This window comes from Epinephelus lanceolatus, chromosome 20 (genome assembly GCF_041903045.1).
Source record: "Epinephelus lanceolatus isolate andai-2023 chromosome 20, ASM4190304v1, whole genome shotgun sequence".
Lineage (NCBI taxonomy): Eukaryota > Metazoa > Chordata > Actinopteri > Perciformes > Serranidae > Epinephelus > Epinephelus lanceolatus.
This window is the reverse complement of record NC_135753.1, coordinates 32,539,708-32,667,885: the sequence shown is the minus strand read 5'-3', so window position 1 is coordinate 32,667,885 and position 128,178 is coordinate 32,539,708. Positions and strand designations below refer to the sequence as shown.

At 43.7% G+C, this 128,178-nt stretch overlaps 1 protein-coding gene across 2 annotated transcripts; it reads right to left on the bottom strand.

The window, feature by feature from the left end:
• Positions 1 to 34,018: 34,018 nt before the first annotated feature.
• On the bottom strand, positions 34,019 to 105,342 carry nrp1a (neuropilin 1a). Of its 2 annotated transcripts, none has more exons than XM_033638560.2 (18): positions 105,037 to 105,342; positions 103,338 to 103,790; positions 101,861 to 102,035; positions 83,749 to 83,930; positions 71,951 to 72,178; positions 67,970 to 68,125; positions 64,766 to 64,932; positions 52,643 to 52,798; positions 49,777 to 49,921; positions 45,695 to 46,026; positions 43,130 to 43,274; positions 40,397 to 40,507; positions 39,649 to 39,699; positions 36,268 to 36,411; positions 35,883 to 36,160; positions 35,673 to 35,769; positions 35,507 to 35,560; positions 34,019 to 35,168 (listed from the first exon to the last, which is right to left on the bottom strand). In XM_033638560.2, the coding sequence occupies exons 2-18, from the start codon at positions 103,402 to 103,404 to the stop codon at positions 34,882 to 34,884; spliced, it is 2,775 nt and encodes a 924-aa protein (XP_033494451.1). In that variant the 5' UTR covers positions 103,405 to 103,790; positions 105,037 to 105,342; the 3' UTR covers positions 34,019 to 34,881. The 2 variants fall into 2 exon arrangements, with proteins under 2 accessions (XP_033494451.1, XP_033494452.1); XM_033638561.2 differs by having other exon boundaries at positions 40,418 to 40,507.
• Positions 105,343 to 128,178: the final 22,836 nt, after the last annotated feature.

The following is a 128,178-nucleotide window of genomic DNA, read 5'->3' as shown; positions in this document are numbered from 1 at the left end:
TTAGAAATGTATAAAATTTCAAGTGGTTTTATTTTGAAGGCAGCTACAAACCATTTCCTGTTTTATTTCTGCCGCTTTAAAGCTTACCCTTCTACTGACGTCACTGCAAGAGGACACGCCCACTCACAGAGCTGCCTATTTATACAGATGCTGGCAACATGTCTCTGTAATAATACATCAATCTGTAACTTCATCAAAATGGTGTTTGTCATCATCATCATCATCATCAATGCACTGCACATTTATATAAACAGAAACAACATTAATGCAATTCTGCTGCCATTTATCTTAATGATTCAAATTCAAAATTCAAGAAGTTTACATGCACAGTAAAAACACAGTGGTTCACACCATACCATGAAATTCTTAGATGCCAGTCTCCTTTTACTCAAAACAATAATAAAAATAGAGATTAGAGTTAGATTTTAAGACAAACTAAATCAATAAATATAAGCAGAAACAAAGAACTAAGTTAAAACCCTGAGTAAAAAGCAAAGTACACTGTGCTGTCATGCGACATCTATGTTATATAAAAGTTATCCCATTTAAGCATCTCTTACAGTTTTTTTTCCTCACGATGGTGTGACGTTTCTTTAGAAATTACCACAAAAGTATTACAAGAAAATCCAGTCCAACCCTGAGAGTAACAGTTCGTGTAAATCACTTCAGTGCTGACAGTACTTATTAAATAATGCCTCCTGAGGTGCATTAGCCTAAGTAGTGTTGGTTGTCTATAAATATACTGAAAGAAAGAGACAACCAACACGACAATAACAACATATAGTTCATCAGATCACACTCTGCCTTTTAATTTTATTTATTCCTTATTCCTCCATTTATTCCTCCTTAATTTTTTTTTCTTCTTTAAAATTTAGGTCCATGTATTTTGTATTAATATATTGTTGTTAATAGTTTCTGAATTTCATAAATTGTAATAGTGCTTTGGCAACACATATGAAATACCGATAAAGCTTATTGAATTGAATTGAAAAGAAGAAGCAGACAAGTCTTGTCATCGAGCATAGGTAGTCAGAAGCTCCGCAGTATAACTTGGTGCTAAACCTTGAGCTTTAAGTTATTAAAAGAATCTCAAAATCACTTCTGAAGTTAACTGGCAAACAGTGGAGGGAGGCGAGAACTGGGTTGATATGAGACCTATGATTTGTCCCAGTTAAAATACAAGCTGCAGCGTTCTGCACTGGTTGAAGCCGAGCTACTGAAGATTTACTGAGGCATGTAAACAGTGTAGTCGAGGTGCGAGAATATAAAGCATGAATAAGCTTTTCTAGGTCAGAAAAAGACAAAGCCGATTTGGTTATGATAATATCTCTCAGGTGGAAGTAGCAGAATTTAATGAGATTATTGACATGTGGTTCATCTGAAAAAGTGATGCCTAAGTTTCTCACTTTAGATTTTATATTGGTCGCCAGAGGACCAATAAAGGGTTGTAATTTCCTTGCTAAGTGATCAGGGCCAAAGATAATTACTTCTGTCTTGTCTGAGTTTAGCTACAGAAAATTGCAAGTCATCCATTTCTTAACAGCAGTGAAGCACTCCATCAAAGTGTTCAGACAGTTAACATTATCTGGCTTAAAGGACAAGTAGATTTGGGTGTCATCAGCGTAACAGTGGTATGACACCCCATTGAAATAACTGATAATACATCCTAATGGAAGCATGTAAAGTAAAAACAAACATGATTCAAACCATTTAAGAGCAGTTCAAGACATACAGTACAGGCCAAAAGTTTGGACACACCTTCTCATTCAATGCGTTTTCTTTATTTTCATGACTATTTACATTGTAGATTCTCACTGAAGGCATCAAAACTATGAATGAACACATGTGGAGTTATGTACTTAACAAAAAAAGGTGAAATAACTGAAAACATGTTTTATATTCTAGTTTCTTCAAAATAGCCACCCTTTGCTCTGATTACTGCTTTGCACACTCTTGGCATTCTCTGGATGAGCTTCAGGAGGTAGTCACCTGAAATGGTTTTCCAACAGTCTTGAAGGAGTTCCCAGAGGTGTTTAGCACTTGTTGGCCCCTTTGCCTTCACTCTGCGGTCCAGCTCACCCCAAACCATCTCGATTGGGTTCAGGTCCGGTGACTGTGGAGGCCAGGTCATCTGCCGCAGCACTCCATCACTCTCCTTCTTGGTCAAATAGCCCTTACACAGCCTGGAGGTGTGTTTGGGGTCATTGTCCTGGTGGAAAATAAATGATCGTCCAACTAAACGCAAACCGGATGGGATGGCATGTCGCTGCAGGATGCTGTGGTAGCCATGCTGGTTCAGTGTGCCTTCAATTTTGAATAAATCCCCAACAGTGTCACCAGCAAAACACCCCCACACCATCACACCTCCTCCTCCATGCTTCACAGTGGGAACCAGGCATGTGGAATCCATCCGTTCACCTTTTCTGCGTCTCACAAAGACACGGCGGTTGGAACCAAAGATCTCAAATTTGGACTCATCACACCAAAGCACAGATTTCCACTGGTCTAATGTCCATTCCTTGTGTTTCTTGGCCCAAACAAATCTCTTCTGCTTGTTGCCTCTCCTTAGCAGTGGTTTCCTAGCAGCTATTTGACCATGAAGGCCTGATTGGCGCAGTCTCCTCTTAACAGTTGTTCTAGAGATGGGTCTGCTGCTAGAACTCTGTGTGGCATTCATCTGGTCTCTGATCTGAGCTGCTGTTAACTTGTGATTTCTGAGGCTGGTGACTCGGATGAACTTATCCTCAGAAGTAGAGGTGAGTCTTGGTCTTCCTTTCCTGGGTCGGTCCTCATGTGTGCCAGTTTCGTTGTAGCGCTTGATGGTTTTTGCGACTCCACTTGGGGACACATTTAAAGTTTTTGCAATTTTCCGGACTGACTGACCTTCATTTCTTAAAGTGATGATGGCCACTCGTTTTTCTTTAGTTAGCTGATTGGTTCTTTCCATAATATGAATTTTAACAGTTGTCCAATAGGGCTGTCGGCTGTGTATTAACCTGACTTCTGCACAACACAACTGATGGTCCCAATCCCATTGATAAAGCAAGAAATTCCACTAATTAACCCTGATAAGGCACACCTGTGAAGTGGAAACCATTTCAGGTGACTACCTCTTGAAGCTCATGGAGAGAATGCCAAGAGTGTGCAAAGCAGTAATCAGAGCAAAGGGTGGCTATTTTGAAGAAACTAGAATATAAAACATGTTTTCAGTTATTTCACCTTTTTTTGTTAAGTACATAACTCCACATGTGTTCATTCATAGTTTTGATGCCTTCAGTGAGACTCTACAATGTAAATAGTCATGAAAATAAAGAAAACGCATTGAATGAGAAGGTGTGTCCAAACTTTTGGCCTGTACTGTACCTACACACTGATTTAAAGGGAATTTATACCTCTGCGTTGAATCGACACTGTAGCTACAACGTGCACCTCCCCAGAAATGTAATTACATGTCGCGGCAACGCAGACCTCCTGTCTATTTCTGTAAGCTGAAACCATTTCCCTCAGTGGAAACAAAGCTTTTATTTACTTTAATTTCTCAGATAAGAAACAATAAATTGTGGAGACAGTAAAGCTTCCACAAAAATAACATTTTAAGTCTTGTGTGTGATTTATCCTGGCTTCATATGAGCACAGGAAATCTCAGCTTGTCGCTAAGCTAATTTATACAACGTAAAATGCCATAGGCTTGTGCTAATGACATTAGCATGTTGTATTTGTGGGGATAATGTGTCCATCAAAAGTGTTTGTCTGTGAATGCTGCAAGTTATAGTCAAGCTGATTTGTGTACTTGTGTTTGAATTTGTCTCTATTAAGCCATGTTTAATGTGTGTTTAATGTGTGTTTAGAATCAACTAAACTTGACAGCACTTCACTAGGGTTGGGATCCGGATCCGGTTCTTTTTTGGAACCGGGTCCAAAGTTCCGGTTCCGGAACTGGTTCCATCTCATTTGGAGTAACGGTTCCTGCAAACGGTTCCTAGATTGTAAAAAAAAAAAAAAAAAAAAAACATCACATGCATTTCCATTAGAGTGCGGCACGGGCCACATATTTCTGTCCAAACCCGACCGAGCCTGACATAATTTAATTACTAAAGCACTGAGTTTGTGTCACACAGTTGTTACGGTTACAGGCTATTTGACAGGCCGGGCGTGCGCCATGGGTGCTCAGCGGAGAGGGAGACCTCCGTGTTTGAGATGGGAATGGGCGGCGGGAGGTCCGAGGCTTCCAGCGTGGGGAGAGGGAGAAATATAACAAAATAAGATAAAACAGGAGAAACCTGTCTCCCTCTTTTATTTAATTTTCAGCGTTTAATCAAGGCGGAGGCGGGCGGCGGGAGGTCCGAGGCTTCCAGCGAGGGGAGCAGTAGAAACAAACAGCCAATGTGTGTGTGTGTTCTGTTCAGGTGTTGTCACGTAAATAACAGTGCCCAAGCATGAATGCATATAAGTATTTTTTATTACATTGCTGTGGTTAATTTGAGGTAATAGTGTTACTGTAGAAATCAGAGAATCACTTTTTGTTGTTATATATTCTCAGGGAGATGATACAAGCTCTAAATCTGAAATACACACCACACACAAATGTGTATTTTCATCTAATTGTACTGTGCAACAGTTAGAATAAAGTTTTTGCATTTGTATGATTGCATTTGTGTTTATTATATACTTGTTTAAGTACAGCAAGTATAATGAATATAATGTAGGAATCGGTAAGAGGAATTGGACTGTTAAGAAAGAATCGGTAAGGAATCGGAATCGTTAAAATCCTAACGAGTCCCAACCCTTCACTTCACAGAAACCTCCACTGCAAAACGCTGCACACGACTATAAATCCCACTTTAGTCTATTGATGAGGGCGTTATGATCGACAGTCTCAAACGCAACACTGACGTCAAGAAACAGTGTAATAAAACATTCCCCAGCATCAGCATCCATCAGTAAATCATTCCTGACCCTTAGCAGAGCAGTTTCAGTGCTATGTTTTGGAATGTATTTAAGATCTTAGTCTGTTTAACACAATTAAGAGTTGGGTTAGCACCACCTTTTCAAGAACTTAAGAGCAAATGCAGTTTATAAAATGAGTAAACCCCCCATTTATCACAACACATAAGCCTTAATAAAAACAATAAGAATTTTCTTCACTTTCCACAGCATGACATTCTATATAAAAACACACAGAACAACACGCGGCTCTGTTTTCGGATTATTTTCAGTAAAAATAATCAACCTAGCCAGTTATGTATTTACTTTAAGCTTTGTGGAAAGTTATTTCTGTCTCAGCAGTGGGGATGGAGTGGAAAAATGTAAGAGAAAACAAACTATCACATCCGGAAGATCCTTGAATCCTGTTTACACTCTGGGGAGTGTTTACAGAGGAATGCAGCTCCTTATCTCCCTCCCTGCCCCCTGAGATGGGTGAAAAGTTTAATGTGCTTCAACTCGACGGAAACTAATCCATTCTTTTCCCCATATAGTGTCTGGTATTGATTGAATAACCTAAAAATCATGGTAAAAAGTGCGACAGTTTGGAATTCATTGTAAAAAATGATGACTCATGGGACTCAGATGAAGCAGTGATTGTACTGATATAAATCATACATAAGAACTATCAGCAGAACCACTAATGATAGAGCATGAATCACATCACTGAGTGAGCAGAAATGACCGTTAAAGAAAAGAGACTGTGTGACTCAGCGACAGGAAATGGAGGTGATAGAGGTGACGGCAGCATGTCCAGGAAGCTCAATCTTTGATATGCTTAATCAGAAGAGATAAGGAGTAACACAGAAGCTCAGACAGACTGAATGTGGCCCAGATGAAGCTTTTTAATGTGCACATGGATGACTTGTTCCAACTGTTGAATGCATGTAATACAGGGTGTATTGTTGGCTATATTTTAATAACTCATCTTATATATGCAGATGATTTCTAGTCTTCTGCCCATACAGCACTGGCCTACAACAGCTGCTCTAACTATGGTGCTGATTTTGACATCAAATATAAAACCAATAAGAGGAACATCATGATTGTCAGAAGTAAGGGAAACAGAAAATTACTATTTCCTGAATAGATTTTATCTGGTCTTGCTCTAAAAGTGTGTAATGAGATTAAATGAGATTAAATGTACAAATATGGCGTGTCTGTGTCACTCTGCAGTTACACCTGCAGAGTGACACAACAGTCGGCGGTGGAGGTTTCTGTGAAGTCCTGTGAAGTTTAGTTGATTCAAAACACACATTAAACATGACTTCAATTTCAAACACAAGTACACAAATCAGCTTCACTATAGCTCGCAGCATTCACAGACACTGTCTTATACTAAACACGTTTTCCAAACAAATATCACACGCTAACATTATTAGCACAAGCTTGTCTTTTAATATGAATTTGTATCATGCGGAGTGAATATTTCTGCCTTTCTTTTCAATATATTGTATTTATTATATGGTATTTTTGTACATAGACGATTGTCTGTCCTTAATAAAGTCATTATTATGATTATTGTTATAATTCTAATTATTATTATTGGAGAGGTCAAGTAGATTTTCTGATTCAATGTCTCTCTTCTGACTTCACCATGTGATCTTCTCTAACTAAAACAGCACAAACTGATCTGTATTATTCTTTCTTGTGTTTTTGAGAGGATTTTACAATATTAAACATTTCATTAAGTGTATAATAGGTAATAACAATGAAGGCATGATCTGAAGTTCTGATGTGTTGCTCTACTCACAGTATGCTGTACATATCAGTACTTCCATGACTTCTGGAGCCTCCCTGTGGTCAGTTTTGGTCACTGCGTGGAAACGAACAGACAAATGCCTTAAAAATGCAATAATAGTTGGTTTACATTTTTTTGCTTTCCTTTCACAGCATCCAAAATCCCTGTCATTGACATCACATTCAGAGCAAACAACTGTCACTGTCATGACAACATAATAATAGGCCTCCTTTTTTTTTTTTTTTTTTTTAGAGCAGACAATTTGACTTATCAGTGGGAAGAGCACAATTTAAATTGCTCTGTTCAATTCAAGTGTCCCAGTAAGAAAACACAGTGAGCTAGCACGCACAATACAACCCTGAAAATAGATTTCAGCCATTATTACTTTGATTATTTACACCCTTGCATTTCCTAGGCAGATGTTTACTGTGTATGATTAAATACTTTATTTTCCTCTGGTAACTATTTGTAGTCTAATACATGCCTGCTATAATGTCTACAAAGGATGTGAGATGGAGAAGAACAGAGTTAACATGCACATGCACTGTGAGACTATACAGTGGCTGAAATGCACCTCCATTTGTTCTTTTTTTTTTAATTGCTATTTTAATGTTTGCACTGTTCGCTCTGTCTTCCTATTGTTGTTTTCTACGTCTATTCTATTTTTGTTATTGATGTTGTTTTAACTCTGTACCCCCCAATGTGCAGCACTTTGGCCAACTGCTGTCATTTTAAATGTGCTGTAGAAATAAATCCTGACTTGACTTGACTTGATAACTGCGTATTATTTAGCAAACTATAAACCTATGCATGTGGGAAATATGAGTTAGCTGGAAAATCAAGTTTAAATCATTTTAAATATCTTTGCACCTCTTGTCTGCACTGTTGGTATTTTTAATGGTGATTTTTGTTATTATAAATCATTTAGTCATTCATTTTACCATTTATGTATGTTAAGCTAAAGCACTGATGATCCGTGATTCAAGCAGTCCAGTGGTCAGCTCTAGCACTTGTATCAATCTACCAGCATGTATAGGTATGTCTCAAAACAACAACGTGTGCCGGTAGTAGGAGCAGGCTGACGGCTGAGCATGCCGAAATGCTCATCTTCTTAAAAAATAATCTCCACATCATGTTTTTTTCCAAGACGAGCAAGGTAAGGAGAAGGGACACTGAGGTAGAGCGGCAATATTAAGCTTATCAATATACCGTTGCCTCTCTGGTAAGCATAGCGTGCTAAAATAATCCTTTGCCATCTTATTATTAGCTAATTATTAGCTAGCTATAGTTAATAAGTAGTGAGTAGTTTTAATGCAAAATACTTTTTGCTTTTACTTGAGTTATATTGTTTTAAAGCAACAAAACTCTTACTTGAGTACAATATTTGGCTACTCTACCCACCTCTGAGTACATAATTACATATATATACAGTACAGGCCAAAAGTTTGGACACACCTTCTCATTCAATGTGTTTTCTTTATTTTCATGACTATTTACATTGTAGATTCTCACTGAAGGCATCAAAACTATGAATGAACACATGTGGAGTTATGTACTTAACAAAAAAAGGTGAAATAACTGAAAACATGTTTTATATTCTAGTTTCTTCAAAATAGCCACCCTTTGCTCTGATTACTGCTTTGCACACTCTTGGCATTCTCTCGATGAGCTTCAAGAGGTAGTCACCTGAAATGGTTTCCACTTCACAGGTGTGCCTTATCAGGGTTAATTAGTGGAATTTCTTGCTTTATCAATGGGGTTGGGACCATCAGTTGTGTTGTGCAGAAGTCAGGTTAATACACAGCCGACAGCCCTATTGGACAACTGTTAAAATTCATATTATGGCAAGAACCAATCAGCTAACTAAAGAAAAATGAGTGGCCATCATTACTTTAAGAAATGAAGGTCAGTCAGTCCGGAAAATTGCAAAAACTTTAAATGTGTCCCCAAGTGGAGTCGCAAAAACCATCAAGCGCTACAACGAAACTGGCACACATGAGGACCGACCCAGGAAAGGAAGACCAAGAGTCACCTCTGCTTCTGAGGATAAGTTCATCCGAGTCACCAGCCTCAGAAATCGCAAGTTAACAGCAGCTCAGATCAGAGACCAGATGAATGCCACACAGAGTTCTAGCAGCAGACCCATCTCTAGAACAACTGTTAAGAGGAGACTGCGCCAATCAGGCCTTCATGGTCAAATAGCTGCTAGGAAACCACTGCTAAGGAGAGGCAACAAGCAGAAGAGATTTGTTTGGGCCAAGAAACACAAGGAATGGACATTAGACCAGTGGAAATCTGTGCTTTGGTGTGATGAGTCCAAATTTGAGATCTTTGGTTCCAACCGCCGTGTCTTTGTGAGACGCAGAAAAGGTGAACGGATGGATTCCACATGCCTGGTTCCCACTGTGAAGCATGGAGGAGGAGGTGTGATGGTGTGGGGGTGTTTTGCTGGTGACACTGTTGGGGATTTATTCAAAATTGAAGGCACACTGAACCAGCATGGCTACCACAGCATCCTGCAGCGACATGCCATCCCATCCGGTTTGCGTTTAGTTGGACGATCATTTATTTTTCAACAGGACAACGACCCCAAACACACCTCCAGGCTGTGTAAGGGCTATTTGACCAAGAAGGAGAGTGATGGAGTGCTGCGGCAGATGACCTGGCCTCCACAGTCACCGGACCTGAACCCAATCGAGATGGTTTGGGGTGAGCTGGACCGCAGAGTGAATGCAAAGGGGCCAACAAGTGCTAAACACCTCTGGGAACTCCTTCAAGACTGTTGGAAAACCATTTCAGGTGACTACCTCTTGCGAGATTCACACAAATATTTCTACTTTTAGAAATCCAGAAACACGAGTTTAAAAGTATTTGCCATTTTCATCAAAAACATTTAGATGTTGTTACATTTTATGTACAGACTCCTGACCCTGCAGTTACGAACTGCTTGTCATCTGTGAGCCTCACTGCATTTGTGTGTGAGTGTTTTGAGACTCCCCTTCTGCAGCTTGATGCATGCATACAATTTTATTCAAAAGGGAATTATTTGTAGCCTATCAGATGTTCCCTTCCTTCTCAGTCAAACACATGAGTGTAGATTTGAGGGTATGACTTAATATGATCACATAAAGTTACATATGCAAAGTCTGCAATTTTGGATTAATATGAGGAGAGAATAAACGTCAAACAGCTGTTCACAGGTCAACCTCAACATGACGTTTGGTAGCTGCTCTCCCCTGGTACGAGATTAACTCTCTCGTCATGCATGATTAAATATGTTTCTGTAATTAGTGCTATCTAAGTTAGTGAAGTAGCATGTATCACTTTTGTTAGCCAACAAATTAGCTACATAATGCTGATAGACATCCTAGGATCATTAGCTAGCTAGGAAGCATTCATAACTCAAACATAGTTAGTCATGTATGACAAGAGAGTTATCACTTACCTGTGGACAACTACCAGATGCCAAGCACCCCCAAATCTATGCTCATGTGATTGACTCAGAAGGAAGGGGACAACTAAGAGGCTACAGATAATTTCCTTTTGAAAAAATGCATTTGTGAAAAAAAAACCCTCACACAAAGTGAAGTTCACAGATGACAAGCAGTTTGTAACTGCAGGGTCAAAAGGTCAGTATACAAATGTAATAAGATCCAAATGTTTTTTGATGAAAAAAGAAAATACTTTTAAAGAAATGTATAAAGCATATTTGTGTGTCCATCAAAAATACATTTGGCAACTTTGCGTGAGGATATGTGGATTTTTTTACACTATACAACAACCATTTTGTGCATTGAAAAATATTTTTTCATTTGCAGTACATATAAATGATGAATAACATTTTGGAATCCTTCTGTGTTCATTAATATCAAGACTGATTTGATTCCAGAAATTACACTCTTTTTCCATCGTCACTGGGTATACTTACGATATGTACTGTACATGTCACTGATGAATATGAAACCTCTCGCCACAGCAATATTATTAATTCAGATTAGAGATCATATTGAAATTAGTTGCGATAAATGAAGTACAGTACTAGGTCATTGCTCAAGACAAACAGTAGATCATTACTACTAACTATATACAATTTTCCCTATAATACATCCTATGTTTAAAATAGCCTGTATCTCAAAGAAATATAATGGTCATGGTCCTTGTAGGACCTCACAACATGGAGGGGGTGATAGTCACCAATGGAATCAATGTCAACTGCCTCAATTGCTGAGGTGGGAGACACAGTGAAGGCACAAAAATACCGTTCAAAGCCCGTCGTTTCCCAGTTTTTCACAATGATTTTGACTTTGGAGTTCATTACCACGATGCTCTTAATGGTGCCAAACTGAGGCTCAACATCGGCAGAGTGAGACAGCAAAAGTGCCATTCCTGGTCTATAGCTTGTACCCTTGTACTTAATCCAAGATGGCAAATACACTTCTGTGAACACAGCCGTTCCCTCAAACCCACTTTTCACCTTCTCAAAATCCTCGCATTGTGCCAAGGAGTGTGGTGCATCCCGGCCCAACTTCAAGGTCATGGGAGAACATCTGACCAGACAGTTGAAAGCTCCGCCCGTACCAGTAACTTGGTCCACAGCGCATAATGTTACCGAAGCAAACGGTTCGGGATGAATACACATACCTTCACACTCCTACTCAGTGGCCCCTTTTCACCGAAACAGTAGCAACACACAGCATTAACGCTATATTGCCTAATAAAAAGCTAGCGAGCTAGTTAGCTTGCAATCCGTGGGGCAGTTGGCGAGCGAGCTAACAAGCAAACTTGATACAATTTCCACAAATAGCCCTTTTTAACATGTATATGGATGATCTATCAGACCAGCTAAGAAACTGTAAAACAGGATGTATGATTGGTGATACATTAATTAACCATCTCATGAATGCCGACGACCTGGCTATTGTTTCTGCCAGCAGTGCTTGATTTCAACAACTGTTGAATATATGTACTAATTATGGTGTTAATTTTGATGTCAAGTACAATGATGGTAAGAGTGCTGTTATGATCTGCAGGGTAAAAGGGGATAAGGACCTTGTTTTTCCCTCTTTTTGGTTGGCAGGGCAGCTTTTGTCTGTCTGCAGTAAAACTAAGTACCTTGGACACATTATTAATGATGAAATGTCAGATGATGATGATAGGCATATATAGGCAACGCCGTATGTTATATGCACAAGCTAATATGCTGGTTAGGAAATTTTCTTGGTGTACAGATTATGTTAAGATTAATCTTTTTAGAGTTTATTGTACTCCTCTTTATACTGCCTCCCTGTGGATTACATTTAAAAAAGCAAACATCCAGAAGCTCCAGGTTGCTCCAAATGATTGTATGTGCATATTGCTTAGAAAACCCAGGTGGTGCTGTGCAAGTGATTTGTTTTGTAACGCAAGAGTCAATACGTTTCATGCTCTGTTGAGAAATCTGATGTAGAAATTTATCTGTCGACTGAATGGGTCCCATAACTCCATTATTATGCTGCTGTCAAATCCCTGTCTAAGTTCTTTGCGGTACCAGTCACCTATGTGGAAATATTGGTATGGGTACCTTTGTTAAATCAATCTGTGTTGTATGTCTTTTAAATGGACCCAGAGTCTATGAAATAAAAGCTGACTGATTGATTGATTGATTGATTGATTGAAATACAATAATGTTGGCACACTATCTACAGAAAGTTAACTTAACGGCAATTACCATAGCTGGCCAGCTTACCTATATTTACACCATAACGTAGATGGCGCCACACGAAATTTTCACAATAGCTCGCACTAGCTCGCTGACGTTAACAGTTAACAAGCTAACGTTAGGTTACCTAATGATAGCTTCAGTTCATGTCTACAGTGAAAAAAGAATGATCTGGCCATGTTTAGTTAGCGTAACGTTGGGTATTATTGCACAGCATCAAAGTCTTGGTTCAGTTTTGCCTTTTTTTTATTATTATTGAACATTTTTATAATACAATACAAAAATGCAGTTTTATACAGAGTGAATAATTACCTAGGATTGACAACTGAGCAGCAATATCAGAAGTATATGAACATAGATACAATTAAATAATAAGACAGACATAAAAAAATAAATAACCCACTAATCAAAATAAAATAACCAAATAAAACAACACAAGTGGTCAGTCAGGAATTAAGGTACATAAATATTCATAAATGTGTAGGGCTTTTTTCATTTCACATACAACATTTTATATATCTTTTATATAATATTATCTCATTAAGATGCATTAAATATAGGGGTAGTTTTTACAAATCTGCATTTATGTATGAAATATTTGGCCAAAAGAATTAAATTGTTATTCCCAAATTCCGTTTTTTTTGTCCTCCATTTGAGGACATGGGCTCTAGTTTCCCGGCGCAGCGCAGGGTGGCGAACCCCGGGCAGAGCTAGTTTCGAGCAGCGCAACCCGAGGCGCGCTCAGTTTGGTAGTTTGGCAGACCGAGGTGAGCTGAGATGGGCGTGGCGGCGCAGCAGGGGGAGGTGTCGACAGATCCAGCTTGGGCAGTGACAGTTTCGTGCCAAAAGGTGCGCTAAAAGCTCGCCAGCTGAAACTACGTCTACTGTCAGCGCAGCTGGAGTGCAGCTGGTGTAAGCCGAAGTTTGGCTGACTGGCGGACAGTGCGCACACGTCACCAAAACCTCACAGGCAGGTTTCCAGAATGTCAGGCACATTAATAATGCAATAAATAGCCAAAAAACACTATTCAATGCAACTATCTGCAATCAGCACATAAATGTACTGTATCTCTATATCGACTGTCCCGTCACATCTGATGTCAGATCAAAGGGGATTGGCACCGTTTGGCACGCGTAATGGAAACCCACCCTGATTTGATTAACACAGCTGCAAACTAATGAGTTCACATCCCTCTCAGCCAACCACAAACAGCCACAGTATCAGATAGGGAGTATATATTCAGCATCTGTCATCTTAGAAAAGTCAAAAGAAAACAAACAGAGTGAGACTGCGAGACAGAAAGAGAGCGCGCGCGCACGAGAGAAGCGCAACATTGATTTACAATTGTGGTGACCTCCTCCCAGGCTACCTTTGCATCATCAGCCTGTGGAGGTCTGCTCGCAGTTCCGTATATTCGGACACTGCGAGCAGACCTCCCAGACCAAAACATCAGTTTCCTCCTGGGAGAAGTTTGGCTGTCTGACGCTGCTGCTCTCTCCTGCCATGGCGAATTGAGTAAACTTTCATTACACCTTCGCGCAGCGCATTTAAGGGCGAGGAGAGGGGCTCATTTGATTGGTGTGATGTGTGTAAAACCCACTCCACGCCTTCTCTCCTCCCTCTTTCCGACTTGCGCAGGTAGGAGGGACAGAGGTGGGACAGACGAGTAGCAGCGCCAGCGCGCACGGTGTGCCAAACTTGCAAAATACGCCTGGCCACACCCAGTTGGCGTAGCGCAGGTGCGCTGCGCCCCCGCCTTGCCCGGTCTGTGAAACTAGAGCCCTAAGTTTTCATGTTAAAATTGGAACATTTTGACAGGTTATCCAATCTTGAAAGGTGTCCCAAAAGGTTCGAGTTAATTCACAAGAGAAAAAAAGTGTTCTGTGGTTTCAGTGTCAGAGTTACAGAAAGTACAACTATTCAGATCCAAGTTCAACCTTAGATGTAAAAATTCATTCGACGGATAAAGCTCATTCATAATTTTAAAATGAACCTCTTTCACCTTTGGTGGAATTGGAAAGGAAAGGTAGCTGGATCTTATTTTAGTTATAACATTTTTTGTGTATTTTTGCAACAGATATTTTCTTTTCAGTGGTGATGGGAAACAAATTGAAGTGAGGGTATTCCTTAAAATTTTATTATTGCATTTTTTATCTAAAAAGTTGCAATCATCTATAACTAACGAAGGCTCTTGTGGAATAACCACCGAATAGGTTAGCATGCCTTTGATTAAAAGAATCATTGCTTGTGGGATTGCCTTAATCACAGTGCTGTATTGCCTATTAGTACAGACGAGATTGTATTTTCCAATGAAACCGTCATATGTTAACACATTACGACAGTTATCTAATAAATGTATAATCGACACCAGATTCCTTTGTCCATCCATTCATTGTAAAAGAAGGATTTTCTCTTGATTAATATGCTTCTATTGTTCCATATTGGGACTGTATGTGGAGTAAAGTTATGTTTGTATATGAGTTTCCAGTATAGGAGAACCTGAGCATGAAAAGCAGATAGGTTTACCGGCAATTGGGAGACATCAATTATTGATTTTATTACTTCGCCATCCTCAGGAACATGCTCATTAGGACACGTATGCAGGACTTGAAGGACGTGACAAACAACGTCCACTATCAAAATTACCGCAGTTGCACGCAGTGTAACAACACTATGAAAACAAGCCACTTTTCCCATCCCCACACAGGCAAACTATTGTTTGCCTTTGTGTTACACTTAAAAATGCTGGGTTTTTCATAACCCAATTGCTGGGTTCAGGCTGTTGGGTCATAGGTTGGGTAGATTTGACCTAACGTTGGGTTAAAAATAGTGCCCCAACGCAATGGGTTGAAGATGCCCGCGAAATTACAAGCTCATCATCCGCCAGCATTTAACCCAGCATTTTTAAGTGTAACATGTTACACTTAAAAATGCTGGGTTATTTTAATAACCCAGTTGCTGGGTTCAGGCTGTTGGGTCATAGGTTGGGTAGATTTGACCTAGCGTTGGGTTAAAAATAGTGCCCCAACGCAATGGGTTGAAGATGCCCGCGAAATTACAAGCTCATCATCCGCCAGCATTTAACCCAGCATTTTTAAGTGTAACATGTTACACTTAAAAATGCTGGGTTATTTTAATAACCCAGTTGCTGGGTTCAGGCTGTTGGGTCATAGGTTGGGTAGATTTGACCTAGCGTTGGGTTAAAAATAGTGCCCCAACGCAATGGGTTGAAGATTCCCGCGAAATTACAAGCTCATCATCCGCCAGCATTTAACCCAGCATTTTTAAGTGTAACATGTTACACTTAAAAATGCTGGGTTATTTTAATAACCCAGTTGCTGGGTTCAGGCTGTTGGGTCATAGGTTGGGTAGATTTGACCTAGTGTTGGGTTAAAAATAGTGACCCAACGCAATGGGTTGAAGATGCCCGCGAAATTACAAGCTCATCATCCGCCAGCATTTAACCCAGCATTTTTAAGTGTAACATGTTACACTTAAAAATGCTGGGTTATTTTAATAACCCAGTTGCTGGGTTCAGGCTGTTGGGTCATAGGTTGGGTAGATTTGACCTAGCGTTGGGTTAAAAATAGTGACCCAACGCAATGGGTTGAAGATGCCCGCGAAATTACAAGCTCATCATCCGCCAGCATTTAACCCAGCATTTTTAAGTGTAACATGTTACACTTAAAAATGCTGGGTTATTTTAGTAACCCAATTGCTGGGTTCAGGCTGTTGGGTCATAGGTTGGGTAGATTTGACCTAACGTTGGGTTAAAACTAGTGACCCAACGCAATGGGTTGAAGATGCCCGCGAAATTACAAGCTCATCATCCGCCAGCATTTAACCCAGCATTTTTAAGTGTAACATGTTACGCTTAAAAATGCTGGGTTATTTTTAATTACCCAATTGCTGGGTTCAGGCTGTTGGGTCATAGGTTGGGTACATTTGACCTAACGTTGGGTTAAAAACAGTGACTCAACACAATGGGTTGAAGATTCCCGCGAAATTACAAGCTCATCATCCGCCAGCATTTAACCCAGCATTTTTAAGTGTAACATGTTACACTTAAAAATGCTGGGTTATTTTAGTAACCCAATTGCTGGGTTCAGGCTGTTGGGTCATAGGTTGGGTAGATTTGACCTAACGTTGGGTTAAAACTAGTGACCCAACGCAATGGGTTGAAGATGCCCGCGAAATTACAAGCTCATCATCCGCCAGCATTTAACCCAGCATTTTTAAGTGTAACATGTTACGCTTAAAAATGCTGGGTTATTTTTAATTACCCAATTGCTGGGTTCAGGCTGTTGGGTCATAGGTTGGGTACATTTGACCTAACGTTGGGTTAAAAACAGTGACTCAACACAATGGGTTGAAGATTCCCGCGAAATTACAAGCTCATCATCCACCAGCATTTAACCCAGCATTTTTAAGTGTAACATGTTACACTTAAAAATGCTGGGTTATTTTTAATAACCCAATTGCTGGGTACAGGCTGTTGGGTCATAGGTTGGGTAGATTTGACCTAACGTTGTGTTAAAAAGAGTGACCCAGCGTAATGGGTTGAAGATGCCCGCGAAATTACAAGCTCATCACCCGCCATTTTTATGAGGACGGCGACTTGACCTGACCGGACCTGACCTCCGACCCTAGACCCTCTTTGCTCCTGGATATGAGATGAAACAGTCAGAAGGCAAAACTGATCCAAGACTTGGACGCTGTGCAGTAATACCCAACGTTACGCTACTTAAACATGGCCAGATCATTCTGTTTTTACTGTAGACATGAACTGAAGCTATCATTAGGTAACCTAACGTTAGCTTGTGGACTGTTATCGTCAACGAGCTAGCGCGAGCTACCGTGAAAATTTCGTGTGGTGACATCTACGTTATGATGTAAATATAGGTAAGCTGGACAGCTATGGTAATTGCCGTTAGCTTTTTCGATAGTGTGCCAACATAACTGTATTTGTGGAAATTGTATCAAGTTTGCTTGTTAGGGACACAGCTGCAGAGGAATATGCTGAACATAGATGCTTCATTGGCTTCTGCTGCACCGCCCTCTCATCAGAACACATGCAGGACTTGAAGGACATGACAAACAACGTCCACTATTGAAATTACCTGAGTTGCGCGCAGTGTAACAACACTATGAAAACCAGCCAGTTGTGCAGGAGTGCAAGTAGATTGGGTATTTATTTTTATTTATTGATTTGATTACTTTACCATCCTCAGGAACATGCTCATTAGGACACGAATGCAGGACTTGAAGGATGTGACAAACAAGGTCCACTATTGAAATTACCTGAGTTGTGCGCAGTGTAACAACACTATGAAAACAAGCCAGTTGTGCAGGAGTGCAAGTAGATTGGGTATTTATTTTTATTTATTGATTTTATTACTCCACCATCCTCGGGAACATGCTCATTAGGACACGTATGTAGGATTTGAAGAACGTGACAAAATATGTCCACTATGAAAATTACCTCAGTTGCGCGCAGTGTAACAACACTATGAAAACAAGCCACTTTTCCCATCCCCACGCAGGCAAATTATTTCTCGTCAACAGTGTTATCACTTGTGCATCCACACACGTGATTTATTTGTTCCGCTGTCCTTGTGATCTTCCTTATGTGGGAAAAACAACTGGGAAACTCAAACAGAGGATGAGGGAACATAAAAGTTATATACGAAGAAATGACCGGGAGTATCCCGTGGCTGTGCATTTCAATGATGCTCACCATGATATTTCATTACTACCTTTCTGTGGCATTGAACAGGTAAACACAGGACCTATTCTCTGCCTCACAAGCCACTTTTTTAAGGTACTGGAAAGCCGCAAAAACAGTGACCACTACGACTTCACCATCCTCAGGGACATGCTTATCAGAACACACATGCAAGATTTGAAGGACGTGACAAACAACGTCCACAATCGAAATTACCGCATCAGAACTCACATGCAGGACTTGAAGGACATGACAAACAACGTCCACTATTGAAATTACCGCAGTTGCGCGCAGTGTAACAACACTATGAAAACAAGCCACTGTTCCCATCCCCACACAGGCAAACTATTTCCCGTCAACAGTGTTATCACTTGTGCATCCACACACGTGATTTATTTGATCCGCTGTCCTTGTGGTCTTGCTTATGTGGGAAAAACAACTAGGAAACTCAAACAGAGGATGAGGGAACATAAAAGTTCTACGGACCCGATTAGGACACATACGCAGGACTTGAAGGACATGACAAAATGTGTCCGCTACGAAAATTACCTAAGTTGCGCGCAGTGTAACAACACTATGAAAACAAGCCAGTTGTGCAGGAGTGCAAGTAGATTGGGTATTTATTTTTATTTATTGATTTTATTACTTCACCATCCTCAGGAACATGCTCATTAGGACACGAATGCAGGACTTGAAGGACGTGACAAACAACGTCCACAATCGAAATTACCGCATCAGAACTCACATGCAGGACTTGAAGGACGTGACAAAACACGTCCACTAATGACATTACCACAGTTGCACGCAGTGTAACAACACTATGAAAACAAGCCACTGTTCCCATCCCCACACAGGCAAACTGTTTCCCGTCAACAGTGTTATCACTTGTGCATCCACACACGTGATTCTTGTGGTCTTGCTTATGTGGGAAAAACAACTAGGAAACTCAAACAGAGGATGAGGTAACATAAAAGTTCTATGGACCCGATTAGGGGACACATGCAGGACTTGAAGGACGTGACAAAATGTGTCCACTACGAAAATTACCTTAGTTGCGCGCAGTGTAACAACACTATGAAAACAAGCCAGTTGTGCAGGAGTGCAAGTAGATTGGGTATTTATTTTTATTTATTGATTTTATTACTCCACCATCCTCAGGAACATGCTCATTAGGACACGAATGCAGGGCTTGAAGGACATGACAAACAAGGTCCACTACCGAAATTACCGCAGTTGCACGCAGTGTAACAACACTATGAAAACAAGCCAGTTGTGCAGGATTGCAAGTAGATTGGGTATTTATTTTTATTTATTGATTTTATTACTCCACCATCCTCAGGAACATGCTCATTAGGACACGAATGCAGGACTTGAAGGACATGACAAACAAGGTCCACTACCGAAATTACCGCAGTTGCACGCAGTGTAACAACACTATGAAAACAAGCCACTGTTCCCATCCCCACGCAGGCAAATTATTTCTCGTCAACAGTGTTATCACTTGTGCATCCACACACGTGATTTATTTGTTCCGCTGTCCTTGTGATCTTCCTTATGTGGGAAAAACAACTGGGAAACTCAAACAGAGGATGAGGGAACATAAAAGTTATATACGAAGAAATGACCGGGAGTATCCCGTGGCTGTGCATTTCAATGATGCTCACCATGATATTTCATCACTACCTTTCTGTGGCATTGAACAGGTAAACACAGGACCTATTCTCTGCCTCACAAGCCACTTTTTTAAGGTACTGGAAAGCCGCAAAAACAGTGACCACTGCGACTTCACCATCCTCAGGGACATGCTTATCAGAACACACATGCAAGATTTGAAGGACGTGACAAACAACGTTCACAATCGAAATTACCGCATCAGAACTCACATGCAGGACTTGAAGGACATGACAAACAACGTCCACTATTGAAATTACCGCAGTTGCGCGCAGTGTAACAACACTATGAAAACAAGCCAGTTGTGCAGGAGTGCAAGTAGATTGGGTATTTATTTTTATTTATTGATTTTATTACTTCACCATCCTCAGGAACATGCTCATTAGGACACGAATGCAGGACTTGAAGGACGTGACAAACAACGTCCACAATCGAAATTACCGCATCAGAACTCACATGCAGGGCTTGAAGGACGTGACAAAACACGTCCACTAATGACATTACCGCAGTTGCGCGCAGTGTAACAACACTATGAAAACAAGCCACTTTTCCCATCCCCACACAGGCAAACTATTTCCCGTCAACAGTGTTATCACTTGTGCATCCACACACGTGATTTATTTGATCCGCTGTCCTTGTGGTCTTGCTTATGTGGGAAAAACAACTAGGAAACTCAAACAGAGGATGAGGTAACATAAAAGTTCTATGGACCCGATTAGGACACATATGCAGGATTTGAAGGACGTGACAAACAACGTCCACAATCGAAATTACCGCATCAGAACTCACATGCAAGACTTGAAGGACGTGACATACGTCCACTAATGAAATTGCCGCAGTTGCGCGCAGTGTAACAACACTATGAAAACAAGCCACTTTTCCCATCCCCACACAGGCAAACTATTTCCCGTCAACAGTGTTATCACTTGTGCATCCACACACATGATTTATTTGATCCGCTGTCCTTGTGGTCTTGCTTATGTGGGAAAAACAACTAGGAAACTCAAACAGAGGATGAGGGAACATAAAAGTTCTATGAACCTGATCAGGACACATATGCAGGACCTGAAGGACGTGACAAAATGTGTCCACTACGAAAATTACCTCAGTTGCGCGCAGTGTAACAACACTATGAAAACAAGCCAGTTGTGCAGGAGTGCAAGTAGATTGGGTATTTTTTTTATTTACTGATTTTATTACTTCACCATCCTCAGGAACATGCTCATTAGGACACGAATGCAGGACTTGAAGGACGTGACAAACAATGTCCACTACGAAAATTACCTGAGTTGCGCGCAGTGTAACAACACTATGAAAACAAGCCAGTTGTGCAGGAGTGCAAGTAGTCTGGGTATTTATTTTTATTTATTGATTTTATTACTTCACCATCCTCAGGAACATGCTCATAACACGGCAAAAAAGTCACACAAAGCACAGTAAATGAGATAGAGTTTACACTGGGGTAGCCTAATTAACAGGAAACACAGGGACCAAGTAGGTTTTGAAAGATAAAAAGAGAGCGTCCTCTTGGCTTTTCACGTGGTAATATTATTTTAAAAAATATGGGTTGCATACAGTAGTTGTAATTCGACCTAGTCATAAAATGCTACTAGGCTAAGTAGTGGCACCGTGGAGCCATGGACCAGCTGATAAGCCGTCTTTCCCAAATCTGCAGATATTACAGTATTTTGGTGATAATCACTGCTCCTTCCCGTGGACAAATGAAGCATTGCAACTGGTTTTCACACAGGTCTCTAGGGGCGTTACAAGTCAGGGCTGCATTTCCTATGTCATCGCAGGGGATTAAATTAACTCCACGGAGCAGGCGGCAGGCTTGCACGGAGCCGTCACAGATCTACCACGGACCTGCCGAGGTTCAGTCATGGAAACGGGAACTTTTGAGTGGCTCCTACTGTAAGATTTATCCAACACAAAAAATACTGGCAAGGTTTAATATTGATATTGATTTGTTATGTAAATTCTGTGGGAATGAAGAGGAACAATTCATCATCTGTTTTATCAATGTGCATTTTCAAAAGCAATCTGGACTGATGTACAACATTATATAAGGACAATAACAGGACAAGTACTTCTTTTACAAGAAAAGGACATTTTCATTTATTTTGAAGAAAACCTGGATGATGATACAGTCTTTTTAGTTCAACTAATTCTGATGCTTGGGAAATTCCACATTCATGTTTTGGAACTGCAGCGATATGCCATTACAATCAAAAACTGTAAAAATTAGAAAGCTGTCAGAACAAACTGTGTGCTTCAAAGTCTCAATATTCATCCCAGTTAATGAGGGATATGTACAACCTCACTGGTAAACCCTAGCAAGAATGGTTGTAATGTTGTGTTATTGCACTGTTTGCTTTTTTTGTTTGTTTTTTCTCTTTCTTTAAGGGGGTCTTGTTTGCTTGTCTGTTTGTTTGTTTGTTTGTATGTATATCTGTATTGGATGTGATCTGTAGCCGTGTCAATAAAAAAAATAAAAATTCTGATGAGTAGTGATGTGTCCTTCCTTGTCGAGGCTTTGAAGCGTGTAATCTGGGAAGATTTTTGTGAAGCGCATATCGAGGCTTGTGTTGATGACGTATGTGGTGACATTCGAAGCCTCGCGAGTTGGCCATACCACGTGACTGATTCAGGAAACGGTTTGCGGGTTTGGTGTGAGATTCGAAATATAAGGGTCAGCGAAACGCAATGGATCCCCCCGCCACATTTTGTGAACTTCAGACTTTGTTACGTGTTTGTTTGCGATCTATTCGAACTTCTTTTTTTTGCGATGGAACCAGCAAGAAAGAGGAGATTTTCCCCTGTCTGGGAACATTGTGAGCTGATCTCTCATAATAAGGTATGCACATAGTAGTAATAACTAGTGTAATATAAATAAATGTGACAACGCAGCTTTGCCCTTGTTCTAATTTCTTTCTTCTAATTTCTGGTATTTTAAAAGGTGAAGTGTCTGTTGCGTTCAAAAGAACTTGGATACAACAATAACACCTGATCTATGCTGAGGCATTACAGAGTCCTGCCATTAGAATCACTCTGCCTGTTTTACATTTATTGTCCACTTGATGACACAGTAGAGCAACTGAAGCACCATGAAGCTGGACCAATTGAATGGGAAGCTTCAATGCTTTATGAAGCTTCATCTCGCCATCACTACTGATGTGCATGTCTCTGAGGATGGCGAAGTCGCAGTTGTCACTGTTTTTGCAGCTTTCCAGTACCTTAAAAAAGTGGCTTGAGAGGCAGAGAATAGGTCCTGTGTATTTGTGTGATGCGCTGCTGCTGTTCCAGAGAAGCACACTGAGTCCAGAGAAGTTTCGGAGTTTTAATAACACAATCGTGGCTTTACAAGCGCACATATGATGTTGAATGTGTACACTTATTGGCGAACGTGTATCAAAGCAAACAGATGAACAAAAGCGATAACAAAAGCAGTCAACAAAAATTACGGCTACCTAGACTCGCCTCCCTCACCCCAGTGCAGGTGAAACAGCCTCTGATATAACCTTCTGGCTGTCAACTACGGTGCTCACGTGACCCCAAACTCTACATCACCATGGCAACAAAACAAAACTAATTTAACACAGAATAATCAATCAGCAAAGCAATATCTGGCTCCTACAATACATACATTACATACAATTACTGTTATGATCCCCTAAATCAGCTCGTACCAAGGAGACCGAACACAATTACACAAGTCCAGAGTTGCAATAAAAAACACGTTTTTATTATTGAACAAGGCAGACAAGTGATGTGACCAACTCAGTAACCAAAACATACAAAAACCCTAGCTAAATAAAAACCCCTCCCAAACTAACTAAATACTGGTGGGCCAGCCAAAAAGAACAAAAGAAAGGGAGCCACCTCTGTCCAACCCACATGGGCCGGCGGAACAGGGTTCTCCCCTCTACCCTAACAGAAACCAACTAAACCCTAAGCAATGGAAATGAAGCCGCGAAAACTGAACTACTGGACCCACCAGAAGGAAAGGAGAAAGAAACCAAAAACAACTTACATAAGGTCACACAACCACTACCAAGATCTCTGCTAATGCAGCAGAATGAGGAAAAATAGCCTGAACTGTAGTCCCCTCCCCCTCTTTACAGGTACTCTGATTGCTGAGCAGCCACACCCATTGGGAAGGAGGCAGACACAGAATGAGAAAAGGGATCAGGCTGATCAGCAAGGGGGGGGGCATGTAACATTACATACATACATACATACATACATACATGAGCTGAGTTACCATAAAGAGGGCATTAGCTCCCATGAAAGCTGTAAACCATACATCTGTGGGGGTCTCTAACAAAACATTAACAACCACTATTTTATCACTAATTATGTGTTTTTCAGTGTAATGAGTATTATTTACGTTAGCGAGATAAATAACTAGTCCAAAATAAGGACAAAGAACAACGATATTCTCCTGTGAATGACAGGCCTTTGGCTGCAAATACGGCGCCAAGACTCCATGGGGTGCTGTAGGCCTATAGCCCATCTTTGTTGTTTTATGTGCTGTAGATGTGGTGAAATAGAGCTCCGGTAGCTGACATTGGAAAATTGTCTGCTCTGGCTGTCTCAATACTCCCCAGGGGGCATTGTAAGGGATTAACAGGTGAAGTTTTGCGATATATCGCGAAATTTCCAGGGCTTTAATGTGCGAAGTGTACTCTGACGCTCATTATGGAACACTGCGTGGCCCCTTCACGCTGCAAAATGTCACTGATTTCTGCGTGTCTTGCCACTCTCAAAAAGTTCACGGATCAGGTCTGCATAAGGCTGGAGTGCGGCCATAACTAGGCTACAAGTAGTTGAGAATGGAGCGCTCCTCAGAAGTTCAGAAGTTCCTCTGCAGATCTTCCAGCATTCCCCAAATTTATCCAAATATCACAATAACAAAACAAAGACATTAAAAACTTAATTTTCACCTTCTTCTGTTCTGGTTTTAAAACAGAAAAACACAAAAACTAGATTGTTTTTCTGATTTGGTTTTGAAACGGAAAAACAAAAGAACGAAGGGTACACGGATTCAACTGAAATATTTGTGTTGTTTTTTTATTCTTTTCTGCCAGGGAAACAGACATCTACACCATAAAAAATGAATGAACAGTTTTAAAGTCATTCAGATCTTCATTACACTGCCTTTGAATGAGCATTTAGTGATCAATTTTACCTTTTATATCTTTTTTCTCTTTGCTCTTTTATTGTAAATCTATATTTTCTTTTATCATCTTATTGCTCTGTAGAGCACTTTGAATTGTCCTGGTGTATGAAATGTGCTATACAAATAAAGTTGCCTTGCGTAAGCTATGAGGAACCACACTTATTTCAACTATATATGAGACATTAGTAGTTTGTAGTAATATTACTCCACTGAGCCATCCAGTGGTAGAATAGAAAATTGCAGATACAGTTTACACTGCAGTCAGGAGCTGATATGGCTGTTTGATGATCGTGTTCAGTGGTGGAAAAAGCATCAACATCCTTTGTTTAAGTTAAAGTACCATGAACACAATGGAAAAAAATTACTCTAATACAAGTAAAAGTCTTGTTTTAAATGGATTTATAAGTTAAAAGACTTAGCTACAAGTAATTTTTTGAACACTTAAAATAGCATTAGTTAGCTAAATGTAATGGGTGAAACAACAATGACACTTGAACAGGAGTACAGACGCTGCCAGGCTCTATTTTACGTCAAGCTGAGAAAGGTGAAAGGACACACCAAGGAGTCCATTCTTGAAACCCTTCTGAAAGAGGACCCACACTTTTTTTGTTCTCAATGGGGGGAAAATTACCGTCCTGCAGACACAAGATGAGGTCAAAACAGAGAGGTCAACCAGCACAGATGATGCGTTTGAGTCATTGAGTGACGCTTATGATAGTATTCACTTCACAGTAAGCAGGCTGACTGCTCAATTTCCCCTGTTCAACAAAAACGCAGGGGGAAAGAAGCAGCAAAAACGCAGGGAGATAAGTTATTGGAACCCCTGCAGAGAGCTTTATGAGAGCACAGCTCTCTAGCCAGCAGAACAGGACGGCCTCTAAGAAGGAGTTAGTAGAAATGCTCCACTGGAAAGCAAGACCGGACGTAGAAACTGAGGATATTGTCATCTAGGAAATGCCTGGAGGAAAAGTTGTTTATTACCTAAAACCCTGGCACTGGGGTAAAAAATAGGTAATAGGTCGGTAGGTAGTTGGTAGAGCTCTTTTGCTGTGTGGGGTTTTCTCTGGGGTGCTCCAGTTTCCCCGACATATTTAAAGAAAAACAAAACAAAACAACAAAGCAAAAGGCACGTTGGGTCGTACATTTACCCAACATGCTGGGCCAAAGCAACCCAGCACTGAGTTACAGAAAGAACCCAAGTTGGGTTTAAGTTATGATAAAATGTTTAAACAGCTAACTAATGGTATTTAATCACACACCATTAACTTTAAGCTAAGCTGTGTGGGTTTTTCTCTGGGACCTCCAGTTTCCCTCACATATAATACAACAATAATAAAAGCTAGCTGTTAGCTGTTTAAGCATTTATTCTTACCAGCTACTTTAAGCTAACTATTTCAACAGCTTATTCATTAAGTTTAGCAAACTAAATTTGGCAAAATTAATCCATCTTCTGAGAGATGAATGAAATAACTGATAAAATAAACATTTTAATTGGCATGTCAGTGTTCCTTTGTGGTGTTTGTGAGAGTGATGTGTTAGAAGTGGTCAGAGAAGAATTAACTGACTGTGTCCGCAAACCATTTACTTATATATGTGTAATGAATCCTTTCTTATAGGTCTGGGTCAAATGTACATAGTTGGGCCCAAGCTAAACAACTGTATGAGACACAAGCAATAACAACATTAAGTGATCATTTAAACATTGTAGGTTTGTCTGATAACACGAATTTACAAAACACGAGTGGGCCCATCTAAGCATATCAGAGTGGTATTACATCAAGGAGTATAAAGGAAAAAGCCTGGCTTTTTTTAATAAGTCTTGCTAGTTTATGTGAGGGATTCGTTTCATTACCATGGCTTATATGAGTCCCTGCTCAGTAACCATGGTAACCTATACTGCTAAACTAGCTGAGTCTAGCTGCATGTCATTAATGTATTAATGCTCTCATGATCAGTCATGAGCCACTGATGAGAACAACCTTTGGTTTTCCAGGTGAGAAATATAAATTTGACCAATCCTCCTTGTGGTGTGACAGCTCCTGAAAATGAACTGCAGAGCAGCTGGACCAGATCTGGTAATTAAAAACTTAATATTTGCAATTGCAGACCTGCTGGATTATTAGAAAGTGATAAAATAATCCTTTATTAATGGTTTCTCCACAGTTTTGGTGTTTGATGGCATATTACACATTTATATCTGCATTATTTCTGTGTAGGAATGATAAATGGCAATGGTATTTTTCTCTAAGTTACTTACTGAACGGACAGTTCACCCCCAAATTAAAAATGTACAGTTTTCCTCTTACTATTTTCTTTCTACCGAACTATACCCACCAACCGTATCTCCCTGCAGAAGGAAGAGTGCATCTACTGCTAGCTCACCTAGCACCACTGAGCTAACTAACGTTACAGCTCAGCTGAGAGGGACGCCAGTAATGTTTACGGTTCCAGCTGTCATGAGCCTCTTAGCCATGAGTAGATGCACACTTCTTTGTGATGATACATCTGGTGGAGGTAGATCTGTCAAGAAAAGTTCCTCTACATAACTGTCACGACTGATGGAGGCAGCAAAGGCAGGAAGGACCCAAATGCAGACTGAAGGCAGACAGATTCAGTGAAGACAGTTTAACAGTGCAGAACAGGCTTATAGGCAGATGAGATGACAAGCAGGCAGCAGCAGGACACCACAGGGGGACATAAGCAGATGATCCAACAAGGAGCTGTCGACAAAAGCAGGTTTATAGACTGGCATGGGCGATGAGGGAACTGGAAACAGGTGTGTGAGTGGGGAGGAAAAGTGCTGGTGATTGAATGTGGGAAACAGGTGAGGATATGGGGACAGAAAGAAGAGTGCAGGGACATCTGGTGGGTGGATGGAAAATGGCAGGTCAGACAACCCTGCTGTGTGTTCCAATACCCACACTACCATACTAATAGTATGTCAGAAAAAGATTTCAACATGTCCCAATACATAGAATGTCAAATGCAGTATGCAAAAAATACCAGGATGTTCTATTACATCCAGACAGATTTTGCAGTATGCAAGCCAGCTGGCTATTCTATGATTGGCAGGTGTAGTTCGGTAGACTGGAAATAGTTACTGCATGAAACTGCTCACAACAAGGTCTGTGGATTATCTCGAGTAACTACATCATGATTTCTGTTCAGACATTGCTGAGTGCCATCCAGTTCCATTGTATAAAAGAGAAGTCAAACACCTCTACTGCTGATTTTCCAACACTTGGCAGCTCACACCAAAACTAGATTAATAAACAGCACTACAGGTAAGAGGAAAAATATGTTGTTTTGATTCTGGGATGAACTGTCCCTGTAAAGGTCTTAAACAATTTATAAGACACTGTTAATGAAAATATTTCACGAGTATCCAGTCATACATCATTGGCAATAACTGAGCAGTTTATTAAAAGGGTGTGTCTTTGTATGACTGCATTGTTTGGTTTTTAAATTCTTTGAATGTTCTGCAGAGCATCCCAATTCTCCATTAAGTATGCAACACAAATAAATGATTGATGATGCTTTGCCTCTTGCTTGCTTGACTAATTAATTAATTAATACCGAGCACTGCTTTGCGAGATCCTCGGTTCAAGCAGTTTTAGAGGAGATAAAAAGGATCTGGTGGTGTTGCTTGGTTACAAATCTCTTGTAGTTAATTGTGTGTGAAGAATACGCAGCCAAATGATGTTACGAGTCTAATTTGCTTGTTTATGATAATGGGGACTAAGCGTTGCTGCTATTTATCTAAGATCTGCTAATGTTTAAAGACATTAGGCACCCCACATAATTGCTGATATTCTTACTTTTGTCTCACATTCAGAGGTGGAATTTAAATGAAACTATAAAACTAACTACCTTTCATATTCTCTGGTATTCAAAGTCATTTCCTGTCGATGTCCTGCCAGAATAACACAGCAGTGCTTTAGGATGTGCTTAGATGAAAAACAAATCAGTGAAAATGAAGACTAAGCGTAATTTCTGCTAATGATAGAGCAACAAGAAAAGCAGCTGAGCAGCTGAGTGTGGCGCACATCAGCTTCTCATTAGTGGTCAGCACCCGCCCTTCGCTCCATGCCATGATCCTAACCACTGTTTACCACTCTAATAGGTGGAGAGTCCTCACATTAGAGACTCCACTGGAGTTGTTTCCATCTGCTGTAAGATCTCGGCAGAAATGTTCACCATTTATTACTCGGTGTCACAGTAAATTAGTTAATAAGTTGTATTTACTCTCCTATTAAATCCACCAAAACAACTTAAAGGGGAACACCACCTAAAATGAGAATTCCACTGTGTTATTTCCAAAGGCCCTGGAGAGTTCAATCAATAATTGTGAACATGAGCTACTCTCTCTCAAAGCCATACACCAGAGAAGTAAAGTCAAGTTTCTACACTTTCTGTATGGTACCTTTGGAACCAAATGTACCCTTCAGACATGGTACCTTGACCCAAGCATTTCCTCGGCAAACATTACCCTTAAATGTGGGCGGCACTCACTGTATTTCCTCTTCTATCAGTCTGCCACCGACATTTTCAGAACAAAATAAAATAATATACTAAATAAACTGTGTGCTCATAAAAAATAAAGACCTGGGTATATTGTTAAATTCAATTCGCAATCCAACTTAAACAACAATCCAACTTAAACTTAAACTTAACTCCAGTGTGGGACCAGCACGAAGAAAGGAAGGTATGGTCTCTGATGTATGTGTGTGTGTGTGTTCACTTCAATTCTACTGCACTTGACGTGGAGGTTCAGTTAACATCGTCCTTACGGCAGCGACAGGTTCTGTATCTCACGGGCTGGGCTCGCCATCCAGTACTGGAAAAGGTTCTCTCTGAAATCACCTCTGTATTCCTGGGATCTCTGCTGATGGCTCTTTCAGCTCTTCTTAAGGGGACTCAAAAAAAACCTGACCTATGAATGAGGTCAAGATAAAATCACATTTGTGCTAATTTTATGAACATCATTGATCATAGAATAAAGCTAGTAAATTCACCTTAATGCAAAAAACAATACAACAAAATTAACAGCATAAATGTGGTCACTGATGTACCTTTAAACTATTCCTCAATTTTTGCATACATATGTTCAATTATTACTGCCGTCAGCACTTTAACTGCAGCAAATAACTCAGAAATGGCATAATGGCAAATGGCATAGAAACAATATAAATGTCAGTCTCCTTAATACAGCAACATAACAGAACATGTCTGTTTAGCTGCAGTATATTTTAGACACCATTACATGTCCGATTTTCAACCGCTAAGAAATTTAGCATAGTCAAATGGGATTTTACATGGTGACAATAAGCACTGAAACTAGCTTACTTTATGCTAATTAGCCGCATGCTAACGGACGTTAACATGCTAATTAGCAGCGTGCTAGCGGACATTAATATGCTAATTAGTCGCAAGCTAGGGGCGTTCATATGCTAATTAGCCGCGAGCTAGCTGATGTTAATATGCTAATTAGCAGCATGCTAGCCGACATTCATGCTAATTAGCCGCGCGCTAGCAGTTGTTCATATGCTAACTTGTAACTTGCTAACAGTTGACTCATCTCACCAGTGCACTGTAGCAGTGTGTAGGCTCGGAAATGGCGTCCGGCCTACTCTGCTCACATTTATACAGACACAGACGGCGTCTCTCTTCCTTTTTCCACACTGTAGTTTTAGCTTTTAATTCACTTTTCCATCATGTTCCACTCAGTTTCTTACCACTTTCGTAGAGTCGTTTCCTCTCATCAACGGTTCAACCAAGGCTAACTGCCCTTTCACTGCGCTGGTGTGACCAATCAGTGGAAGGTCGGGAGGTGGCTTAAGCATCTGATTGGCTGAGGTGAACGTGATCTCTGTGTTTATTGGCTGTTTTATCTCTCATACTTTTAAACACTTTTACACTCTTGAACACATTTATGTGTGCTGTTTAAGAGAATTGTATTATTTCAAATTGAATGGTATGAATTTATAGATGTTAAAACAGAGATGTGTTTATTTATTCATCTTTTTAATGGCTTATTTAACCCTCTGGGCTACATAAGCGTTCCACCTTAAATGTCACCGTCTGTTGGCCCAGTGAATGAAGTTATATTTTTCTCAGACTACAGCTGCTGTGAGAGGCAGCAAGACGTCCTTTCATTGTATACTTATAGTTTACTAATGTATGAAACACTCTCCACAGTATGAACTCTTCCACGTTTTTCAGGCCAAGCTGAAAGAGAGCGATTGAGCAGGGACCTCCAGTTATACACTATACAGCAGTGGCTCTCAAATGGTGTGATGCCAATCCAGGTGTGCCGTGGGATTTTGTGATAACTGGAGCTGGAGTCTATCCCAGCTGACACTGGGTGAGAGGCAGGGTTCACCCTGGACAGGTCACCAGACTATCACAGGGCTGACACATAGAGACAGACAACCATTCACACTCACATTCACACCTACGGACAATTTAGAGTCACCAATTAACCTGCATGTCTTTGGACTGTGGGAGGAAGCTGGAGCACCTGGAGGAAACCCACGCTGACATGAGGAGAAGATGCAAACTCCGCACAGAAAAGCTCCCTCACCCTGGATTTGAACCAGGAACACTCTTGCTAACCACTGCTCCACTGTGCCACCCCTTATTTATTGTAAACAAATCAGTCTATATGCAGAACATCTCCCTCTGCGTCTGTGCTCTGAGTCATTTTCTGTAGAGCTCCAGACTTTAAACCCTATGACATCACAAATGTGAGTTTTAGCACTCCAGCTGTGGGAGTTGTTTATGTTTTATGTTTTTCAGACTATCTTAGACCATAGGAATAGGAATGAATTTTGAAAATGGGTGTGGCTTCCCTTTGACTGCACTGTAATTGATTAATAACCAAATAAATGATCAGCCTCCTTCATATGAAGATGCCTTTTATTCATATCTTTGGAAAGCGATGGCTGTGAGACAGGAAGAGACAAAACCCTCTTGTTTACATCACTGTCTTGCTGTAAAAGTGCTTCCACATTACTTTGATGCAAAAAACAGATGTTGCTTCAAAGAGCCGCTCCTGAGGCTGCTGGTTAACCCTTTACAGCACGGCTGTGATGTCGATCTGACTGAGACGAGGTGGCGTTTCAGACTCTGGATCACAACACAAATATTCCCTTTTCTTTTTAAGGCCTTGCTGTTTATTCATTTTTTCCTACAACAGCAAATTACAGAAGCAGTATTGAAAATAAAAGTCTTATTTTCTTGTTCTTGTAAAAAACAAAACAAAATCTGCACAAAATTTGAATGACAGTACAAAACGAAGCGTTAATATGCCATGTAAATGGACAGGGAGGGACATTACTGTTGGAAAATCTTTTATGCCTTTTTCAATAATGAAAACATCTTAATATTTTTACATTTCAGAATTATATCACATAATCTGAAACTATATTTATATATATATAATATAAAAAAGATGAAAGAAATGAACACGTGTTTTTTGTTTTTGAATTTCTTCTGTTTTTCTTTTTTGCAAATGAACGCTATAAACACATAAACCTCTTAAATATATTTATCAGTGCAACATTGTTTGTTTTGAGTCCACGCTACAGTATCCTTTTTCTCTAGTTTAGCAGACATCGCCGGAGCTACAGTCCTCCATAGCTGAGAGCGCAGACGGAAAAGTGTAGAGGTCGAAGAGGAGTGGGAGGTCAAATCTGAAAAAAGAACAAGCTGAGAATGTGTTCACCACGGCACGACACACAAAGCACACAGATGTAAAAGACGCCACCCTTCTCAGGATCAAGTTTTTGATTGTTTGATTGTGGTGCGGAAAAAAAAGGGTTACGGTCCTGTGGGCCCTTGTGTCCTGATACTGTCGCTCTCACAGGGAGTTCACACAGAGTCTCTTCCCCTTGTCGTGTCTCGTGGTGGGATCACCCCATCCATCCATCTGCAAACAAGAGTCTCACCAGAGATTTGAAGAGTTCACACTGAGGTGATATTTGCGCTTCTTTTAAGCTTAAAAAGAGATAGAAAAAACACACATTGCTCTTCTCTACAAGCGTCCTGTCGTCCTGATTTCCTCTGCTGGCGCTCAAGCAAGTGTTCCTTTGTGAGTGATGACCACCGGTGAGCCGTGGTCTTATAGTACTTTAGTGTGTGAGTGAGAACCCCCCAGTGAACAAGAAGGGGGCAACCATCCTTTGGTAAAGCCGCGGAGGGGAGGCCAGGTGACCTGATTCAGGTGACGCCACTCCATCCCCCGCCGTACCAGTGTCCCATCCTAATGACATCAGCTCTGACATCACAACGTTATGGCTGCTACACGTGAAACACGTAAAAACTCTTTGTGGTCCGAGAGGCCTTAAGCTACAATACAGCATGTGAACAATACAAACTGGGTTGTTTCTTTCTTTTTCTTTTTTTTAATCATGAGACAAACGTGTCTGGCTAAAGTAATGATAGCACCATTCTTCAGTTAGTGTGTTTACCCCTCTGATGATAGGCTCCTATCACGAGGGGATCAGTAACAAAGTGCATTCAAGCTGCATTGTCCAGATAGCACTTCTTCAGTGAACAATCCACAGTGACGTTTGGAGGTGACAGGCTAGGCTAAGTGTTAGCTGAAGCAAAGCAATGTTGATTGTTGTTTTTTTTTTGGTATGCTGGCAGACATTTGACATATTTAATCACCTCCTCTGCCATTAACAATTGGTGTGAATGTTTGGTGACCAGTCACAGCTGAGATATAATGAAGACATGAGATTAGTTGAAAAAGAGTTCGTCGTGATAGCTTTTTTTTTTTTTTTTTTGTTACCTTCTGATTCATTTGTCCTTCGGTGGTTTTCGTGAATTGGGCGTTTTCGATGACAGATGGCTTGAATGCACATTGAGATCACTGTAATATCACACAAATCTTACTCGTCTGAGTAAAAAGCAATTTGAAAATTAAAAATCGTAACACTGCACCTTCCACAAAACAGTCAGAAGATTGTATTTACACACACAAACAAACCCATGAAAAAAGGGATACTGCAGCTTTTTTCCTTTTTACTTTCTTTAAAAAGGGCAATAAAATATATTAAAACTTATTTACAGTGTGTGGTTTTTGGACAGAAAACAACAAAAGAACAAAACAAAGCGCTGTGATCGACTGTAACCCCATTCTGCAGGTATTTATACGATAATGTGCCCCTGTTTCCTGTCATCATAACTTAAGCCAAGTACAGTAAAAAACACCCGGATCAACAGAGGAGGCCAACCGAAATGTACTAAAGGCACTGTCAGAACCATACATTGCCATGAATAGGACCCTCACTTTAGAGTGATAGAGGTCGAAGGGGAAAGGGTACATGTTTCAGGGTCATGGGTTATGGGCACACCCTGTATGCCACGCCACGGGCAAATCTACAGTTTTTGCCGGATATGGTTCATTTAGGATTTTGATACGTCTCTTTCAAAAGTTGAAAATAAACAGCCTTCATGAACTGATAATAATAAAAAAAAAACATTTCTTTCCCAGAAAACGATAAATACTTTAAACATTATTAATAAATTGGTCTCAACACCAGCATCCGATTGTAAAAATGAATGAAAATCAAAATAGAAAATTAAAATATCATCTAAATCATCTGTACATATTTTTTTTCTGTATTTTATTTGTACACAGTGTCCCCTACTGGTAGGTTCTTTTTACTGCAGCTCCTGAGAAAAGCGTGGATCAGTCCAAACCTCCCATTGGTTCCTGAACCTGTCCCTCATCCAGCAAGTTGAGGGCGTCGGCAGTCCTTTGAGCCTACCTACTCGTCGATATATGGGAGGATATGCCTGTAGCAAGTCTTATGCGCACTCTGTGAGCTCTGCGCGTCATACAGTCACACCGAACACACTCAGTCCAAGCTCACGCCTCTGAGTACGAGCTCTGTACGTTGAGTTTGTCCTTCTTTAGCTTGACACCGTCCACTAGTTCAAAGTTATAGTTCTCCAGGGCTGATAAGTTCCTGTCCGACATGCCTCCATGTGAGCAGGCGCAGTACAAGACCACGCCGCAGATGGCGCCTAGGAAGACTCCCAGGGCGGACATGGCGATGATAGTGATGAGGATGGGGTCGAGCGTCTTCAGCATGTTGCCCGCTCCGCTGATCTGATTGGTTTCCACAAAGTCTGGGTATTCAGTGATTTCCTCAACTGGAGGGGAGAGGCAGAAAAGGAAGATGAGATGTGAGGTGCAACAAGTGCCGGACCTAGGACATTCAGGGCCCTAGGCAAACCCCCACCCCCAAATATTATTATTATTATTATTATTAAAATATTATCTTTTACATTTGTGAAAATGGGGACAGTACAGAACAGTTCCAGTGGTACCACCCACAACATTTTACAGTGGAAATAGACAAAAAGTGTACCATAACTGAACTGAACTGTACTGCTTGGTGAAATGGGGCTGATGAAGAATCTGATGGAGTGCACGTGGCTACCAAAAAAACGGATAACACTGAATATACCCTCCATGTAAAATGACTTACGGATATCATTGATGTGATCTTCTGGTAGCATCGGCTCTGTGGGCACGTCAGGATCTGTTCAAACAGAAACTCTAATGAGATCAGACCTCGAAAGAAAACTGTTGAGTCATAATTCAGATAAAGAACTGAATGCGGGCATTGTAACTATGACCACTAAAAGCCTCACCTTTACACTCCCCCATGCTGAGTCCATTGAGAACCTTAATGTCATCCACAGCAATGTCTCCCCAGCTATTTCTCTCCACCAGACCTTCGATCACCACCTTAAAAAAAACAGAGAGTGACTTTTCGGCAACCTTTTCTTGAATGCCACAATGGAAAGAGCATGGGTGTCGTGGTAAATGGCCAGACAAGTCACAGGCCAATTTTGATTTACCTGATAGGGTTTGTTAGTGCGGGGCACAAGGACACGGCCTTCCCTCCAGCGGTTGCCTTGGTGACCACTGACTGTCCACAGCAGGATGTCGGCCGGTCCGTCAACTGTCTGTTTGCGCTGTTTGATATGCAGCGTGCCAATGTGCGGCCCGAACATGTGGTACCAAAAGGACACGCACAGGTCTGAGTCCGGGGAGCTGACCATGGGGCTGACCAGCCGAGCCACCTCGGTCTCTTGGGGACTTGTCGCCAAGGTGTAGATGAAGTTCCCTGATCCACCTGTTGGATAAAAAACCTGTATCTCTGAGGCTGAGAGAAACGTGGGAAATGTGACTTTCAGCTTTAGAAGGTCGGCCCAATTAAGCGGAAGCCTGCAGGGTGCTCACCTGTGTGGTCCATGTTAGGTCCAGTGTTTAGAGTGGGGGTGCCGCTGGATTGGATCTGCCACCTAGACCCGGTGTCCTCTGACGTCCAGCTGCAGAAGGACGGGTCATTGGCCCAGCCGAAGTCACAGGCAAACCACAGAAAAGCTGCAAATGTGTTGAAGAAAAGGTCACGATCATGTGTCAGGAGATCACATTTCATCATCCTCCTTATTACAAACGGAGAAATAGCCGAGAGCTCTGGGCTTTCACCGAACAATGACCTGGGGGCCTGTTATGATATGACTGCAGGCTACACTTTGGGGCTTTATTCACTCGTCCTGATCAGCTACAAGCACTAGAGGGCAGCAAAGAACTGCGGGACTAAAGCTTGGCCTCCCATAGGTGGGGGAGGTAAGACCAGCAAACTCAGGAGGGAGAGACAGACTGGGACAGTTACGGCTCTAACATGAGAAGAAGAGCGAGCCAACAGCACAGACCTCATGTAGACCTTATTTCTTGGCGACAGTTAATGATCTCTTTTAATGAACGTGACAGGGTATATAAAAGAGGTATGGAGGGACACTAAGAGCAGGCACAGCACAAAGACAGGGGAAGAGGAAGATGGGGTCTGGACATGGTGTCCAGTTGAGAAAGCAACATTCACAGAAACCCGCAGAGAGCTCAGGATTTTAATGAGAGCAGGGACTTGAGGTTTGAAGACAGCTATGGTAACAGTGCCGAGGCCCCATTCCAACAATGCAATCCCCCATGGACACATGCCGCGCTGAAGGAGCCTCAGTAGAGGCAAGAAAATGTGTGGGAGCTAAGGCTTTAGTGTTTTTCAAATTGGATAAAGAAAGACTTCCAAGGAACACAAGGGAGCGAGATGTTTGGGATGTTCGCCACGGCCTTAAACTCCAGCATGAGATGTCTTGAGAGATACAACGAGGCGGCGCTCCAATTGATAGAATATATGAGCCAATATTCCCTTTAATAATGGGAAGGTTTTAACTAGCTTCTGCAGGCAACGACTCTATTTACCCATTAAACACAAAGGATGGAATTCCCATGTGGAACCGCACTTCAGACGCCAAGCCACTTTTTTCGTAGCGACGTCCCGTTCCCAATTAAAATGGCTTTGGCTTTTTTTTTCCATTCTTGGGCGGCTTTCACTGAGGCTACCAACAAGCTCTGGATAAGATGAGCAGCCACATGGCCATTTGATGAAAAGAAAAATACTTTTTTTTTCTTGTCGTATGCCAACGGAAACTACATCCTCCGAGATTAGAGAGCACGGCACGCGTGCACACCCAAACAGACACGCACAAATACACAGGACTGATTAGCATTCATGGTTTGAGACTCTTGAAATGAAAAGTCAGACAGATAAGTGTTTGCCCACAGAAATGTAGTTATGTTCATACACACACAAATATGCAAACACCTGCACCTCGGCTCTCATCTATTCTCGTAGCCGCTGCCCCGGCAGACTGCAGACAGACCACAGAGCCAACTGATGGAGTGAAGGGGGCTGGGTGGAGCCTATGGCCCATTAGCCAAGGTCAGACTGGGGCACAGCCTCTCAGCTGGCTGCTGCCTCATCAACCCGCTATAGGAGACAGAGCTGTATGTGTGTATGCGTCTGTGCATGTGACCTCAAAGCACACCCAATTTCCTGTGGTCGTTTGCATTGTGCTTCCTTGTTTTTTGTGTTGTGTGTTTTAGTGTGTGTCAGTGTCGGCCCAGTGATTAGTGATTATGCTGAGAAGGCAGCAACAGAGCACCAGTGCTAATCATCAGCTCGGCCCGCATCACACAGCCTCCCTCACCCTGTCAGCAGGAGCCTCTCAGGGCCATATCATCAGCTTTAATAACAGACACACATCAGAGGAGAGAGGCGCCTAGAGCTGGCAATCATTAGCTGAGGTACGCTTCTTGATAAATCTATGGAAATTAATTCTAAAAAAAAAAACCTTGAGCAGTTAAATATTTACTCTGTATTCAAACATTCTGCCATGTAATCCTTAAAGGGACAGTTCACCCCAAAATAAAAAACACATATGTTTACTCTTACTTGCAGCCCTATTAATCAAGCTAGATTGTTTTGGTGTTCGCTGTCGAGAGTTCTCCTTCTCTCCAGTATTACAGAACTAGATGGCTCTCGGCTTGTGCTGCTCAAAGCGCCAAAAAAAGACATTAGCAGCAATGTCTCTTTCCAGAAATCGCAACCCGGTTACTCGGTAACTGCCAAATGTATCACCGCACAAAAGGAAGTGTGCATCTACTCATTGACGAGAGGCTTGTGCTTGTTACAGCGCAAGATAAAAACATGGTGCTAGGTGAGCTAATAGTAGATGCACGCCCAATTCTGTGCAGTGATACAGTTGGCAGGTGAAGTTCTGTAGAAAGAAAATAGTTCCAACATGAAACTGCCCACAACAAGGTCTTTGGATTATCTTGAGTAACCTGGTCGTGATTTCTGTAAAGAGACATTGCTTCTGATATTTTCCAAATGTATTTTTCTGACGCTTAGAGCACCACCACAAACCGAGTGCCGTCTAGTTCCATTATATTGGAGAGAAGGCAGACATCTCTACAGCCGACTCGGCCAAACTCATTAACAGGCTTCCAATCATTCAAAACTCTGCTGCCCGGATCATTACCCACACCAAATCATCCGACCACATCACCCCCATCCTCATCCAACTACACTGGCTCCCTGTCCAGCATCGAAGTGACTACAAAAACCTTCTGCTCACCTTCAAAGCCCTCCACAACCTAGCCCCCACCTGTCTCTCTGACCTCCTCCAGGTGAACACCACCTCCTGCTCCCGTCCCTCTTCTTCTGCTGGTCTCCTGACCATTCCCACCTCACGCTGCAGCACCATGGGCTGCAATGCCCCCAGGCTCTAGAACTCCCTACCTCCACACATCTAACAGTCTGACAGCCTAACATCCTTCAAATCCCATCTCAAACCCACCTGTTCAAGCTAGCTTATGCACTTTAGCACTAACAGTACCCTCTGAACCCCAAAATTTCGTCCTCCACGGCCATTGTGCCCTGTGCAAGGCAGGGGAAGGCAGCTCACCTCCTGTCACCTTCCCCCCTTCTCCCGCCCCAAAACTTGGTACAGTACTCTGGTACTTTGGAAGACGCTGGCCTCCGACTCCGACGCTGATTTTTCCCAGTGAGTCAAGTGCCCAGTAAAATGTATATATTATCTCCAACACTCTGCAACTCACACCAAAACAATCTAGATCGACAAACAGCACTACAGGTAAGAGGACAAATATATATTTTTGATTTTGGGGTGAACTGTCCCTTTAAAGACAATAAATTCAGCACTTACTAAAAAGAGGAATCATTGATGGGAAAATAAATATCGTTAAAATTTTGCTCACCTGGGATGGTATCCACTTCAGCAGTAGTGGTCTCTGGCATCATGGTACCACCTGTCACAACACATTAGCATGGTTAGCCTAGCCTGGCAGGTTCCTGGTTAAATTGCTGCACTCATGCACTTAACGTATCCATGCTAGCTAAATCTAGCTAATCAGCACATGCCTTGTCTTTCTGTTCATTCTTACAAGTCCCCTGCCTCTGTATATCTACCATGACGCACTTATGTAACACTTCCAAAACACGTGACCGAGGCGGCGCCATGCTCATCATTGGAGACTGCTGGTTAATGGGGAGTGCAGGCAGTAGTGCAGGCTCGGAGAGTTACTGGGTTAGTGGGAAATGAGGTCAAGAGGAGTGAGTGGAAAAGAAGGTGCAGGAGGACGAGGCAGGTGAGAGATAAAAGGACAGAAAGAGGCAGAGCGGGCTGTCGGTCGGTTTAGAAGCAGATGTGCGTGTGGATGTGCACATGTGACGATCTCTGATGTGAGTTTGTGGAGGTGGAGGTAAGAAGGAAGAGGCTGAGAGGAGAGGTGGGCGCTACAGGTGCAGATAATTAGAGCTGTGCATGCATGCGTGCTTGCAAGTGTGCACAGCAGGTAGGCAGATCAGCTGCAATATTAAGTCTGACTACAGCAGAGAGAGGTGAAGCTGGGAAAGTGGAGCAGATCGAGCGCGAGCCATGGCAGACAGAGGAGCAAGAGGGGGGCAGGAGGTTTGGTTGCAGTCTCATGAGGGCGATGTTAGCACCTGTCACATCGTAGTCATCACCTGTGCCGCTGTGGCAGCTCGCCTGGTCGTCGTCGCACTCGTCGGAAGGAGTGGTGCTCGGGACTAGTGTGGTAGGCGGGAGTGTGGGAGCTGCAAAGGTGGAGGAGAAGAGAGACAGCACATGATGTAGATTAGATTTCTAATCAAATGTGCAAAATTCCAGTGATGTGGTTCACATTCTAATATTTTAAGCAACCAATTCTTTCCCTCATTGTTCAGAGAGGGTACACTCATGTGGATTGTTAGCTGTTGCAGAACATTACACGCTCACAGTCGGAGCATGTTCTCAGCTCCAATAGTGTTTGTAAATTTAGAGGGAAAATACTGCAGGGTTTGAAATCACATTACATTCATTTGGTGGAACATTTTTGTCCAAAGCGACTTATAATAAGTGCATTCATACATGAAAGGGACGGGATGGGGAAACTGGGAATGAATACCTTTTAGACAAACAAAAGTGTTTTCAGAGTGCCTGAATAAAAGCACTCTTTTTTCTTAAGAAATGAGACGTAAGGAGAGCCAGCGTGGAGATGTAGTCTGAAAAGGTACTGTAGGGTTTCCAGCCTGCTTCATAGTTAAAATAGAAAAAAGAAAAACACTGAAATATGTATTCAGAAGCTCAGCATGTTCTGCCCACACTAACACACTGGGCTTCAATCTAGGCCTGAGCTATTAGCATCCCTCCTTTTATCATGCTGTGGAGGTGTGGGTGTATAAATAGACTTGGAGCTACAGCGTGGTGCTCAGGGCTGGGGCGGCTGAAACTCAAAGACACAGAAGCAGAGGCCGGGATTGGCTATAGGCAGGGCCCCTGGCTGCCATGGTGACCTATCATTACGGCCCCGCCGCACTTGGATGTGGGCATGCTCCTAGATCCGCTCCACGCTCCGCTGCTGCACAGCCGTTCTGTGGTGTGTGTGTGTGCATTTGTGTGTTTTCACTGACTGAGTAATGAACGGGAAGAGGAGAGAGGCCTGAAAAATGTATGTGCACTGTATCTATGTGGGTTTCAGTGTGTGTGTGCCTATACTCTCGTTCTCTCCCTCAGCTCGATGAAATATGAGGCAGATCAGCCTCTGTCAGATTCAGGGTGGGGAAGGTCAGGGATGGGGTCAGCGCTGCGTCAGGGGAGCCTCTCACAGAAATGAGGATTTAGCCCTCCTGCTTGCTACACACAGACACACACACACACACACACACACCTGTGCGCACTAATCGGAGCACCTGTGCATGTGGCTGATTGTGTGTACATGCTTGTAACCACATATTTGGCAGGGCGATTGCGGTCGCTCCGTGTGTGTGTATACGTCTGCGTGAGTATGTGTGCGCTTGGCATTAACACTGAAAACAAGCATTATCATCTGACTAAAGCTCCCGGTGGGAGTCCACGAGGCTTACAACGGAATGGGCCTCCCTGAAATCCAATATGTAAATCCACTTAGGGCAAGCGCACTACACACTCTTATATCGCTGAGCTGTTTCTGTGCTACATCAACTTCGAGAGAGACAGATAAAGAGCAGGAGGAAAAATAGGGGTAATTTTAAAGATAGCAAAGTGTGTGCGGCCCTTTGAGAGGAGAAAGATGTGTAAGGGTTGGGAAGAGTGCAACGGGGGCCAGGCTGCAATAATCCTACTGGGCCAGGTGGGCTTTCATTTGATCCCCACTTGAAGTGACGAGCTACGGGCGCAGCTTTGATGTAACATGGAGACAAGACAACTGTCCCATGTAGGGATAAAGAGCAGGAGCTGGGCAGCTGTGGACTCGGCGCAAGGAGCCCCTACATCTTTAAATAACCCCGACTCTGGCAAAGACATGACGCTGCTTACAGCCGTGGCATTAGCCGGGATGATCGATAGCTCACCTGTGTGAGCGTCAAGACTCGTCAGATGTGAACACATGTACACACGGTTTGTGAACGGATGCACTGAGTCAAGGTGCGCACAGTGAGGTTGTTATCGTGGGTAGAAAATTAGTATTCTGTCTTAAAGAGTGCCAGGAGTGAACATTTCATTGCCGTGGGTAAATGCGTTAACACAGCTGGAAATGTCATCGGCATGGTAAAAAGGTTTCACTGTGGGTTGTAACTTTTCCACCATTGGTAGAAACGTCATTATTGCGGGTGGAGAAATCAGCACCACGGGTAGAAATGGTAAATGGACTGCACTTGTATAGCGCCTTTCTAGTCTTTTAACCCCTTAAAGTGCTTTTACACTACGAGTCACATTCACCCATTCACACGCTCTCACAAACTGGTGGAGCAGCCATCAGGAGCAAGTTGGGGTTCAGTATCTTGCTCACTTTGACGGATACTTTGCTTTACCTCTAAGACACAGCAGCCCCATGAAATAACAATACCTTCTTTGCATATTTCGCACCAAATCTTGAAGGAACACTCCAACCACAAAATGATCACTACTGCACAAGTTGTATGAGAGTTCGTAAACAGATGTTTTAATATAGTTTTGCTGTTGTTAAATGCACTCCCTCTTCACTTCAATTCACTGAAAATTTTCCCCGCTCTTGGATTCTTCGTTCACCATGGAGACATGAGAGAAAAACAAAGTTTCTTCCCAAATTAAAGTAACACGGGGTGAGTAATTAATATACAAATGATCATTTTGTGGGGAAAGTACTCCTATAAATGATACTTCAGACAGAGCATAAACAATGCAACAGACAGGTTTGATAGATTCATTCAGTCCCAGTTTACCTTCAATCTCGCAGCCCAGGAGCTCAAGTCGCAGGCCCATGCCAGCAGGAGTGGCCCTCTCTGGGTAAATCCTGACAAAACGGGTCAGCAGGGGCTCCACTGTCCTGAGCTCAGGTGTGTCGTAGTTGCTGTTTCCTTCAAATATCTGTCAGGGAAAAGCAGAGAAGGAGCAGAAGGTAGAGGGGACAGAGACAGAGAGGGAAGAGTGAGCAATAAGGACAATATTGGTGATAATGTCACTGCTGGGCATTTGACTGATAGAGCTCTTCAAACACAGACACTCAGAGGCAGACTCATCCCTGCCTCCTGAAAACCAGGAGTGGAGTGGATGGGTGGCGTGTGCTGGGTACGTGGTGAGAAAGAACAGAGGATGACCAGATCGCTCTCATCTGGCTGACATCTAAAGCACGGCTTAGGCAAGTGAATCTGGGGATGGAGGGTTGGGGGGGGGGGGTGGCGGGGGAGAGTGGAAAAGACAGCACGCCACACACCTCTGTCAAAAGTAACTTTCGGCGCCTTCAACTCTGCCTCAGATCCTCAGAAGGAATAAATGAGGCAAAAGAGAAGGATGTGGGATGCAAGAGTAGCAAGTAAAGGAGGAGAAAGAGGATTGATGGAAGTGGATTAATGGGTGTGATCACGTGAAGGAGCCTGGTGCACCTTAGATGCTGGGAACCTCTCAGGCGAGGGGAGAGAGGCGGCTAACTAGGACAGGGGGGATATGGATCCTCCTTACTCTCTTCATAAATCAACCATCAGCCCATCTGGATCAGATTTATGCCCCGTCAGGGACGCTTGTAATTGGGGACGAGCTGTTGCAGCTTCTCTCGGAGGTGTATGTGATTGTCTATGTGCTCTTATATATATACATTCTTTGTGTGGAAGCGAGCGCATGCATTGAGCAAAGCGTCGGCGTGTGTCTCCTGTGCGTGCTGTGACACCGGCAGATAAATCGTGGGTCACTTCTCGAAGTTGCGCGTTCTTTCCTCTCGTCTTCCCTCCCCTGTTTCCCCCCCTTACTCGATTCACCCCTCCTTTCCCTCTGGAGAGGTTTCACTATCCATTCAAAGGGTTGAACGGTGCGTGTCGCACAGAATACAAAGCAGGAAGAGAGAACTGGGAAAAGGCTGTGAGAGACTTGAGATGCTTATCCTAATGTGATTCAAAGCACTGCTGAAATTGACTCGCAACGACTCCTGAATGACTCACAACTGCCAGGCGCAACGCTCGGGTGAAAATTGACTAAATGCGTCATAATCGGAATCGATGCTCTGATGTATTTGGGAGACATTTTTAGAAGCGTGTATTCAAATCATTTTCCACAATGCTGAAGGTAAAAACTATCTTTTGGTGTGTGTTAGAAATCAAACCAATTCCAAACCATTTCCTTGAGAGAAATTTGCCTCGACATAGAAAAAGCATTACGAGTTCTTCGGTTATGCTTCTGATTTGTTAGAAAAACTGAACAAATATCTCCGTTAAACAGAATCAGGCTGTTCTCACGCACGTTTGTACATTTTCCTACAAAAAGTAATGCACCAAAATTCATCCATATCCTACGCACTCATGAGCCAATAATTCATGTATAACCAAAGTCTTTGGGAAGGCTGCAATCATGTGACCAATGCTCTGATGGCAGTAAAAGAAGGAAGCAGTCCCGTTAAGAGGCGGGCTGGAGTGGTGGATGGGTCACAGAAAAGGACTTTGCCCTGGGACTTTCCAAAGGGTACTTGGAACCTTCAGAACCCAAATTCATACATATTGCACGTTTTTTGGAAGGCTGCGATCACGTGAAATAATGCACTGACTGTAGTAAACAAGGAAGCAGTCCCAAATGGTCTTGGAAGAAGAGAGTTTGGGGTGGTGGAAGGGTCACAACAATATGGACTTTTCCTTGGAGACGTGTGTTTGGTACCGTGTGAACTTTGATTGAACTCGGAGTCATTTTAAGGTACGTCCTCTCCACGTAACTTCATGTTAATTATGCAACTGTACGTTACGGATGTAACATCATTCATGGGGACGTTTTTTGGAGGATATCATACAAACAATAACGTCTGCATTTTCTTAGGATATTATACAAGCCGTTCAATGAGGATACGTTAGTAACGTAAGCAGCGTAAAGTTCTACCTAAGCATGTTTCTTTTCCTTAACCTAACCACAGCATATAAAGTGCTTTTCAAAACAGTCACAAAGTGCTTCACATGACAATAATTAAAAAAGACAAGACATGAAAACAAGTATGATAAAAGTATGTTTTTAGAACGGACTTAAAAGAGATCGCTGACTTGGCCGATCTAATTTCCTTGGGCAGATTGTCGCAGAGCCTTCGGGGCCCTGAAAGCAAACCTTCTGTCCCCTTCAGCCGGGCCTCTGGAACGGACAAAAGACCTCTGCCTGAGGACCGTAAAGTACGTCCTGGCATGTACAGTACTAAGAGTTTGGTATAGATATAGCTGGGAGAGACACCATGATGAGCTGTAAAAGGAACTCTACAATGTCCCGGCACTTATTTGTAGGATATCATACATTGTGTGAGGATACGTTGACAGATGAAATCTCACCTTTGGCTTGTTCCCGCTGGTGTCCAACACCATCCTCCAGTCGGACCCATTGTTGCTATAGCCGAAGCGAAACTTCTTCATGAAGACTTTGTTCTCGCGGTGCTTCCCTCCCTGGATGATCATCCCCTTCACCAGCTTCTCCTCGCCAAGATCCACCTGCAACCACTCGCTGGTGAAAGGCTGGGGCTGCGGCAGCAGGGTCCACCCTGTCCTGCTGGTCAGCAGGCGGGCGTTCTCTGGTACCCAGCTCCGGTCCGTGTGCGAGGATGCAGTGATCTGGTTGTCGGTGATCAAACCTGATACCATGCCCAGCATGCCCGAGCACGGGTACTCTGAAAGACAAAAAGGGAAAGCAAGAGGTGCTTAGCTTTTTGATACAAACTAATGAAACCCTGCAGAGATGATGGGCGACAAAAGACTTGATCTATATCCAAAGGCTTGATGTTCAACATCATTTACCACGCCACAAGTGGAGTTTGGTGAGTTTGAGGTTTATATAGGGGCAGCAGGGATGGTGAAAGTCAAAGTGAGGAGGACAATTCCCCAAACTCTTTGTGATGTTGCTGTGATCTCTCCCTCTATTCTCTGTCTCTCTGACTGCAGACCTCATGCATACTAATTCCTCTGCCTGAAGCGGTTGTCTCCAGGCAGCCAATTAAAACCCTCCTCTCGGTTGGTGCTTCCACGTCCTGCATTCTGGGAGTGCTTTTTCTTTTCATCTCCCTCATCCACCCCCCTCCTCCCTCTATAGACTCACATATACCAACACACAGAAACACATTCTCTTTGTGTTTTATCTGCTGCTGCACTCATCTACCTTCTGCTCCACAGCTGTCAACATCTGTGGGACTGTGTCTTTTAACACCTCGTTGTTTCCTGTCCGCATTTTCAAACTTTCTTCTCCTCCTTTTATTCTACTTCTCTGATCTCAGCCTATTCTAATTCTCTGTAGGTTTTAGCACCTTTGGATGTATTTCTCATTTGTTTCCAAAAGGAGACAGCTGTTTTCTTATTTTTTGTTCTCCATGCCATCCTTGTATATCAGGAGCTGAACAGGATAACAACCTGTTGCTGCGGCTCAGACGCATTTGCATGTTTAAATCTGATTTTCCTAACTTTCCACATGTAGTTACCTTCTTACAACTGCAAGGATTTCCAGTGTCATCCTTGCTAAGCTGTTGTTGGTATTCTATCCAATGATGTATTACTGACTGCTCATGATTGACCAAAGCTTCTGATGATACTGTGAACCAGAACAGATAACCCACCTTCCTTTTATGGGTGGTCCACGTTAAAAATTGATTATTTTTTTGTGGCGTCGGTAGCGTAGTGGATAGTGCTGGCGCCCCATGTACAGAGACATCGCCTCGCTGCAGCGGCCGCGGGTTCAAATCTGGCTCGCAGCCCTTTGCTGCATGTCAGTCCCCACTCCCTCTCTGTCTCCCCATTTCACTCTCTGTCCTGTCAATAAAGGCAAAAAGCCCATAAAAATAATCTTTAAAAATTGACTATTTTTTTATGTTAGACTCTGGCATTGAATTTTGACATTACATTTTCAAGGATTTATTGGAATATCAAACTGCTCTGAACATAATAAGCCATAAAATTTTAAAGGTTTCAGTCGTATACCCTTAAGTAAATTGTGCCTGGATGGGGCATTCTTTATTAAAATGGCCAATGACCAAAAAGATGCCACACCAGTCTACAGATTTGTATATTATTTGTTCATATTTATGTTACCTTTAGTAGTACTAGCAAACTGTAAAACTTTATAGTTGTTGTGTCCTGTGGGTGTAACAGTAGAATACACTTGAGCTCACATACAGTAAGTTTCCCGGTGATGTAATTACCCCCAGAGTTCTGACACTTAGTAGCGTGTATTAAGGGTAAATCTTCCTCTCTGTCTCTTGCTAACTCTTAATCCCAAGACACTGAGTCAGGGACATGTGGTAAGCAATAACATATTTACTATCTGGCTCCCACGGAGGGATAAATCCGAGCATTATTACATCTTCTGTGTCTGTGAGACAAAGTGCGCACTGTACCGCTGCAGGACTCAATAGCGTAGCTGCATCTGGGAAAAGAAAGAGCGAAGACTTGGGAGAACAAGGCTTCATTCAGACTTGTGTTTCTCTTTCTGGTTATCTAGAGCAGCTCCTATGCAGACCCATGAGGACTCTCTGGTCCTGCATTCTTAAAAAATCGGAGCTCAAGGAACAAACACTAGTGGTGCGGAAGCCTCTCGAATGTTTTCTCGGTTCGTCTATCGTCTTTCTCTTGTCTTTGGCCAAGATCTGCTCAAGAGTGGTCGCAGTCTCCGGTAGAGCAAAGCTACGGCACTGTACACTAACCGCCTTTGAAGTGGGAGGATATGAGAGAAAGGTACATGTGTGTGATTGTGTGTGTGTTTCTGATCTGAGTTTAGACACTCGGGCGAAGTCGCCGGGTCATCTGGAGCTGGTAATCGACTTCAGCTGTGATCACAGGAGCTTCAGAGATGGCGTGCATGCAGTGACACACCCTGAGGAACAAACACATGTGTGTGTTTGTGGACTGTAAGCATGTTGATGTTGAAACATGGCGGTGTGGGCTGCATTTAGGGTTTGGGTGGAGCATCAGAGGTTCATCAGAGTTATTTATACGCTGTGGCATATTTACAAACAACAGGGCGGTGGATCTTTTTATTAATGAGTAGCTGTTTGTATCGGCAGGGGCACGCGACCATGATGATTTAGGGAACGACATCTTGCAACATTCTGGGGTACAACTCCTCTGACAACTCGAATTATCTCGACATCTGAAGGGGGAGTTTGAAATAATTCGACATAGCTCATGTTTTGGTGCACTGTATAGAATATTGTTACCATGGCAACACTTTCCAGGAAAAGTGGAGATGCACTAAAAAGTTCATATTTCTTTCAACAAAAGTTTATCCAGTAAAGTTCTGGTATCATAACTCAAGGTAGAACCGAATGAGTCACTGAGTTTATACAGCCCTCAAGAGCCTCCCCGCTCCTCTCTGCTAGCTTGCAGTGGAGCTGGCAGTGACTTCATAGCACCCAGGGGGTGCTGACGTCCTTACAGAGGCCCTGCGGTGACTTCAGCTCTGTGATGTGTTTACGCTCTGTGCAGCGGTCTGGTCGCGCGCCCGAAACACACGCCCCAGCTGTAACCCTGCTGTACCCACAGTGCCCTCTGCTATTACATGAACAGCCGCACACATGTAATGCATAACTGCGTTACTCCACACACACACAGAACACTATATGAGCACATTTGGCTGGCTGCAACTAATCCTGACCCTCACTGTAATCCAAGGCTTAATGCTAAACTAACAACAGAGGCAACAAATGGCTTTTTCCCCTGTCCTTGTAAGATATACAAGTACAGAGCAGCAAAACACACAGGCAAGCACTAATTAACATCCAATACACATGCTCATAAACCCATAAGAGATGCTCACAGATGTGCTAAAACCATATGAAAGTGAGCCACACACACACCAGTCATTAAAACAACATCGACAAAAAGGCAAAGATGAGGAGAGCTTTGCCAAAATCAAAGCTCTGCAAGCAAAAGACAGACTGTGGCTAAAGAGGAGGCTGAGACCGGCTCAGCAGGAGGGATGGGGCCGTATAAATCCCACCCAGCTCCCACTCTCTCTGCCTGCCAGCTGTTGGCTCCATTTATATTGAATGAGGTGCATCTAAACATGGGGTAACATAAATAGGTAATCCTCCTGCATGTGCCGCTCCTCTATAATGCAGCAGCTAGCTTTAGCCTCGGAGCAGGACTCTCGCAGAAATAGAGCTTCATGTCAACACCTGGCAGAAGAAGTGTTTGTGCAACTGGGGCCAGCAAGTACGCTGAAACAAGACGGGAGCTAAACTAACACATGGGCATGTGCACAGATCCTAAATAGAGCACCATCTGATTGTTGCATTTGAAACTGTATCTAATTAGATTATACGCAGTATAACACAGGCGTGTGTGTTTCCAGTGGCAGCTGTGAGCAAAGATAGAGCTGAGATGTGTGTGTCTATGTATGTAGGCAGATCAGCAGGGATCTCAGCAGTACCAACCTGATATCTTACATCCATACACCTCGAAGCGCAGCGCGATGCCTGTTTCCCAGGTAACCGGACGGATCCGGACGAAGCGCGTCAGCGTGGGTTTGGGCAGCATTGTCTTAGCAACGTCTGTTGGGTTGGTGTTGCCTTGGAAAACCTGCGATGGAGGCAGAAGGTGTGTAAATTATTGACATGTGGAGTTGAGATGCAGGGCGGAAGTTTGTCTGAGGCCTTGACTGCATTCAGTCGAGGAACAGAGAGCCGAGGCACATGTATTTATTATTACACTGTTTAATGCACACATTAAAGGAACTAAAGGGGATTATATTTCACTGGAGTTGTCCCTTATGTGATTCCATGTGACAAATTAAAACTGATTGATTAAGATGCAACAAGTATTGTCACATCTGAAAATTAAAAAATAAAACTGCAGGGGCTAAGCCATTGTGCATTAAGTCAAGGTATTGACACATGAAGCAGCACTGGAAACATCCAAGCGGCAACCTGTGAGGCAACAAAATGAAGCCAAAGCGGAGGTACCGAAAGCTGCAATTCCTCTAATGGCCACCAGGGGTTAGCTCCAGAAGTGTCCCCATAGACCGTGTGTTAAACTACCCAACCTTACAACAGAAATAAACATGTTTACAACCTGATACACAAAAACAGTTTTGGTCTCTATAGCTAATTTTCACATTCAGGACAACTGTACAAGAGGTACATTTTTATATAACTCATCTGTTAACATTTTATCATGGCTTAAAGTCATGTTAGGCGTAGCCGCAGCTGTCACTATTTCAGTGTGTTTTGAGTTTATGAAAGTCAATTGTAATGTTTTAGTCGCCTAAAAAGTCTTGTTCATCATTTTGAGGTATTAAAAGACCCTCTATGTTCAGTTTTTCTGAAAAGTACTTTTTGTTATAATGGTTTTCAGCCTGTTTTTTCATAGCAAAAATTAGCATTAGCATTAGCATAGTTAAATATAGCAGTAAATGCACTGTGCAAGCCAAGCTAGCAGCTAGCATTAGGGTTGACTCCACCTCTTGTCTCCCAAAATCCAAGATGGCAACGGCCAAAATGCCAACTTGAGCTTCAAAGCGGGAGTCCACAAACTAGTGGGTGACGCCTCAATGGCAACGTCCATTATTTTATACTCTCTCTGGATATGACAAATTTAAAAGGACAGCTTTGTTGCTATGTTGTGCAACTTTTTATACATGAGACAAATGTCATACATACAAACGCACATGACAGGCTCAACTGATTTCCCCAGTCACCCCTAAATTTGCCCTAGCACTTCCTCCTGCGCCACATGTAGCAGCACAAACAGGCCGTGGCCTGTGACTGTGAAACCTGAGGCAGTATGTTTAACACTGACAAGACCAGATTGACTCAAGATGTCCTTTTCCTGTCCTCTAGGTCCAGATTTGGTGGAGGTTTTACTGCAGTGTCTTGTTTAAAGGTCAGAGATGCCACTGTTCTCCCCTGGGGTCAGTTGACAGTTTACTAGCACCATACGCAGAAGGCCGGCCACCCAGCAAAACAACTCCCAACAGTCCGTCACAGTTCATTCTGGGTAATTGAATCACACCAGTGACCATGTGACCTCCTGACCTCCCCAGTAGAGTGTATATGGGGCAGAGAGGAATCCAGCTGAGAGGAGCAGGATGGACAGAGAGAAAGCAGTTCAGCTAATCTAGGATGAACAAAAACACCACCAGAGCTGATCCATTAGTCCAAACAGCCTGCCTGCCCCTCTGCAACCTAGTCCCAGAGCAATACCTGTCACCCACGTCACTAAGGGACTGCAACGAAGTCATCCACTCTCTTAAATGTCACGCCGAGTCTCCTCTCCACTCCACTCGCTAGCTGTAAAGTGGCTTTTTCCTGCACTGCGCTAAGACGCCAAACTGCAGGCTCAGCATGTAGCAAATGGTGCCCCTCCGCACAAAAGCACTTTAGAGTCCGGAAAAACACAGGCTGGGCTTACCACGGCACCTTTAAGCCGCCACTTTACAGAAGGGACTGTGTACTTTGGAGAGACCATAAAATAATCAGGCCTGGGGCATGTGTACATAGCAGCACAAACACGCTTGTTTGGATGCTGTGTTGCTGTTGAGAACTTTTTTTGTTCCTCTTGTGGTATTTACATGTCACACAGACACGCACATGCCTCTCGGACTGTGCGGACACCCACCACGGAGATGGTGTTTGCCTCCAGATGGACAAAACCTGGTCTGATCAGCAATCGATGGTTACAGCCTGTCACGCTCCGGTCAAGCGTACCATTCCTTCCTTTCTCTTCTTCTCCCTCTCTTCTGGACACTCCTCTACCAGCTGCTCAAACATTACAGCCTCTCCCGTTTCCCCTCTGTACCAATAACTCTTGTTTGTCAAGTCTTTTGTCATCCCTGCTTCTTTTACGACAAGTTGACGGGTGCCTGAGATAAAACAGAGGCTACATTCCTTACATAATCCTCCCTATGGCTACTGCAGTGTTGCATTAGCACCACAGTCTGAGCTGAAAATACCATCCGCTAACATAGACCGTGGGTATATCACCATTCAGAGGAAAGTGTATAATTGCATGTTGGGAGTCAGAGAGTCAAGTACATATGGCTGGGTATTCCCCCTTTTGTTGAGCTCAAAGGCAACTTGGAATAGACCACAATTCAAGTCAGCTGGCGGCTTTACTAAGATGGGATATTTCAAGTGAGGACCATGTGCGGCGGTGGCTTTTATGACAGTTACTGGTAAGGCAGAAGCAAAAACAAACTATTTCCATTATCTAGTCTGCTCTGATCGTGTTGTGTCGAGGCAGTGGCTGTTAAGCTACTAAGAAAAGTTATCAGAGCTTCATATCTCCAGATAATTTCACTACCTTTTGTTTGGAGCCTTCCTTCAAGGTGATCCAGTCCTCTCCATTGGAGCTGACGTCCACTTTGTAGGACTTGACATAGTAGATCTTGCGGGTCTCCTGGGAAATGGCGCCCTGGGTCCCGATGGCTGAGACGAACCGCAAGAACCCAAGGTCCACCTGTAAAGAGAGAAAAGACACTTGAGGAAAAGCTGCTTAAAATGTTCCACAGGAGCTGAAAGAAAGACAAGATCCTCCCCGAATGCTGATTACCTGGAGCAGATACAGCTGGAGTATAGAGCCTGTTTAAATGCATGAATATTTTCTTTTTTTGTGGAAAAGCCTTTCAATGCATCGTCTGTGTTAATAATGCACTGTCAAGCTGGAGAGTTAAAAATATAACCCCACTATTAGAATCACCTCTGGCCATAGTCTGCTACCTGGAATTTAATAAACAGCAATGAAATGATATTCACATTAATGAAAGAGACACAGGATGACAACTTAATTTCCTGAGATGGGAGACAAGAGCTTATTGGATAAAAGTGAATGTTGAATGGAGCGAGGGCCACGATCACATTATCAAAATTGGCCAGGAGGAAAGAGAGATACAGATTGAATATCAAATATTGTGCCTTTAAAATATGCAGGGCTTTATAAAGTAATCATGAACTGCGGCGCATTACTGGAGGGTTATTATATATTTTCACAAGGAGAAATCCAGAGGCGGTGGGGTCACAGAGGCACGTGAGCAAGTGTCTGGGTCTACGCCTGCTCTGTAGTCGTCATGTATGTGTTTTCACGTGTGTGTGTGCGGCTTTCAGAGCTGATGCCAGGCAGAGAGTGTCACTGGTTTGCATCAGACCTGGTAAAGGAGCGATGTGTCCGTCTGCCAGGCATCACAATCGTGACCATCACTGCCAGGAGAGGAACACACACACAGACACAGTCCTGTGTGTGTGTCACCCTGGCTTCTGTTTCTGTGGTAAGAATAGCCTTCATCTGGCTTTTGATGATGTTAAAGGAGTACTTCACCCCCTTAATCATGGGTGTTAAACATACGGCCTGTGGGCCAGAACTGGCTCGCCAAAACGTCCAATTCAGTCCACTAGATGACAAGAGTTAGAGGTGCCGGGTTTCAAGAGCAAGTTAGACAATGTGTTGCCTGCTTCATGTAAAATTCTGCTTCTGAGGCATTTCCACCCTGACCAGAGTACAGTCCTCTGATACAATAATGAATACTTACTGTGACTATGTTTAAACATACGTCACGGTACATGTTTTGTAAAAGGATGAACGTCTACAGAATGTACTTGTAATACTTAACACAAAAATGGGAAAATATTGGAGCTGATGGTACGTATAGGTTATTGTGTGATGGTTTTACTGGTCCGACCCATCTGAGATAAATTGGACTGCATGTGGCCCATGAACTGAAATGACTTTGACAACTCTGCCCCAAATGATGATTTCTATATCACTAACTCATCTTGTGTTATGTTGGAACCTGTGAGTCGGGCCGGGTTTGGATAACCAATCAGAAATTTTGCTTGGGTTCGGTTCAGGTTCGGCCCACTTGACATGCTGCTGTGTTGTGCTATGGCCTATTCAAGTGCTGGTATTTGTTATTTATGTGACAGCGCCTGAACGCAACACTGGCCAAAAGTTACATTTCAGGCAGGAGGCGGTAAATATCTAGACTGAACTAATAACAATGGAGGATGCTAGACGAAACTCACTATCAGGAAAGTTTAAAACTGCCGAAAACCACGGAGGTAACCATGTCAGGTAACAAACTGTGTCGGGCTCGGGTCGGGTTCAGATGTCTGTTGGGGTCGGGCCAGGCTCGGTTATAACGGTTTGAGACTCGGGTTGGATTCTGTCAGGACAATGCATCCCCGAGCAGCGTTCTATGGTGAACAAAGAATCCAAAAAAGGAGAAAATTCTTGATGAAGCGAAGTCATGGAGGCGGCGTTTAGCAACAGCAAAACTATATCACAATATTAATTTACAAACCGCACACAACTCGTGCAGTATAATTTATCTGGCTGTATGCTTGGTGTACCCAAACACGTACAGTTTCACTAAATCCTTAACTTAAAACTGAGCTGACCTGAACTCTATTCATAAAAAAACATAATTTTACTTCGCTGAACATGAGAGCTGCTGATCTACCACTGCCTCCATCAGTAGTTTGTTATTGTGTGACTTTGGGGAGTGGTGGGTCGTGGGTCCATTCTGAGTGCAAGTGACTTGCAAACATGCCAAGTTTGTAAAAAACACACTTCATTATTAGGAACAATGAATTTCTGGCACAGAGCTTTTATTTTGAAGTGCTGTTTTCTGCTGTCGCGTGAGTGACTTATGGTCAGCTACTTGACAGAGACAGCAAACTAGCTTGACAACATGACCAGACGCAAGTATGATGCTGAATATATTAAACTGTGTGGACCTTGAATTGATGACTAAGGAGAAATCTGGACCCTGTGGCTGTTGGGAACCACTGGTCTAAAGCATCTACGTCACACAGTAACACAAAAAAACGGACTGAACGAGACAGCAGCTCCTGTGTTCAGTGAGGTAAAATTACATTTTTTGTCAATGGATTCTGGCTTTAAAGAGAATAAAGATATGTTGCACTTTCAGTTCAGTTCCCCGTTGGAAACGGGTGTCTGTTTGGGAAATACTGAGCATACAACTGGATAAATGAGACTTGGATTATACTGCATGAGTTGTGTGAGAGTTTGTTAGTGGATGTTTGATATAGTTCCCCAAACGTTTGTGAGAAAAAGAGTTTTTTCATGACTTTAACTTCACACAGGGTGATTAACTGATATACAAATGGCCATTTAGGGGTGAAGTATTCCTCTAATGCAGCCTCACTCCACTGGGAGTATGAAGGCCTGACTCAGAGCTTGGAGGTGAGGTCAGTTATTGTAAGTTCTAAGACACACAAGGAATTTTTTCTCAGCCATCAGTGATAACAAATCATCTCCTTTTGACCTCTGCGGAGGCTACTTAACCTCGACGTACCATCCCTTCATCCATAACAGAGGAGAAGAGTGGTTGCGGTGTGAAACTGAGAGGCTTTCAAAGGACTGCTAACTCCTCAGTGTATGAAGCAGCAAGATTAATTTTAACAAGCATTAACACCATCTCTGACACGCTGAGCTGACGTTAATGAGGAGTAATGGTGTTGTGTGCAGATGCCTCTAAAACACGGGAGTGATGCAGGGAGCCGGGGTGTCAGTGGAACAGGTTTTCAGATCCTGAGGACAGATGAGGCCTTTGATGTTGATGTGAGAAGAAACGGCGACCAGAGTCTTGACTCAATTACTGTGGAGATCTTCGGTACGTGTGCACGCGTGGTGTGAAAATGAAAAAGTGGAATCCTTTATATGAGAGTGAGCACACAGACACAGAGGCGTGCACATATTTTAGAAAATCAAAGCCAGGGTGATCTGCCACCAAAAATCTCCACAGAGCTCCGGCATGCTAAAACCATACAGTCCGTGGAGGCGGCCAGCTTCGCCTGCCAACCTTATATACAGCACTGCACCACACTTAATGACTCGGAGCAAAGAGCAGGAAAGGAACATCTGCATGCCACAGAACGCCGGTCATTCCTGCTCCTCAAATTCACTTCCAGCAGTAAGAAGACATAAACAGATGGGAGCAATAAATGAGGTTCCACCATGCTATTCTCTCACTCTCTCTTGGCTACTCAAAGGATTTGGATGGATGGAGACTAACAAAAAAGACAGTCACATACAGAGATGGAATACTTTTGTTCCTGTCTACAAGCTCAGGGGGCTTATACAGTAAGTCCCAGATTTCTTCTGGGTCCACAAATAGAGACAAAATCAAATCCCCTCAGCTTCAGACGGTTCCCATTTAATAACGCAGGAGGAGCCGAATTCCTCTCTGCCGGGTAAACGGCCATATGTGCCAGTGCGAGATGAGGAAAGCAAAGCGGATGGCAGCGCGGCCCGAGCCGGCGTATATTAGCCCAGGCAGGTCTTTAACATCTGTGTTCAAACGGCCGGCGTGACTCATTTCCAAAGTGGACCAATGGCAAAGTAGCTCTCTGAAAATGCTTTATAAAAAAGGTCTAATAAGACTTGGCCCTGAGATTTTTTTTTCTCTAAAAAAGATCTCATTAGGTGTAATGGAGAAGAAGAGCCTCTGGGAATGAAATGAGTGGTGGGGCTAATTGGGAACACTCATGGGTGCTCAGACTCAAACAATCTCAGAACCTGAGTGTGCTGAAATATGGGTGGTTTTGAAGAGGGTTACACTGATGTACGACTTTAATCAATATTCTGCAGGGTTTTTTTTTTAAATTAATGTTTTTATTTAAAGGGTAGTCATTTTTCCAGGGCTTCTCTGCCATTTGATGGGTGTGGTGAACATACTTTGATCATTTGTGGCTCACACAACCTGCAGGGATGCGGGGGCAAATCAAAATTTAATAACTTTTCAAAGTTTCTGGCACAAAAGCTTAAATTTAATCACACTGAATATATGCCACTTGAGTCCAAAATTGGCATCAGGGGAAGCTGTGACGGGACGTGTCGAGGGGGAAAGTGATGAAAGACCGCTAGAGGAGAGGAAAGCGTCCAGAGAGAAGGGTGAAGGTTGAGAGGGGAAACAGGCCGCTGACAGTGATGCCTTGCAAGATGTGAAGGACAGCAGCGTGGAGGTCTCCAGTGGAGAAGTGCGCAGACTAGATCAATTTCACAGACACGGGTTGATAACAGGGCCCGGGTAATGAGCAAAGCATGATTTATTAATGGCCGCTTGTTAGAAGCGGAGGAACCAGGCCGAGGCTGCGCTAACAGACCGGGGTTACACAGGTCAGGGAGAGAAGACTGGCTGCCAGGACACTTGGATGTAACGTGCAGTCCATCCCACACCGCAGAGACCGCAGTGAAAACAAACAGGCCCAGATAATGATTACTAGTGGGACTCCTTTTAGCCCAGAGCCACGAACAGCACTAGCTGACCCATATACATAAAACAACATTTAGAAATCGCAAGCAGTGCGCAGTGGATCTTGGGTAAATATATCACCCTCAGATGACAAACTTAGTCGTCGTCAGGCCCTGAAAGGCTGAATCATGCTTAATGGGTGATGTAATCATTGCACCCAGAGGTGTGAATTATGACTCCTAATCTAGCATCTGTGGAGATGTGCTGCAGTTTGGGACTCTGCTGACGTAACAGAACGAGGCTGGTGTCTGTTACTCATTCACCTTATTGTTATTTCTCCTATGAGAGTGCGTGTTTGGACCGGAGCCCACCTATAGACAAACGGCACCGTACATTCTGCTGGTGCACAGTAACTCATATCAGGAGGGACACACACACACTCTGTGAGTCGTAAACATGCCAGGCAGGGTAAGAAATCACCCAGACTCCTCAGAATCTTTCCATAAAGCAACGGCAGGACTTCTACGTGTCCTTGTCTCCCTGGAGTTTTTCCTTCTCCGGCAGTCCAAAAATATGTTCGACTCGTGTGTTTTGGGTGCTCGCTACCTTCCTGTTGTGAGGCAAACCGATGACTCAAAGCCCCTCGCCTCACAACAGCCAGTGTACACGGCTCCAGTCGTTTCACAGACTAATGAAACCAGAGAGGCAGAAAAAGAATTAGTCGTGCTCGGGCTTGTAACATCGGCCAGTTAGAGCCTGGTGTGCATGCAATTAGATCAACATACTGAATCCACATCAGGCACTTGATTGAGGCATGTATATATGTGTGTGTTTGTATGTGTGGGAACAAATGACAGGCTGACAGTGTATCTATCTATTTATGTGTGTTTGTACAAGTTTCAAGAGACAATTTTCCCATTATCCCTGAGCAGCAGTGGCAGCTGTGGGTGTGATCATTAGCTCTATCTGTTACTCAGTGTATTGTCTCTGTTTGCTGTATGACTCAGATGTGCAGTGAGGCCACATGATATGTATTTGAGGCTAAAGCCGAGTCTTGTTGTGTGGGTGCAGTGAGGAGACGTGTGGTTTATAAGGACGGGGTGGAAGAAGGGTGGAAGGGGGGGGGGGGTGTTACAAAAAAACAGCAAAAGCTCAAAAGCTTTATCTCTCGCTGCTTGATTGGCTTATAATTGAGTTGCCAAGAAGTTGCATGCAGCAATCCGTACTGCGGGAGAAGTTTACCAAATACTTTCTTTTAAATCCATTTCTCTGCTTCCTCCGACAGACAAGGGGAGAAATAGCTTCCCATGTGTGTGTCTCAGTGTGTGTGTGGGCTGCTGACTGAATAACCGAGGCCTCTGGGGAATGAGTTTATTCGTTTTCCCTCACCAAAAACAACAACAAGAGAAATGCCGAGGGTGAGAAAGGAGGGAGCGCTCCTCCATGTTCCAGAGTCAAAGAGCAGCTGGTAGACACAGACAGGAGCCCGCGTCCTGGAAACAACCTCTGGAAATGCTTTATGGATCTCAGAGGATGGTATAGTTGGAAGAAAGATCGCCTGGAATCATTGCGGGCCATCAAGTACATGCACAGCCTCCAGTCACCTCTTTCTTTTTTACTTTGCATACAAAATCTGATTATAATGTCCTTTGTATGATAATGAGAGAAACATTTTTCTGAACTACTTCACCATGCAGCTTAAGAGATGCTTTCCAGCCCCAGATGCAGTATTTCCAAACCAGCTTTCAGCAATCTGTTCCCTAATTTCACCTGCAGGACTTCTGCAGCGGAAGCTTTTCTGGAATAGCTCCATTACCTGGAAGTGTAATTAATTCTCCTTTCATGAAAATTGTATTACTCAAATGCTGCAGGACCTATGAGCTCCACTCACGACCCTCCATTTATCACAATATTCACCTGACAGAATCACAGTTTATTTTTAGCACCCGACACCTCTTTGGTGGCATTAAATTATGCATGTCTTCCCCGCGTGCCAATCGTGACAAAGAGGGATGTATAGGTCGGGCGACAGCTGTAATAAAATAAAAGGTTGTCTGGTTTGTTGTGTGAAAAGTCCGCTCAGATGTGTACCGTTGCATGATTAAGCTGATTAAACTGCCCAGCTGTAAGAGGAAGCGTTTAACACTGAGGTTTTAAGCTTCCTTCCTCCTGAATCATCTTTAAGACTCTAACTCCAGGGTCATTCCCATCCTTGCAACACACATGACTAACGCTCTGAGTCATGATTATGAAACTTAAAAACAGAGATCAGGAAGGAAAAGAGGGCGACCTGAAGGTATGTCATGTCTGGAAGCGGCTCGATGATCCTATCCCAGGATCTACAGCCTCGGATGACCGTTTAGTGACGACAGCTGAGTCGACAGCTCTAAAGCTCTTTTTGTCTTTAGCGCAGACACTGAAAATGACGCTGATTACAGCTGAGCTTTTTGTCTCGCTGTACTTATGCAGCACCGTTTCATTTCATTACATCATGCCATCCTTCATGTTTCGATTTCTAGTCCCACTTTTGGGCTACTCCACTCGAGTGCGGGTCTCTATCTCGTCATTGATTTTCCAATTGAGAGCGAGGCCCGGGAGCAGCGAGGCACAGACAGCGTCCATTGTTTCCATTTGTACGACACGATGATGATCTCACCAGCAGCTGCGCATGCCAGCCTCCGCTCCTCTGCTCTCGCTAGACTTCATCAGCTGAGAAGCTGCTGTTAATTACCAGTCCATATTCTAATTACTCATCACTCCGCGCGGCGGTAAGCCCTGGAACGGGGACAGGAGTGAAGAGAGAGACAATGGCAATGAAGGGGGCATTTCTGAAACTCATTGACCGCGGGTAATTGGAAGCACATTGGGATGAGGAGGGAAGCAGGATATGGCAGAGCGCGCTGGTTTAGCGTCTGACGTTAGCCTCTGCACTACAGGCTGTGGAAAAGAGGGAACGGTCTGTGGTTGTTAGTGGTTGTTTGGTTGGTCAAGCGGCGGATCTTAACCTGTTATCTTTGCTAAGTGGCCCATATTTTCATGTTTTAAACTGCCATGTAAACCTTTGACATCCTTAAGCTTAAGTTCAGTATCACATGCAGGAGCTAAAGAAGCATAAAACTCTGATATGATTCTTAGTGGTTAGACACCACTTTGGACACAGTTCTCAACATGGAGGTGAATGAGTGGGTGGCTAGCAGCTAACAATGCTAACTCCATAAATGGTGCTAAAAACACAGCTACAGTATTAACAAGAGGGGAATCAGAGAGTGGGCACTGTGCTGTTGTGACGACCCGTCTCTGTATCAGCTGTAACAGGTGTATGAGAACGTGAGATACACACACAAAGGTGTACGTTTTATTTCAGTTTTGGGGAGGACACACATGAAGTGGGGATTTGGGGTCCTCTGACAAAAGATTTTGAGCGTCTTAGGGCCGTAGACAAGCTGTGTCTAAAACCGCCTGGAAACACAAGCTCAGGCGCTGGGTGCTACCCTAGTGCCTTTTCTGTGCCAGCTTTCAAGAGCACGGCGGCAGGCTGCATCTGAGGTTGGTCAGCAACAAGCATGGTATTAAAGTCTATTTACCTGAAATCCTGAGTGCAGAGCTGATCTTCTTCCAGGTGCTGTTTTTAAGTGTGTAGGCCGATCGTCCATGGGACAGATGGGACAGACAGGGCGGATCAAAAACATGGCATGTGTTCGGCCTCCAACACTAAATTTCCTGCACTCTGACGATGTTTATGCACCAATTTGTGCCTTCTCCGCATCACTTTATGGTGTAAATGTCCTTAATTTTGTCAAAGTAAAAGTCCTCTGCTACTTTCTTGTTTTAACTGGGGAGAGGCAAACCAGCTGGACCAGCTTACCAGAACAGACCACAGAGAAACTTGATTACAACACACAGGGGTAGCATGACTTCATTCTCTGCTCAGGACAACATTACTCAACTATATCTTTACAAAACAAACAGTAGTTTGCTTCCATATTAATGCTCTTAATGTCGTGCACAGAACTTTTAAACCATTTAGGCTTTCTGAGTCACATAAATACATCAATAAAAAATGAGGTAAATAAGATATAACACAATCTGGGAGGAAGTTAATGTCAGGAGCCATCGTGGCACATTATAAATTCGGAGAGCAAAATCAACTCCAGCTCATAAGGATGCAAAACCCTACCCTGGTGTATGAGATAACATGAACTGTACATTGCCATTATGAGATGCTCAATAAAGAGGCTTTCAGGTATTGACAGTTGGGTTCTCTCCAAGACGGTGTAAATTATTCATGTTGTGTGTATGTGCGATCAATGGCAGCTGCCTGACAGAGATCCAGCCTTAGGTTTTATTGCATCATTCAGATGCTGTGGTGACTCTCGGTGGCCATCAGATCCTTTCGCCGACATATTTGACAAAACCGTTCCACACTATGTCAGCTTCATGGCAATTTCGCCTGTCACAGTCCCTGAGGAGCTGTCAGCTTTCAGGCCGTGACGCACAGAAATCATATACCTTCCCTTCAGAGATGTACGTGCTGCACGGATGCAGTGTTGTGTGCTGTTCAGGTTTTCCTTGTGGAGCCAGTCGGAGTTCATAAAGCAAGGATCAGGCAATAAGCTGGGTAGTCTGGGGGTGTACCCTCATTTATTTTTTGCTGCAACCTGCTGCAGAGACCCTGCTGTTCATCCTCTTAAGCTTCAAAGACAGTCATGGCTCACACAGGCTGATAATATGCAGAAATCTCCCTCTACCTTGATAAAGATCTGTAGACCCTGAGGTTTCATGCAAGATGAGGAGAAAAGAGGAGTGAAAAGGCACAGATCTGAAAGGGACGAGGAAAAAATGAAACGGAGGCCCGTTTTGAAGGATTATTGCCTCGTTTTTTTACTCCCTCCTCAAGCCGCAAAACCCCCCTCAAAGGACATCTGTCCATCTCTGAGTACACCAAAGGGGCTGATTAATGGCCTGACTAACCCAGCACTCAATGCTGAACCACACCACACCAATCTAATTACCCAGAGAAGAGCACACAGACTCTAGCATCTTGCCCTCCTCCTCTCCATGCATTAGAATGAGGCAGCATTAAAATGGATGACAAATCTGGATTATGTTCAACAAAAAAAAGGAGAGCAGAGCGAAGGAAAATGCCCAGGAATCAAAAGGCCGCCTGTCATGAATAATAAAAACTGTCTGCCTCAAAACTGCAGTCAGGGAATGATAATGAAATAAATAATGAATTGATTACCATGCATCTGACGGCGCACTGAGATGATTTGTACGTGCCGCGAGGGGGCCTGAGCTTGTTGCTGCGCCACGGACAGGCTTAATGAAAGAGGAATGAAGAATTTCACTCTTTTAATACCACTTGTGATAATTGGGCTTCGGCTCAGAGTGCTCGGCACAAGTGCATCGCACTCCTTGGAAAACATAAATTATGTGGCAACCACAGACTTGGCTCTTTCACTGCGTTTGAAATTAGAAATTAGAAGAGCCCCATTCAGTGTTTTGATCTGATTAGTAATGGGAAATCAGCATGCCCATTAGAGCACATCCCCTTCAAACTCCAGATTTTACTGCCAAATCAAATCCTCAATATGATCAATACTGTAGCAGAGATGGTCCGGAGTGGCAACAAATCATTGTGATCACTTGTAATTTCTGCTGACAAAAAGGCAAACGGGACTGGAGAAGCCTTCAAGTCTGTGCTCTTACCCTTAACACACATATCTGGCTATGAACAATGGCCTTTTCTTTCAGAGAGAAAAATGCTTCAATACAAAAGACTGTCCGACTGCTAGAGGAAGTGGTTAGGGAGGCCATGTTTCTTCCTGATCCACTCAGATGCACGCTGGGTTCCTCTGCAGGACAATATGGACTCGGCCAGACCCTCCCTACTCACCCGCAAAGCCAAGAACGCACACATGGACACGCACACACACACACATGCATGGGAGAGTGCACTTGAGCTTGCACACATACATGTTTAAACACTGATTAAATTAGTCTGAAGGAGCAGCAGGGGCCCTCAGGACAATATTTTCACTGCAATAATAAAGGAAAAGCTTGCTTATGGCCCTCCCCGAGCAAATATTTGGCTTTGGGTCAGCTCTATTATTCATCCCCTGAGGAATACGTGGGGGCCAAATTTTTCAGCAATGAGGCAAAAGACTGTACAAAAACAGTAGAAAAGGAAAAACAGTCTGGGCATTTACAAGGCCTGGAGGCTTTCTGTTAATAAATCAAACATGCTCCGAATGCATCCAGGTAGTACGGTTGTGTCACGCGGGGGTTGTGCTGTGACTGGACATGGGATATGTGACTGGGAGAACTAAATCCTTAATCTTCCCACATAAAGTTCCCCCCATGGGTGATGATCGCTGTGTGAAGATAAGCTGACAGAAAAAAAATATGACAGTGCCTGTTTGTGTGTGTGTGTGCGTTTGTACTCACTACACTGTGAGGACCATGTTTTTAACCAACAGAGTGAGGACATTTTTGGAAAGTGGGGACATTTAGACAGTCCTTACTTTTTCGCAGGCCTGTTTGAGGGTTAAGACTTGGTTTAAGCTTCAGGTTAGAATTAGGTTTAGGTTAGGGGTTAGAATTCAGCTGGAGGAATAGGGAATGCATTATGTCTATAAGGGTCCTCGCAAAGATAGAGGTACAGGGATGTGTTTGTGTGCGTGCGTGTGTGTCTGTGCGTGTGAGGCTGGGCAGGATGCCTGGACTAAATCCCAGCATCCCCGGAGGCGGCCACTGTTATCAAGGAAAGAGGAAGTTATCAGGTAGGACAGGGAGACAGAGGGAGAGAAAAGACACAGACAGATAGGCAGACAGTGACAGAGAGAGTGGACACAAGCAATTTTTGTGAGGCGTGGACTCAACCACCCCGGAGGTCCATCAGGACGGCTGACATTCATCATCGAAATTGTTGGGTCTCGTCAAAGTGTTATGGAGACACCACACCTCCAGAGACTGAAGGACAAACACAGAACACTCCTACTGTGTTCAAGCAGGCACTAGTCACTTCTAATGCTGCGTACACCCTCAGACTGTGACTCACCTCCAAAAACATACTGCAGGGAGCTGATGAATTGTTCTTTACTGCTATGGTTTCCTTTTCTTTACCTTCCCTGTAACTTAAACTACCTTTAAAGTGATATACTGTGATATTTTTGTCTAATAACCGTCCTAAAAATCATGAAGAAATGTGGCACCTGTATCCACTCTTTGTTCAAGTCCTCTGCTGGCGTCCACGCATTCTCATAGTAGTTGAGTCTGGAGCGCTCGGGGGACCAGGAAGGGTTGTACTGGGACGACGCCATGATTTGGTCTGATGTTATCTCCCCTGATTCCATTCCCAGAGGGTCGCTACAGTCAAAGTCTGAAGGGAATGAAAAAGAAGAGCAAAAGATTAGTTGAATCCCGAGTGCAGGACGCACCCAGCTTGTGCTTTCAGTGTCCCCCGGAATCAGAGCTCGTCTCCGGGGAGGAGGACGCCACAGGACAGGCACTCAGCGCTGCTGGCCGGAAAAAAACAGCACATCAGCAACGCCTCAGTAAATCCTTTCTGTTTCTCCCTCTTTAGTTTCTAATGGAGGCCGGATGGAAGTGTTCCACGTTAAGATGTAAAAATGTCTTCATAAAACATTCAGTGTGGGCTAAGATTAAGCCAGTATTAGGCGTTAAAGTGACTCTCACTCCAGTTGTTTCTTCCACTGACTGGATCTGTTTCCATCTTCTCCCTGTGGGCAGTTTATCTTTTTTGCACTCAGGGGCTATTTTCCCTAACTCGCTCTCCTGGGGGAGTTTAGGTGTGTTTAGTATCTGTATTTTGGGGCCATATATCACACTCATGGCTCAGCCGCTCATGGTAGGAGGTGGTTTCCTTTGTTTGTGTTGATGTGGTGCAGCCGTTTAGAGGCATCCTGGGCTCCGCATCTAAAGGCTGAGCTGGGTCAGCTTGGGGCCGGCCTCCCTAACCCCCGGAGGTCAGACATGCTGACACCGCTGTGGACAGAGCTGCGGCAAAGGTTGGAACAAACGACATGACCTTTTGATCCATGCAGGAGTTGTATAATGTCACCACAACAACACAGAGGCATGTGAAGGCACACTTTCACACATTCATGCGGACCATTATTCTTCTCAATGTTTATTTACTTCTTTTTCGTCTGACGGCGAAGTCTCTAAACGCCCTGCCATAAACATTCGACCCTTCGCCGAAAAAATGCAGTCATATGCTTGTTTGTACATGGACACACACTCAGAGGGCACAGGACAAGGAGCAGTGTGGAGCTGCGATGCGGCTGCTGCCTATGAGCTAACACAGATGGTCTCCCCATCTGCCACACAGCTAACACACCTCAGTCACTGGGTCAGTGTGTGCGTTTGCGCTTAACGGTGTGGCTTGCATATGTGCGTTCTCACGTGCATGAGTGTGTTGGAGTGTCAGCGTGAGGCTGAGAACACCGTCTCGCACCTCTCCACCCTCACCATCGGCTCTCTTTGAGAAGACTGTCTGTACTTGTCAAACTTTTGTACCCAGACCCGCATCATGTAGATAGCTGGATCATGATCAACAAAAACACAACGAGCCGTTTGTTTGCCGCTGAGGTCGCTATCTGATCATGTGGGTTACCAACCAAAGTGGGGCTGATAGCCGAGGAGATAAGGAGGGTGGTTGGATGGGTGGAAGGGGGGGCGATTGGAGGGAACCAGTGCAAAAGAAACGGGGTTAGAACAAAAAGACAAGGCCTCCTTTCATCACCTTATCACCTCTCATCAGCAGCTTTCAGCTCAAGTGTACCCTTTCCTTCGACATGCGGAGGCGAGAAAATCCACCGTGTATTATGCATAAGGGGATTATAAATGATTCAAGTGGTACAAGTCTGGAAGAGCGCAGACAAAGTTTGGAGATTTTTTTTTTCTCTATCTTGGATGCGCCTCGGTCGGTGATGTAAGACCAAGCAACTCATGTAAATGATGGTATTTACTGATCGCGGGTCAGATATTTCACCATGCCTCTTAATGGTGAATGTGAAAAGTTGATTTGCGTAATCTGATCTTAGATGTGTGATTAAAGCAGCTCAAGTAACTCGGTGGAAACTGAGGAGAAATGACATCAGCAGTCATCGCCGTGCTCATTACTGTGAGGCGGGGTCACTGTTGTCTGTGTGTGTGTGTGTGTGTGTGTGTGTGTGTGTGTGTGTACTCAGCGCCTGTCTTCCCTCTGGGCAAGACAAAATCCTTTTTTGGAGACGATTAGTAGATTTGTTGAATGTCATCCATCTCCATTGCTATTCAAAGACTGACTGTGTGTGTGTTTGGGGTGGTCTTGCCTCTGGACAGATTTACGACTCCTACCAGTGCTCGTCTTCCTTAATGAAATGTTTAGTTGGAGCGTTTTGCAAAATGGGGTCAGGGGGTCGAGCCCTGCGATGACGATGTTGCATGTAAAAGCCCTGGGGGTGTGTGTCCGGGGTGGTTAGCGGTGGGGAAGCTGCCTTTTGGAGCCCGCCTGGGCTCAGAGTGTGTAAACTGAGGTCTTGTAAACCACAGGAGGCAGACTTGTACCCTGTAACACATTACCCAAATGAAGAAGCAGGAGGTGTTTATTTAATAACTCTGAAGCTCTGTTAAACGTGTGGGAATTTGTCATAATAGGACCACGTGTGGCTTCAGTTGCGGGCAACATCTGCTTCTTGCTCTTAGTAATATTCCTCAGGAGGTTACTTTATTGCCCTCTAATTCTTTTGCAACTACTCAGTTTTACTTCGGGCTCATCCAATCCAAACTTTCTTCCACTGAACAACTCTCTCTGGATTGTGATTTAATTCTGATTTCTTTTGATTATTTTTTTTTGCCTCCTCTCTTCCAGCCCCCTCTGATGTTTCAGTATTTTTATCAGAGTTGTTCTGATACCAGTATCCAAAAAGCCTTTGATGCTGCCTAAAATGCTGGATTGGGTTTTGGCCAGTACACAAGTCTATGCAACGATCCAATGCCATATAACTTTTTAATAAACTTTCAAAAAGTTTCACAGGTTTTCTTTCCTTGAATCAATTATTCTTCGTTGCACTAAAACAGTAGCATACAAAGTAAGCTGTGCTGTGCAGCCACTGGCAGCTACTGTTTTAGAGCAACAAAAAAGAATTGATTTCTGGTAAATTTTGGAGCGGTGGTCATTAGCAAATGTTTGATATGGCAATATCAATAAATTTATATGGCAGAGTTCAACATGAGCCACACCAAACATCAATAATAGCAATCATTTCACATCCTTACAGGCTTCACAGTATACAGCTGTTAAATTATTTTATGACTCAATGGTATTGGATCGGTACTCGGTATCAGCCGATACACAAGTTCAGGAAGGATTTAATAGTGTCTGAACATCTCTAGTTTTTGTGCCAGCTTACCCTCTGGAACAGTCCTTTCAATGACGGTGAAGTTGGCCGAAAAGCCTTCCTTCGCGATGGCGCTGTCAGTGTTGATTGTCAGTGCCATGATGCCTGTGTAGGAGATGATCCTGCCTGGGGTGTTCTGCCCACAGTACCTCCCAACGTAAGGACCGACTGGTGAGAGAAAGGAGAGAAAAGCATTGTAACTCGGGTTAGACTTGGGTTAACTCAATATTTGTTTGTGTGTCACACCCATGTCACACATGGGTTTAACATTCAAGCGTACACCCCCCTACGGAGGTGTGAAAACTAGTGTGTTGGTGAGGTATGACAAAGACCGCATCGTATTTCTTTACCCAACCCCATAAAGACGCTTGTGAAAAGACTCCCGACATTCCTGACACAAGAAAGCAAAGCGTAGAAGGGACCTGTGGTGTAGGCTGGTCTCACGGTCTCTATCTATTTGCTGGCTGAGCAATAAAAGTACAAGAGGGACATGTTCCACTGGACACACTGAGTGGAATGGGGGAGCAGGAGGGATGGTGAAATGGGAGGTGAACATTAGGGGGAGACAGAGTGGCAGAGAAACATGGGGAAAGAGTGATGGGGGCAGGAGGGAGGGAGTGGGAGAGCACAGTGATCTTGCCCTGTGCCTCCGATGTGTGCTATGATCCATGCACATTTGTGGGTGTGTGTTCCTGTTGGCGTGTAGGGACCTGCAGCTTATCTGTGATTAGTAATGCTGTGATCAGCGGCGAGTGACAGTCCTGCCTCCCTGCGGCCTCCTGTCATCCAAAACATGCCACTTTCAGTCCAGCTCCTACACGAAAGGCAAAGGCCAGACCCCTCGGACTTGCGGGGCAGGGGCGCGATGGCTCCGATTAATCTTCAGGTGTACGTGCGTGAGAATCTCTGTGTGCTTTTAAACCCTTTGAGGCCTGGGCTGAACATAAAAATGCCATCTCCCGGATTATCTGCATGACTCCCCAGCGCTATGAAATTTTAAAGAGCCTCACTATGAAGTCTGCATCCTGCCTGCGTCTCCGTTCCTCAGGGGAAGAGGGACGAGGGAGTGGAGGTCGCTCTTCCGCAGCACCTGTCCAGCGAGGTGTGCTTTCAGAGGCGGAGGGACAGGGAGGTGTGATTACCCCAGTGCTTCACGCAAGCCTGCATTCGCCCAGGCATCTCCCATCTCTGAACACCCCGACGGCGAGCAGGCCTCCAGCCTTCTGTGCTAATGCACTATCGATCCAGCAGGCACCACAGGAGCCACCTGGCAAAAGCCGACACACTGTTTTCCTCCCATGGCTTATTTTTATACAAGGCTGTCTGTCACATACAACAACACTTGAAGGAGGGTGTGAAACCACGTCAGTCCGGAGTGGTCTAGTTTCTGCCTTGTATTGGCTCACTGTTGGACAAAAGATCCTGCTTCGTTTGTGTTGCATGTTCAGCTAAGAGAACTGAGAGATCTCAGAATTTTAATAAGCTGGAAGTTGCGCAGGAAATGTTTCTATTTCAGACCCCTGAGGTACTTTTTGTATAAATATGTATTAAAAGGTGATAATAATGTGACATATTCTCAGCTCTCTGAGCCTTTGCGGGTCTCCTTAATCAACACTAATCTTGAAAATTAAATTTATCCCACCTCGAGGAGAGAACATGCAAGTGAGTTATGGAAATACTTTGTGGAATCAAAGGTCAACTCCGCACTAGTTCAAATCTACAGAGCTCAGAGAATATTGGACTTCAAGAAAACTCACTTGAAAAGACGCTGCGATTTACACTTCAACCTTATCACTTGGAGCGCCCCAGCGAGAGAATACTGATGTGCACCAGGCTGAATGCTACTAGATCAAATTCTTTCAATTTTCAGCCACTGATGGGTGAGAAAAGCTTTCATCTTGTCTGCACCCCGTGTTGGAATAGCCAGGAGAAAAACTGCAAACTTCAAGAAGTGATTTTGCTCGCTGAGTTCAAAGGCTCATCTCGGGCCATGGAGGCATTGCTTTGAACAGCGCGCCACCTCTCACTCCGTCTCTCACCTGCTGATTTTTTAGATGGATTTCAGAATGCTATTTTATGGCAATATTTTATTGTGTGTCTGAATCTAAGTGTGAGCTGCGGGCCTTTGCTCAACCCCGCGACCAGGAGATGTTGGCCAAGCTGGTTCAGTTCAAATTCTCTCTTGTGGGAAACATAAGGAAACATCCACAGGAAATTCCTTTCATAGTCATTTCCTGCAACAACAAATTGTGCTTTTTATGCGTCAGAGATGCAACAAGTTAAATATCACAGCCGAGACTAGACCTCAAATTCCCAAACATACAAACACTCACAAATCAATGTGGCTAGCAGAAGAAAGAAGGGCGGGTGTGATCAGGAAGTGTTTGGCGTTGAGTGATGACGAAGTGAAACGCTCATGACGACAGACTCTTGGACACTTGCCAAGTCTGGTTAAAGCAGTTAGCCCACTGGCCCGGATAATGCCATTATGTTTATTTCCTCTGAAACAAAGTAGTGAGAAGTGAAGCTGAAACCACCTCTCCCCTCACCATCTTTCGCTCTTACCCACTACAGGTTGACGGGTTTCTCAGCACATTTTAATTACTTTTTTTTAGTAGTGATTTTTTCTAGTAGTTTAAGAAATTAAAAGCAAACAGTAATATTGACCCAAAAAAAAAACTACAATAGAGACCTCTTGTGGGATACCTCGTTTTTTTAGTGCTTGTTTTGTCTTTCTTTAAATTACAGATACAAAAGTTCATCTACAGTTCAGGCTTAAAGGGGACCTATTATGCTCTTCTGTCTATTAATAGTTTTATAACGAAAGAATTAAACAAAACAAAAGTGTCGATTAACGAGGTTAGCGGAAACCTCAGGCTGAAGACCGTTCTGAGGACTTCAACAGTTTTTTTCTACTCTGGCTACAGTATGATGTCATAGTGTGCTCCATTTCTTTATATGGGAACTGCTCCAGGCACGTTACTGCAAGTGTTTTTTTACATTATGTAGTCTACACTGCTACATGTAGCTACATGCTAAGGTCAGAGAAACATGTAAACGTGGTTGCTGATGTTGTAAATTTCTCTCCGATTATGGATTATATTCCCACTGTGACATGTTGGGTTGTGTTAAAAAGCTTTTATTAGTGATTTTTCAACAGTAGACAGTGCCACTATTTTCCATTATAGTCATTCCCCAGCTGCAAGAAAACTGCTACATGTAGCTATATGCTAAAATCAGGGAAACATGTAAAGCGGTTGCCAATGTTGTACATTTCTTCCTGATTTTAGATCATATTCCCACTGTAACACGTTTGCTTGTATCTAAAAGCTTTTAGTGGTTATTTTTTCACAGTAGAAAGTACTGCTATTCTCCGTTACATTCACCAGCTGCAAGAACACTGCTACATGTAGCTACATGCTAATGGAAGGGATACATGTAAATGTGGTTGTCAGTGTTGTGAATTTCTCCCTGATTTCAGATCATATTACCGCTGGAAACAGTCTGGTTGTGTTTAGAAGCTTTGATTGGTATTTTTTATGGCTGAAAGTGCTGCTATACTCCTTAACAGTCATTCCCCAGCTGCAAGATCACTGCTACATGTAGCTACATGCTAACGTCACATTTCTCCCTGTTTTTGACCATGGTTGGGTTGGGCTTAGAAGCTTTTATTGATGTCTTTTCATGGTAAAAAAGTGCCACTAGTCTCTATTACAGTCATTTCCCAAATACAGTGATGGCCAAGAGACAGAACACCCAGAAACACTAACCAATCAAAACAAGACTGGGCTTTTTTCAGGAGAGAGGGGACTTAAAGAGACAGGCACTAAAATGGAGCATCTCAGAAAGAGGGTGAATACAGATGTTCCATCACAGACATGAGGAAAATAACATCCTTTTGACCATGACAGCATGTAAACATGTGCTAGTAGAAACCAAAAATAGCTGAAAATGAGCATAATCGCTCCTCTTCAACCAACACTGCTTGCTCACCTCCAGGGAAGCCATCCCATATCTCTAGTCTGTCATAACGGCAGAAAACACCAGTAGGGGGCGTCGGGTCGGGCTCCAGCTCAAAGCTCTCGAACTCCAAGATGATCTCGGACATCCTTGGGGCGAAGATCATGAAAGTGCAGTCCAGGTTGTTGGGGTATTTCTCCGGGAAGCCTGGCGACTTTATGACACCGCTGTTGGAGGTGAAGTTCCTGGAGCATTCGGGACCTGCAGGGAGGAAACAAGAAGTGAGAAGACGAGACAATACAGAGGACAAAGGAAAGGGTGGGGGTGATCCTTTTGAATGACTTTGGTTAAGTGATCTGTTTTGGGTGGCTTTGTGTGGCAGGTATTGAGAAGCTCTGCCTCCCAGCTGGTCTATTGAGTGGAGGAGAGTTTACAGCCCGCAGACGAGAGACCACCTTGATGGTTCTTCTATTCAAAAGAGGCAACATCTGGGTCTCTCAATCCTCCGCTATGTGGCTCTCTGCCTTCTTTTTCAATCCCTCATGGGCACAACATCATATTTCTTCATCACTGTATTTGTGTGATGAATCTGTTACTCCTGGAACATCTGGACTGTGAGAGTAAACATTAGTGAAAGGCCTCAATCACCAGAATCGGGGAGCAGTGAATAAACAGCTTGATTCACGGTGCAAAAGCCTGTCTTTCTTCCTCTCACACACACACACAGCTACACACACTCATCAGGAGACGTCTGTGAAACATATGAGAGGTGCTCAGGCAAAATTACAGCGTCAGTGATGGAAGACGAGGGCAATGACTGCGCATACATCAACACACAGACACGCACACTTGAACACAATTTTACACAAGGGAAAGTCAAAATATTTATTCACAGCTCCCCAGAGAGCTGCCTTTCAGCTGATGAGGAGCATTAACACATTTCCCATGTTAGCCACTTCTCAGAGCATCATGAGCACAAGATTATGATTTAAGAATGAGTGACATGTGATAAAAAAAAATGACGCTAACATCTGCCGGATTTTATTTATTTATTTAAAGAGAGTGATAGAAAAAGACATTAAGACATGCTCACTGTGTGTGCTCAAGCTCTGGGCCAGATTGTTACCAAGCCTGGCTCCACACAAACACACACATACAACTCAGAAAAAAGAGAACTACTGTCATCCAGGGCAATTATTTGGAGCCATTAGTGGCAGAAATGTGCACAGGATAATGTCATTTTCATGCTAGTCTGACAGGCGGCGTGATGGGCGCAGATGGGGCCGATCGAAACCAAAATTGCAGGGAGTTATCGCTAGATAGAGCCTCCGTGCTACAGTCATCGTAGCTTAAATAAATGTGGCAAACTGCTTTTTTTCCACTGTCACTCAGGCTTCTTGCTGGGCCCCTAATTCAGGACCATCAGGCCCACTTCAGCCTGTCCACCAATGGAGTGAGTGAAGGGAGGGAGAGCCATGTTGATTTTTCTCTCTCCAAGTTGAAAGCCACGGCGAGCGGCATTTTGACTCTAAAGAGAGCTGACATTTAGTGCTGCCGCTAAAGTGTGGCTTTCGAGAACAGTGGGCGCCATTAATTTCACAGCTTCCCCTCGTATTTACCCCCAGAAAATGGAGAGATTTTGTCGAGAGAGAGAGAGAGAGCGTTCGGCGAGATGAGAGGGCTGCTGGATGCTGCAGTTGTGCACTTTACCTCACCGTATTTGGGAGAAATGTCAGACAGTTTTTTGGGGAAGGGGGAAAAAAACTACACATGCGAGCCACTTTTTTGAAAAAGGCGCACGTGAGTCCCTGAGTGCTCGAGACAGTTGGAGTATCCAAAGTGCAATTCGGGTCAGGGTGCTGAATTTCCTGTGGATATTGGCTCAGAACGCCACTCTCCATCCATTTCATCAGCCTCCACCATGACCCTTATCTCAGCTCAGCAGTTGACCAGAACAGATTTGGTCTTTGGGAATGGTTCACTCTGAAAACCTGTTAAAATCCAGGCAATAGACTGTCACTGAAAAGAATATAATGTCTCGACTGATGCATGATGCTCTATAATATTGAGAGATGCAGCGGTGGGATTTTATTTGGCCGATTTTGATCTTTGAAGTTTGACTTGCTGATTTTTGATTTATGTTGTATAACTATATATATATAACTATAATTAACAGCATACACAAACATATGTGGAGCTTTTCTTTAAAGCCACTGGAAACCTGAAGTTAAAATAGTAAAAATATATATATGATATTAAAAACGAGCGTCTCATTAAGCATCCAAATTTGAGTAAACCTAGCTCAAAAAAAGTTTGTTGTCTGAATCAGGGACTAATTTTGTTCCAAAGTTGTATAATTGCCTAGAGTTGGTTCATGTTCTCACGGCAGCATTTACAAGTGGACCAGATCAAATGCCTTGTGCGAGAAAGCTGCTCTTGATTGGTCAGAATTTCCATGTGGGAAAAATCCAGGAAGTAAAGCAAACGTTGAAGAAGAATACACTTGCAAGATAAATGTGACACTTTCTAATGTCACAATGGAGGGACAACTACGCAGGTTGATTTTAGCGCTGCTCATCGTGGACTATATTGCTGTCATTGTTCATTTTAGTCAAACCATACAGTTTGAAAACGAGGCGCGGCTCCAGACCACCTCTTCAAGGTTTCAGTCCGGTTGTTCTGGTGCGCACCTGAGTGTGATTGCTGTGTTCACACCTGCCCAAACAAATCACACTTAGGGGGCTAAAGAACTTGAGTTTGACTGACGTGAACCACGGAATATGGCGCTAATCATTTTAGCATTTTCCATTTACTAACTTGAAATGGTTAGCATTAGCTTGTCTATGTGAAACTTGAGCTTATTATCCACTACCCCAGTAGTCTGCTAGTTATCTCGACTACTAGCAGACTTGGGTAGACCACTCATACTTGTCTTTATATTGAGTTATGCTTTCCAGACTAAGAAGCTAGGTGCATTTAGCATCTTCCATCCACTTACATGAAACAGTTAGCATTAGATTAGCTATGCTACATTTTTGAGCTACTTATCAACTCCATGATTAATACAGATTTGGTGAGTCACCTCAGTCTGCCAGTTAATTTAACACAGTAGCTTTCAAACCATGTGCAGAAGGAATGAATCACAATTTTTGAGAACAGGTTGCAACGACTCTGACAGTACTCGCTGTTTGTGCTGCTGTCACTGACGTGAGCCATCGTGTGGCACATTGTGTGACATCTGATTTCAGTCATCAGTCAATCAGTTGGTGCATTTCTATTAATACTTTCTCAGTGGTAAGTTCAATCTTACAATTTGGCCACATCTTATTTAATGCATGCATTTGTGAGATGTAGGGTAGTGCTTAAAACTATGTATTGGTATTTATTCCCTGTTTACTTAACATATCTCCCCATCAGCATCAGGCCCTCCTGCTTCTGTGCTCTTCCTTTATTTCCCTGACTGAGGCCGAGCCAAGGACAAACTCCCCTATTGTCAGCTTTTGTGTGCCTGGCTGCGTTTCTACCCCCTCAAGAAAAGGACAGAGCGAAGACATCACAAACAAAATAGAGTGGCGAGAGAAGACAGAGCACTCTGGTCGGTCCCACTGGCGAGATAATCATCCAACAGATCTCTTTTATCTAGCGCCTCCACATGGGAGGGCTTCCGTCGCCAGCTCCCCTCGCTACACCCAGGATGCTTTGTGCTGATGTCGCGCGTGTGAGGCATCCAGTGATAGCGGTGATGCTTTTTTCTGTGGCGGCGTATGGCGTGTGTGCGCGCATCTGTGTTGACAAGGAGCTTCAGGAGACAAATATATCCCGTTGTCAGCCACATGCAAACTCCCCACCCCTTTTCTCACTCTGTCTCTCGCTTGTTCCATCGCTGAGGATTGATCTATATGAAAGGGGGTTGAAATAGGAAAGGGTTTTGTAACTGTGACAGGTTTGACTCAGGTGAGGCTGACAGGGAACACACACACAGGCTGTCCTATTCCATCTGAGATAAAACAGTTAGAGCCAATAGTCCAGCCACTGCTTTTAAACAAACACCTGAATTTACGACAGGAAGTTGGGAGAGAAAAAGAAGTAACCTTGAACACACGGTACATTTACCGGCAACCCCTAACCAGGCGCTCAAACATTTACTGCCGGCAGTAATGGATTCCTTTAACTCTCGTTTATGTTGAGCCCTTCTTGTCTGGACAGGGGAGTAAACAAATGTCACTCTGACTCGCTCCTCGCTGACCGATTAGAGTTTGTTCAACAGGACAAGCCGCAGCCGACAAAATGATATTTAATGGGGATCTGATTTCAATCTTTGCAAGTGTTAGCAATTGATATAAATCTTAAATAAATATGGTTTCAACATTAAGGGAGCAGGGCGCCTTTCTACTGTTAGTCTCCCTGATGACTTGTCCGCTACGTCTCTATTAAGCTGTTGCTTTAAGTGCTGAGAGCAGACTGGGCGTTAATCATTAGAACAACATTGTGCCAAGGAACAGGCGTTAAATGTGACAGCCTCTTGCTATTTTCATTTTTAAATCTGTCTCTGTGTCGCTTTCCCCCACTTCTCTCGCTTTTTCCATCCATTCATCTCCCTCTCTCCTCAGTATGGGTTATTACAGGCCGGAGCCATAGGGGCTGAAGGTGTTGTTCTTGGACCGCTAAGTAAATCACCACTGTTTATGTTCCACGTTGATCATTAGCCCAGTTCACAACCCTCCACCCCCCATTACTGCCACCACCCCCTCCAAACCTCCCCTCCCCTTCACTCTGTCCTCATGCCACTCTGACAGAGGGGTTAATCGACGGTGGAGAATTAACTCTTTCGACACTAAATCAAACATTAACCTGAAGCCTGTGGAGTGTCAGTCAATAAAACAGATGGAAAGGCAGGTTTACGTTTGCCCATACACACACACACGCCCTGAGGCCCTGCACAGCTGACATGGTATTTAGTAAATCGCAACCCAATTGGTAGAAAAGTTTCGCCATTGTGCGTTTCTGCAAACCACGGATAGGTTGTATTTGCATGTTATTATGTAGCAGATACATTGAAACTTTATACCTGTTTATGTTTTAATAATGTTGTGGTTAACATGTGATTAGGTTTAGGCATAAAAACTACTTAGATATGGTTGAGAAAAGATCGTGTTTTGGCTTAAAATATTCAGATTTGGTGTCACAATCCCCACTGGAAATGCAGAAATGTCTTTGAAAAACTATCTCTGCTGGAAATGTAGTGACGTCTCAGTAAAAAAACAATTGCTTTTAGTGGCCCTATCCTGGTAGGAAACGCAGCGATGTCTCCATAAAAGACAAACAGTTTTCACGCCACTATCCCAGAAAAAAACAGCGATGTCTCTGTAAATACAAGTACTTTTTTTGGGCACTATCCCAGCTGGAAACGCAGTGACGTCTCCATAAAGACCAACACTTTTCATGCCACTATCCCAAAAGGAAACGTAGTGATGTCTCAGTAACATCAACCACTTTTCAAGCCACTATCCTGGAGGAAAACACAGCGATGTCTCAGTAAATACAAATACTTTTTTTGGCACTATTCCAGCTGGAAATGCAGTGACGTCTCTGTAAAAAACAATTGCTTTTAGTGGCACTATCCTGGAGGGAAACACAGCAATGTCTCAGTAAATACAAATATTTTTTGCCACTATCCCGGTAGAAAACGCAGCGATGTCTCTGTAAAAAAATACCGCTTTTCATGGCAGTAGCCCGGCTGGAAATGCAGGGACATCTTTGTAAGAAACAACCACTTTTTGTGGCACTATCCCAGCAGAATACGCAGCGATGTCTCGGTAAAACAACTGCTTTATGTGGCACTAACCCAGCTTGAAATGCAGTGACGTCTCTGTAAAAAACAACTGCTTTTTGTTACACTATTCCAGCAGAAATCACAGTGATGTCTTGGTAAAAAACGACCACTTTTCGTGGCACTAGCCTCGTTGAAAAAAAACAACAACAGATGGGTCGCTAAAAAACATCCGCATTTGGTGGCTAAAAAGCTGCTGGAAACAGTTATGACTTGTTAAAACACAAATGGTTTGTTTGGTGGTCTCAAACAGTGGTCTGCAGCTTGGCAGGCATCTCTCGCCTAGGTGTCACCCATCCCCTCCACCTCCACATGATATCGTCAGCTCATATACTCCGTCACTTCAGAAATATGATACAAATGAAACGTACAAATGTAACTTATCTGTGGTTTGGGGTCATGTACAATGCCAGCTTTTTCTTCTGGCGACTGGGCTGCGTGTTGCCTGCGCCTGTGACGTTGCTTGAGGGATGGCATGGCGGTGATGGGATGGAGGGTAAGAGGAGTAAGGGGGGTACGGGAGGGGGTTACAGTCTCCCTCTGGCTCCCCTTAAAGACGTTTGTTGTCTTAGGTTTTCATGAGGGCTGCGTGTGTGTGTGTGATGACAGTACGTCTCCATGCCGGATGTGACCTATGCCATCAGGGCGTGCTGTCCATGAAAGCAGAACGTGCCCCCTATTAAGTCCCCCCCCCCCCCCCCCACACACACACACACACACATACCTTGAAAGTGTTTTCACAGGTGTGCGCTTAGAGTCAAAGTGCCGCATGACAGTGACATGATAAACAGGGCTTCTGCCTGGAAACACTGTGCTTTTGAGTGTAAAGACGGACGTCACAGGCCTCTGTCTAATAGGCTCAGTCATTCTGCTGAGTAACTGCAAGGAGACAGAGATGAGCTTGTGTGTGTGTTTGTGTGTGTGTTTGTGTGTGTGTGTGGGGATGCGGGCGGGGGGTTACTACCAGTGGCACTATCTCTGCCTCCTCGCCCACTTCAATGGGCCCTCGGCCAGCATTGATGTGGCTCTAAGCTAACTGCAGAGCTGTTAAAAGAAAACATATGTTGTGCATGTGCGCATGTGCGTGCACGGGCACTTAAGAGGACAGATCTCTCCAGAAACACTTGAGGATTTTAAGTGAGATGCTGTCAGATGACGGGATAAACACAGCTTTCAGTCCTCTGCAAAAGAGGGTAACCCCACCTCATCTCTGTTTACACGACTTTCGGGGGGCTGATGTTACAGATTTTTGTTCAAACCGATGGTTGTTTATCAAGGCAAGGCCATAGTTTGCCATAACTTCTTTTTATTCACCATTTTATTACTGCCTGGAAGCCAAAGGCCTCCGCAGAGACACACATAAACACAACCAGCTTGCTAATCTTTGAGCTCCCTTCGGCTCGAATATTCCACACTCCCCGATTCATCCCTCTCCTCTATCTCTTTCTCCCCCACCATCTTCCTGTCTCTTGCCAGACTTCAGCCAGCAGAGCGAGCCTGCCAATTTGCAGGCTATAAAATAAATTGCCCATGCTAATTAAGATGGTCGGACGGGATTGAGGAGTGGAGAGGGGTAGAGAGTGATGTGGAAGCGGCCATAGAGAGCCGCAAAACAACCTGTTCTCTTCCAATTAGACACTTCGCAGGCTACTGTTGATGAAAGCCAGGGCTCCAAACGCCGGCACGTTGAAGTGTGTGAAAGTGTATTTACGTAGTTTACAGCTTAAGTGGGCAAACCTGCACATGTACTCATATGAGTCAGCCTATGATCCCTTGGGGGAGTTCTTGTTTACACATGTTTGCTTTGTGGGAATATTTATCTTCCATGTGACCTTTGCTTGTGTGTAACCCCAGATGAAAGGCAGTACCAGCCCCTGAGGTTGACTTCCAGTGATCCCCACGCCTATAATCACGGTGATAAACAGCCCGCATTCTTTGCATTTCCCTTCATTGGCATGCACGAGCGCCAGCCTCCCATTCCTCCATCCGTTATCAGAGCATCTGTGTATCATCATTAACGTTACATGTGTTAGCCAACACAATGTTTTCCCAGCTAATACCCTGCTTGTTGATAAGCTGTGCTAATCAGCTAGCTTTGAATCTCTCTTTCTGCTCGGTCCTCTCTCTCGCTCTCACAAACAGGGCTGCTAATTGATCTCAGAGCCCTCTTCTTGGCCGCAGGCAGCACCGCAGTAGTCAAAACACGGACTAAATTCAAAGCATAACGAGGGTCTGGATCCACTAAGGGAGCGGCAGCACACCCATGGTGCTCCTCTCCGCTGGGGGACGGAGCTAGGTGCAAAACACCCAGACAAAAAAGCTCTGCGCTGGGTTTAATCTGCAGCAGCGCCCCTGCTGCCTCCTTCTCCCCTCAGCCCTGATTCCCCTCTGGATTCCATAAGCACAGATTCTCATCTAGCTCCAGCTCCTCACTCTCCATCTTCTCCTCTATCCACTTATTCATATTTCTTGCTAGATCCGTAGTTCCTCATATCTCAGCGCCCTGCGACTGTGCTCAGCAGTTCCCCTATCGCCACTGGGCCCCTAACACGTCTCATTTATAATCAGTCCTGGCTAATAGATGAGAGTGGGAAATACCAAGCTAATCACGGGAAGAATGTAGTCGATTTCAAGGGGAACGAGGGAGCGTGTGCGGATGAGTTTGCGTATGTCGGGGTGGAGTGTCGCTTTGATCTCGTAAATGGAGCCACACTCCACCAGCTGCCCCGCCGTGATGGTGACACGCACAAGCCCAGACACACAAACAGCACAAACACACACTGGCCCAGATTAAAAGGAAGGAGGGGACCTTGCAGGGACATTCATCATGTCTGCGAGGTCACGGGGGGCCGTCCCACAGACTGCTGCTAAGGTTAATTAATGAAAGTGGAGTCTGTAGCACCTGTCTGCCTACAAGTCACTCTCCAGATATGCGCTGTCCTCCTCCTCTTCCTCCTCCTCCTTCCTCCAATCCAAACAAAGGAAGGCAGCCAACCTACAGGAAATTCTTCCTCCTGGGATGCTGTGTTCTGATAAGATAGACATCCCCTGAGGTTATTTATGGATTATAGTACATGATTCCTGACTAAAATTACTCACAGGACTTAATGTTAAGGAAGGAACCTCGAACTGATTGGATACCACTACAGTGAAAGCACTTCCTACACCCACATCAGCTCACTTTCTCCACAACCAGCTCGTCTGTGTTCACACTGACAGGTTGATCCTCTTGCTGTTGGATCGCCATGTGACAATAAACCAATGCTTGAAACATTTGTTGAATCAATGCTTAACAAATGACGCCCTTGCTCACTGTACAATCATTCACACCAGATAAAAACTGCAACAATTATGGAACATATGGGACAATGATTCACTGGTTCTGAATGGAGCATATTGCTCGCCATATTGCGACTGCATAATTTGATGCTCTGGTGCCTTGACTAAATCACAAACAAACCATGAAAGTAGACAGAGAGGCTCTTTCTGGCCCCTTTATCACAATTATTCCTCCAGCTTTCATACTGTATCGCACTGCGTATGTGTGATCGTGTCAGATAAAGACAGATCAGATTGAAATTACATGTGATGTTGAGCTCATAACAGTGTTTCCCCAACTTTAAACCAAGAACTCACACTTTATTCTATAAATATATAAACCATGGGTGGATTATGAGACAGTCGGCCCCTGGGCACAGATATGGTAAAGGCCTCTTACAGTGGAGCGAGACGCATAGATTTTGTGGTGGTTTTACGTCTCTTTGGAGCCGTAATGCATCTTTTTGTGGCTTTGTGTCTCCTTCTTGTTGTTTTGTGTCTCTTTGAGGTAAGTTTGTGCCTTTTCTTGTTTTTTTCTCAGTCAATTTGTGGGCATTTATTGGTCGTGTTTGTATCATTTGCATCTCTCCGAGGTAATATTCTGTCTTACTGAAGTCATTTTGTGTCTATTTTGGTCTTTTTGTCACTTTGAAGTCATTTTATGTCTCCTTGTAGTGGTTTTGCATCTCTTTGTGCTCATTGCGAGTCTCTGTCCTTGTCATTTGTGTCTCCTTGTGTTTTTTTGTAGTTGTTTGCGTCTCTCCGAGGTTATTGTTTGTCTTACTGAAGTCATTTTGTATCTCAGTGAGGTAATGTTGTGACTTTTTGGGGTCTTTTTGTCACTTTATAGTCATTTTATGTCTCCTTGTCGTTGTTTTGTGTCTGTTTTTGGTTGTTTTGTAGTTGTTTGGGTCTCTTTGAGGTAATATTGTGTCTTTTTGATGCAATGTTGTGTTCTTTCTGGGTTTTTTGTCACTTTGTAGTCATTTTATGTCTCCTTTTAGTTGTTTTGTGTCTTTTTTTGGTTGTTTTAGATCTCTTTGTAGTCATTTTGAGTCTCTGTCCTTATCACTTTGTGTCTGTTTGAAGTGAAATTGTATCTCATTGTGGGTTTTTTGTGTTTTCTGATAGTTATTTGCGTCTCCCTAAGGTAATTGTGTGTCTTTTTTTGGTCTTTTCGTCACTTCGTGGTCATTTCATGTCTCCTTGTACAGTTTTTTTTTGTCTTTTTTGGTTGCTTTGCATCTCTTTATTGTTATTTTTTGTCTTGTTGAGGTAATTTTGTGCCTTTTTTGTCTTTTTGTGTGTTTTTGTAGTCATTTGGGTCTCTCTGATCTAATATTAGGTCTTTCTGAGCTAATTTTATGTCTTTTTGGGTCTTTTAGTCACTTTATAGTCATCCTGTCTCCTCGTAGATGTTTTGTATCTTTTTTGGTTGTTTTGTGTCTGTTTGAAGTCATTTTGTGTCTCCTTGTGTTTTATTTGTGTGTTTTTGTTCTCTTTGGGTCTCTATGAGATTATTATTTGTCTTACTGAAGTCATTTTGTGTCTTTTTTTTTGGTTGTTTTAGATCTCTTTGTGATCACTTTGAGTCTCTGTCCTTGTCATGTTATGTCTGTTTGTAGTCAAATTGTGTCTCCTTGTGGGTTTTTTGTATTTTTTATAGTTATTTGCGTCTCCCTAAGGTAATTTTGTGTCTTTTCGAGATAATGTGTCTTTTTTGGTCTTTTTGTCACTTTGTGGTCATTTCATGTCTCCTTGTACAGGTTTTTTTTGTCTTTTTTGGTTGCTTTGCATCTCTTTATTGTTATTTTGCATCTTGTTGAGGTAATTTTGTGCCTTTTTGTTGGTCTTTTTGTGTGTTTTTGTAGTCATTTGGGTCTCTCTGATCTAATATTAGGTCTTTTTGAGCTAATTTTATGTCTTTTTTGGATCTTTTTTCACTTTATGACTATAAAAATCCTATATCATATTATATTATATTATATTATATTATATTATATTATATTATATTATATTATCCCATATATATCCTGTGTCTCCTCGTAGACGTTTTGTATCTTTTTGGGTTGTTCTGTGTCTGTTTGAAGTCATTTTGTGTCTCCTTGTGTTTTATTTGTGTGTTTTTGTTCTCGTTTGGGTCTTTATGAGATAATCATTTGTCTTATTGAAGTCTTTTTTGTTTTTTTTTTGTCACTTTATGGTCATTTTATGTCTCTTTTTAGTTGTTTTGTGTCTATTTTTTTTGGTTGTGTTGCATCTCTTTGAGTCCATTTTCTTGTCATTTTGTGTCTGTTTGTGGGGTTTTGTAGTCATTTGAGTAATCTTGTGTCCTAATGAGGTCATTTTGTGTCTCTTTTGGTTTTGTGTCACTTTGTAGTTATTTTATGTCTCCTTGTAGTTGTTTTGTGTCTTTTTGTGGTTGTCTTCTGGTTATTTTGAGTCTCTTCCTGGTTGGTATGTGTTACTTTGACATTTAACATGTTACCAGTGAAGGCCAGAGGACCAACTGACTTTAGGTCCCTGGACGTGTGCCCAGTACGCTGATATTAATGATAAAAATTGCATAATATAAAATAAGTTGTGTTTGTGGGTCCATATTTTAAATATTATTTGTGCCACGTCAGGTTGTATTTCAGATGGTTGGGATGAAGTGAAGCTGCAGCTGTGTCAGGCCACTCACCTGTCTTGAAGATCTCATATCGGATGGAGAAACCTGCTCCGTGCGTCTCGTAGTCAGACACAAACTTGATGAAGAGCTGGTTTCCGGAGGAGACGACCGGAGAGGGAGCGATCTTCCCGCAGTACTTCCCCACTAGCTGACCGCTCTCGTCCACACCGTCTCGCACCTCCACATAGTCATACCTGAACAAGACAAGAGAAAGGGAAGCGGCGCTCGTCACGCTGTGCTTTGGAAAACAGTATTTTTCTCTTGAGGTTTTTGCTCTGTTCCTGTAGAAATATCACTGTTATTACACTTATTACACTCATGATGTGCATGTATGAAGACACACACACACACACACACACACACAGAGGTAAACACACATAGATACATACTCAGAGGACCACATGAACACAGAGCAACACAGCATATTGTGCAGGTAATGTAGTGGAAATAAAACACTGTGTACTAATGAGGTCTCAGGTTAAAACTCAGGGAACAGGTGGGCAGGTTATGCTTTCATTATATCGACCTGGTACACACACACACACACACACACACACACACACACACACACACACACACACTGCAGAGGTTTTGTGCTCCCAGCAGCACTGAGGTCAGCTTTACGTAACTGCTTTGACTACTGAACTTGAGCTGAACAGTTGTCTATCTCCTGTTTAACCACTAGATAACACTAACAGACAGTGTGTGTGTGTGTGTGTGTGTGTGTGTGTGTGTGCCTCTTGGATGAGAGAAAATAGGAATTGAAAGTAAAGTGATTATATCTTGGCCTTTGGCTTAGGCTGGTGTATAGAAAGAGCAGGTGTTAAAGCTGTTGAACACACACCCACACACACACAAACATCACATTCAAATGGAATTTCAGACCCACGGCTACTGAAGGGAGCAGCCGCCTAATTGAGTCGGCACGGAGTTTAGAGGAGGAAAACAGCTTTGAAATAGGACTGGGAACAGGAGCCATGACGCACACACACACACGCAGAATCTGGCATGTGAAACTTAAGCTGGTTGAGGAGAAATTAGAGCGACCGGCCGACGAGGGTGGTCCAAACAGCCTCTGGTTATCAGTGTGTGTGTTTTCAGGCACTTGTTAAATGCACTTGAATGGCGGTTTTTACTCTGGTGCCTGCACATGTGTGTGTGTGTGTAAGTTTGCATGATGGTTCAGATGACTTTTCCGTGCTGTGTTTTGACTGTGAGTGACGGGGCGAGCGCAGCTCCAAAAGCAGATTTGGGTTCAGGTTTCCACAGTTCCTAATTGCCCATAACGCCCGTTTACTGCCAAGTTTTCAGCTCTGCAGGCCACTTAGCAAACATATTCCTGCCCAAACCCTGATGACCTGCTGTGACGCTCCTCCATCTTCATCAGAAACCAGATGAAGAAAAAAAGTGCAACTCACACACAGTAAATTACATGAATTAAATCTGATGTATGTTGGGATAATGTGCAGCAGGTGTGTGGCACATTCAGTCGCACACATGCTTCTTCTGTCTCCTCCCTCTCTGAGAAGGTATGTGCCTTCTGGGCAAAGGGCCCCATTTTCATAGTTTTGCTTGATTCCCAAATTACTGTCAAAACATCACGTCTCCTTAGCGATCCTGAATTCACTTAACGCACAGGATTTCACACAAAAAGGCGATTGACACTTTGAATGACGGCCTGGGGACGTTAAATCCCTCAGGTGGGGCCTGACTTGTATCCACACGCAGCTTTTGCCACCTTTTTTAAAAAGAAAAAGGTTTCCTTCACCTGCTTTGAGTTTAAAAAACTTTGTGAAACAGAAATCAAGCTACCAGAGGTGATGTGGGGGCAGAGAGGAGGGGTGTCTGCTCGGTTTTTATATGTGAGACATTAAAGCAAGTGGTGGGAGTCGGCTGGTGAGGGAGAAGAACAGAGTGTAACTAAATGTGGAGCTGGACAGAAGTGGCACTCCTTGAAATTGGGTCCCGCGAGGAGGTGCGGTGGATGGATGACTTCACTCGTCTTTCTGCTCGGATGGAGTGATCTGAGGTGATATGGAGCTGTCACCATGCATCAAGTGTCTCTTCTTCTTCTCCTTTCCTTTAAATCTTTACTGTCCCGGGTTAAAGGTACTCTGGGTCTCATCCCTCTGTGTTTGTCTTCTGTACCTCCAGCTGAGGCAACAGTCCAGCTCTGCTCACACAAGCACCACTTTGTTTCAGCTCCTTTATCAGCTGCACTGCAGTAAAAATACTAGTTTCATGTGGTGTTTACAGTGTTATTCCCCCCCGCGCCTTCCAGGCTAAATGGCCGGGGAATTACTCATAATTTAGTTTAAAGGGCTCCCCTGAAGCGGGGGTCGGGTCTGTTGTAACGATGTCATGGTGTAGTTTAGTCACCAGAGCAAATATTTAGGATGAAAGATGTGAAAGTTACAAAAAGGGATCTTTAATCGCAGCAGGAAAAGTTATTGTTACTGGAAGAAAGGCTCTTGATGTGATTCCTCTCCTGATTCCTTTCCTCTCCTCTTGTGATTCCTTTCCTTTCCTTTCCTTTCCTTTCCTTTCCTTTCCTTTTTCCCTGTGATTCCATCTCCTTTCGTGATACCTATCCCAATTTTCCTTTCCTCTCCTTTCTTGATTCCTCTCCTTATTCCTTTCCTTTTCCCTTTTGATTCCCCTTCTTTCCTTTCCTTTCCTTTCCTTACCTTTCCTTTTGTGATTCCTCTCCTTTCCTCTCTTAATTCCTTTCCTTCTCCCTTTTGTCTCCTCTCCTCTCCTCTCCATCTCTCAGTTCCCAGCTCACAACAGAGAGCATCAATCTTCCTGTGGCCCTGCTCTGTTCTATCAGCAGACTTATAATTCACCTCAGAGCCTCTGTTTCTGCAGCTATCTGCCCCCCCACACCCCCCCAACCCGCTCCACCCACCAACTGCCAAAAGCTGAGCATTGCCAGACGCCTAAAAAATTGATGCTGAGATGCATCATTGAGAAGAAGGAGAGACGAGCAGGCTGCAGTACAGCTGAAGGAGCTGAGCAAGTGTTTGAGTGGGTTTGTTGTTTGTGTGTATACATGCACCGCATATGTGCCAACGTGTGTGTGCATTCAGAGCATTATGCATATTGTGTACAGCGTGTTTGTACGTGTATGTGCACACAAACAGTTGCCAGTCAACTGATGTCTGCATCTCGCCTGTCCTCACGCACCCCTTATTCACCATCCAAACAAGAGACGCACTCTTATTTTTGTTTCTATTTCGACTCCTCGCACCTCCAGAAAAGCTGTTTATTGCATTTTTACTCTGGCGCATCATCATCAGCTCGGATGGCCCTCGTAAAGGCAGCACAGCGGGAGAGAGGATGCAGATGGAGGCGAGAACACACCCTGGGGGTCCTCGCTGTGCTTGCTCTGTGTGCGAGGCAGGAGAGAGAGAAAGAAAGAAAGAGAGAGAGAAGACCTCCTCTTCTAGAACGTCTCTATTTGTGCCTAAATGACTGGTGTGTCAGCCAGAACTCCAGCGGTTCTGCGCCAGTGGGCCCACACGCTCTGCTCTGCTAACACAGAGCCATCCAGGCCCTTATCATCTGGAAGACATTATGGCAAACACTTGGCGGGGCAGTTTGACGACTCTGAAAGGCTCTCCTGTTGCCAGCTGCGTTAAATGTAGCTCTAATCCATTGCTTTAAACACCTGTGGGGACTCGCTTCTCGGATTGTCTATAGGGACGACGGGGGACAGTTAACAACCTCTATTTCGGATCATAAAAGAAGAACATGACCTACTTTTCAGCGCCTGATGGTCCCACAGTTTCGTTGTCCTCCTGACCTTCCTATTTAAACTTAGATCCCTCCTCTCAGGTGGGCTGCGTGCTGATTTTTGTATGTTGCATCACTCCTGTTGTTGCTCCGATTCCTCATGACAATACAATCCAGTTGAGCCGTGCACCTATTTATCTGTCTCGTCTGCTTTGGGTCTGGGTGGGCCTGCCAGCACGCCTCGACACACACACACAGACAATCACACACGCACAGTGAGCTGCCTACCACAGTGCTAATAGTGAAAACGGTTTGCCAATCCAGTGGGGAAATTAAAGGGAAAAAAGAGAGGGGGAGGCGGGTGAGGAGGGGGTGAATGTAATTCTCAACGACCTTCGCTTCACCGACTCAAATGTATTAGCCTGCCTTCTTTCTTCAGGCACAGAGAGAAAGCAATCCGCTAGTGTCAAACGAGAACATTAGCCCTCCTTGCAAAGCCAAAGAGAAGGCGACAAACCACCGGCCTAACAATATAACAGTTATATTGCCTGAAGCTTTCCCATGGAAACAATCTGTCCTCCCTCTATAAATGTCTGCTTGATATGGTTCTATAAAAGCAATACAATCTGAGGCAATGGAATAACGCTATGACAGACTGTATAAGCCTCACACAATTGGTCGAATTTCTTAATCAGACCATTTATAAGCTCAAGTATGCCGTGGAAACCCCCAGAACAAGAGCTCTTTCTTTGCTATTACTGCCTTTGGTTCAGCTGCGCACAGAACAAACGCCCAACGCTTTTCTCTGGCGTTTCTCTTTCTGCGCCTGTCACAGTATAACCTGCTATCACACGAAAACATGTCACCTACAACATGTCAAAACATCTCCGGGTAACACAAGTGGAAAGGCCCAAACAACGGGCCTGGGACAGATCTGTGAGGCCCAGGGGACTTAAGGACTTTGTCGTGAGCTGTCAGAAAACTCCAGAGACCTCACATGTTAACGAGACTCGGCTAACAAACTGTCACTTGGGGCTCCTGAAAAACATCATTAACGTTTGTACAAGGGGGCACAAGACACGCTGATCCTCGACTGACTTTTTACAAGCCTGGAGGGGACATACCTTGCTGAAATAAAATGGTCTCTCTTTCTCCACCTTCCCTCCCATACTGCCTCCCTTGTGCACGTGACATTCATTAACCCGCACTAGAATAACAGGTTCCCTCTTTCCTGTAACAACCCTCGCATCAGCTCACCTGGACAGACACGAAGGAACGGAAAACCAGGGCAGTAAACCCAGTCTACATTTTAACGCTCTCAGCTGAAAACATTAACCCTAATTGACTTGCTAGCATAAAGATTTTTATTGAAGATCAAGACGTCATCGTTAAAACAGAAACCATGAAGCTGGAAAAAAAAAATCAGCAGATTTCTTTCAGCGATCGCCCTCTCCATTGACGTGTCTCCACTTCTGGTTCCACAGAAAATTACTGCAGGAGTTGAAGGCCTCAGAACGTGGCAACCCACCCAGCGGGACAAACCACCAACCAATCAGAACTGATGGGTTCAGAAGTGGTTCCTCGTCGGCGAGGGGGAGAAGGGCATGATTGCTTTGCTCACCACCACGCTGCCACTTGGAATGATGGAAGATAAAAAAAAAAAAAAATTAAAGATGGATGAAAAGATGGATACTCCCCGTCCAGGCGGCCCAGCTGCACCCCTCCGACTGGCCATTTTGGGTGTTGCCCCCACACTGTTACACTCAGCTCGCTCATATTTTTAGATGCGGCGGCTGGTTCTGATTTTGCGGCGGCCTCGGCCACACGTTTGTAAAGCATATTCGCTTTCCTGAGCAGCAATTATCATTAGCATTGATGGATTTAGCGTGCCTCCATCCATTAGCTTTCCTAATTACACTGTCTAGAGATCTGCTGTCGCCAACAATCAAATTAATGAATTTGGCTATTTAGACTCAATTATTGCATCCCCCCTCCCTCTGCAACACGCACAATAATCCTTTATTTGGAGATATGGGCTCAGACTGACAGAGGGAGAGTTCTGCCCCAAGGGGGGGATCCTTTCTGTTCAGCACAGAGCGGCCTCACACTGCCCTGAAGTGGACGGAGAGGCGAGGGTGGGGGCTGATGGTTGGGGGGGGGGGCTAAAAACAAGCAGGGGAAATAAAACCACAAAGCTCCTAGTGTTAGCAGGCTGTCTAAATCCCCCCTAGCTCACCTCACATGTAAGGCCCGTTGCGCTCTGAACCCTGGCGAAGCTCAAGTATGTTCAGCTGACTTGCTTTCTGTTCCCATGGGCCACTGTGACATGCCCACAGGGCCGAAGCAGAGCTGTGCGTGTTTCCAGTGTTCCCGTTCTGCACACTTTGATCATTAAAATTGTGATGCATGACAAATCAGTCACAACAACACTATTGTATAAATGTAAAGTGGTTTAAATGAAGGACAAAGTAATTGTGTTGCTGTTAACTTCAGTCATTTGTCACAAATTGATGTTGTTTTCCTTCACACACATGGTTAGGTTTCGGAAAAAAGAACAAGGATTGGCTTTATAATCTTAAGGGATGCAAACACCACTCTCTCAGGTGTATGGCGGTGTTTGTTGGCCATCTCTTTGTTTGTTTGGTGACTCTAAATTGTCCGTAGGTGTGAATGTGAGTGTGAATGGTTGTCTGTCTCTATGTGTCAGTCCTGCGATAGTCCGGTGACCTGTCCAGGGTGAACCCTGCCTCTCACCCAGTGTCAGCTGACATAGGCTGCAGCCTGCTCGTGACCCCTAAGAGGATAAGCGGTTACAGAAAATGAATGAATGAATGGTTTAAAACTGAATTTTGGTTCTAGTGAATCCAGAAGTTATTGTGACTGCTGCTCCAAGAGGGACAATTTTACATTTTACAATAAAGATGGCCTTCTTGGTGAGCTAATAAAAAGTCAAGAGAAAAACATGAATAAAACATGGCTGATTATATAATATGGTTGTAAATGGTTGTTAGACTGCAGAGTGTCTTCCTAAAATTCAACTGTCAGCTTGATTTTTGCATTATTGAATATTTATCTGCTGTGTCTTTTCAGTACTCCAATTAAAAATGACAAATTAAATATTAATTAAGTGATAAATGTTCCTTTCTTCAAATGAAAATGGAAAACAATGAGTCCTCAGCCTGTGTTACTATACAAAATGTGTCAACACATCATCTACTGTATCAATGCAGCACAGAACAAAAAGCTACCTGTTTGATAATAATAATGTGAAAATGGTTGCATCAATCTGCAGTGCACTGCTGACGTGTAAAGTTCAAGACTATATGAAAGCTGTATATAATAGCTGCAGCTGTGAGCAGAATATCCATCTAACCACATTTTCTTTTCCCATCACACATCTTGTTATCATGAATACGGCGAGAACGACTAAGTACAATTAATTAGAAAACTGCCCGTGGCGAAATGGAAATACACATTTAGCACTTTTCCCCTGCAAAGCGAGCTTCGGAAATGAAATTGCTTAGCATACAGCAGCTCTCCATATGCATCTCTGTGTGCTGATATGAATATTCACGCATGAATGTATGCTTTTGCAGCTGAATCCCTTTGGGTGGATTTCTAAGAAACACTTCATAGAAGTAAAGCGACAGTGAAGTAATGGCCTTATTATGTAGTCATTTTGAATAAGTGCTTTTATGCAATATGTCAGTTATACACCGTATCATAAAAAGGTTTAACACGTTAACACAACAAAGCCAGACACTCTGTGATAAGATTTACAAAGGGCCAAAGGAGAAAAGGAAATTTGTATAGAAGTCTGAAACATACGAGGAAAGAAAGTGAGTCGACGAGACAGAAAGGATGAAAAGTCCCGTGTGTTTCCTCAAAGAGGGGAGCGAGAAGCAGAGGGAGGGAGCGAGAAGCACTCCAGCCCATTTCTGGGGCCATTACAGGAGGGAATGGCTCCCATTTGTCCCACCTTGACATTTGAGAGGATCTCTGATTACACAGGAGAGAGGGGCAGGCAGAGGTGAGCGAGGAGAGAGTCCTCCACAGGGGTCTGTGGCACGGCTCAGATGATACGCCGTCGTTACAACAATGAGAAGTCAAGGGTAAAAATAACAGGGCGAAAGGGAGAAAAGGGGGCGATGTGGCACAGCAGGGCTGAGGTGTACACTGTCTTTTTAAACACACTGTCCCCGCCCTGCTATAGTCGCCTGCTCACCCCCGGGTTATATACGGGACTCAGTGACATAGAAACACGTACACCCCGCAGGGTGGTGCAGAGTGTTGGGCTGCTTCATCACAACCTACTGTATAATGAAGACGCAAAGTCCCACGAGCCTCAGCTTAGTTCACAATGTAGGAATATGTAAAATATCTCAGGCCTGCAAGCAGGGGTCCAAAACAAAATCACTTGAGCAATTGAGCGCATAAATCCTGTAGTTAAAGGTCCAGTGTGTAGGATTTAGGGGGGCATACTGGAAGAAATGGAATATAATTTAATAGGTATGTTTTCTTTTGTGTATGATCACCTGATGAATAAGAATCGTTGGATTTCGTTACCTTAGAACAAGCTATTGATATCTACACAGGGAGCAGGTCCTCATCTACGGATACTGCCATGTTGCACTGTCATGTTTCTACAGTAGCCCAGAACGGACAAACCAAACACTGGCTCTAGATAGGGCCATTTGCATTTTCGCACTGGCAATGGTAGTTAGCAGCCCCTCAATGATGACACGCAACTGCTTTATTCAGCGTTTTGACCAGTTTAAATCAACAGGTCCGAGAAGACGAAACCTCTGCGGATTGTTTGGCTCCTCATTAAAAACTGCTGAGCGTATGGATCTTCATTGATCAGAGAATAAAGGTGAGCACGCTTTAACATGTGGTGGATGACCTGCCTAGCTCCGATGAGCCGAACTGCTTTGGAGAAACACAGATTTGTCAAGTACAACTGATTTATTCAGTGTTTTTACTGGTTTAAATCACCTGGTCCATTTGATTTAGAGACGCAGAGACCTCCGCGGATAATTCGGCTCAATGTAATGTAGTGATGCCCGTTAATCACCTGGTCTACTTGTTTCAAGAGGAAGAAACCTCTGCGGATAATTCGTCTCACTGTGAAAACCACAATGAACACTAAAGGATTTCTAACCAGGAGAAGTTTTAGCTGGTTGCAATCTGCAATCGTCACCACATAATCTCCCGAAATCATACACACTGTTCCTTTAATATAGCAACAGGCATTTTTTTTCCTATTAAAAAAATGTAATTTGGTTCACTATCACTTGGAATAACTGGGACTTTTTCATCGTAAACTCCCAAGAGTTAACTTTCAGGATAGACCATGAATCTAATCAAAAGAGTCCAAGAACAGTATCCCATTTATTCTGAGTATGTCACAAAAAGGGGGTGCTTGTTATGGGACAGACTATTACTGGATATCCTGTTCATGACTACATGTGTAGGATGTCCATGATTGAAGCCCTGCATACTGGAACCTTGTGACAAGAAGAAACACGAGGAAATGTGGAGATAATTGTCAACAACCTTGAACTAGTGACCCACTGACCTCATCATGGGACTAAAATTAGCCGAGGGAGCGCTACATAACGTCGCATTTTACTGGCTGATGAGAGAGAAAAAACTGCAACAATAAGAATATGCACTCCCCCAAAAATCGAGCATATACAAAGGCAATCATCTATCTGTTTCTGATGCTGTGAGAAGCTATAGCGGCGCTCCCCGCTGGGTAATGAGCTGTGTGCGCGAGGAGCACGCCGCATTCAAAGACAGCAAGAGGAGCTGAGGAGGAGAGTAGAGGAGCGAGGGAAGGGAGGAGGGGAGTTGAGGCTGAGGTCAACTAGAGGTAAAGCCTTTGGGTGCTGTTCAAAACTCTCTCTCATCTCCACAATGGGCAGGAAGAGAGAAAGAGAGTGTGGCGTGGGCGGGACGGTGGTGTTGCTGGGTTAAAAGGAAACTGGCTGGCGAAGGAGATGAGGAGGGAGTGTGAAGGCATGTAAGTTTAGCAGCTGATAGGGCGATGGAAGAGAAACAAAAGGGAGAAGTAGTGCAAATAGTTGATAGAGGGAGTTGGCAAACAGGTGCCGACATGAATCCAGCAAAAGGTTCAGAGGCGTGAGGCACGCTCTTTCTATCTAAGATTCTTTTACATGGCTCAGCAACAGCTTGGAAGCTCGAGGGCAATGGTAGTAATAACTGCACTGGGAATTATTTAATTAAACACCCCATCCGTCCCCCCTAGCGTTCTCCCTCCTCTTTCTTTTCTCTGTCCTCCCTGCAGTCTGCGGAGGCGGCGGGGGATCGAGGGGGTCAGAGAGCAGTCTGGGCCGGGTGCTCCGTGACCCGGTCATCTGGCTGGACACGCAGCAACTTGGCTGGGAGCAGTGGAGACTGTGAACAGGCCCTGAGAACGAGTCCTGGAGGGATCGGTTTGTCCACTTGAGTGTGTACAGTACGGATAAACAGCCACCTGACCTTAAACCACACAATAACCTTGAGACAAGACAAGCTATTCCTAGTTCTTAACAGGAAGAGGGATAAAAATAAATAAAGGAGAGTGTTTTTACAATAGCACATATTTGCCAGAATAGCCAGTTGATCAGTTGTTGCCAGATATAGGCAGTTTCCTTTCAGCGTGGATCAGCCCTTGGACGCGATATCTACCATTTATAACCACATCCTTTATTTAATTCTGAAGGCTGTATTGTTCTCACTGCGTGCAAAGAACTCAGATTTTCCAATGATGCAGCACTTCGACAGCCAAAATAGGCCGTGCTGTGAGGGCCACATGCCAAGCGGTGTGTCTCTTCCGTGGTGTTGGGCAGAGAAGCTGAATGCTTGGCATTACAGGGCTGATCTAAGTGCTGACGGCCAGCCAGCACCTGCCAGCATTTGGAGGGCAAGGTGACTCCTCCATTAACTGGCCATACAATCAAACTTTGCTGCCAACTTGAGCCCCTCTCCCACCGGACGAAAAAACCCCACTAACACCGACTAACATCTGGCTTTTGTCTTTAGTGGGAAAGGTCAAAATCAGCACTCATTCCTGGGACAAGTGACTCTGCAGTAGTCACAGGTATTTATCGAATCCAGATCCAGACCATTTTGGTCGGTAACCTCTGCGACTCTTTATCGTCTCAGTCTTAGTCAAGTCTGAAAGAGTTTAGTTAGTTTTCCATGTTTAAAGGACCCGCATGCACATATTTTGATAGAAAAAGGGTGTTTGAGGTCGTCTGTTCGACAGCAATACTTCCTTCTGCTTTCTAGTGACATCCTCTAGGAGATTGTGTAAGTATGCACGGAGGAGAGGGGCCTTCTTAACACTGAGTAGGCAGGGGTCATCCTGGAACGGCCTGACAGGCACCAGGGATACAGGCTACTAATGACACTTTCAGCACTACCCCACTGTGATAATGCCACAGAAGGTTGCTGTGAGGCTGAATTTACAGTCCTTTTTTTTCAGAATTACTGCCATCTAACAAAAAAATAAAGCCGTGAGAAAAAAAAAATTAAGTGGTGGCTGTGACGAAAAAGAAAGACCACAACTAATGCTGCCAATTTAGTGAGGGGAGATCAAGCAAAGAGCAAACAAAGCCGGGGATTGTGAGTGGCTCTAACTCAATCAGAGAGCAGCGGGGTACCACCCCATCAATCACTGTCTGCTTGCCGCCCCGGCCGAATCACGCCCAGTTGAGTGGTGGAGAAACACCAGCGAGCCGGCGGCCCGCTGGGCCCAAACACAGCGACCGAAAATGACCCCGGGGATATGTGGCTGACGGTCATAGGCTTTACTTCCTGCCTACCTACCCTCTTAGCCGCTGCAAACAAACTTTGCAGTCCCTCTGGGGACTTGCTTGATTGTTTGAATAAAGAACCCTGTGGTCGCTGAGCCCCCCCTCCCACCTGCCATCCCTTGTGGATCTGTAAGCACCGTGGCGTTAGGGCAACAAACAGGCCGCGTAGCACCACAGCCACATCAATCAAACTCCCGAGCCCCATTCAAGGTTAGACCACTGAGCGAAACATGTCTGACAAGCCTGGACACGCTGTATTAAAGTGTCCAGAACTCCCTCATCAATTCAACTAAAGAGCCTCCTCTCTTTCCTTTCTCCTCTGGGACGGGGGGATAAGTAAGACATTCGGAGGCACTGCTTCAGAGTAATCCACGCCTGACTACTGCTCTGCCACCCACATATCATCAACTCCAATGATTCCTCACTCATTCACCCTCCTTGCCCCTTCTTGTTGTTTTCCATACAGCCTCATAAACCGAGAAATCAGCATTTGATGGGAAGAAAAAAAAAGGCGAGAGACGAAAACCTGTTGCTAATTATATTATATGAGGCAAAGAGAGGGGGGAGACGGTGCTTATTGCCAACTGTCCTTTGGAAACAGAGATGCATAATTGAATCATAGCCTCAGTGTTTAATGCTTTTTCATCGGCACTGGAAGGAAAATGAGTATGATTTTTTCTTACAGTCAATAGATGCGTGTCCAGATAGAGGGCTGAGATTACCAAATGTTGTCCTCTAATCATGAGACTCTCCATAAGGCTCCTTTTTCTCGCAATCTGTTTTGGATAAAAAGCTAAAGAGCATACAACTGACATCTCTAAGCTGTGTGGGCAGCGGCTCCGTTCCACAAGAAACTTCCATATAGGGAAGCTCGTATTGGTTTAGGGCTGGAAAGAAAAAGAAGACAAAAAAAAAAAAAAAAAGAATTCACCAGCCGTGTGCCAGAAACAGCTTAGTGACACTCAGTCCCTGGCAAACACGAGCCGCTAACTCCCACATCGAGATGAAAAACAAAACAGGCAGACACGCGAGACCGTATGATGCTTTTGTGCAGCCGCAGATATGTGACCGAGGCTTGAAATCCAGCGGGTTATTTATGAGCGCTGGCCTTGTCTCGTCGCTCTCCCTCTCTCTTCCTCACCTTCCTTTTCTTACTCCTCGGCTGTGAAGTGGACCTCCCTCCCGCTGCGAGGTAGAGTGGCTCGCCTCCCGGTTGTGGTCAGGTTGTGCATGAATCAAAGTGGTGACAGAGCAGCGGGGAGGATGGCAGATGCCACGGCCAGAAAGCTTTTCAATCAGGCTGCCCTTCCAAGCCGTGGCCAAGGTGAAACACTTCACCGGCAGATGAAAAAAAAGGACCCTCAACCCCACGGTCACTCATACTCACACTCACACACACACACACACACACACACACACACACATTGCATGCGTGCAAGCACACATATGCACAGACCTACTTTAATCCTGCTCATTAGCCAGGGAGAAACCCTTTATGTTTAAAAGAGATGAAGAAGAGAGTAATGAGAGTGGAGGTCAATGGCATCTCTGTCTGCTGTCCCGTCTCTCCTGCCCTCTGGTTAATTAGCAAGGTGAACACGTAACGTTTATCAGCAGCTTTCATTTGCTCTGAACAGCTCACCTCACCTCCTCAGCGGTTACATTTCGCAGGTAGCAAATGATGATGTATTGTAAATAGAAATTTAAGATGCGGAGTGCTCGTCTCGGAAAGTTTTACCATGCTGACAAAATAAGGTTTGGTATAATTGCCGTGAAGTGCAAACAAGATAGATTCAAAGTTGATTGCTCTTTGATATGCCGCTGACAAGCCAGTCTTCCACAGTACACTGTTTCAATGTAATTCTAGGTGTAATTTGATTTCCATTGTTACGAACTGTGGGAGTCTATTGCTGTGGAAAATACCAGGTGCATAATTTCAGCTCCTTTTGTCAAACCCGGTCGTTAAAAGAAGCGGCGTCGCCCTACGCGCTCCTTATTTTGCCGTGCCTATTTTGCAGCGCCGTTTTGAACTCCACCGGCACGGATTCTTCCCTGACATGCACTTTGAAAAGAAGCACACATCGACAGCAGAAATAAATGCCCGCTAACAGGCCATAAGTATCTCTAACAATCCGTGTCACTCCGAAGCCCCGTCCCCTGAGCCCCGGAGGTCACAGCACTTCCCGTCTTTAAAAGCCTCCGCCGCCACAGGCCTGTTAAGAAAAGGCTCCTGTTGCGTTCCTGCCTTATTTATTTTCCTCCATGACAACGGCTGATAAACGGTCACACAGCCCACTTCTCCTTATTTGCTGCCTTGCAGAGGAGCCTGAGAGAGGAGTTACCGCTCCTCACTTCCCAGCTGTGGAGCTCCACTGCTGCATGCTCTTTAGGTGGCAGGGGTATTAGAGAAAGTGGACAGCGGGATCTTTTCCCAAAAGCCCCCTCTGTCCTTCACTCTCACTTCATAGAAACAGGTGGCACCCTTTGTTGGGCACTGTAAGCATATGAGTGGAGTTAGTGGGATTCCACATGACAAAGGAAGAGCCAACTATAGATCCGGGAAGGGGTAATACCCATGCTCCCCCCGTCCCGAGCTGCTGTTAGTCATGTTTGGAGTCCGGGCCTGGTCAGGAATGCCAGGAGGGGCAGGATGTCTATTGTGGAGGGTGCACAGCGGAGAATGTTTGCCTTCCCAGCAGGCCAAGCAGCTCCACAGGGGCAGCTCAGCAGGAGGACGGAGGGGACAGAGAAAGGAGAGGTCTACAATTAAGAAGAGGAAAAGAGTGCTTTTCCAAGCTTTGAGTTACAGGCACCTGAAGGCAGGGGGGCTCTCGCAGACTTTTTGAAGCGTGGAGAGGCGGGAGGCTTTTTGCTGGCTTTCCCCTCCATCTCCCCCACAAAGGGCCGCTCAAGACGGCATTCCTCGAATATCTCTGCCTAGTACCACCCTGCCATACATCTCTGCTGCACACTGTCACACTGGAATTTCTGTGAGGTCCAGAAAAATACCATCCAGACAGAGAGAAAAGCAAAGAAACGAGGGAGGGCTGAGGGAGACAAGGCAGTGTCTCTCTCCCTCCCTCCCTCTGTTTTTTAACCCCTCTCTCCTGCTTCTCCAAAACAAACACTGCAGCCTTGACTGACTGGCTGGCTCGCTGCAGGGATTTCACTGTGCTGAAGAAGTTTTTTGCGGTCGGGTCAGCAAATCCGATGCCATCAATGATTCATAATATTGTCAGGAGTACATCATATGTATAGAAAGTTGGTTCTCCTCCTCGAGTCAGCAGGAGATGGAGAGAACAGCCTGCAGCTCAGGACTGAAGATTCACCAAATCTTGTTTGAGTGCATTCAACACTGGACACTTCATCCAGTTTCTACACAGATAACCTTCCTTTAACAGTAAGAACTATACTCTGTCTTATAAAATAGATAAATTGCCCTTCAGTGTGCCTTACGTGAAACCTGTCTGTCACTTGTTTAGATTCAAATCCACTGAAACCTCCATCTTTTCCTCAGATGGCAGAGCTGTCACAGTCGGACGAGCCTGACAGCCCTTATCAGATCGCAGGGAAACAGAGAGTGCATGAGCGGGGAGGGAGCGGAGCGAAAGCATATCTATTTACTTCAGATTTTTTCACTTGAGCTTAGCTCGCTCATTCCACTGATTTTCAGAAGCGAATTGACTTCAAATATTTGCCTTGATGCGGGCTGCGCCTTTGCCTCAAACTTCATTAGCTGTGAGAGCGGCGAGGGCGGCCCCTGCTACTCGGCTCTGTGAAAGTCTACAGCGGTGCGTGAAAGGTAAACACGTTCTGCATTCAGAATCGCAGGGCTCACTTAGTCTCCTTATCTCTGTGATGAAGTGTTTTCCTCCTCCAGCTCTCAGGATACAGGCCTCTGCACTTCCCCAAACAAACCTGTCAAGGGGAGTGCACACGTGCAACAACACCACCCCGGCCAGACTCCACTCACTAAAGGCTGTTTTTCTTCTTATGAGCACCACTTTGAGTGCTTCTTGTTTGGTTTGCTGATAACAGCCATGTTGGAGAACATGTGGTGCATGTGTGTTCCATTTGCCCACTAATTAGATTGCAAGGCAGTGCACTGAAGCATGCATTGTGGGGCCCCGGCCGCCTCCGCCCACTCTGCCAGTCCATCAGATAAGGAAGCCATTCTGGCTCTCATCAGTTTCCATTATGTAAGGGTTGATTTGGTGAGTGGTGCTGCGACAGGGAGTCTGATGGGTCCGACACACATCACACCCAACTACTGTCTACAGATACATAAGTAACTATTCCCCGACCCATAATCGAGTTACCTATGACATGCCTTGTCAGCGATTAGCACAATAACCCGCTCTCATGTTACGCAGCGCCATAATTTGAAATTAAGGCAGAAAAAGGAAAGTGGACCTCAGTGTGTGGCTTGTTTGTGCCAGCTGAAGCCAAAGTGGCCGTGGAAGACAATGTGAAGTGGAGCTAAAGTCCCATGAAAACCACCCCATTAAAAACATTAAAAATGAAACAGTACACCAGGTTAAAAATAGGACAAAGCTGTAGGTCAGGTCGACCTCATTTCCAGCTGCAATCTCTGAGTGGCCACATGAATCGGAGACTTCAGTTTCACAACCGTCTGTTGTTGTCATTTCTTAACGTTGCCTCTAGACAAGTGGTTTATAACCCTCTGACCACACTCCTGGTGTTACAGCACATACTGTAGCTTGTGTTTGCTCCAAATTTAACGCATGAGGCGAACGAGGAAAAAAAGAAGGGAGAGATGATCACAGATGCAAACACATCCACTGCACAAACTTCATCTGCCGTTGCTTTTATGAACAACTAACTGGCAATCAGCACATTCAGTGGCGGCTAAATGAAAGCGCGGTGCTAATTTGCAAATGATACAGCGATGGATCACTAAATTCAAAGTCCGCCCTCCTTTTAACTTGGGGGGGGGGGGCAGCTTCCTCAAGCCTGCAGGGACTGAATTCTTTTTGCTGCGTGTGTTTAGAAACAGGAAATTCATTCCTGACTAATTTGATTAGCATGAGCATTGTTACTTCTACTCCCTCCTCCTCCTCCTGCCCCTTCCTCGCTCCCTCTCTTCCTAACCGAGGATCTCAGACAGTTTAATAGTCCCTCTGGTGCTGAAACCGGACCCAAAAGAAGTGTCAAGGAGCATCCAGCCTTCAGAAGACAGTGGCATTCAGCCTGCCATAAATCTCTGACAGCAGTAAAGAAAGGTTAAAGTGGGATAAAAATCCGGGATTAAAAAACCAAACCCTGCAGACATATACTGAAGGGGTGGGGGGGCACAAAGGGAGTGTAAGGTCCAGGTTTGGGTGGAGCAAGGATACAGTAACAGGATCCAGCAAAGCCCTGTACTCTCCCGAGCCCTGCAGCGTAAACAAACAGCTGAGACAGAGCAGGGCAGAGGCACCGACACACGCACCAAAAACCACACACACACACACACACACACACACACACACACACACACACACACACAGACAGGCAATCAGAGTGAGGCAGTCTGCCCAGGCGAGGCTCACCTCAGGGCAGCCACACTGACACAGGCTCATCACATTACTGTCTGTCTCCTGTTTCATCGGCTTAAACTATCTATCTGACAACAGGTTAGCCGCTTAGCCTTTTGTTGGATGCGACAGCTCGCGGCCTACAAGTCAAATAAGGATCAGTAACTAACTGTCACCGGGAGATTCACCTTAAAAAGGGTAATGTCACTTAGTGGGAAAAAAAACACGAGTCATATCGTTGCATTTCCAAACGACTGCCTGATTAAAATAAGCTGAGACTTGTTATTCTATGTAACCCCTTCTTGGAATTTCTTGTGTGCAGAGTGATGGGATTTTAAGAGGAAAACATGAATGGCTCATTAATAAGGACATTTTCTCTTGCAGTGTATAAACTAAACCACAGTTAATATCCTCTGCTGAGTCTTCTGGAGCCCACAGCTCTCCTCTCAAAGCCTTCTGCAAAAAGCACGGCAATTCAAATCGATATTACACCCCGGTGACTTCACGCCACAAGGCCGAGGAGCGGGGACATTCCAAAACCAAATGGCAGGGGTGAGACATTCCTGCCGCCCTGTGTGTCAGTGCCAGAGCAGCATTGACACAGTTTCAGGGAGCCTGCGGACACTAGATGGCGCAGTTTCATGTGCAATATGCATGAGGGGAAGGGGGGAATGAATGTCACACACACATGACCGCTGCACACATATGAAAGGAACATGCATACATGGTATAAAATATGAATCTAATACATCTATTAATCTATAGGTGTGTGTGAAGGGCTTCTACACAGACTCTCAAGGTGCAGAGGTTCCCAAAATGAGGTCTGGGGGCCAAATGGGGACTTTGAGAAGCTTCCTAGACAGTTTCATTCTCTGTTATTTCATTCACCTATTCATGCAGAGTAAAACAAAACTGATTTATTCCCAAACTAACTTTAAATCCGATCAGAGCTCGGGGGAAAATCTGATTGAATATGAGGTTTATTTTGAGCACATCTGTTTTTCATACACAAGATCACGCTGTACTCACTTGCACTCCCGGTCCTCCAGATCGAAATGCGGATTGAAGTTGATGAGGATCCGCTGGTGAGGACCAGGCGCCGTTATCACCCACACGCATCTCTGAGAAGGCGGGTAAGACAAGGGGTATCCGGGAGAGGTGAGGTAGTTGGCGGTTGAGATTCTGATGTTGCCTCCACATTTATCTGCAGAGGGGAGCGAGAAGAGATGTGTGAGGACAGAAACAAAGAAAACTCATGAGTCTACTACACCAGTGCCTCTCTAAAGATGGGCTGATGGGCTTACAGGACAACACTGTGATAGAAACTTTAAATTTTGTTCAACTCCTTTAGAGTGAAGGTCCAAAATCTATCTGTTTATGACTAATACAAATTTATTTTACAGGGTTTAAATGATCAGGATGAACAAATGTGTGCACAGACTTTCACTGTAACAAAGTATGTCTACATATTTTGTAATTAAGTAGTCTATTATTATTATTATTATTATTATTATTATTATTATTATTATTATTATTATTAAAACAATTGGGTTTAACAGATGATAATATTGTTTATAGTGAGCTATTATTAAGTAGGCTTGCTTTGGGACATTAAGATGAAGTTACACTGACATAAAGGAACAGTTCCCCACATTAACATAACAAAAGGAGCAACTTTAAATACATATATAAGCAAAACAAATAAAAAGTCTGAATATAAAAGCTATTAAAAACAAAGTTTTTGTTTTCCCGAGGCCAAAAGTCACAATGATCTACAGTCTGTTCCTTTAAACTTCCTTAACGCAGTGTGAGTTTCACCATTAACGTGAGTTATCCTTTGTTTTCAAAGGCCCGCTGCTCACGTTTATCTTCAATTGTTTTCATCCTTTTATCATAAAAGCCTCCACCATCTGCTGCTCTAACCTTCACACACATACGCTCATCTTAGAAATCAATTAAATCGGATTAAAATGAGAAAGGAATGAGAGTAGAAACGAAACTGATGCGTAAAGAACACAACACGGCGAAGTTGTGTTAAGGCTGACTTTTTGAACTTCACCAAAACACAGATCTTATTAACTGAGGGCTGGCCCCACGAAAAAGTAGGCTGATAAAATCACGTTCTTAAAGGAGCGTTTTGTAGTTTACAAGTCTCACGAGAAACTGTGCCTGCGTAAATACAAATAAAAAGATATTTATGGATATTTAATGGTGTCATGGGAGATAAAAAAAAATTCACTCACAAGGCATCGAAAAACTGCTCAATAAAATAGAGAAGCAAAGTTTTAAAATAATAAGAATAAAACAATTATCTGTGAAGTCAAAGTCTCTGTTGAAATGTAATAAAAGGGATTTTTCTGAGGTGTTGGCAGGTGAGCGTGTTGCGAGTTTGCCAAAAGATCAGCGGAGATCAGAGCAGGCTAATCTTTTAGAAAAATATTGGGATTAGTAGCTTTGCTGAGTACATAAAAGCTTTATTTATACAGATATCATATGTCACACTCACCGTTTTTGAAAGCCTTGACCACCAAAAGGATTCCCATGAACAGGAGAAAGACTAATCCACAATGCATCCTTGTTTTCTCACCAAAATAATTAAATTACGCATATAAAAAAGAAAAAAAGAAAAAGGAAAATCCGAAATTAAACTCCTCCGACAGGTTTTCTTTTGGGCAAATATTTTTCTCTCCTCCTCTGAGCTTGGCAAAATAAAGCAGAAGTGTCTCTTTGAACGAAGTTGGAAGTGATCTGAGTGCGGGCTCAGGTCGCTGGCATCCTGTCATTCAGCTCCTGTTTCCTCTCGCCTGTGCCGGCTGCGCTCTTCTCTCCAGCGCCCACCGTGCCATATCCTCTCCAAAGAAGTCAAGATATATGAAGAAATCACCCACTCCTTTTTCTTTTGTTTAATTATTGCGTTGTTACTCCGTCAAATGATGCCCGGGCAGGAGGTAATCCTTGGCTGCGGAGTGAAAAGAGAGCAGGTTAGGATTGCGCGCTGTGGCCGCCGTGCGCTCTGGACATTCCCCGATTCTGTCTGAACGCGCTGTTGCTGGTACAAACAAGGCTATAAAGGCACGGATACACCCCTTCCCCAAAATTGTGACCACTTTGCTTCTATAGGCTCAGAGTGGGGACTCGGAGAGGCTGATGATTGGCTTGATTACATATAGCCAACCTAAGTGGGAAAAGCCCTGTGTCTTTATATGTAAGCGGAGCTGCGCACTGAGTCACAGAGTACCAGCAGTCCGTTAAGTGACATGACTCTCTCTCCTTTTACTCACTCTCTCTCTTCCCCTCCCTCCCTCTCACACAAAAAGGAGCCAGACATTAATGGGAGATGTAGTAACACAACAGGACTCCCTCCAGGAACATCTCAAAAATATTATTCGGGATATCACCACATAGGAAATAAGAAATTTGGCGATGCTGTGCTGCTATAAAGCTTTGTCATTTTACCAAATATATAACCTGGATTCTATGGAGTACAGTAGGGGTGTTTCCTCGGGATGTCCTCCTCCGCTTCTATCTGGGACTGATAATTTTCTGTGACACACTAAACTACATAAGTTCCCTTTTGTGTCTTCAATCCATCCCTCCTCCAAAACTGATCCAGCCCAGATGGAAGCATATCTCCACTGCAGTGCTCCTAATAGGCCCATTTTTTTCTTTTTTTGTACAGGAGCTAAATAATAAAGTGTTTTTCCCCCTTTTAGTCCTTGTGGATTTCTTTTACGCGCCGGTAGCTACCCAGATTCGCCGATTGTCTGCCCCACAACAGTGACACCATTAAACCGGCACTTCGAAATTTAGGGGAAATCAATTAAAGCATAAATTAAAGTAGCCTCGAGTCATTTACTCAAGGCTGCCCTTACTGGGTCACTCTGCACACACACACACACAAAAGGAACGGAGCAGGCTTGTATTCGGCAGCACAATACAATCCTGCGCTGCACAATCCTGCATGAACACAATGCATGGCAACATATGAAACATTTGTTTTAATATGCATGTTATGATTTTGATATTTTTAAACACATGGAATAAAGGATTGCGACATAATAATGAGATCATATCAGCTACTCGTTAAAATATGTACGTGGAATTATGTAAAAATAATGAAAAATCTATGATGATTTCAGGCACTTTAACGCACCGGTATTTCTTTCAGCTTCATGCACAAGCCAAATAAAAACAGCTGCATTCACCTGCGTGTTGAGGACTCGCAAACCCGCAGCCCTCCTCTGTCCACTTCCAACATGCGTGGAGCAGAGTGTACGATCCGATAGGCTTCCTCCGATTCTGTTCAAAATGACACAGATCTTCTCCACAAAAGCAAGTCAAGTTATTTCTCCCCCGACACCCCCTTTTCTTGTACACAGGGGGGAGAAACACAGCGCAGTCCACTCCGGTCCTGGGTCCCCACCGCGCAAAGACGCACAGCCGCTGCCCGGAGACTCACTCTGATGTCCGCGTACACACTAGTCTCCTCCCCGCTGATCTCTCCGGCTCTCCCTCCGCGTTCCGCTGCCTCTCATTCAGCGCTGTCACAAGTGAAATCCGGCCAGTGTGAAGCAAAAACACAGGCAGTCCCAGAAAATATCAAAATGATATTGAAGAATAACACAGAGAATCAGAAAAGTCGCGGTTGATCTAAGTTTTTTTCTCCCGTCCGTGTCTCCGTGCGCCACCGCTCTCGGCTCCTCCACTGATGCAAATGCAGAGGGTTTGAGTCCCTGCCAGCCCCACACGCCCCTTTACGAGAGATGAGTACGCGGGCGCGCGTGATAGTCCGCGTGCGTGCGTGTGTGTTGGTGTGTGTGGAGGGGGTGTCTCTGCAATCGAGATGCAGATTTCACCCAGCTGCCTCTCTCTCTCTCTCTCTCTCTCTCTCTCTCTCTCTATCAGCCTGTAGCCTTCTCTGGACGCATCAGACAGAAAATGCTCTGTAACCCGACGGCGTCTTCTGAGCTCATAAGCCATCTTGAATGAGATCCATTTTTTATTTATTTTGGATCACTCACAGAAAATCTTCCAGCTCTGATGAGAAAGTACAGTGCCTCTGTTATAAGTTTAACAAAGGTGAGACATGAACATCACAGTGAATCTGTAACTCTGACATCACAGACACTAAGGAGCACCACACACGCCACAGGTTCCTATAGAAACATCATAAGGACATCATAGACATGCTGTATGGCCCCGTTTTGTGGGAGCCTATAGGGGCTCAGGGGACCCACTGAGTGTGCACTGTTGTTCCTGTGAACAAAGACACTGCTGTATGGACAATCTGTCTGTCTGTCTCACACTTCAGCCTGCACCAAAAATACACAGACTCACAAGTGACAGCATATGTCATTTCAACCACTGTGACATTAAAGGTGTGAGATATGACACCAGCTGGGAGTGTGGAGCCACAAACCCTTGTAAAACAAACAAATAAATGTAATAAAAATCACAGTATTTGGTGTTATTAATGATGAAAACAGGATTGATGACAATAAAAATTGGACTTGGCGTGTATGAACTGTTAAATTAGCAGCAGAGGTGACAAGGAAGGATTTTTAGAAATCTAAAAACAAACAGGATCAACCATGGAAACAATCTAAAAAAATGAATTATGATTTCTAGAGTGCACTCACAAACTTTAATTTGCCGTAACAGATTTTTTGCTCAGATAAAACTGATTATGAAACTGAAAAACTGGAAGCAGAGAGAGCAAAACTTCCGGTCAAAACACCCATTCATATTTTCTCTCATTGCACAACCTTCCAGTAGAAGAGGAACTGACACTGAAACAAAAATTCAACCTACTTCCCATAAAGCTCCAAGCTCCCTGACCCTGCTCCTCCTCCCGCTGTCACCGGGCTTTAAGGGTTAAGCCTGGCACACACTGCTGCTTGAGTTCTCTGCTGTTTTAGCTCAATTGACTGCAATAACTGGAGGTTTCCAGCTGCAGGTCTCTGCTGGTTGGGAGCCTTCTGCCCTGTAGGGGGCATCAGAGCTGGTGAGCAGCTCAGGCAGAGCCACCCAACTGCTCCGCCAGCTCACCTTACTGTAATGCCTCTGAGAGTGCACAGACTCTCAGAGTCTCTCAGGGTTTGCAAACAAGTGCGCTGATGAAAGGTTTTTGCAGACTTAATCACTATATTCAGCATAAATCTGAGTCAGACTTCATGCATCAGCATTAGCAGCATTAACAGCACTCTGCTGAAATGATAACTTTGATGCAGTGTGTGTTGTAATCTGCTTGTTTTAAGGACATAAATCATTGTGTTGCCCTGTGAGGGATGTAAGCAGCGCTGTCAATTCAGGAGGTTGACATGCTTTATGGTGTATTGAGATGTCCCCCTTGTGAAAAGTTTTCGTGACACAATGGAGCAAGATAAGCCTACAATCCCTGCACATTATTATTTTCTGTTCCTAGAGAGAGAGGCAGACAGAGGATCGAGTGGCTTTATTCCCATCCCAGCCTCGGTAATTCTCTGTCTTGCTGATAACACAAATGTTAAAATGGTGCCGGGCATCTCTATCAAAGGCAGCACTAACTAGCCTTTCGTGTCTTCAGGATAACACAGGAACAATGGCTTAGAGTCATTTCACAAGGGTGCCTGCCTGCGCCGTATCTAAAATGAGGGGGGGATTGTAGGGGAACAATAAAAGAGCCATTTAAAGGATTTGCTTCTTCATATATATCCGCACTAATCTTTAGTACAGCCCCGATGAATAATTAGCTCCGGTACAAAAGCAGACATTTTATGGCTCCTGTGAGCAGTGGACTTGATTTCATTAGCCTGGCCTTTATTCACCAAAGACAGTGAGCCAGAGTGAAATGTACAGGTTCAAACCATTTGGCACAAAGTCAGTATGAGCATTTCACCTCAGTTTCTGATTGAAAAGTCTCTCTTTGGAGACGTTGCCAAGAATTCAGACATGATTTAACACCTTTTGTGCTATTTTGAGATCCTGCATATAAATTTCTCGGCACGACACAGGGGCTCACTGGATGGTTGGGAGAGTGAATCATATGTTATGGCTTTCACAATCAGATCTCAACCCCACTGAGCATCCACAGGAGACTTTACACCAACATGTAAGACAGCGCTGTCCAACACAAACATTAAAACACCAAATGCAGGGATGTCTTTCAGAAGAATGGTGTTGTGTCCCTCCAGGACAGTTCAAGAGACTTGTACAATCTATACCAAGACGCACTGAGCTGCTCTGGAGGCTCATGATGGCCCTCACAAAGCAGCACTGTTAGACAAGAACATCAATATTGGGCAGTTCTGCTAAACCCTGGCTTCCATTCAATTTCTTTTCATCCAGTGCCAACTTTCAAAAAATCCTGCTTTCTACATTAATGCACAAGACAGCTATGGTGTGGTTAGAGAAAGATCGGCCCATGCACTAGAGGCAAATGCTGGCATTGTATGTGTCTGCATACCACAGATACATTTGTACATTCATACGTATTATATCAACATTTCTATAGTGCAGTAAGAAATGTCATTGGGAGATGGTGGATGGCGTATCATCCAAGCTGCAGATCACTGTTCGACACCAACAAACAACAAAACTGTTGTTTTTTTAGGTACCGAACATAGGTGTTTTCTGAGCCCAGTCACACCCCAAAGGCTTCAAAATCTGGTGCTTAGGCAGTGACTTGCAGCCAGCGTCAGAAACCAACAAAAAAGGCGTCCCTTAATGTCGGCATTATACAGTGGGAACCAGGGGGACACGTGGTGGGACAAGGACGAAAGTTAAGGTGACGAAAGGCCAAGTGGGGCAAGCTGGCGGGAGGGGTGGTGGATGGGTCTAACAAACACCAACCTTCACCTGACAGAGCGGTGTTCACATCTCATAAGATTCTAAAGCCAAACCCTTTTCTTTTTTCCTAAGCACATGTTTTTGTTGAAGGAAAAAGAAGTAAATTTGCGGTGTTGTACCAACGTAGTGGGTTTATTTTGAAAGAGACTGTATGTAAACGTTAAATTTCCTGTGAAAACAGAAGTGTATTTTGAAAGAAGACAATGCATGCAACAGGCAGAACTTGACACAACATCCCAGAACGTCAACAACCAACACACCCAGGGTACCTTTCACATCATATGTGGAAAGTCCATGACCCAACGTTGATATGTGACGAGGTCAGAGTGAGAATGTGTTGCCTGCCGCTGTGTTTCCACCATGGGTAGTGCCACAAAGAGCAGGTTTTACAGAAACATTGCTGCATTTCTATCCAGGATTGTGCCATCAAAACTGCATATTCCAAGCCAAAACATGATCTTTTCCTCACCATATCAAGTTGTTTTTGTGCCTAAATCTAACCACATTTTAACCACAGTGTTATGGAAGAAGAAAAAAGAAGACACGTAAAGTTTCAATGTATCGGCTACATAATAAGATACAAATGAAATGCATACGCGGTTTGCAGAACATACAATGCCGATATTTATTCTGGCAATTAGGTTGTTAAGATCATGGTTAGGGCAAATAAAATGTAGTTGAGGTGTGGCAATTAAGACACTTGGTTACGCGTGGGGAAACACTGTGGTTACAGATGGAAATGTTAATAACAGGTCTGTGACGGGACATAATTTCTGGTCTCCTGTATCAAAGTAAGAAATGCTACATGCTTATTTACCACCCTCACTTTAAACTTGCTACATAAAGGGCATGCTCCTTACTGCGCTGGTACTGGGCGTAAATCATGAGGTGAAGAATCGTCCAATATGGACATAATTCTTAGTGATACTGAGCTGACACTTTATATTGGTTGTGTCTCCCACCTGTATGTAGAAGCTACTTTCACAATCTTTGGGGAGACTCCAGTAAGGAATTTTAAGAGGGGATTGTAAATATTAAGTTGCAGTCATCAAAAAAATTTCAATCTGTCAGTATGATATATGATCTGTGATCCATCTATAAAACAGACATTTGGCATCCCTGAAACATTCCCCTCTGGGTAGTTTTTCAAACCTGTTTTGTTTAGTCCAGGTGTGTCAGACACTGCTTCGATTTCCCCCCTTTGGTATGATTCATATGGAACAAATTCTGGAGTGATTATTTGTGGTGGAAATGTGATCCAGACTTGATCAGACCCAACTACAAGGCGTGCTCTGCAAGTCTGACTTAAACAACTAGCCATGAGTGAAATCAACAGTTGCTAGCAGATAGCCAAAGAATGAATCAAGGTCTGACCTGGACCAGCAACGAAATATATTGCCCTCTTGATAATAGGGCAGATAGGACCCTCCTCAGGACGTTTTCTCTGTGGTTAAGCTCTTGTAGTCTCACATAGCCAGACCTGTCTCGCACCATGCCAGCTCTGGAGAAAGGTCTGAACCCTTCATAATTCAGTACTGAAGGATATAACGCTCTTGGTTGTTTGTATTTTGTATTTCTTTAAACCAATCACAATTGTCTTGGGTGGCACATAGCCCAGGGCGACAGTGCCCTTGCAAAATAGTGTTGGGGGAATTTGTTTTGGTAGAAAGGCAGGGGCTGGCATTAAAATGGTTAAATCCCTGCAAATGAAAACACCACATAAAACATTTTAGGTTTTAGACTGTAGCGTGTAGGGTGCTAGCTCAGAAGTTGTTGTTTTACGCACAGTACTAAAATAAACTGTGTAGATGCGTTTCATGTAGCAACAGGGAATTTGAGATAGGCAGGCTTTACACCATCGACTGTACAAAAATAATTGACGTAGCCATTGTGACATCACCCATTGGTTAGTGGACTCCTGTTTTGAAGCCTCGAGTTTGGCATTTTGGTCGTCGCCATCTTGGTGTTTGCAGCCAATAGTGATCAAAGTGGTGGAGAAACATAGGGTGGATCTGACATATAGACCGTGGTGACGGATCACAAACAGGCTGTCGTTCAAGGCAGCTCCGCCCTTCATTTTGAACAGTGATCATGACTGGGGTAATTAGCCATGGAGACCAAAACTGTTTTTGTACCAGGTTGTAAACATGCTTATTTCTGCTGTGGATTTAGGCATTTCAATATGGGTGTCCAAAGGGATTGGCTTGCTTTTGGAGCCGGCCTCAAGTGGCCAATTGAGGAACTGCAGTTTTTGGCAACAACACACCAGCTTGATTTTTCCACCCAGGAGGTTGCAGCTTGCTTTCTATCCACAGGCTACTTCCTGTGAGCCAAACTAATATTCTTGCTCCCGACCCAAATACATTTAATCAAGGAGCGGAGTAAACAGTCTCTCGTGGCTTTTAATGATGCATTTTGATTTGCTTGAAGCCAAACCAAGGGGACTACACAGCAAGTTTACCAACTCACCACAGCAAACAAACTATATTAGCTCCCATGACAACTGGCCTGACAGCTATCCCGGTTAGCTTTACAAGCTCATAGTTCATACCAGTCCCCAAAACAGTTTACTGATGAGGAGAATCAAACCAGCTCGCAGCCTCAGGGGATTAAGCCGGGTCACCAATTCAAAGATTTGGTCCAATATTCCACTTGCAGCTGCACTGGTATTTTCAGCCCTGCTGCCCCAAATGACTGGGTGCAGGGTGCCAGTCCTGATGTCATATCATCCAACGTATGTTGCACTGATCTCCGTCAGACACTGAATCTTGCCTGCTGCCGTCATATGGACCATTTAATCTCTTGGATTTATGCGCTAAAAACCCCAACCTTTTGATATGAGCTACACTATATCCATCTTGGCAGTATATCCTATGTGAAAACAACATGTACTCTGACCGTCACAGAGTGCATCAGGGACATGGCTGCAGCACACACTCTACACTTGAAGTTCAGTATGAGATGACAGACGTAGTGTTTCCTCCACCAGCAGGAATATTTAAATGCATGTTCTCGTTCCACTGCATTACAAAGTGGATTAGAGGTGCAGACCATGAACTTTTTAAAAGACCTTGTTACCTACTAATCACGCCGCGTTCCAGTTTCTCTCCCATGACAACCGCAGTAAAAGACAGCTACGGGCTGAAAGTTTATTGTGCACATGAATAGGGGCTACATGGCTGTCACACTGAGCTGCCGTACCTGTTTCACAATTTCTGCAGCTGTTGATAATTACCAGCCGAGGAATGTTTTACACACTCTTGAACAGGCTTGCTGGCACAAACGAGACACGCACACAAACTCTGTTGAAGTGTTGTAATCGGGACTTTTTTGTCCGCAGGTATGCGGAATGCACATGTGTGAGGAAAGAGGGTGGTGAATGCAATCGAAAACAAAGCAGAGAGAGACAAACAGAAGCCGAAGTGGCCCGGCTCTCTTATATTCACTTTCTGAGGCTTTGGGTGAGGAAACACAGGAGAACCTGAAAAATCCCTGCACCGCTGACTCTTGAGGGGCGGGCAGCGGCGGTGGTTGCGGCGGGGTTCAGTCAGATCAAGGTCTGGTGTAATTGCTACAAAGGCAGAGTTTCTCCTCCGAGGCGTTTGGGCGAGGTGAAACTAAGTGTGAATGGAATTAGCAGCGGGTTGAATAAAGCGCTTGTGAAGTTTAGAGACATTATGGTAATAGAGAGAGAACAACGAACCTGAAACGTTTTCAGGGATATTCCTCATTCAAAAGGAGGCAGGGGGAAACACGGAGGACGAGGAGGAGGAGGGCAGGGTAGAGGGAATAGAACAAAAACATAAAGAAATGGCTTCATTAGAAGTAGAAACATTTACAGTGACATTTAGTGAAGCGGGGAGGATGTATGAATAAATATGCATAATGTTGCCGGGAAGCATCGAGAGCTTCTCAGGGGCAGAAGGAGGGTGAGAGTGATGGCTCCTGAATTAATGATGAGGGAGCCTACTGTCTGTCTCTGGGTGTGCATGTGGGTCTGTATGAGTGTCTGCACATGTGACAGCATTTAACTGCAAATGTGTGTGTGTGAACTTTGGGCACACACATACCCAACTCACTCTTGCAGCACCCCAATTTCACATCATCACTGATGGAAATTACCCAATCCCCGATACCTAATCAAGCGATCTTTTTTTTTTTTTGGAGACACACAGATTCCCGATTGTCTCTGATGCTTAATTACATTTCTGGAAAGCCAGGCAGCAAATTACAATTTTGGGTGTAGATATATATTATTTTTCTTTTCGGGTTAATGTTCTATTCTCCACTTGTTTTTTTTTTTTTCTCAGAGATGATGAATATTGTGCCGCTCATCATCAAACGCACAGGGAGAAGCCCCAGAGATCAGGGCAATGGAGGGGAGGGAGGGAGGTATGGAGCGGGAAGGAACTGTCAGGGAGAAATGCTATGTAGGTCAATGAAGAATTGCACTGGGATATTGCCTCCTCAGCTCACAGTCTGGGAAGCTGATTTGATTTCCGGTGAATCCATCCGACTTGAATTATGAGAGATTACCCTCCCTAAAATCACCTTGGTGACTGCTGCGCTCTCAGGGGCGTCCATACAGAGAGATCTATACAGTATATTCTCTAATATATATATAATTAGAGTCTGTCTAAGTTCTTTAAAGAAACCTCATTCATACAGTTTCTCTTTTGTGAAGGTGCGTCCTTCAGATATGAGCTGGCGTGTAGTGGAGAGAGGACTATCCTTCACTCCACTGATCCACAATTTTGTGGCTGACACAAGTTCCTACTGAGTGTACAGTATATTAAATAGCAAGAGAAACCCTAACGCCAAACAGAAACATCAGTATTGAAAATTCTCCAGAACTTTAGAATATCTTAAATTGCAAGTTTTTAATACTCAATGCCAACATTTTTTCAATTCTACAGTATCTGTGTAAGGAAATAAATGTTTGGTCAGGGTTAGGGAAAGATCGTGGTTATGGATAAAGTAAAAGCACGTCTTTGATGGGACACAAACTCATCCATAGAAATACCATTCACAATGACAACATATAAATTGCGGGAAGTTTGTGTGCCGTCTGTAAAGATTACGCATTACTAACCACATCAGGAAAAAAAGGAATGGAATGTATAGAAAGATTGGGATTGTGTGGTGAGACACATTGCTTGAGCTTGTCTCAAATTTCTGCATCACTGGCTACAAATCTCACATTAAACTTGAGTATATTGTTTGTAAGTCAAGTGGCCAGAGAGAAAACTAGACTTCTTCACCTCCGCTTATCACCGACTCTGGTCAGTGACAGGTCATTTCAGAGAGAGGGCGTTCATACTGGCTGCTCTACAAATGCAGATTCATGTGCACATCTTTTGGTGGAAGGCTGATTCAATGTCCTGCAGAGAAATTTGCCATTCCACCACTGGCAACAGCAGACTTATCAAAAAGAAATGTCAAGTGTTTCAGAGATGGAGGGAAAATATTGCTAAGAGTGTAGCCCTCTGTTAAGCTGCGGCTTCAAGTTCATCTTCATGTAGCCAATCTAAGCCAGAGCCTTGATCACAGTGTGGCCTCACTGCCTGACAACCTTGCAGAGAGGAGAGTGGGCGGCAAGTCCAGAGACAGAGCTCCAGTCAGTGGCCTCAACAACCTAAATCCAGCAGAAACCCCAGCCACAGGGGACCAGTCAAACCCAGACACCCTGCCGAATCAGCAAACTTTCTGTTGCTGCTGTTACGCAGGTTAGACCCGGCACTGCTGCTGGCCACCATTTGAGTTGATATGGTCGCCGCCTGAGTGTTTGTCTCAAGAGCAGCTGACCGCTGTCCTCCACAGGAAGATGTCTGCAGTAGTGGGGAGTGAGAGGAAGGGATCCTTGGGTGATGAGCTCGCAAATTCTTGTCTCATTTGTGGTCTGATAGAAAGACAGAAAGAGAGCAGGGCAAGGAGGGGCTGAGCGAACGCATCGCAGGCAACTCTACAATTAAATAAGATTATATAAATCAATGTAATGTATGCGTGTGCATGGCCTGTGGTCATCTCATGGGAGGGGCTTAGGGCAAAGAGGGAAGAGATACAGGACGAGGGTCTATCTATCATCTATCTATCTATCTATCTATCTATCTATGTAACCAGTGGACTCTAGTGTTGTCTGTGTGTGTTGCTATGAAGAGGCCCAGACCATGGATATCTTTGGAGGTGATCTCTGTTTATACCTGACAACTCTGACAGCAAGAGGTAAAAACAAAATCCTCTGTCAATTACGAGCATATAACTCGAGCCCATACACAAATTACGTGACACAGCAATATGTTAGCATATTATACAATAAATTAGAATGAAAAATGAACTTATGAACAGCCTAACAGCGCTAAAACACGGAAGGAAATTACCAAGAGAGCAATGTCGCTTACCTCTCGCATGGAGTGCAACAGCAAAAAGGAAGCAATAAGGCGGAAGACACCCCTTTATAGGTGGGGTACCCCCAAAGGCGAACGCAGGGGTTCAGAAACTGTTTATCAAACAGTCCACATATTGACTATGGAGGCCTGAGTGTGTCAGGTGTCACAACTGAAACAAATTTTGTGTAATACTTATTATAAATTTGACTTTGTTACACATATTACTGCTGCATGATTGACCCTGTTACATATATTTATACTGCCTTTTCCAGATGTTTGCCAACTCCAGCTTTAACATTACATTTTGGTAGGTCTTCATCAAGGTTCAAAGCAAGAGAAACCAGCTTGATTATTCTAATACATTAATTCAATGAAGACTGGATAAGGGGGACAATGATGAGCGTTTTTTAACTTTGTTCCACAAAAAAAGAAAACAATGAATAAAAAACAATTATCGGCCCAGATGTAATATAATAATATAATATAATATATGAAAGAAGGTATTCATGAATTATTCTCCTTGAACTTTCCTCTGCTCTCACATTGCATCTGTTAAGAAATCTTGTAACATGACACCATGAGCTGCACGTTCTTAACTTCAGATCTCTTCTTTGTGCCTGATGAGGGTGGAAGTGGTGAAATTTATTCAGCCATTGTTCCTCTTTTTTCAAGCACTCGCTCTATGCCGGTTTGTATTTTGTTACATAAAAATCTACAGCTGCTTTAACACTTGTGTTGAAGCTGGTTACAGTGGTGGTGGTTTCTGATTATGCTGACTACTTCCTTGGTAAAATAAAAAGCACTGAGGTGAAATAAAAACTCCTCCCTGCTCTCCATGCTTTGTTCAGTTAGTAATTGCCCCAACAGGTGGTAAACCTAGCTGCCCCTCTGGCCCTCCAGCCTCACAGGGGGGTTAAAGACACACAACAGGGTCAGAAATGGAGCCTGAAACAGACGCAGTAAGCACAAAGCTCAGTGTCCTAGTAATTAAGAAGAGGAAACCCAACAATAGCGGCCCGGCCTGTGATGGTAAAGATTAGCTGAAACTGTGAGATGGGCTACTGAGGAAAGATGAGATGCTGGCCTTTGTACATGAGTGTGTGGGTGTGTGTGTTGCTGTAGGGGTGGGAGGCACCTTATCAGTCTGTGTGAGTGGGCAAAGAGCACTCGTACAGTATGTGCGCTGTCATGCTGATATGTGCATCTATTTTTCATGTGGCTATTTAAACATGTTGTTGTGTGTCCCTTGTATTTCTGTCTTTGTCACAAGGTCTGACTGTTGGCTGACAAAACACTGTATCATGTGACAGGACTTGTGATTTAGTCTTGGATTATTTACAGAAGACTGACAGGATGTGGCTTATGAGGCTGAGCCACTGAGATCATAGGGAGAAAAAAAAAAAAGCTCATGTTTGATTCAGACCCAACTTGGACAGGAAGTCGTCGTTGAATTAAGATATGTCATTCACCCAAACACACACACACTTTCACAAGACCACATTTCCCAGCAACATCAAACATGGTCACAATCAGCACAGAGAAGTTTTTCCCCAGAAAGCAGAACGACTGAGGGACTTTCTCACATCAAATGTATTTTGTTTTACCAGAAAACCATGTGACACAAACACACTGACACCCATGGTAAATGCACTTCTCTTTCAAAGTTGTCTAAGATGAAGGCACAAAATTAAAATGCCACAAAAATCCGACCGCAGCAAAGGATTCATTTGTCAATAAGACTGAAATTCCTCCAGCAGCGAACTGATGCACAACCTTTCACATCACATGCTGCTCAGTTTGTATCATCATCCTCGGGCTGTGCATAGGCAAGGCTTCTTGAAATTAAGTTTTCTAAATGAATCTGGCTTTCACCCTAAAAAGCCAATAGGCTCTCCAGTCTCAACACAGCCTAATGGGATTTTAAGCTATAGCAACAGTTAATATTCCTTCCTCTGTGTAGACTAGGGATTACATTTAACAAAGAAACTCATGTGGGGTGTGACGTATTTTGTCTTTGATTTGAAATGATCATGATGTCCTTGTCTGCCTTTGTCAGTGCCATCCAGGAAATCAAACTGACTCACTCCAGTGGGAGTCTAAATCCAACATGTCTGGTTGCCAGATGAACGATGCACCAGAATTGGTCCCAGTACAACTGGTCTGATTTGAGGTGCCAGCATTGGCTCAAAACTGGCCTGACAGCAGCTACGATATGGTAAGAAAGTATCCAGATACTCTACTTAGGTTACAGTACCAATAAAAATGTCATAACAAGTAAAAGTCCAAAGGCATTAGCAGTAAAATGCACTGAAGTAGAAGTTCTTGTTTCAACCATGTGACTGATATACTGTTACATATGATATTAGATTGTTGGTGATGCATCAAGCAGAATGTCACTGTCGCAGCTGCTCGAGGTGGAGCTAGTTTGAACTACTCTACAGAAGTTAGCATGTTTAATCCTGTGGATCCCAACACCGGGGTTCAGCCCCTCCAAAGGGTCCAAAATAAATCCGAGGGGTCGTGAGATGATTAATGAGAGCGGTAAGAAGAAAAAAACAAAGCTTGGATACACAAAGCTGTTTCTAGTTTTTGGGCTTTGGACAGAATTTTTGCTTTGTGTTGTTGAAATATTGGAACATTTTAGCCCTTTGGGTCTTGAACAGTTATTTAAATGAAACCATGTGAGAAGTAGAAATAGCTCTGCTAACAGTGTGACAAGGGAACCAAACTACACACTGCTTTCTTAAGGTTGAAAACCACTAGTTTAATATTTAAAGGTACACTACGCAGGAATTAAGAGTTACTGTTTGTGAACACAAAATTCAAATGCAGCCCCTCCTTCCTACACTGTTTTACCCCTTTTAGACAGTCATAGTCTGGCTTTGCTTTGCTTGGTTCGGCTTTGTTTGGTTTGGGTCATCAACCCAGCACAGCAGGGATTTGCATTTCCATTACAAGAGAGCTACCTTCTTGAAGGTGTGTCTCTAACTGATGCTTGCTTGTCTTGAGTGATGACGTTAATCCAACACTACAGTCCCCTGTTATCTCTGCTGCATGTGTTTTTCCACAGCAGGGCAGGTAAAAGAAGTTTACCTGTTGGAGGTGAGCTGTTTGCAGAGGGGGTTGGCTGCGGTCGGCGAGACGTCATCACTACCTACTTTGGGGCAGACGGACTGGCTTTTGGACCTACTCCTGAGAAGGTCCATCTCCAGCAAGGCTTGGCGAGGCACGGCGCTTCTAAACTTACAATGGAAATGTAAATCTGTGCGGCATGGCTTTACTCAGCACGGCCAAGAGTGACAATGGAAAAAGTGTATTTGTGACATTGCAAGCTACTATTGGAAGAATGTTACAGTTGTTGTAATGGAGAGCAGATACTTTAGCCAGCTCACTAAGCTAATCGCTAGCACCTACCTCTCCAACATAAAACATTCCAACTACACATCATTCATCCCCACCCTCTCCTCAGATTCACACTCATTTTGGGTCCAGCTTTGTCAACTTGCTGTCTAGCCTCGCAATATTTGTGTTGTCACTGTGCTGTGTCCTCAATTTTTGTAGCTACCTCATGGATGTATGCTGGTACCACCACTGTGACCAGGAACATCTGAGTCTCTGCAGATAAATACACCACCACACTTCTAGTGGGTCATAAGTGATGATTGAGAAAATGACCTCTGAGTCTGTACACTGTTTTTTTTTATTTTATTTTTTTTTATTTTTTTAATTCCTACATAGTATACCTTGAACAATGTTTTCCATTTATGTGATTATCATATTAATCATTATAAAATGAACTACATGTGGGTGGGCAGTGGCTGAGAACAAAAATATTTTTTTCAGAATGAAACAAAGATGTGTATTATATGTGTAATATTTTGAAATCTAAATCACTTATCAAGCCACTCTTCAATTTATTTTGAAAGTCAATGACACAAGTCAAACCTTTGACCCCATCGTCACATTCGTCACCGATGTGGAGGACCCCAGTGGTGAAACTCTGCAGCCAAGGATGAGGTGGCATCCTACAGCGAGTTCAAGACACCCAAGGAGGATCCTTTTGAGTTTTTATAGTGGTGAAAGGAGCATATTAAAATGTCTCTTAACCTGGCAGTGATTGAGTGGAATGTTTTCGCCATCCTGGCATCGAGTGCAGCCAGTGAAAGAGACTTTTCCTCCACTGGAGAACCCATGTTAATGTGAGTGAATGCAGCCTGTGTGGTTGACCAGCAGTCCAGGTCGGGTCGTTAGACTTTTATTAACAGGTGCAGGCCAGTGCGGTTTTGACTTAGACATTATGACGGGTAACAGGTTGGTTCTGGCACTGAGCTTTACGGGTATGGCCGGGGTTTCAAAAATGGACCCATGCAGGACTCTGAGGTATACTATGCAGGAATTTACAGCTACTATTTGTGAACAGTTTCGCCAGTGAAAGTGTAAGCCAGCCCTGGGTTTTTTTGCTGTGAGTTTCGGCTTGGTTTTTTTTTTGCATTTTTTGGGCACTGTGTCTGGGATTTTCGTAGCTTCCTCTTGGATGCAAGCTGCTAACTGACTTGTACCTTGTCGCTACCTTTTTCTCTCGACCTCACCAGCGCAGTGTGCCTAGGAACACCCTGAACACAACAAAATAAGGAAAAAATAAGACACTCTCGGCAGAGGGCCGAGTCACTGCAGGTAAATACACTGCCACACACTTCTACTGGGTCATAAGTAATGACCGAGAGGGATTACTTCTATATGAGTCTGTGCATTGTTTTCTGGAAGATCCTGCATGCCTTTAAGCGCACTGATTAAGTAAATGTGTTTAGTTACTTTCCTGTATTCCTACAAGCTCAATACTGTCACATCCAATTCATTAATTATCTGACAGGGCAGTTATTGGAGGACGTTACAGCTTCAGCGACACAAATGCAAATGTAGGCAGTGTGTCTGAGCTCTTACGAAGGAGCACCAAGTTTACTGGCCATGTACCTTTTTGATTCTGCAGAGCTGTAACTGAAGGCAATAACAGACCTCCGAGTGCATTCAAAAGCTGGATTTATACTCGACACAATAACAGTTCTTCTATTGATACTCATGGTGCAGGTGTGATTTATACTTCAGCCTTGCATTTTACAGAAAAAGGAGAAAATAACTGAGCTATTTTCACTCAGTCGTTGCCATTGTGAACATAGCAACATTACCAAAAATAACCCCTGATACAAACTATAAAAATAAGACAGCTACAGCTGATGTGTGCAGCATGTAGAGGCTTCACCTCTCCTCCCTGCCTACTCACGGTGACCCCTGAAGTCCACTCCCTCCTCTCCGTCAATATCTGGAGTTGTTATCCTGACTGCAAAGTGCCGCCGTCGCTGCAGGAACAAACTAACTCCATTTCACCATGTCAGAGTGCAGCCCTCAGAGAAACCGACCTGTCCACCAAGACAAATAGAGACAGACAGCGAGAGAAAGCGATGCGGCCGGACAGAGAGGGAGAGGAGGGAGAGACGGGAGTAGACAAATAGAGGCAGGACAGGAGAGAGAAAGGGACAGAAATATTTGGAGACAGATGCGGCGAGAGGGACAGTGAGTGAGAAATGTATAAACATCAAGAGTGAGAAATGGAGTTTGATGCAGAGAGAGGGATGGAGGGAGATATTGTGCTCGGCAGAGACAGAAATGGAGAGAGTGGGAGAGGGAGGGAGAAATAGAGAGATTTGGAGTCGGATGCAGACAGAAAGAGAGGGAGAGAGAAATGGAGGTTGACAGGGAGAGAGAAAAATGTAATTGGATGCAGACAGAGAAACAGAGCAGGAGAGTCGAGGAGAGGGAATGAGAAAGTGATTCAGAGGGATATACTGTGATCACATCTTTGTCTTCTACACAAGATACATATCAATTAAACTAAATTATGCTGCCAGATATTCAGTACTATTTAAATCTTACTTGTAGAATACATGTTGGTCCATAGCAGGGGTGTCAAATGTAGGCAAGGACATTTGAAACGACACCCATCCTGATCCAAGCATCTTTACTGCGTCAAGGTTTATACGTATGTGTGTCTAGTTATTATGCAGTGGTTGATGGTTTCACAGGTCTGACCCACTTGTCATCAAACTGGGCTGTATGTGGAACTATAATGAGTTTGACACCCCTGGTCTATAGATGAGTTTCGCTATTTCTCAGATTAACACTATTGCACTGTACACAACCAGTGTCCTGTGGGAGCTAATGTTAGCTAGCTAGCTCATTCAGCGATTACCGCTTGTAGTACCATCGCGACCCAGCAATGTCGCTATGGAAACATTGTGCCCACCCTTCGGTCTCCCTCCCAGGTCTCCCTGTTCTTAACTAGGCCTATGTTTTTACTGTTAGCTCTCACCCACCGTAGTGGTGCCAGCATATGTTAGCTGACAAGGCTAAATGGGTTTTGCAGCTCAAAATGGAGGTGCGTATTCACCAAGGTGACCCGGGGGGCAGACCAGGGGGTGGCCAACATGTTTCTGCAACAACACTGTCTTGGTGGCGGGACCTTGGTAATAGCAAATGAGCTGCAACGCAAGCTAGCTCCCACCTGACCTGGGTGGCGTGCAGTGCGTAGTGGCCAAGGCTAACGTTAGCTAACCAGTGGAGAGTGGAGGGTGGGCAGTGGGCGCTATGTTTCCACAAGTTAACACAGCCAGCCGTCTGTTTATCAGCAAAGCCAACAGAAAATAAAAGGCAAGAAATGAACGTCTCAAAACACCTCTAAATAGAAAACGCTTTAAAATGCGGTGCTAAAGCTCACTGAGTCAATGGAGCACCAGACCAAAAGGAAAGGCCTGTCGTATTTCATGTCATTTAGCAGTTTCCCCTAAGAACTAACCAGTTAGTTACCAGTTAATGGGTGTCAAGCTATCGAAAGCAATCGTATCTACGAACAAGTTGGCTACTGTAGCCTGTTATATCTTACTTCTCTGTGTCAAAACCAACTAATAAAAATCCAACAATGACTCACACAGTTACTTCATTACCATGAACACACACAATGTAGTTTATTTTGACTCAGCCCTATAAACCATGCTGTTGTAAATGCTCACTAAAGCACCAAGTGCACGTTAATCCCCCTCTGAAAATAGTCCCTCACACTACAATGCACTATTTCCCTCTGTTTGAGTAACGTTTGCTAAAAGCTACAGTGCCCAGCTGTTTTAGTAAATTACTGAGCCTTTTTAAAAATGCAACTATTTATTTATGAGCTCTTTTTAAAGACTTATGTCTTTACTATGTGCAAATTATGCCTCTTCTGACCACAGCTGTCTCACTGTGTACTCTCGTTCCATTGTACACTCAATATAAACCGCCCGGATGTGCGGGGTGCGCTGAATACAGCCATGAATGAGGAGGAGGCCTCTGAGGGCCGCGATTCACGTCATCCCATCTGATCTAATCCTCTACACATATTGACTGACCCTCTAAGTTCATGTCCATGGAAGTCCACTTCAAACGTTTCATTTGCCCTTGGGAAGGAGGAGGCTGATTATTACCTGTTGAATGTAGTTGCATTGTACTGGCACGCTGCCACGTCACCATTCATTAATTTCATTCACCTGTGATGCAGGACACTCACAATGTGCTGTAATTCGTTACTTTTCATGTTGCTAAATTTAGTGAAACATTAGCAGTTATCAGAAATTGAATATTAATATTCACAAATGTTAACTGCAGCAAATGTCACCTATTAATGTTTTTTAGCACCTCATTTCCAGCCTCAATACTGTGTCATGACCACTGTTGAATGTCAATGTCAATGTGATTCATTTGTGTCATTAAGGCTACATGTATGGCGAACGCCTTTGGTCTTTCATGCCTTTATAGTATTTCTACCGTCTTTCAGAAACCATATGTCAGTCAAATCCATCATCAATCACCCTTACCTGTTACAGCCATGTGATCTGTGGATAACGTCATCATTCATTTGCCTGTGCTGTAACCTCCGCCTGTATTATCTGAACTTTATAATCCAGACTTGTGCTTGTCCGTAAGTGAAGCCAGTGAGTGGGGTTCAAGTTACCCAGCCAAAAGCAAATTGTTTTCACCAGTAACGTGCTGTGAGGTCAGTAATACGGTAGGTTTTGTGTTATGAAGGCCAGATTAAACCTCATCAAGTATTTCTTTTTTCACTTTGTGCAGGCAGGCAGGCACAGGCGCAGACACGCACACACCGGTCAATATCAAGCAAGTTCACATCAGCGATGACACAGGATTTATGTACTGTACAACAGTGGCATATAAAATGCAACTACTAAACAATGGTAACTTCTATTCAGTATGAGAATGCAACCATATCCTTAATTACAGCACAGCGCCCAGCTATGTTTCTGTCTTCCAAGCTGTAGATCTGGGCTACTTTTTTGGGTAACATCCAGCCGTCGATCTTTCCTGGTGAAATGCTTTATTGGCTTGGAGATTAAAATTACTGCCTTCATCCAGATTATTTTCATACTCAATGATGCACAGCTGCCACATGTCTCATCGCAACGTCTAAACTACTGAATTAATACACAAATTAAAGATATACATGAATATCAAAATATTACAAATACAAGTTCACGGTATGAAATATAATTGGTTTAGAAAATGTGATTGACAAGGGAGACAGGTCAGTCCTGCTGACCTTGCCTACCCTGACGGCTCGTCACTGCCATCGACTCACAGCAAGTGATTTTGTGAAATTGTGGTCTTGGTTTAAAAAAATTTAGAAAGTCAACACTGACTCAGCATGACACAAGACGTGTTTACAATACGTAACTGAAACCACAGTCCTCCATAACCAAAGTGCTTATGTTGCCTGAACCTAACCACATACCAGTTTTTGGGTCCTTTGTTTTGTACAACCAACGTCCATCACGACCATCTCCCTGTGCTTTTACTCTGGTACAAGATGCAGCACTTCATTGACTGAAGAAACAATGCCAGTGAACATTATTAAAGGAAGTAATTATGTTTGCTTTTAAAAAATGTCAGCAATAAAAGGGTAGTAAAGCTGTACAGCACTGAAATAGGAACTTCTGTAGCTGACAATTATACGTAATACAGATTAATGCAGACCTTAGTCTTTAACGTGACAAACAGGGTTGGAGATTAAGTTATAGTATTTACACATTTGCCCAAAACATGTTAAGATAAATATGTGCGTGTGTGTGTGTGTGTTTGTATAACAGAAAAATATATCCTGACGCTTTTGGGAAACAGCATTTCCATACTGTAAGATATTTCCAGGTACTCTATCTCACACACAAAAACACATAATTTCTGTGTTATGTACCTTTGCTTCTCGGCTGTAGTCCCGTACAGCTGTGTGCCAATTGCCGTCATCTTATGAGATGCCACAGACTGTATGCCCACTGAGACGGTTTGTGGAGGGTCCGTTTGGCATCCTACATCCTGGAATCTGACTGTAGTGGAGAGGTGTTGGGCACCAGGGCTCTGCTGTGATGTACTCTAACAGACAGAGGAAAATTAAGTAACTTAAACTGATATTGCACCAAATGAAAATGGCCAACATCTAAAATGCTAAACACTGTTTTCCCCTGTAAAATCAGATTTAAAATTAGAAACACTTACATCCATCATAAGGAATGTGGTGTTTAAGTCATGTGCTTGTTTTTTCTTGAGAGGCCACTATGTCTGAATAGTTGTTGTTTTATTGTGGATTTCTGTATTATATGTTGTATTTGTTGCATTTTGTTGCGACTGGAATGAACACAGAGAGAAGACAGTGAGAAACTTGAGTGTGGAAACTTCCTTTTCCACGGCTTCCACAGATTTAGTGTCTTTCTTAAAAGAGAAGACTGTTATCAAAACTAAAACCCACTTGGTCCCCAGTGAACATCAGCTTTCTGAGCACTGAGGCCAGAGAGGTACATGTTAATTTATTCAGGCCTCATTCAGGTTACTAAATAGCTCCACGATGGTCTTTTCACTTTGTCTGACCTGATTCTTAAGATAACCAGAGGTCTGACAGGGTGGGTTAAAAACACAAACACAGGTGTGGGGTTTTAAACTAAACTAGTTTCAGTTCTTTACATTTTTTATTATTAGGATATACAGTGAGAATAAACACACAGCGCTGCACACAGTCACACCGCTCCGTTTTAATTTGCAATAAAGACTCATGAAATCATCCTGCTGGAGGAAGCCAGGCTCGTTTTTGGACAGCGGACAAAAGCGACAGCTCACCACACTTCCTCCAGTCATATTTTATGGTTAATTATAAAGCGTTTGATGAGAGTAGCTGTTTTTAAAAGGCCAAATGGATTGGATGGCTGCGAAGCTACAGCGCTCACAGACTAGACATATGGCTGGGTGTAATCGCCACCAGGTTTCAGCAAACGCTTTAACAACAAAAAAAAGCGGAGGGGCTGGCATGAGAACAACGCAAACAACACACTCGCTCCCAACACATTGCATTCTTGTTAACTGTTACTTTCATTTCGTACACAGTCATTTCAGGCTCTGTAAATTTGCTGATATGAATCAAATGCCAGACTATGAGTAACTATTCTGTGTTTGTTTTGCAGGAGTGTGTCAGAGCTCCGCTGCTGGTTTATCAGCTCCCCTGTTTCTGCACGACTCACAGTCATACCAGCAGCAGACTGAGACTGACATTGTGATGTTGTTGACCTTCAGTGACCCCATTTGTTTCACTGCCAGCATCTGATGTAGCGATATGCCTCTGTCTTTTTTATCAGGCCTGCCTGGTCTGTGCCTCTCTGACTCTGCCACCTTCACCGCCTTACACTGGGCCCTTGAGGCAAACTGCACACACAAACGCACATATACACCCAGCATGACACATACGTACTGGGGTTATCTTGCCTTGACATGCCGGCAGTAATCAGTGTCCCATCACACTGTGTGCAGCATATCCAACTACTCTCCAAATGAGGCCTCTAAAATGAAATGTTCTTCTCAGCTATATGGTTTCTCGTCTGCTCTTCCCCTCTTTTCCCATTACGCCGCCCCCATCATCCTGTCAAGCCGAGGAAGTGCGCCTAAGCAGACACTTAATTTGTCTTGTTTTGTCATTAGCTCCGTGGCTGTGGAGCGACCCACAAATACATGCCCCCCGCATCGATTTAATGTCAGCCGCTGCGTGGCAGTGATGCACGGATCGGCCGCCCTTGTTTTGGTTTTAAAGAAACTGACGGGACATCGCTTTGATGAGATACAATGGGTAGCGGGGTGACAAGTAGGACGGATGGCATTTGATATGGTGTTCCTTCACTGCTTTGAAAAGTCAACACATACGGCAGGCTCGCTGACGGCCATGATGAACTGATAGAGGGCTGCCTCAGCATGAGGAGAGCAGGAAGTGCTGTCTGCCCGCTGCTCCTGCTTCTCGTCTGACACATTTCTTTACTGTTAAACAGGCGCAGACTGATCATCGGGAAGTTCAGGTATTTTCCCGGTGGGCCAGTCTTTTTTTATACCCAACCCCAGAATTATACACATTTTGCAATACACTCCTTTGTCACCAGGGAGAAAAAGTACAGTATAGTTTTGTGAGTCAGGGGGAACTTGTCTATGACTAATTCTTCCTTATTTTTCACCTCCTGCAAATTCGGCCAATATAATACATTGTTATTCCTTTCTTTGTACACACGAAAAATAAAAAAGCCCCATTTGTTTGTGTCAGTGTGTCACAGTTCTTGCTAAAGCCAATAAAACACAAGTATTTCCATGTATTTTCCTGTGAACCCAGACTGACTGGTCTCATCTTGCCTTCGTTTTGCTTACTGAGGATACAAAATTACCACACTGCCATCTTCTTTAGTGACAATTAATCACTTAAAGTGGAGACTTGAGCAGGATTTATTCTTGTGTGTCAGTTCTATGCTAACATTATTAGCATGAGCCTATGGCATTTTACATTGTATAAATAAGCCTAGTGGCTAGTAGACTTTTCCTCATATGAAGGCAGGGCCAACAGCAGCATTTAACAAAGGTAACATTACAAAATTCCGCTCCATCACACCTCACAAGGTTCACCGACAAAACAACTGCTAAATTAGCTAGCCAGCTAACCCTACACTTTTCAGGGTTTGATTTTGGTTTTGGAACAGGAAAGAAACATGTATCATTTTCATCATCAACATCCACATTTAGCTTAAAATCCACAAAACCAGCCTGAAAATGAAGGAAATCTGAAACGACTGCATTACAGTCAATGGAGCACAGCTGTGTTGTTGTCAGACTCTGGTCTGATGCTACGTTATGGTTGGCCAGTCTGTGTCCGGGGGCGGGACTTAGCAAAGGGTCAATTCTAAAGAAAGACAACTTTTACAAATAAACACTGACTGTGGGTGAATTTGTATAATATAAATATAAATTCTGAATATGGTTGGTGTTTGAGAGTTGAACTTTGGCTGCATTTACTAAGTGTGAGCAGATGTGTTCTGTCACAACGCATCAATCTGTCGTTCCACTGGGCCGGACACTGACATAGTGACTGACTGCTTTGTTATGAACCAAAGGAATATGTGGATTCGTCTTCTGTGACGAGTGTAAACATGTTTTAAAAGACTGATTTGAAGTGAGTGTTAGTTATAGCTGAAATAAAGCAATTCTGCTGAGTCCATTTATTATTCTTCATTTTCTTTCCCAAAGCCAATTAAGCCAATTAGGCAGTAAGTCAGTGCAGTTTGTGCCACTGCTTCGACTTCAGCTGTCCGGCCCCGTCAGTGTTGGAGGGAACATTTTACAGCACGCAGGATGGATGAATGTGCTTGTTCGTGTCAGGCCGTTTATCTAAAAGACAAACTGTGTTAATGTTGTGAGCGTAGCACACTGCATTATGTTTGACAGCGTATTTGTAAATGTTTTGTGTAGATTCTGACTGAATGAATGAAAGTGATTTGCTGTTCATAAGTGTGTGCATAGTTGCGCAGCCTTGTCTAACTGGGTTTGTTGATGTATGGCTCTTGATACAGTCTGAATGTGAGGCATAAATACATAATCAGTCCTCAGCTCGTTGCAGCACACACATGCATGTGGTTACACATTGGATTGGGGTTTGGGCCTCCACAACACCAGCCACAAAACACCAGCACTTCTTTTTATAGCAGTGTAATTCAAATCACAACCCACATTATTATTTGTATTATTGCT

Excerpts from the sequence above, each read along its gene's own strand:
- nrp1a (XM_033638560.2), bottom strand. The coding sequence starts at position 103,404 with ATGCATTGTGGATTAGTCTTTCTCCTGTTCATGGGAATCCTTTTGGTG. Across the intron at positions 39,700-40,396 it reads TGATGACTACGATGTGACAG|GTGGTACCATGATGCCAGAG; the intron begins GTGCTAACATCG and ends GTGTTGTGACAG. Across the intron at positions 35,561-35,672 it reads CAGCATGGGGGAGTGTAAAG|ATCCTGACGTGCCCACAGAG; the intron begins GTGAGGCTTTTA and ends CTGTTTGAACAG.